We start from the raw sequence: 124,591 nt of genomic DNA on the forward strand, positions 1-124,591 counted from the left end.
TAAATGACTTTCTTACAGCCCTTACATTGTCTTTTCTCTTTGATGGATTTATCCATCTTCCAATTTGCCTCCTTATCCGGGAGGCAGGCTCAGTGTTTTTCACGAGCATCAATGCACAGTTTTTGTGCAGGTTCATCTGAAAAGAAAAGACATCTCATGTCTCCCTCTGTCATCTGTGAGCTTCAGCAGTTGTCTTTGTGATGACCTTGCCGTTGTAATCACACACCACCTCTCCCTTCTGGAAACACCTGGAAGTCACAAACTTCTTCCCCTTCACAGGATCGTCAGTGATGCTCAGGCCTTCCCAGATTTGATACTTTATCAACTTTTTAATTTGCATGCCATTTGGTGGCAGTCCTGTGTTGGGCTTCCACTCCTCAAGCACTTCAGACACTGTTGATACATTGGCTGACCAGTCCATCTTCTCCGTCTCCTTTCACAGCTGCTGACCTGGGCATTACAGCGCAGTTTAGTGAAGTAAAGATGAAACGGCTGATAAAACACAAATAAAATGCAATTAAGGTACATTCCAGATTTTCTTAAATACCGTACATGATTGGAGCTATGCAGGTGGAGGTCTTTTGTTCGGTATTAACATGGATTTTAATTGGCTTCTATGAAAATTGGCCATGGTGTGAGTGAGTCCTGTGATGGACTGGTGTCACATTATGGGTGATACAGTACTTTGCATCCACTGCTTGCCAGGATGGTTCCAGTTCTACCACAACCCTGAATTGAGTGGATGGGTATATCAATGTAGCCATCAACTTGCATGTTCCTCTTCTTCACTCAATGCAAAGGAAGCCAGCTGTTGTTTGAGGTTTTGTGCTCTTTAACAGGAATTATGACCATTTTTGTGCCCACTTGTTGAAACAACACTTTCTTTGCACCCATTCCTCAACCTGTAATAGCGAGAAAATAAAAATGAATACACCAAACTGTAAAAATCCCATCTATGTAATTTCTTACTTTTGTTGTATGAAAGTATTCTTACTGTCATGTTCTTTACCACCCCTGGGTGCTACAGGTGCTTCAGCTGGAGAAAGGCCTGCAGGTAATACAGTACAAGAAGCTGCTCAGGCAAGGTGATGTCTTGCCCAGTCTGTGCAACACATCTCTCTTTGCAACACTTTGCAACACCTTCCAGCAATCCTTCGTACTTGGTTCTGGACTCTGCAACTGTCTATATCTGTGGGAGAAATTAATACTCATCAACTTTTTTTGTATTCAAATTAAAAGTACAACTGAAAGAAGTTTTAAAATGAAAATGACCTATTTTTAGTAATCTCTTGGCAACATTCTTACTGTTCTTCTTCTGAATATCCTTTAGGATACTTTGGAAGTTGATGATGAGGTTAGCCAGGCTGGGATCCTCTACTTTCACACTGATATCATTTAGGATGTAGCCCGGAAAATGGTTTATGTTCTTAATATAATTAGCAATGATTTGGTGAGACAGTCCAGTGGTCTTCATTTGGTTACAATAATTGTTGTTTTGGATAGGCCCTTTACAAAGTTTAAGGAAGATGCAGATGGATCCATAAAAACAGGAATCTGGAAACATTTTCTACCTCACAAATGTAGAGTCACTATGTTTATGGCTGAGATTTCACATGGGTGAATTTTAAGCTAAGGAGTAAAAACATGTGCTATGGAAATATCACTGCTCAATTTTAAATGCCTTTAAAAATAAATACCTCCTGAGAGCAATCTGCCACTCCAAGATCCTTGGTAAGGTCCTGTTTAAACCCAGCCAGGTGAGGAGCATCCAGGGAGTGCGTTCTGTCCAGTCCAGCCTGGTTCACCGTCTTCCTGAGAGCCTGCTGATGGCTTTTAATAACTGGGGGACAGTACGAATACAAAATACACATTTAAACATTTTTACTTCTAAGACAAACTAGAATACAAGTATAAAACAAAAGATACATTTGGAAAAAATAGAAAGTTCTCCAGAACTCACATCTTCCCCTTCCTCTTCCACTTCAGTCTCTGGCATCTCTTCCTCCTGGACAGCAGCCTCTTGCTCAGGGCATCTGGACCACTGGTATATCATTTTAACATACCCTTACATAAAGGTAAAGGTTAGAAATGAAACAGAAGAACCCTTATAAATTATAAATATCTTACCTTGCTGATGTGTCTTCAGGATTCCACATAAAACAGTCCATGGACTCCGCCAGTCTCACATTCTCACCACACATGAGCCCTATGCTCTTGCAATCCCCGACCTGCCCATTCCTCAGGTGATTCAACAAGTCCTTCCTGGCCTGGAGAAGGAACTTGCTGATCTCCTCTGCTGAGGCTCATTTCATACACACCCTCTTTAGGTGAAGAGGAAACTGGTCAAATGTCTTCAGGCAGGTCTTGCACACCAGAGGAATCCTCATGGGTCTCTTTTGAAAATAAATAACTTTTGTGTAAAGGAACAAGTCAAGACTGTTTCAGTTTCTTAACCGAGCCTTAATTTTCTCTCCAATAGCTTCACCATATTGTTTATTGTATTTTTATCAGAATTATACCTTGCTCTAAAATAATGACTTTATAAAACAACTTAACTCTTACTTGGTCTTGTTCGCAGTCTTTCCAGTAGAAGTCGTTGTAGAATTTAAAAACTGCTGTGATAATTTGATCTGCCTGAGTGTCCTTCCCTAACCCAGTATTGATAGCTTGTGTACTGTAGGGTCCAAAGGTGGTGTTCTGCAATTTCCTCCCATAATGTTTCTTTGATCAGTTGGGAGCAAGTGTGAAAGCTTCCTCCCAGTGGGGAAGCTCAAGATCCTCTAGTTGTATGACAGATTTTGCTCTTCGAGGATCTGCAGTGTGGTGTGAAGCCAATTTTTGGCATTGCTTACCAGCTTCAAATATGTGAGTTTGGGTGGCTTGGCAGGTTTTATGAGTTCCTTGGTCTTCCGTCGTAGGCTGGCGGGTGCTCGGTTCTCCCGTCCAATAAAACTGCTGTGTTTTGTAAATGGTGGACTGTTTGGATCATTTTGTAGATGATCCTGGTTCCTTGTTGGAAGGTATCCTGTCTGTTTGACATGTTTGTTGTGTAGGCAGTGTGGAGGGTGACCGTACGGTTGCGTGCGTTGTCAACTCTGGATTGATCCATACTTACCATTTAAATGCCTAAAGCTTCGTTGACACCATTAGGTTTCCACTGTTAGGCAGCTTTACCTCTGTAGAATCTGTGGCTCCATAGGAAGACAATCTTGCCTTTCTGTGTGTCGCTATGTTTCTGCCTGGGTCTTCTTCAGGCATTGTTCTGGAACACTGTGTCCATGCTGGCCTGTTTTTATCCTGTTTTGTAAGGGGCAGTGTGTTGTAGTTCCTCCTAGGGGGCTAGTTTGTATCCTATGGTCTGTGTTCCTTCTGTATGTTTCTGTACGAGTAGGTGCAGTTTCAGTTGGTGAATGGGTTTCTGCTTTCCCTGGTGGGGATTATGCATGGACCATTAACATCTCAATAGGAAATCAGGGTCTTTTTGTTTTCCTCCCTAGTAGGACTGTGCAAGCTGTGCGAGTTTCCATAGCTGATTGGTTTCAGTTATTCTTCTGTTTGTTGCGTGTTAGTATGGTGAAGAGTTCCAGTCCCTGTAGGGTCTGGCTATTGAGGAGAGGGGAACAAAGCTCCTTCTCCCAGATTTTATCCGAGAGGGGACCATCTGGGACAAGGAGAGCACTCTCCTTCCAACGACTAAAACCCTCCCGGTTTTTCTGATGTTCAGGTCTTGTGTAAAGATAGTATTAAGTCTTTTGATCCACTCCCTTTCCTTTTTCTTTCTTTCTATCTCTGTCCAGTTGGGGTTGCTTTCCAGTCCCGTGGTTCCTGATGTACCTGTGTTGTGTCAGCTGGGTTCGGATGGAGTTACCCGTTCCCCCCACATAGGTCACCCCGCACTTTTTGCACTGGATGCTGTAGATGGCGTTATTGATGTTTTCTGAGAGTGCCCTTTGCAACTGGAAGATTTCTTTAGTTTCTTTGTTTTGGATCATTGTTTTCTGTTATGAAATGTTTGGCTCTTGGTGTATATGATCTGTTTTGTACAGGTTTTAGCTTGCTTTGGACTAATTAATGCTGAAGGTTTTTGTTTTTTTCTGTGTGCAGATATGATTTTGTGCTCCCTCAGTATGTTTGTGTTTTCTAATATCATGGTTTTTGGTTGGTTTTTATGCTGAGTTGAGAATATGATGTGTTGAGGGGTATTTTTCTGTCATCTGGAGTTTTTCTATTTAGAAATGTTTGTGCCACATTTTTGAGGAAACTTTGTGTGTATCTTCTCTGGCATAAAGCTGGGAAGAGTGTGTATTTGGCTTCCTCAAAGTCTTGTTGTTGTGTACAGATTTTGTGGAAGTGTAGGAGTTGTGATTTTACCAGTCCTTTTAAAGTATGTTTTGGGTGGAAGCTATCCTTGTGCAGTAAGCCGTGTGAATGTGTCTTTGAAAAATACCTTGATGTCCAGTTTGTCTGTGTTGTTGAAGGAAGAAACCTTGTATGTGGTGGTGTCTAGGAAGTCTATCAGGCTACCATGCTTGGTGTATTTGAGTTTAATGGACCTGTGGTGTGTGTTGAGGGTGTTAATGATTTCTTGTAAGGCTTGATATGTGCTGCCTATATGTTTATTTTTTATATCTTTGCCCTGGGATGGACTGGTGTCCTTTCCAGGGTGTAGCCTGCCATGTGTCTATTTCTTGCCACGTTTTAAAGTGGAGTTACAATCTTACTATTTTTACAGTTTAAATTGACATTTACAAATGTATATTGAAGCAGCTACCCACCTGAACTACACTATGTCAGCATGTGTAGTCTGCAAAGGAACAAGTAATAGGTTTATTCCATACTGAAAAGAGAAGAGAGAAAACTCAATGTTTCGGCTGTGAAGCCTTCTTCAGGTGTGAGAAAGACAGGGCAGATTACAAAGATTAAATAGCACAGAAGAACAAAAGCTGGGAGAAGGGAGGAGGCAGGAGCAGCAGAGAGGCCACTCAGGAAGTGCAAAATGGAGAGAGGTGAAGAAAGGTGTGAAGTCAAAACCTGCAAGAGAATAGAGAAGATTACATTAAAATAAGTCAGTCATTGAGAGATCCTGGCTATTTGAGGTGAAAAGAAAAACTATGGGCTTGGAGAAATCTTTAACCTTCCCAGCCCTAATATGTTCTCTGAAGCATTCTCCTAGTCTCCTTTCGGTTTCCCAAATGTAGATAGCTGGGCATTTTTTGCAAGAGATACAGTAAATGAGATTCAGGATGTTGTCAGGGTTATCTGGAATTGTCCTGTGATGCCCTGATTGTCGTTAGATATGTATTTGCCAGTGATGCAGCGAGTGCTATTGCAGGGGAAGGTGCTGAGTGTGAGGGAGCTGTGAAGAAGAAGCTTATGTGGTGGTCAGCGATAAGAGATGATTGGGCGGTCGGAAAAAAGAGTACCAATGGAGGGATCGTCCTGTAAAATGTAGTCATTGTTAATGATGGTCCTGGGGATAGAAATTGGGTTAGGGTGGTAGGGAAGCACCGAGGGAATGCAGTTGTGAGACTGGGAGTTCCTGATTGAGTTGATGATCCGAGGGCTGTTTTTGGCCCGGGAGTAGAATAAAGCGACACTTTTCATCAAACATTTTGACAGGTACCACGCCCCCTTTTTCAGCCAATGGGAGGCCGCCATGGGCAGATGTCCTGCCCCCTTATCGGCCAATGGTGCAATGTTATGGGCGGATGTCCCGCCCCCTCGAGAGCCAATGGTGTGTCATAATGAGTGTTGTTGTCCCGCCTTCCACCCCTAGCAGCCCCAGGCCTCAGGGTCCAAATGCCCACCACCGCATCCCCTTCGATTTATAAATAAGTGTGTGAAAGAGCGTATTAGCAACGAGGGATGGAAGGTGATCATGTCTGCTGCAGGTTTGAATGCAATCTATTATAACCCTAGGGAATCGGCGGTGTGGGAAGTCTGGTGAGTGCCGCGAGTTTCTTGGGTGTGAGCGCACGCACGCACGCATGCACACTGACTGACTGAGTAAAGTGTCACAGAAAGAACTCGCAGGACAAATAGCATGTGAAATGTGAACCACTTTATTTCATCGGTAGGTTTTAAATTACAGAAACATCCCAGTATACACTTTTAAACTTTTCACACACATTACAGACTACTGCTTGCAATCGCCAATTAAATGTTGGTGCAGAAAATTAGTTGTAGCTATCGCCCCAACATTGTTCAGAAACTCAGCAGCATCTGAAAAAGCATTCATAACGCCCTTTCTCTTGCCATTTTTTATAGCCATGAACACCGAACTGGGCGACCCTAACAGAGCAAATAAATTAGCCTGAGTGATCAGAGGGACGGTGTTACCACAGGTTCTATGTAAAATACGTTGTATTTTGGAATACACACCGCTGAATCCGCCAGGCTTCAGTTTCTGATCTGAAAACATCAGAATCGCAGTAATTTCACTCATGTTCTTTACATGCACATCTATCTCTTTAACAAATTCAAGGACATTAGCATTCAGTTAATTGATTTTCATTTCAAGCTTTGCAGAAAGAAGAGTGTAAAGCACTTTTTGTAAGAATTCTTACGTATACATTCGAAATTTTTCGTTCTTCTCACAATGGCACACCTGTGTCTGTAAAACAGAGTGAAAGCTCTATTCACATTGCGAGTATTTCACAGCCCTGGTTTTACATAGATCTTTTTTCTTTTCTGTAAAAATAAGTATAAATAAGTATAAAATAAGTTTTGCAACGCACCAAAAGTCACGTGTAGTATTTTTCCATCTACCTTTACAAGTAAGGAGCGTACATTCTCATATGGCGAGCGGTCGTCAATTATTTTTCTCAGCAAGTGCTTTATAATCTGCTCAGTATCATCTGTAAAAGTATAGGCACCCAGGCCACTGGCGATGTACAGAACAGCCGATAAAATTCGGGCTAAACTGAGACACTTATAAATTTCTAATGCGGCAAACAACACATCTTTGTACTGTAACATGACCAGGGGAAGGGTCATTCATAACAGGTATTTTCGGAATGACCTACTTAAAATACTAGATATGGACCTTAGCAAAATGGCTGCCAAAAAGAATCAGCTGACCGGTAAATGGAAAGGGTCTACCCTGAGAAACAATGAGACACAGCTGAGCCGCATCAGGAACCGAAATATAAGTGCCCCGGAGGCAGTGAACAGGGCGGAAGCCGATAAGGTGAATGCGGTTTGGAGGAAAAGAGAGGAAAGAGGTGTATGTTAAAGATCGGGCTACAGAATAACGGACTACTGAAAGGAGAAAAGGTTTATGGTTTTTGGATTACGGACACTGGATAAAGATACATCGCGGATTGGCTTTATTACGGACTTTTGGAACTCGGATCGGATCAGGATTAAGGGAACGGATTACGGACTGTATTTGGAAGATAGTTGGAGGAAGAAAAGCCACGAAACTCAGGAAAGAAAAGTGTGGTGTGAGTACTACTTTCATTTACATAAACTTTCCCCCGGAGACACCACAGTACCCATCCGCGCACCCGACAACCAGGCATGTGTGACCCCGTTGACCTGGATGATTAATCAAACAGGCCGCGCATTCATCAACCACAACCCCCTTTAAACAATGGTTGAAGGTGCAACATACCACCCACTTTACAATCTGATCCATAGCATCGGGCTCATTAGAGCCATCGTTAGCTAAACTAGGTTGAACATTATCATTAATCACATTTTGGCGAACACACATGAACAGACACGAAACATTCAAGCTTGATGGTAGTTTGAAGATTGATGCATCGACCTCTTCGTTATTCTATTAAAGGAAAAAAGAAAAGGAAGGCTTAACAAAATAAATAGGCATGCTTTTTACCTAAAATATTTAAATTGTAATGCCTCTTTTGTGTTAGAGTTCTTTGTTTGCTTCGAACTTGCTGTGGTTTAATATTTACCATTTGTAGCAACTCTTCATCAGTCGTTGACGGACCCCCAACACCTGAATCGCCATCAGAGTTCACATGACAGCCACTGTCACACACCACTGAGTGCTGAGTCAGCTTTTGCTAAAAAGAAGACAAAGTGTTGAAAACGAAATACGCTAAACGCAGATTGAAACAACAATTCCACGATCAGAAAAAATATTTTAGCAACCTACTTCTTCAGTTTGCATAGCAGAGGAATCCGATGATTCACTACTCAAAGAAGCCATCTTCGCAGCAGTCAATATCGGGGCCTCACAGCTCAGGTGTCACACTTCAAAACTGGCAAGTCGGCTAATTTAAGCATAAACTCCAAATTTGTAACCATGCTCAAGACATTTTTCAAATGGTTGTGATGTTTTAGAACGCCCCACCATATCCCCCCGCCCCAAAATCACACGTGTTTTATCGAGAGTGAAAAGTAATCACGTTGAATTAAAATATGTAAGCTTATTTCAATGACAAATTCTCAACAACTTTTCAAAAGTTTGAAATGATTTTCCACGTACCGTGAACGTAAAGTCTTTAAACCTTAAAAATATTAACATGCAACCCAAGCCTCAAATGATGTGTGTTTCTCTAGAAAAGAAATTACATTGAATCAAAAAATGTAAAACTTATTTTATCTTTTGAGAAGAGCATTGTAGGGCGGGTCTTTATATTTTAGTGGATAGGTCATAAAAGTGTTAAAATAATTGAATAAGACACATTTAGCAGCGATAACTTATAAGCACGAGCAAAAATTGATCTTATAGATTATAGACGCTTATAGATTTTAACAATATAACAGACTTTACTAAAATGTTTACTTTTAAAATAAATATTACATCACAACATGTCCACACTCAGGCACCTGCCGTTAAAGGTTATGGGATGTAGAGATACAGTATATAAGGTTCATGATAAGAATAAATGGCTGGCGATAAACCTTTCCTCGATCCTTTGCGGACTTGTAAAACTGTTCATGATCAGAATAAAAAACGCTCACGCTATTACACAAGCACCCGTGTCTCGCCAAAGCTGACAAATAAACAGACGGAAAAGCCGCACTGCACGTGTGAACAGGGGAATGAGCGAGCGAGCGGGGATAGGGCGCCTCCTGCGCTTAAAAGCTTACAGCACCTGGTATTCCCAGGCGGTCTCCCATCCAAGTACTAACCAGGCCCATCCCTGTTTAGCTTCCAAAATCAGACAAGATCAGGCGTGCTCAAGGGGGTGTGGCCGTAAGCGAGAGCAGGGCTCACTGGCACCCTTCTTATAGAGAGGACAGCTCCGCCACATCTTTTACGACGCTGCTTTTTTTCCCTTGCGTTTTTCTCTTCTTCCCACGTTCTCTCTCTTCACTGCCTTCGTCCCCGCTCTATTTCACTTCAGCCTTTCACTCTTGCTTCCTTCCAATGAGGACGGAGCTGCGGGAGAAAGGGCGCTATAGAGGATCGCTGTGGAGAGCTGCTGCTGTGCTTTGACATCTGAGCTCTGTGGAAAATGATCTCAATACAATTCTGAAAAAGGCGACTCCCCGAACGCCAGCCGAACAAGTCTCCACAGCCGAAGCGCTGTGTCTCTTTTCAGCTGGCGATAAACCTTTCCTCGATCCTTTGCGGACTTGTAAAACTGTTCATGATCAGAATAAAAAAGGCTCACGCTAATACACAAGCACCCGTGTCTCGCCAAAGCTGACAAATAAACAGACAGAAAAGCCGCACTGCACGTGTGAAAAGGGAATGAGCGAGCGAGCGGGGATAGGGCGCCTCCTGCGCTTAAAAGCTTATAACACCTAGTACTCGCAGGCGGTCTCCCATCCAAGTACTAACCAGGCCCGTCCCTGCTTAGCTTCCGCAATCAAACGAGATCAGGCGTGCTCAAGGGGGTGTGGCCATAAGGGACAGCAGGGCTCACTGGCACCCTTCTATTAGAGAGGACAGCTCCGTCACCTCTTTTACGACGCTGCTTTTTTTCCCTTGCGTTTTTCTCTTCTTCCCACGTTCTCTCTCTTCACTGCCTTCGTCCCCGCTCTATTTCACTTCAGCCTTTCACTTGTAGCGGCAATGGTTGTTAATAAGACAGAATTAAGTGTTGCTGTGCTTTTTCAAATGAGGCCCCATCTCTCTGTTCATCTCTGTGGTGCAGCCACAGAGAAACTATTCATGCAGGCTGATTTAAAGATGTTTTCTTTTGATAAGGGACAGCTCCCAAATGGGGATGCACTTAGCTAAGCCTAGCTATCATGATCAATGGTCATCCATTGGCGCCTATCTTTCTAGGGTGTGCCAGATGGACATCTGGACTGCATTCCTAAGTGTCAGGAGTAAGTGACTCACATCTCACCTTCAACAACCAATCAGGGACTGGTAGGGCCGAGTAACCTACGTGGGACTCTGATGCCCATGGAACTTTCAGCCAATGAACGAGCTGAAGTTCCTCCAGGTAAAAACAGGCAACACAGAGGGCCTGAGAGACTATTTCCTGGACTTTTCTAAAGGGAATTCAAAGGAGAATTCCAGGGCAGGACGGCCCAGGAGCCAAAGGCTCCCAAGGGCAGGACATTCTCGCAGCGCGCCTCCTGACCATCCTAAGAGTCAGCCTGGACAACCACGGAACGACCAGTGTGTCCGAGTGCCAGAACTTTCCTTTGTTCTAAGAGTCTAGAGCGGAGGTTGCCAGAGAGTAACCAGAGGATCCACCTGAGGTAAGCACCAGCAGCAAGCCTTGTGAACAGGTCGGAACTGTGGACAGCTGAATCACTATTCAGAACTAGCGCTTCATCAGGAATGAACCGGTCCTCTTCCTGACTTGCTGGGACCCACAGTCATCTTTTCTCCTGTGCACAAACTTTGCTAGTTAAAGCCAACACTAACTAGCCGGTCAGTGAGCATCTGCAGCACAGCACAGCCTGGCACGGAGCCAAAGAGCCCGCAGGAGATCTGAATCCCCAGAGATTGGATGAGTATTCAACTTCAATGCATTACAGCTCAAGAATTCAATTGTTATCCCAACCAGTTGATATCAATTTTATTCCTAAGAGTTATGTACTTGTTTTGAGTATCTAATGTAGAAGTTGTAACCAAGTTCAATTACGAAACGGTCTAAATGAATGATATACTGAACTTATGTCCTCTTGATATATGTAACTCTTTGTAACTGAATGAATATAAATCTTTTGTATTCTGAAAACCGTCACGATAAGATCTGTTAGGTTTACATGCATATTTTATGTATTAATAAATGTATCCTCGTGTATTAGTACCTGTGTGTGTGTGTGTGTGTGTGTGTGTTGTTTGAGTTATATCGCATGGTTGGATTCTAAGGCCATTAAAAGAATCCATTTCGTGATTTACGGCTACAATTAATAATTGTCCCCTTAAATGCCCAAATTCTACATTAGTATAGTGGCAAGTATCCCCGCCTGTCACGCGGGAGATTGGGGTTTGATTCCCCACCGGGGAGTAGCTTTTCTTTTACCTCCTTAGAGAAAGGACTGCCTTTCACTTCTCTGTTTTCTTTCACAGCGTCGTGCACCTTTTCATTGCTCTCGCTTTCAGAGCCTCCGCACGGCACACGACTCGACATCAGAAAGCACATTGAAGTGAAAGCAGGAAGCGCTGCGACATGCACTGTGCAGATCCTGCCACACTAAGAGGTGAGTGGGTCTGTTCGATGCACAAAGAACGCTTTGATAAGCGTCAAAGGCAAGTCATTCCGAGTTGGTCGTTTGTGTTTTCTGTTCAGACGCGAAATGCTGAAATGATCTCTCGGCTCCTCGGTTGTCATTTCTGCTCCGTAAAGAAATCACAGCACGCGTCGGCTTCCAGCACGGTGGGTCGGGACACGATGCCGGGGGTCGGAGAGAGCGATGTCTTCCTCGTTAGTATAGTGGTGATTATCCCCACCTGTCACGCGGGAGACTGGGGTACATCAGGACGCGCATTGGAGTGAAAGCAGGATGCGCTGCGACATGCACTGTGCAGATCCCGCCACACTAAGAGGTGAGTGGGTCTGTGCGATCACAGCGCTAGGCGAATCCCCAATCCCCTTTTGTGCGTGGCGACAAAAGAAGCCGGTCTGTTTCCGCCCAGTTTCGAACCAGGGACTTTTCGCGTGGGAGGCAAACGTGATAACCACTACACTACGGAAACGGTAGCAAACCCTTCCCAGCGGCCCAGTGCTGAGCTTCGCCAATGCGATTCAGCTGCTTCCAGTGCCTTTATTGGAGTGCGCTGATGGACCGTGCTCTCTCTCCAGAGACCAGCACGCCTGTCATGGACGGAGCAGGAAAAGCGGCGCCACATTCTACAGCCCTCTCCACGCAATCGACGAAATCGGGCTACTGAAGTGGAGAAAATCGCCTCTCCAGAAAGTGCAAATATCATCTTGGAGAGTATAAATCCTATTGCCGAAGGTCAGCCCTGTCTACCAGAGTAACCCTCCCACCTCCTGCAGCGATGATCAGCTCGTCTCACACGCGAGAAGTCTTCGGTTGGAAACAAGCGCCCCCTCTTCTCGCGCGTTTTGCACGTTCGAGTGGTTTTAATGCGGCTCCTTCGTACACGGTGCTGATCTTTTGGAAAGCAGGAGGCAAAACTGACACGTTCCCATACCGGGAGTCAAACCCGGGCCGCCTGGGTGAAAACCAGGAATCCTAACCGCTAGACCATATGGGAGCACACAACCCCGCTGTTCCGGGCATCATGCAAGCAAACTACATAAATATGAGAAAACACGCAAGAGAGTTGTCACTCAGAGTGTCGAAGGGTCGATGTATACTGGGGCTCAGTTGAAATGCAACGTCAGGACTTTTCCGAATTAGGTCACACGAAGAGAGCACAGCCTTTTCCGCCCTACCATGTGTGTATCGGTAACTCGCCGTGATCGTATAGTGGTCAGTACTTTGCGTTGTGGCCGCAACAACCCCGGTTCGAATCCGGGTCACGGCAGAATAGGGGCGTCTGCTTTTACTACTTGCGCGAATGAAGGCAAAAGAAAGCCAATCGATGTGAACGAACGGCGCTTTACAGAGGAGTACTGCCTGACTGGATCGTTGATGAACGACAGAGGCCACTCCGACCTCTTCTCGGTTTTCTTCAACGACTTACTAAGGATCTTCTTCACATTCGCCCATGCAGGGGAAGCCAGTTACACCAAAGCAAACGCAGGAAAGTGCATTTCAAGCAGAGACCAGGAGGGACTTGTTTACACCGAGAGTGGTCGGAGAATGGAACAATGCGCCCAGCCCTGTTGCTGGAGCCGATTCTTGATGAGATCTTGGGCTCACTGGATGCTAATCTTTCTGTTGTTCTTGCAGGTCCTGCGCTGCTTTTGAGCCGACAGAGCTCGTCCTGGTCTGTCGGCACAGCCCAATTGCAAATGATCGGCTCCGCGTACAGAAGGAACGTGCGTTTGGTACAAGAGTGCATGAAGGCACCGGAAATACATTGGGAACAAATGACCGGTCGCTCAAGACCTCTGTGAAGTACAGGAGCGTGCAACAAGAGGCTGTTTTCGCCCGGTCTCGAACCGGGGACCTTTCGCGTGTTAGGCGAACGTGATAGCCGCTACACTACGGAAACCTGCAGGGACCGCTGCTGGTGTCTCGCTTGCGTTTCGGGCTGAGAATGGGAAGCGTCACTTTAGGCAGGGGGCGCTGGAGAGAGGAACAAAGGGCGCGATGAAACAAAATGCCGAAACCCGGGATCGAACCAGGGACCTTTAAATCTTCAGTCTAACGCTCTCACAACTGAGCTATTTCAGCAGTGCACAGAGCCCACAGCCACCTGCTCCAGCCTTCCTGTATTGCGGCATGAGCGCACCAAGAGGAGCGGGAGAGTGTTGCAGGAACGTCACTCAGAAGGAAAGCCACCCAGCTGCGCCCTCTGAGCTCTGTCCAGCGCATCTTCCTCGCATGGACTCCTGCCTGCGACGGGCAGGAAACAATTAGCAAGAACAGAACAGCACCCCATGGGTGTCTCATGACCACACCTTAGGTTGTGACACGTGCAGGTGTGAGGGGTTGCCGGGCTACTCTGGAGCAGAGCTTGGGCGGAGGGGGGGCGGGAAAGCAGACAAAGAGGTGACACCTCAAGGTCTGCACGATCACAGCTCTCCGCCGCCCCAGGCTTCCGCTCGATAAGCTACTGGACACACCCGCCCCTCCTCACACAGACCGTGGAAAAGCCCCCGAATGGGAGGGCTCTCTCTTCCTCCCAGGAGCTCTTGGACACGATGCACAGACAGAGCGCGGGGAGCCGCCGCCTGCAAACACGGCTCCAGGCAGGACTCCACTCCACAGGAGCCGCAGAGCAGAGGAGATGGGGGCAGCTTAGTTCCTGTGCAGAGACCTGAGCTGTTGTTGCTGCGGACGCTGTCTTTTCTGTTCTCGGGGTAGGAGTGAATGTTGAGTTGCCCTTAGAAATGAAGCAGAGCACTTCAACGGCACGGGTGTGTGTGTGTGCGTGCGCCCTGGTGATTCTGGGAGACAGATCGAACCTGGGCTAAAAGAGAGGGGGCTTAGCCCTCTTCCATTTGCTAGTTCAGAGTTGTACAACCCATTCGTATCTGCTAGGCGGCGCAGTCGTCGTGCACAAAGAACGCTTTGAAAAGCGTCAAAAGCAAGTCATTCCGAGTTGGTCGTTTGTGTTTTCCGTTCAGACGCGAAATGCTGAAATGATCTCTCGGCTCCTCGGTTGTCATTTCTGCTCCGTAAAGGAATCACAGCACGCGTCGCCTTCCAGCACGCTGGGTCGGGACACGATGCCGAGGATCGAAGGGTGTGATGTCTTCCTCGTTAGTATAGTGGCAAGTATCCCCGCCTGTCACGCGGGAGACCGGGGTTCGATTCCCCGACGGGGAGTAGAAAGCTCTACTTTTACCTCCTTAGAGAAAGGACTGCCTTTCACTTCTCTGTTTTCTTTCACAGCGTCGTGCACCTTTTCATTGCTCTCGCTTTCAGAGCCTCCGCACGGCACACGACTCGACATCAGAAAGCACATTGAAGTGAAAGCAGGAAGCGCTGCGACATGCACTGTGCAGATCCCGCCACACTAAGAGGTGAGTGGGTCTGTTCGATGCACAAAGAACGCTTTGATAAGCGTCAAAGGCAAGTCATTCCGAGTTGGTCGTTTGAGTTTTCTGTTCAGACGCGAAATGCTGAAATGATCTCTCGGCTCCTCGGTTGTCATTTCTGCTCCGTAAAGAAATCACAGCACGCGTCGGCTTCCAGCACGGTGGGTCGGGACACGATACCGGGGGTCGAAGGGTGTGATGTCTTCCTCGTTAGTATAGTGGCAAGTATCCCCGCCTGTCACGCGGGAGACCGGGGTTCGATTCCCCGACGGGGAATAAAAAGCTTTTCTTTTACCTCCTTAGAGAAAGGACTGCCTTTCACTTCTCTGTTTTCTTTCACAGCATCGTGCACCTTTTCATTGCTCTCGCTTTCAGAGCCTCCGCACGGCACACGACTCGACATCAGAAAGCACATTGAAGTGAAAGCAGGAAGCGCTGCGACATGCACTGTGCAGATCCCGCCACACTAAGAGGTGAGTGGGTCTGTTCGATGCACAAAGAACGCTTTGATAAGCGTCAAAGGCAAGTCATTCCGAGTTGGTCGTTTGTGTTTTCTGTTCAGACGCGAAATGCTGAAATGATCTCTCGGCTCCTCGGTTGTCATTTCTGCTCCGTAAAGAAATCACAGCACGCGTCGGCTTCCAGCACGGTGGGTCGGGACACGATGCCGGGGGTCGGAGAGAGCGATGTCTTCCTCGTTAGTATAGTGGTGATTATCCCCACCTGTCACGCGGGAGACTGGGGTACATCAGGACGCGCATTGGAGTGAAAGCAGGATGCGCTGCGACATGCACTGTGCAGATCCCGCCACACTAAGAGGTGAGTGGGTCTGTGCGATCACAGCGCTAGGCGAATCCCCAATCCCCTTTTGTGCGTGGCGACAAAAGAAGCCGGTCTGTTTCCGCCCAGTTTCGAACCAGGGACTTTTCGCGTGTGAGGCAAACGTGATAACCACTACACTACGGAAACGGTAGCAAACCCTTCCCAGCGGCCCAGTGCTGAGCTTCGCCAATGCGATTCAGCTGCTTCCAGTGCCTTTATTGGAGTGCGCTGATGGACCGTGCTCTCTCTCCAGAGACCAGCACGCCTGTCATGGACGGAGCAGGAAAAGCGGCGCCACATTCTACAGCCCTCTCCACGCAATCGACGAAATCGGGCTACTGAAGTGGAGAAAATCGCCTCTCCAGAAAGTGCAAATATCATCTTGGAGAGTATAAATCCTATTGCCGAAGGTCAGCCCTGTCTACCAGAGTAACCCTCCCACCTCCTGCAGCGATGATCAGCTCGTCTCACACGCGAGAAGTCTTCGGTTGGAAACAAGCGCCCCCTCTTCTCGCGCGTTTTGCACGTTCGAGTGGTTTTAATGCGGCTCCTTCGTACACGGTGCTGATCTTTTGGAAAGCAGGAGGCAAAACTGACACGTTCACATACCGGGAGTCAAACCCGGGCCGCCTGGGTGAAAACCAGGAATCCTAACCACTAGACCATATGGGAGCACACAACCCCGCTGTTCCGGGCATCATGCAAGCAAACTACATAAATATGAGAAAACACGCAAGAGAGTTGTCACTCAGAGTGTCGAAGGGTCGATGTATACTGGGGCTCAGTTGAAATGCAACGTCAGGACTTTTCCGAATTAGGTCACACGAAGAGAGCACAGCCTTTTCCACCCTACCATGTGTGTATCGGTAACTCGCCGTGATCGTATAGTGGTCAGTACTTTGCGTTGTGGCCGCAACAACCCCGGTTCGAATCCGGGTCACGGCAGAATAGGGGCGTCTGCTTTTACTACTTGCGCGAATGAAGGCAAAAAAAAGCCAATCGATGTGAACGAACGGCGCTTTACAGAGGAGTACTGCCTGACTGGATCGTTGATGAACGACAGAGGCCACTCCGACCTCTTCTCGGTTTTCTTCAACGACTTACTAAGGATCTTCTTCACATTCGCCCATGCAGGGGAAGCCAGTTTCACCAAAGCAAACGCAGGAAAGTGCATTTCAAGCAGAGACCAGGAGGGACTTGTTTACACCGAGAGTGGTCGGAGAATGGAACAATGCGCCCAGCCCTGTTGCTGGAGCCGATTCTTGATGAGATCTTGGGCTCACTGGATGCTAATCTTTCTGTTGTTCTTGCAGGTCCTGCGCTGCTTTTGAGCCGACAGAGCTCGTCCTGGTCTGTCGGCACAGCCCAATTGCAAATGATCGGCTCCGCGTACAGAAGGAACGTGCGTTTGGTACAAGAGTGCATGAAGGCACCGGAAATACATTGGGAACAAATGACCGGTCGCTCAAGACCTCTGTGAAGTACAGGAGCGTGCAACAAGAGGCTGTTTCCGCCCGGTCTCGGACCGGGGACCTTTCGCGTGTTAGGCGAACGTGATAGCCGCTACACTACGGAAACCTGCAGGGACCGCTGCTGGTGTCTCGCTTGCGTTTCGGGCTGAGAATGGGAAGCGTCACTTTAGGCAGGGGGCGCTGGAAAGAGGAACAAAGGGCGCGATGAAACAAAATGCCGAAACCCGGGATCGAACCAGGGACCTTTAGATCTTCAGTCTAACGCTCTCCCAACTGAGCTATTTCGGCAGGGCACAGAGCCCACAGCCACCTGCTCCAGCCTTCCTGTATTGCGGCATGAGCGCACCAAGAGGAGCTGGAGAGTGTTGCAGGAACGTCACTCAGAAGGAAAGCCACCCAGCTGCGCCCTCTGAGCTCTGTCCAGAGCATCTTCCTCGCATGGACTCCTGCCTGCGACGGGCAGGAAACAATTAGCAATAACAGAACAGCACCCCATGGGTGTCTCATGACCACACCTTAGGTTGTGACACGTGCAGGTGTGAGGGGTTGCCGGGCTACTCTGGAGCAGAGCTTCGGCGGAGGGGGGGCGGGAAAGCAGACAAAGAGGTGACACCTCAAGGTCTGCACGATCACAGCTCTCCGCCGCCCCAGGCTTCCGCTCGATAAGCTACTGGACACACCCGCCCCTCCTCACACAGACCGTGGAAAAGCCCCCGAGTGGGAGGGCTCTCTCTTCCTCCCAGGAGCTCTTGGACACGACGCACAGACAGAGCGCAGGGAGCCGCCGCCTGCAAACATGGCTCCAGGCAGGACTCCACTCCGCAGGAGCCGCAGAGCAGAGGAGATGGGGGCAGCTTAGTTCCTGTGCAGAGACCTGAGCTGTTGTTGCTGCGGACGCTGTCTTTTCTGTTCTCGGGGTAGGAGTGAATGTTGAGTTGCCCTTAGAAATGAAGCAGAGCACTTCAACGGCACGGGTGTGTGTGTGTGCGTGCGCCCTGGTGATTCTGGGAGACAGATCGAACCTGGGCTAAAAGAGAGGGGGCTTAGCCCTCTTCCATTTGCTAGTTCAGAGTTGTACAACCCATTTGTATCTGCTAGGCGGCGCAGTCGTCGTGCACAAAGAACGCTTTGAAAAGCGTCAAAAGCAAGTCATTCCGAGTTGGTCGTTTGTGTTTTCCGTTCAGACGCGAAATGCTGAAATGATCTCTCGGCTCCTCGGTTGTCATTTCTGCTCCGTAAAGGAATCACAGCACGCGTCACCTTCCAGCACGCTGGGTCGGGACACGATGCCGGGGATCGAAGGGTGTGATGTCTTCCTCGTTAGTATAGTGGCAAGTATCCCCGCCTGTCACGCGGGAGACTGGGGTTCGATTCCCCGATGGGGAGTAGAAAGCTTTTCTTTTACCTCCTTAGAGAAAGGACTGCCTTTCACTTCTCTGTTTTCTTTCACAGCGTCGTGCACCTTTTCATTGCTCTCGCTTTCAGAGCCTCCGCACGGCACACGACTCGACATCAGAAAACACATTGAAGTGAAAGCAGAAAGCGCTGCGACATGCACTGTGCAGATCCCGCCACACTAAGAGGTGAGTGGGTCTGTTCGATGCACAAAGAATGCTTTGATAAGCGTCAAAGGCAAGTCATTCCGAGTTGGTCGTTTGTGTTTTCTGTTCAGACGCGAAATGCTGAAATGATCTCTCGGCTCCTCGGTTGTCATTTCTGCTCCGTAAAGAAATCACAGCACGCGTCGGCTTCCAGCACGGTGGGTCGGGACACGATGCCGGGGGTCGGAGAGAGCGATGTCTTCCTCGTTAGTATAGTGGTGATTATCCCCACCTGTCACGCGGGAGACTGGGGTACATCAGGACGCGCATTGGAGTGAAAGCAGGATGCGCTGCGACATGCACTGTGCAGATCCCGCCACACTAAGAGGTGAGTGGGTCTGTGCGATCACAGCGCTAGGCGAATCCCCAATCCCCTTTTGTGCGTGGGGACAAAAGAAGCCGGTCTGTTTCCGTCCAGTTTCGAACCAGGGACTTTTCGCGTGGGAGGCAAACGTGATAACCACTACACTACGGAAACGGTAGCAAACCCTTCCCAGCGGCCCAGTGCTGAGCTTCGCCAATGCGATTCAGCTGCTTCCAGTGCCTTTATTGGAGTGCGCTGATGGACCGTGCTCTCTCTCCAGAGACCAGCACGCCTGTCATGGACGGAGCAGGAAAAGCGGCGCCACATTCTACAGCCCTCTCCACGCAATCGACGAAATCGGGCTACTGAAGTGGAGAAAATCGCCTCTCCAGAAAGTGCAAATATCATCTTGGAGAGTATAAATCCTATTGCCGAAGGTCAGCCCTGTCTACCAGAGTAACCCTCCCACCTCCTGCAGCGATGATCAGCTCGTCTCACACGCGAGAAGTCTTCGGTTGGAAACAAGCGCCCCCTCTTCTCGCGCGTTTTGCACGTTCGAGTGGTTTTAATGCGGCTCCTTCGTACACGGTGCTGATCTTTTGGAAAGCAGGAGGCAAAACTGACACGTTCCCATGCCGGGAGTCAAACCCGGGCCGCCTGGGTGAAAACCAGGAATCCTAACCGCTAGACCATATGGGAGCACACACCCCCGCTGTTCCGGGCATCATGCAAGCAAACTACATAAATATGAGAAAACACGCAAGAGAGTTGTCACTCAGAGTGTCGAAGGGTCGATGTATACTGGGGCTCAGTTGAAACGCAACGTCAGGACTTTTCCGAATTAGGTCACACGAAGAGAGCACAGCCTTTTCCGCCCTACCATGTGTGTATCGGTAACTCGCCGTGATCGTATAGTGGTCAGTACTTTGCGTTGTGGCCGCAACAACCCCGGTTCGAATCCGGGTCACGGCAGAATAGGGGCGTCTGCTTTTACTACTTGCGCGAATGAAGGCAAAAAAAAGCCAATGGATGTGAACGAACGGCGCTTTACAGAGGAGTACTGCCTGACTGGATCGTTGATGAACGACAGAGGCCACTCCGACCTCTTCTCGGTTTTCTTCAACGACTTACTAAGGATCTTCTTCACATTCGCCCATGCAGGGGAAGCCAGTTACACCAAAGCAAACGCAGGAAAGTGCATTTCAAGCAGAGACCAGGAGGGACTTGTTTACACCGAGAGTGGTCGGAGAATGGAACAATGCGCCCAGCCCTGTTGCTGGAGCCGATTCTTGATGAGATCTTGGGCTCACTGGATGCTAATCTTTCTGTTGTTCTTGCAGGTCCTGCGCTGCTTTTGAGCCGACAGAGCTCGTCCTGGTCTGTCGGCACAGCCCAATTGCAAATGATCGGCTCCGCGTACAGAAGGAACGTGCGTTTGGTACAAGAGTGCATGAAGGCACCGGAAATACATTGGGAACAAATGACCGGTCGCTCAAGACCTCTGTGAAGTACAGGAGCGTGCAACAAGAGGCTGTTTCCGCCCGGTCTCGAACCGGGGACCTTTCGCGTGTTAGGCGAACGTGATAGCCGCTACACTACGGAAACCTGCAGGGACCGCTGCTGGTGTCTCGCTTGCGTTTCGGGCTGAGAAAGGGAAGCGTCACTTTAGGCAGGGGGCGCTGGAGAGAGGAACAAAGGGCGCGATGAAACAAAATGCCGAAACCCGAGATCGAACCAGGGACCTTTAGATCTTCAGTCTAACGCTCTCCCAACTGAGCTATTTCGGCAGTGCACAGAGCCCACAGCCACCTGCTCCAGCCTTCCTGTATTGCGGCATGAGCGCACCAAGAGGAGCTGGAGAGTGTTGCAGGAACGTCACTCAGAAGGAAAGCCACCCAGCTGCGCCCTCTGAGCTCTGTCCAGAGCATCTTCCTCGCATGGACTCCTGCCTGCGACGGGCAGGAAACAATTAGCAAGAACAGAACAGCACCCCATGGGTGTCTCATGACCACACCTTAGGTTGTGACACGTGCAGGTGTGAGGGGTTGCCGGGCTACTCTGGAGCAGAGCTTGGGCGGAGGGGGGGCGGGAAAGCAGACAAAGAGGTGACACCTCAAGGTCTGCACGATCACAGCTCTCCGCCGCCCCAGGCTTCCGCTCGATAAGCTACTGGACACACCCGCCCCTCCTCACACAGACCGTGGAAAAGCCCCCGAGTGGGAGGGCTCTCTCTTCCTCCCAGGAGCTCTTGGACACGACGCACAGACAGAGCGCGGGGAGCCGCCGCCTGCAAACATGGCTCCAGGCAGGACTCCACTCCGCAGGAGCCGCAGAGCAGAGGAGATGGGGGCAGCTTAGTTCCTGTGCAGAGACCTGAGCTGTTGTTGCTGCGGACGCTGTCTTTTCTATTCTCGGGGTAGGAGTGAATGTTGAGTTGCCCTTAGAAATGAAGCAGAGCACTTCAACGGCACGGGTGTGTGTGTGTGCGTGCGCCCTGGTGATTCTGGGAGACAGATCGAACCTGGGCTAAAAGAGAGGGGGCTTAGCCCTCTTCCATTTGCTAGTTCAGAGTTGTACAACCCATTTGTATCTGCTAGGCGGCGCAGTCGTCGTGCACAAAGAACGCTTTGAAAAGCGTCAAAAGCAAGTCATTCCGAGTTGGTCGTTTGTGTTTTCCGTTCAGACGCGAAATGCTGAAATGATCTCTCGGCTCCTCGGTTGTCATTTCTGCTCCGTAAAGGAATCACAGCACGCGTCGCCTTCCAGCACGCTGGGTCGGGACACGATGCCGGGGATCGAAGGATGTGACGTCTTCCTCGTTAGTATAGTGGCAAGTATCCCCGCCTGTCACGCGGGAGACCGGGGTTCGATTCCCCGACGGGGAGTAGAAAGCTCTTCTTTTACCTCCTTAGAGAAAGGACTGCCTTTCACTTCTCTGTTTTCTTTCACAGCGTCGTGCACCTTTTCATTGCTCTCGCTTTCAGAGCCTCCGCACGGCACACGACTCGACATCAGAAAGCACATTGAAGTGAAAGCAGGAAGCGCTGCGACATGCACTGTGCAGATCCCGCCACACTAAGAGGTGAGTGGGTCTGTTCGATGCACAAAGAACGCTTTGATAAGCGTCAAAGGCAAGTCATTCCGAGTTGGTCGTTTGTGTTTTCTGTTCAGACGCGAAATGCTGAAATGATCTCTCGGCTCCTCGGTTGTCATTTCTGCTCCGTAAAGAAATCACAGCACGCGTCGGCTTCCAGCACGGTGGGTCGGGACACGATGCCGGGGGTCGGAGAGAGCGATGTCTTCCTCGTTAGTATAGTGGTGATTATCCCCACCTGTCACGCGGGAGACTGGGGTACATCAGGACGCGCATTGGAGTGAAAGCAGGATGCGCTGCGACATGCACTGTGCAGATCCCGCCACACTAAGAGGTGAGTGGGTCTGTGCGATCACAGCGCTAGGCGAATCCCCAATCCCCTTTTGTGCGTGGCGACAAAGGAAGCCGGTCTGTTTCCGCCCAGTTTCGAACCAGGGACTTTTCGCGTGGGAGGCAAACGTGATAACCACTACACTACGGAAACGGTAGCAAACCCTTCCCAGCGGCCCAGTGCTGAGCTTCGCCAATGCGATTCAGCTGCTTCCAGTGCCTTTATTGGAGTGCGCTGATGGACCGTGCTCTCTCTCCAGAGACCAGCACGCCTGTCATGGACGGAGCAGGAAAAGCGGCGCCACATTCTACAGCCCTCTCCACGCAATCGACGAAATCGGGCTACTGAAGTGGAGAAAATCGCCTCTCCAGAAAGTGCAAATATCATCTTGGAGAGTATAAATCCTATTGCCGAAGGTCAGCCCTGTCTACCAGAGTAACCCTCCCACCTCCTGCAGCGATGATCAGCTCGTCTCACACGCGAGAAGTCTTCGGTTGGAAACAAGCGCCCCCTCTTCTCGCGCGTTTTGCACGTTCGAGTGGTTTTAATGCGGCTCCTTCGTACACGGTGCTGATCTTTTGGAAAGCAGGAGGCAAAACTGACACGTTCACATACCGGGAGTCAAACCCGGGCCGCCTGGGTGAAAACCAGGAATCCTAACCACTAGACCATATGGGAGCACACAACCCCGCTGTTCCGGGCATCATGCAAGCAAACTACATAAATATGAGAAAACACGCAAGAGAGTTGTCACTCAGAGTGTCGAAGGGTCGATGTATACTGGGGCTCAGTTGAAATGCAACGTCAGGACTTTTCCGAATTAGGTCACACGAAGAGAGCACAGCCTTTTCCACCGTACCATGTGTGTATCGGTAACTCGCCGTGATCGTATAGTGGTCAGTACTTTGCGTTGTGGCCGCAACAACCCCGGTTCGAATCCGGGTCACGGCAGAATAGGGGCGTCTGCTTTTACTACTTGCGCGAATGAAGGCAAAAAAAAGCCAATCGATGTGAACGAACGGCGCTTTACAGAGGAGTACTGCCTGACTGGATCGTTGATGAACGACAGAGGCCACTCCGACCTCTTCTCGGTTTTCTTCAACGACTTACTAAGGATCTTCTTCACATTCGCCCATGCAGGGGAAGCCAGTTTCACCAAAGCAAACGCAGGAAAGTGCATTTCAAGCAGAGACCAGGAGGGACTTGTTTACACCGAGAGTGGTCGGAGAATGGAACAATGCGCCCAGCCCTGTTGCTGGAGCCGATTCTTGATGAGATCTTGGGCTCACTGGATGCTAATCTTTCTGTTGTTCTTGCAGGTCCTGCGCTGCTTTTGAGCCGACAGAGCTCGTCCTGGTCTGTCGGCACAGCCCAATTGCAAATGATCGGCTCCGCGTACAGAAGGAACGTGCGTTTGGTACAAGAGTGCATGAAGGCACCGGAAATACATTGGGAACAAATGACCGGTCGCTCAAGACCTCTGTGAAGTACAGGAGCGTGCAACAAGAGGCTGTTTCCGCCCGGTCTCGGACCGGGGACCTTTCGCGTGTTAGGCGAACGTGATAGCCGCTACACTACGGAAACCTGCAGGGACCGCTGCTGGTGTCTCGCTTGCGTTTCGGGCTGAGAATGGGAAGCGTCACTTTAGGCAGGGGGCGCTGGAAAGAGGAACAAAGGGCGCGATGAAACAAAATGCCGAAACCCGGGATCGAACCAGGGACCTTTAGATCTTCAGTTTAACGCTCTCCCAACTGAGCTATTTCGGCAGTGCACAGAGCCCACAGCCACCTGCTCCAGCCTTCCTGTGTTGCGGCATGAGCGCACCAAGAGGAGCGGGAGAGTGTTGCAGGAACGTCACTCAGAAGGAAAGCCACCCAGCTGCGCCCTCTGAGCTCTGTCCAGCGCATCTTCCTCGCATGGACTCCTGCCTGCGACGGGCAGGAAACAATTAGCAAGAACAGAACAGCACCCCATGGGTGTCTCATGACCACACCTTAGGTTGTGACACGTGCAGGTGTGAGGGGTTGCCGGGCTACTCTGGAGCAGAGCTTGGGCGGAGGGGGGGCGGGAAAGCAGACAAAGAGGTGACACCTCAAGGTCTGCACGATCACAGCTCTCCGCCGCCCCAGGCTTCCGCTCGATAAGCTACTGGACACACCCGCCCCTCCTCACACAGACCGTGGAAAAGCCCCCGAGTGGGAGGGCTCTCTCTTCCTCCCAGGAGCTCTTGGACACGACGCACAGACAGAGCGCGGGGAGCCGCCGCCTGCAAACACGGCTCCAGGCAGGACTCCACTCCACAGGAGCCGCAGAGCAGAGGAGATGGGGGCAGCTTAGTTCCTGTGCAGAGACCTGAGCTGTTGTTGCTGCGGACGCTGTCTTTTCTGTTCTCGGGGTAGGAGTGAATGTTGAGTTGCCCTTAGAAATGAAGCAGAGCACTTCAACGGCACGGGTGTGTGTGTGTGCGTGCGCCCTGGTGATTCTGGGAGACAGATCGAACCTGGGCTAAAAGAGAGGGGGCTTAGCCCTCTTCCATTTGCTAGTTCAGAGTTGTACAACCCATTTGTATCTGCTAGGCGGCGCAGTCGTCGTGCACAAAGAACGCTTTGAAAAGCGTCAAAAGCAAGTCATTCCGAGTTGGTCGTTTGTGTTTTCCGTTCAGACGCGAAATGCTGAAATGATCTCTCGGCTCCTCGGTTGTCATTTCTGCTCCGTAAAGGAATCACAGCACGCGTCGCCTTCCAGCACGCTGGGTCGGGACACGATGCCGGGGATCGAAGGGTGTGACGTCTTCCTCGTTAGTATAGTGGCAAGTATCCCCGCCTGTCACGCGGGAGACCGGGGTTCGATTCCCTGACGGGGAGTAGAAAGCAAGCTTTTCTTTTACCTCCTTAGAGAAAGGACTGCCTTTCACTTCTCTGTTTTCTTTCACAGCGTCGTGCACCTTTTCATTGCTCTCGCTTTCAGAGCCTCCGCACGGCACACGACTCGACATCAGAAAGCACATTGAAGTGAAAGCAGGAAGCGCTGCGACATGCGCTGTGCAGATCCAGCCACACTAAGAGGTGAGTGGGTCTGTTCGATGCACAAAGAACGCTTTGATAAGCGTCAAAGGCAAGTCATTCCGAGTTGGTCGTTTGTGTTTTCTGTTCAGACGCGAAATGCTGAAATGATCTCTCGGCTCCTCGGTTGTCATTTCTGCTCCGTAAAGAAATCACAGCACGCGTCGGCTTCCAGCACGGTGGGTCGGGACACGATGCCGGGGGTCGGAGAGAGCGATGTCTTCCTCGTTAGTATAGTGGTGATTATCCCCACCTGTCATGCGGGAGACTGGGGTACATCAGGACGCGCATTGGAGTGAAAGCAGGATGCGCTGCGACATGCACTGTGCAGATCCCGCCACACTTAGAGGTGAGTGGGTCTGTGCGATCACAGCGCTAGGCGAATCCCCAATCCCCTTTTGTGCGTGGCGACAAAAGAAGCCGGTCTGTTTCCGCCCAGTTTCGAACCAGGGACTTTTCGCGTGTGAGGCAAACGTGATAACCACTACACTACGGAAACGGTAGCAAACCCTTCCCAGCGGCCCAGTGCTGAGCTTCGCCAATGCGATTCAGCTGCTTCCAGTGCCTTTATTGGAGTGCGCTGATGGACCGTGCTCTCTCTCCAGAGACCAGCACGCCTGTCATGGACGGAGCAGGAAAAGCGGCGCCACATTCTACAGCCCTCTCCACGCAATCGACGAAATCGGGCTACTGAAGTGGAGAAAATCGCCTCTCCAGAAAGTGCAAATATCATCTTGGAGAGTATAAATCCTATTGCCGAAGGTCAGCCCTGTCTACCAGAGTAACCCTCCCACCTCCTGCAGCGATGATCAGCTCGTCTCTCACGCGAGAAGTCTTCGGTTGGAAACAAGCGCCCCCTCTTCTCGCGCGTTTTGCACGTTCGAGTGGTTTTAATGCGGCTCCTTCGTACACGGTGCTGATCTTTTGGAAAGCAGGAGGCAAAACTGACACGTTCCCATACCGGGAGTCAAACCCGGGCCGCCTGGGTGAAAACCAGGAATCCTAACCACTAGACCATATGGGAGCACACAACCCCGCTGTTCCGGGCATCATGCAAGCAAACTACATAAATATGAGAAAACACGCAAGAGAGTTGTCACTCAGAGTGTCGAAGGGTCGATGTATACTGGGGCTCAGTTGAAATGCAACGTCAGGACTTTTCCGAATTAGGTCACACGAAGAGAGCACAGCCTTTTCCGCCCTACCATGGGTGTATCGGTAACTCGCCGTGATCGTATAGTGGTCAGTACTTTGCGTTGTGGCCGCAACAACCCCGGTTCGAATCCGGGTCACGGCAGAATAGGGGCGTCTGCTTTTACTACTTGCGCGAATGAAGGCAAAAAAAAGCCAATCGATGTGAACGAACGGCGCTTTACAGAGGAGTACTGCCTGACTGGATCGTTGATGAACGACAGAGGCCACTCCGACCTCTTCTCGGTTTTCTTCAATGACTTACTAAGGATCTTCTTCACATTCGCCCATGCAGGGGAAGCCAGTTACACCAAAGCAAACGCAGGAAAGTGCATTTCAAGCAGAGACCAGGAGGGACTTGTTTACACCGAGAGTGGTCGGAGAATGGAACAATGCGCCCAGCCCTGTTGCTGGAGCCGATTCTTGATGAGATCTTGGGCTCACTGGATGCTAATCTTTCTGTTGTTCTTGCAGGTCCTGCGCTGCTTTTGAGCCGACAGAGCTCGTCCTGGTCTGTCGGCACAGCCCAATTGCAAATGATCGGCTCCGCGTACAGAAGGAACGTGCGTTTGGTACAAGAGTGCATGAAGGCACCGGAAATACATTGGGAACAAATGACCGGTCGCTCAAGACCTCTGTGAAGTACAGGAGCGTGCAACAAGAGGCTGTTTCCGCCCGGTCTCGAACCGGGGACCTTTCGCGTGTTAAGCGAACGTGATAGCCGCTACACTACGGAAACAGTGGGAAAAGGGGTCCCCCGGCAGTTAGTATTCAACTTCACAGCATTAGTGCTCGAGAATTCAATTGTTATCCCAACCAGTTGATATCAATTTAATTCCAAAGGTTATGTACTTGTTTTGAGTATCTAATGTAGAAGTTGTAAACAAGTTCAATTACGATACGGTCTAAATGAATGATATACCGAACTTATGTCCTCTTGATATATGTAACTTTTTGTAACTGAATGAATTTATATCTTTTGTATTCTGATAACCCTTACGATAAGATCTGTTAGGTTTACATGCATATTCTATATAATAATAAATGCATCCTCGTGTATTAGTACCTGTGTGTGCGTTGTTTGAGTTATATCGCATGGTTAGATTCTAAGACCATTAAAATAATCAATTTTGTGATTTACTGCCACAATTAATAATTGTCCCAGTAAATGCCCAAACCCCTACAGAACTGGTGCTTTGTGAGAGCACACTACAACAGTGTGTGATCTCCTGTCCCAGCCTGAGGAGCAGACAGCGAGCCTGTCTCTCAATAATACTAATAATACAGTGTGTGATCTCCTATCCCAGCCTGGGAAACTGTGAGTCAGCCACTCAATAATTATAATACAGTGTGATCTACTGTCCCAGCTTGAGGAACACACAGTGAGCCTGTTTCTCAATAATAATAATACAGTGTGTGACCTCCTGTCCCAGCTTAGGGAACAGTGAACTAGACTCTCAATAATAATAATACAGTGTGATCTCCTGTCCCAGCCTGAGGAACAGTGAGCCTGTCTCTCAATAATAATAATACAGTGTGTGACCTCCTGTTCCAGTTTGGGGAACAGAGAACTAGACTCTCAATGATAATAATACAATGTGATCTACTGTCCCAGCCTGAGGAACAGTGAGTTTATCTGTCAATAATAATAATACAGTGTGATCTCCTGTCCCAGCCTGAGGAACAGTGAGCTAGTCTCTCAATAATAATAATAATACAGTGTGATCTCCTGTCCCAGCCTGAGGAACAGTGAGCCTGTCTCTCAATAATAATAATACAGTGTGTGATCTCCTGTCCCAGCCTGAGGAACAGACAGTGAACCTGTCTCTCAATAATGATAATAATACAGTGTGTGGCCTCCTGTCCCAGCCTGAGGAAGAGACAGTGAGCATGTCTCTCAACAATAATATTAATAAACTGTGTGATCTCCTGTCCCAGTCTGAGGAACAGACAGTGAGCCTGTCTCTCAATAATAATAATACAGAACGTGATCTCCTGTCCCATCATAAGGAATAGACAGTGAACCTGTCTCTCAGTAATAATACAGTGTGTGATCTTCTGTCCCAGTCTAGGGAATTGAAAGTGAGCCTGTCTCTCAGTAATAATAATATAGTGTGTGATCCACTGTCCCAGCCTGAGGAACAGACAGTCAGCCCGTCTCTCAATAATAATAATACAGTGTGTGATATCCTGTCCCAGCCTGAGGAACAGACAGGAGTGAGCCAGTCTCTGAGTAATAATAAAGCAGATTATGATCTGCTGTCCCAGCCTAAGGAACAATCAGGAAAGAGCAGGTCTCTCGATAATAATAATACAGTGTGTGATCTCCTGTCCCAGCCTGAGGAACAGACAGTGAGCCTGTCTCTCAATAATAATAATATAGTGTGTGACCTCCTGTCCCAGCCTGAGAAACAGACAGTGTGCCTATCTCACAATAATAATAATACAGTGTGTGACCTCCTGTCCCAGCCTGGGGAACTGTGTGCCAGACTCTCAATAATAATAATACAGTGTGATCTCATGTCCCAGCCTCAGGTACAGTGAGCCTGTCTCTCAATAATAATAATCCAGTGTGATACTTCCTGTCCCAGCCAGAGGAACAGACAGTGAGCCTGTCTCTCAATAATAATAATACAGTGTGTATTATTGTGTATTATTATTTCTCAGCCTGAAGAACAGTGAGCCTGTCTCTCAATAATAATAATACAGTGTGTCATCTCCTGTCCAAGCCTGAGGAACAGTGAGCTTGTCTCTCAATAATAATAATACAGTGTGATCTCCTGCCCCAGCCTGAAGAACAGTAAACCTGTCTCTCAATAACAATAATCCAGTGTGTGATCTCCAGTCCTGAGGAACAGACAGTGATCCTGTCTCTCAATAATAATAACCTAGTGTGGAATGTCCTGTCCCAGTCTGAGGAACAAACAATGAGCATGTCTCTCAATAATAATAGAATAGTGTGTGATCTCCAGTCCCAGCCAGAGGAACAGACATTGAGCCTGTCTCTCAATTATAATAATACAGTGTGTGACCTCCTATCCCAGCCTGAGGAACAGACAGTGAGCCTGTCTCTCAATAATAATAATACAGTGTGTGACCTCCTCTCCCAGCCTGGTGAACACTGAGCCAGACTCTCAGTCATAATAATACAGTGTGATCTACTGACTCAGCCTGAGGAACAGTGAGCTTGTCTCTCAATAATAATAATACAGTGTGATCTCCTGTCCATGCCTGGAATACAGACAGTAAACCTGTCTCTCAATAATAATAATCCAGTGTGTGACTTCCTGTCCCAGCCTGAGGATCAGACAGTGAGCCTGTCTCTCAATAATAATAATACAGTGTGTCATCTCCTGTTCCAGCCTGAGGAACAGACAGTGAGCCTGTCTCTCAATCATAATAATACAGTGTGTGACCTCCTGTCCCAGCCTGGGGAACAGTGAGCCAGACTCTCAGTCATAATAATACAGTGTGATCTACTGTCCCAGCCTGAGGAACAGTGAGCTTGTCTCTCAATAATAATAATACAGTATGGTCTCCTGTCCCAGCCTGAGGAACAGAAAGTGAGCCTGTCTCTCAATAATAATAATAATACAGTGTGTGACTTCCTGTCCCAGCCTCAGGAACAGCGAGCCTGTTTCTCAATAATAATAATACAGTGTGTCATCTCCTGTCCCAGCCTGAGGAACAGTGAGCTTGTCTCTTAATAATAATAATACAGTGTGATCTCCTGTCTTAGCCTGAGGAACAGACAGTGAACCTGTCTCTCAATAATAATAACCTTGTGTGGAATGTCCTGTCCCAGTCTTAGGAACAAACAGTGAGCATGTCTCTCAATAATAATAATATAGTGTGTGACCTCCTGTCCCAGCCTGAGAAACAGCGAGCCTGTCTCTCAATAATAATAATAGTGTGTCATCTCCTGTCCAAGCCTGAGGAACAGTGAGCCTGACTCTCAATAATAATAATACAGTGTGTGATCTCCTGTCTTAGCCTGAGGAACAGACAGTGAACCTGTCTCTCAATAATAATAACCTTGTGTGGAATGTCCTGTCCCAGTCTGAGGAGCAAACAGTGAGCATGTCTCTCAATAATAATAGAACAGAGTGTGATCTCCAGTCCCAGCAAGAGGAACAGACAGTGAGCCTATATCTCAATAATAATAATACAGTGCGTGATCACCTGTACTAGCCTGAGGAACAGACAGTGAACCTGTCTCTCAATAATAATAATACAGTGTGTGACCTCCTGTCCTAGCCTGAGGAAGAGACAGTGAACCTCTCTGTCAGTAATAATAATACAGTGTGTGATCTCCTGTCCCAGCCCAAAAGAAGAGACAGTGAGCCAATCTCTCAATAATAATAATACAGTGTGTGATCTCCTGTCCCAGCCTGAGGAACAGACAGTGAACCTGTCTCTCAATAATAATAATAATACAGTGTGTGACCTCCTCTCCCAGCTTGAGGAACAGACAGTAAGCCTCTCTCTCATTAATAATAATAAAGTGTGTGACCTCCTGTCCCAGCCTGAGGAACAGCGAGCCTGTCTCTCAATAATAACAATACAGTGTGTCATCTCCTGTCCCAGCCTGAGGAAAGTGAGCTTGTCTCTTAATAATAATAATAATAATACAGTGTGATCTCCTGTCCCAGCCTGAGTAACAGTGAACCTGTCTCTCAATAATAATAATACAGTGTGTGACCTCCATTTCCAGCCTGAGGAAGAGACAGTGAACCTCTCTATCAGTAGTAATAATACAGTGTGTGATCTCCTGTCCCAGCCCTAAAGAAGAGACAGTGAGCCTGTCTCTCAATCATAATAATACAGTGTGTGATCTCCTGTCTCAGCCTGGGGAACAGACAGTAAACCTGTCTCTCAATAATAATAATACAGTGTGTGACCTCCATTTCCAGCCTGAGGAAGAGACAGTGAACCTCTCTATCAGTAGTAATAATACAGTGTGTGATCTCCTGTCCCAGCCCTAAAGAAGAGACAGTGAGCCTGTCTCTCAATCATAATAATACAGTGTGTGATCTCCTGTCTCAGCCTGAGGAACAGACAGTGATCCTGTCTCTCAATAATAATACCCTAGTGTGGAATGTCCTGTCCCAGTCTGAGGATCAAGCAATGAGCATGTCACTCAGTAATAATAGAATAGTGCGTGATCTCCTGCAATATTCTGAGGAACAGACAGTGAGCCTGTCTCTCAATAATAATAATACAGTGTGTGACCTCCTATCCCAGCCTGAGGAACAGACAGTGAGCCTGTCTCTCAATAATAATAATACAGTGTGTGACCTCCTGTCCCAGCCTGGGGAAGAGACAGTGAGCCTGCCACTCAATAATAATATTACAGTGTGTGATCTCCTTTCCCAGCCAGGGATCAGACAGTAAATCTGTCTCATAATAATAGTAATCCACTGTCTTAGCCTGAGGAACAGACAGTGATCCTGTCTCTCAATAATAATAAAAATACAGTGTGTGACGTCCTGTCCCAGCCTGAGGAACAGACAGTGAGCCTGTCTCTCAATAATAATAATAATACAGTGTGTGACCTCCTGTCCCAGCCTGAGGAACAGACAGTGAGCCTGTCTCTCAATAATAATCAGTGTGTGACTTCCTGTCCCAGCCTGAGGAACAGACAGTGAGCCTGTCTCTCAATAATAATAATACAGTGTGTGTCCTCCTGTCCCAGCTTGGGGAACAGTAAGCCAGACTCTCAACAATAATAATACAGTGTGATCTACTGTCCCAGCCTGAGGAACAGTGAGCTTGTCTCTCAATAATAATAATACAGTTTGATCTCCTGTCCCAGCCTGAGGAACAGACAGTGAGCCTCTCTCTCAATAATAATAATAAAGTGTGTGACCTCCTGTCCCAGCCTGAGGAACAGCGAGCCCGTCTCTTAATAATAATAATACAGTGTGATCTCCTGTCCCAGCCTGAGGAACAGTGAGCCCGACTCTCAATAATAATAATACAGTGTGTGATCTCCTGTCTTAGCCTGAGGAACTGACAGTGAACCTGTCTCTCAATAATAATAACCTTGTGTGGAATGTCCTGTCCCAGTCTGAGGAGAAAACAGCGAGCATGTCTCTCAGTAATAATAGAACAGTGTGTGATCTCCAGTCCCCGCAAGAGGAACAGACAGTGAGCCTATATCTCAATAATAATAATACAGTGCGTGACCTCCTGTCCCAGCCTGAGGAAGAGACAGTGAACCTCTCTGTCAGTAATAATAATACAGTGTGTGATCTCCTGTCCCAGCCCAAAAGAAGGGACAGTGAGCCTATCTCTCAATAATAATAATACAGTGTGTGATCTCCTGTCCCAGCCTGAGGAACAGACAGTGAACCTGTCTCTCAATAATAATAATAATACAGTGTGTGACCTCCTGTCCCAGCCTGAGGAACAGACTGTGAGCCTGTCTCTCAATAATAATAATACAGTGTGTGACTTCCTGTCCCAGCATGAGGAACAGACAGTGAGCCTCTCTCTCAATAATAATAATAAGGTGTGTGACCTCCTGTCCCAGCCTGAGGAACAGCGAGCCTGTCTCTCAATAACAATAATACAGTGCGTGATCACCTGTACTAGCCTGAGGAACAGACAGTGAACCTGTCTCTCAATAATAATAATAATACAGTTTGTGACCTCCTGTCCCAGCCCAAAAGAAGAGACAGTGAGCCTATCTCTCAATAATAATAATACAGTGTGTGATCTCCTGTCCCAGCCTGAGGAACAGACAGTGAACCTGTCTCTCAATAATAATAATAATACAGTGTGTGACCTCCTGTCCCAGCCTGAGGAACAGACAGTGAGCCAGTCTCTCAATAATAATAATACAGTGTGTGACTTCCTGTCCCAGCATGAGGAACAGACAGTGAGCCTCTCTCTCAATAATAATAATAAGGTGTGTGACCTCCTGTCCCAGCCTGAGGAACAGCGAGCCTGTCTCTCAATAATAATAATACAGTGTGTCATCACCTGTCCCAGCCTTAGGAACAGTGAGCTTGTCTCTTAATAATAATAATACAGTGTGATCTCTTATCCCAACCTGAGGAACAGTGAGCTTGTCTCTTAATAATAATAATACAGTGTGATCTCTTATCCCAACCTGAGGAACAGTGAGCCTGACTCTCAATAATAATAATACAGTGTGTGATCTCCTGTCTTAGCCTGAGGAACAGACAGTGAACCTGTCTCTCAATAATAATAACCTTGTGTGGAATGTCCTGTCCCAGTCTGAGGAACAAACAGTGAGCATTTCTCTCAATAATAATAGAACTGTGTGATCTTTAGTCCCAGCAAGAGGAACAGACAGTGAGCCTATATCTCAATAACAATAATACAGTGCGTGATCACCTGTACTAGCCTGAAGAACAGACAGTGAGCCTGTCTCTCAATAATAATAATACAGTGTGTGACTTCCTGTCCCAGCATGAGTAACAGACAGTGAACCTCTCTCTCAATAATAATAATAAAGTGTGTTACCTCCTTTCCCAGCCTGAGGAACAGCGAGCCTGTCTCTCAATAATAATAATACAGTGTGTCACCTCCTGTCCCAGCCTGAGGAACAGTGAGCTTGTCTCTTAATAATAATAATACAGTGTGATCTCCTGTCCCAGCCTGAGGAACAGTGAGCCTGACTCTCAATAATAATAATACAGTGTGTGATCTCCTGTCTTAGCCTGAGGAACAGACAGTGAACCTGTCTCTCAATAATAATAACCTTGTGTGGAATGTACTGTCCCAGTCTGAGGAACAAACAGTGAGCATGTCTCTCAATAATAATAGAACAGTGTGTGATCTCCAGTCCCAGCAAGAGGAACAGACAGTGAGCCTATATCTCAATAATAATAATACAGTGCGTGATCACCTGTACTAGCCTGAGGAACAGACAGTGAACCTGTCTCTCAATAATAATAATACAGTGTGATCTCCTGTCCCAGCCTGAGGAACAGGCAGTGAGCCTGTCTCTCAATAATAATAATACAGTTTGTGATCTCCTGTCCCAGCCCAAAGGAAGAAACAGTGAGCCTATCTCTCAATAATATTAATAAACTGTGTGATCTCCTGTCCCAGCCTGAGACACAGACAGTGAGCCTCTCTCTCAATAATAATAATACAGAGTGTGATCTCCTGTCCCAGTCTGGGGAACAGAAAGTGAGCCTGTCTCTCAGTAATAATAATATAGTGTGTGATCCACTGTCCTAGCCTGGGGAACAGACAGTCAGCCCGTCTCTCATTAATAATAATACAGTGTGTGATCTCCTGTCCCAACCTGAGGAACAGATAGGAGTGAGCCGGTTTCTCAATAATAATAAAGCAGATTATGATCTCCTGTCCCAGCCTAAGGAACAGTCAGGAAAGAGCAGGTCTCTCGATAATAATAATACAGTGTGTGATCTCCTGTCCTAGCCTGAGGAACAGACAGTGAGCCTGTCTCTCAATAATAATAATACAGTGTGTGACTTCCTGTCCAAGCCTGAGGAACAGACTGTGAGCCAGTCTCTCAAAATAATAAAAATACAGTGTGTGACCTCCTGTCCCAGCCTGAGGAAGAGACAGTGAGCCTGCCTCTCAATTATAATAATACAGTGTGTGACCTCCTGCCCCAGCCTGGGGAACAGTGAGCCAGACTCTCAATAATAATAATACAGTGTGATCTCCTGTCCCAGCCTGAGGAACAGTGAGTCTGTCTCTCAATAATACAAATACAGTGTGTGATCTTCTGTCCCAGCCTGAGGAACAGACAGTGAGTCTTTCCCTCATTAATAATAATACAGTGTGTGACTTCCTGTCCAAGCCTGAGGAACAGAGAGTGAGCCTTTCCCTCAATAAGAATAATACAGTGTGTGACCTCCTGTCCTAGCCTGAGGAACAGACAGTGAGCCTGTCTCTCAATAATAATAATACAGTGTGTGACCTCCTGTCCCAGCCTGGGGAACAGTGAGCCAGACTCTCAATAATAATAATACAGTGTGATCTCCTGTCGCAGCCTGAGGAACAGTGAGCCTGTCTCTCAATAATAAAAATACAGTTTGTGATCTCCTGTCCCAGCCTGAGGAACAGACAGTGAGCCTGTCTCTCAATAATAATAATACAGTGTGTGATGTCCTGTCCCAGCCCAAAGGAAGAGACAGTAAGCCTATCTCTCAATTATATTAATAAACTGTTTGATCTCCTGTCCTAGCCTGAGATACAGACAGTGAGCCTGTCTCTCAGTAATAATAATAAAGAGTGTGATCCACTGTCCCAGCCTGGGGAACAGACAGTCAGCCCGTCTCTCAATAATAAAAAAACAGTTTGTGATCTCCTGTCCCAGCCTGAGGAACAGACAGTGAGCCTGTCTCTCAATAATAATAATAATAATAATTATAATAATAATAATAGAGTGTGTGACCACCGACAATGGCCACAAAGCCGGGGAATGGCACCTGTAAAGTGTTAATTGGGGCACAGGAACAGCCCGTCTTGTCTCGGGGGCCGGCTTCAAAGACAATACAGCAAACACAACGGGGCAGGGGAAGAAGACGACACGACACATGCAGGTACATTCAGTTCCGGCCGGAACGAGTCATTTGTCAGTGTTTTCAAGTGCTGGGAGCCGAGTAATCCTTCGCTTGTATCGTTTCTCCCCGGTGACTAGATCTCACCCTGCGACTCTCGACTGGGCTCACCCACGGCAGCCCAGCAGGTGTGAGCCTAGCTGGCACCCGGATGGGAGATTCCCCCCAGAAAAGCTCAGGTTGCTGCTGCTCCTGCAAGAGGTGTGACTGGGACCAGTAGGGAGCGCTCACCCTGCGGTCTGTGTGGCTTTCTTATGCCCCAGCATCCTGATGGCAACACTCTGCTGCACAAACAGGCGCCGCTCTTCGGGGGAGGCGTAAAACCGAGGTCCCGACCCTCCTTGGCCATTAAGAAATTCCAAGGCGTCTCTCAAAAAGAGATGCCGGAGGTGTCACTCTGGTGTTAGTGTTCCCCTTTACCAATCAGTCGGGGTCTCCTCCTAATCAGCGTCTCATATGTAACAATCAATGACGAGGCCCTCCTGTCCTGCGATATTGTACTTGTCTCCTGGCCGCTGGCTGGCGCCGTGAGATTTAGTCCTTGCGCAAGAGACCGGGGGCAGAGCGCGAACGCGGTCCCCCGCCCCCCGCAAAGTGTGCGCTCCAGGTTCCCTCTCGGGGCTCTGCAACACAGCGGAAAGGCAGCGAGAAGGAACCTCTTGCTCTGACGCCGCAAGGCCACAAGAGGGCGGAGGCGCCGCGCGCCCGGCCGACGTGTTGGACTGGTGCGCTTTATGTGCTGAAATAAACACGCGACAGCCCAGAAATGTTTTCAGAGTGCTGTGCACTGGAGGTTTTTGTCTTGTGAAGACTTGCCTTGTGCTCCTCCGTGCAGTTTGTTTGTCCTCCTCCAGTGCGAGACAAGCCAACACTAGGGAGCACATTCGCCAACATCCAGGCACGCAATGCGATTTGGAATGAAGCTCCTTTCCAAAGAGTTGCACACGATCGATCCTTCAGTCCTGCTCGGGGAGCACGGAGCCCCAGCCACACACAGCTTCAAGTAGCGAGTCAGGCGCCACTGCTTTCACTTGCGGCCACACCACCCTCAACGCGCCCGATCTCGTCTGATCTCAGAAGCTAAGCAGGGTCGGGTCTCGTTAGTACTTGGATGGGAGACCGCCTGGGAATACCTGGTGCTGCAAGCTTTTGCTCTCTCGGCCAGCAGGGGTCGCCATTGGTGCCGTAGGCTTTGGGAGGAAAACCTGGAGGATGGAAAGGTGATCTATAGCCTCATCTCTAGAGATGTTTTGTTGCTATGGCATGTGTGTGACCCATATAAAAAAAACCCCGTTTGTAAAACGAATATCGAAGCTGCCTCGAAATCTACAAATGAAGATGAGTCGATAAACCACTTGTTTTTCGTACAACTATACATATATTCATTTATTACTGATTTCATTCATTGAGCACGGATACAATAGAGGTACAGCCATTCACTGTTTGACATGTCTGCACTGGTACAGAACCTAGCAATCAGAAAATGGGTGAAACTGTCTTTAGAATTAGCATACAGTACCGAGGTCCCCATGACCAAATAAAGGCTAACCTCGATAATCAGCCTAAATAATGCAGACTACAGCAAAACAACTGACTTTGAAAAGGGAATGAATGTCCGGAACCAGCTTGAAATGCCTCTCCGGACCTCTAACTAAAAGAAACCGAGAACCAGCAGTATCATCGACTCCTTTCGAACTGGGATCCTATCGCAGCCACGCAGTTCGTGGTGTCGTAACTCTTCCATATCTGATATTGGACCAAGCACATCAGATATAATCTTTGATATAATCTTAGTGTCCACATTATTATACATCTCTGTAAAGTTCTTATATACTAAAGCATTATTCATTTGTTTAAAACACTTCTGCAATGACAGTCTCTCCACTCTAACAGAACAAGGCCTTATTATCATCAAGCGCTGTAGGAGCTGCTGTTGTTCCTCCCTGTCCTAACTCTGTGTGTGACTCAGTACTGTTCTCTTCAGGTACATCAGTCTGCTGATCTGCAGGGTCAATCAACTGAGGATCCACATCCTGCTTTTTAAGATTAAATGCATACAGTTGTTTTTTGTGATTTTGTACAGAGTCACAGTCAAGTTCTTTACAACCTTGTCTAATATTGTTAGTATCTAGATTATTAATCTTCTTTGTAAAGTCCTCAGCTACTAAGAGCCCAGGTGTCTCACTCTCCGGCTCTGCCTTCATCATGGGCACAGAGTCCAGATCCTTGACACTCTGTCTGCTGTCTGTGTGCTGCTCACTGAGTGCTTCTTTCTCTTCTGCAGCAGTGAGCTCTGTCTCCTGCATCAGACTGGAGCCCCACTCCCCCTCACTGTGCTGCTGTTCAAGAGGAGCCCTTTCCCCAGCTTCAGGGAGAGCACTGGCCTCTGACCCTGAAAACACAGGAGAAGAGAATAAAACCTTTAATGTGATCTTAGAGGAGAATTCAAAAGGAAATAATATTCATACATAAGAGGCTTAAAAATTTAATTTTGAGATAGCAAGGAAATATCATCAATAACCTTGTCTAAATTAAATTGTCAAAGCTCATTTTTTAAACTAGATATACACCAAGTAGTCAAACACACTTGAGTTGCCTGAACATAGATAACGTGAAAAGGAACTGAAAATAATAAAATAATTTTCATCCTAGTTTCTGTCCGGGTGAGGTTCTGAATCCAACAAAAGGAAATGTTCAGCCACAGTGATCAGAAAAGCATGAACTGCAGATGCAGAACAAGACTTGTTCTCCTACAAATGAAAGGGATTTTATAGCACCTAGATAGACTAGCACAGAGCACTTGTCACCCCAATATTCACAAACTGAGTGGATGCTACAGTTCACTGACACTGCACCGAGACACAGGAGAAAACATGCAAGATGGGGCCGACAGGGAAGGCTGCCGTCCTGCGAGCTCCCATTCGTCCTTGTCTATTTTTTTATTTTTTGTTGTTTTTCGTACTGCTAACTGCACATACTGCTTGCTCAGTGATTAGTTATAACCGACAAACACTTATAAACATAAGATCGAATATTGGCACAGTTAAATCTACACCAATAATTACTGCCGACTATCTGGACTGTGGTGTCTCACCTGTACCTGTACTGGGAAGAAGACGGCATCATAGGAAGAGGGGTAAACGGGCAGGCGTTCTGGTAAGATTGAGGCAACGCAGCAAATCGCTCCCAGCCCCGAGTATACTTCTTGCTAATGTTCAGTCACTGGACAATAAACTGGGTGAACAGAGAGCAAGACTTACTTTCCAACGGGACATCAAGAACAGCAATGTGCTGGCATTAACTGAAACCTGGCTTGACCCGTCTGTTCCGGACTCTGCTATCCTCCCGGGAGGATTTTCTGTTCACCGTCAGGACAGAACAACGGATTCGGGTAAGAGCAAAGGGGGCGGGGTATGCTTCATGGTAAACAATTCCTGGTGTACAGACGTGGAGATTATTTCAACATCTTGCTCTACACATCTTGAACATTTGACAATAAAATGTCGCCCTTTCTATCTCCCGAGGGAGTTCACATCGGTAGTTCTCACAGTGGTGTATATTCCACCACAGGCAAATTACACAAAGGCACTGGATGAACTACACTCTCACCTTAACAGACAGGAGAATACACATCCTGAGGGGGCATTCATCATAGCGGGTGATTTCAACAGTGCGAACTTGAAAAAAACAATGCCTTATCTACATGAATACATCGATTGCCCGACGCACGGAACAAACACGTTGGTCAATGTTTACACTCCCTTCCGGGATGGTTACAAAGCCCTCCCCCCTCCTCCTTTCGGCAAATCTGATCACGCCTCCGTTCTGCTACTTCCCGTTTACAAGCAGAAGCTTAAACAGGAGAGGCCAGCGTTAAGAACCATTCAACGTTGGTCGGATGAATCAGATTTTATACTAAATCACTGTTTTGCTACCACTGACTGGCAGATCTTCCGCGAAGCTGCCGAAAATAATATCAATCTGTATACGGACTATGTTACTGGCTACATCAGCGAATGTATTGAAGACGTGGTTCCCAGGATTACTGTTCGCACATATCCAAATCAGAAACAGTGGATAAATGGTGAGATACGTGCCAAACTGAAAGCTAGGACAGCTGCTTTCAATTCTGGCGATATGGGTAAATACAAAAAATCCAGATACAACCTCAGGAAAGCCATCAAAAGAGCTAAATACAACTACAGAGTAAAACTAGAGTCATATTATCACGGCTGCAACACACGGACAATGTGGAGTGGTATACGCACCATTACAGACTACAAAACGCAACCCAGCTACAGTGGTGTGAAAAAGTGTTTGCCCCCTTCCTGATTTCTTATTTTTTTGCATGTTTGTCACACTGATATGTTTCAGATCATCAAACAAATTGAAATATTAGACAAAGATAACACAAGTAAACACAAAATGCAGTTTTTAAATGAAGGTTTTTATTATTAAGGGGAAAAAAATCCAAACCTACATGGCCCTGTGTGAAAAAAGTGATTGCCCCCCCTGTTAAAACATAAATTAACTGTGGTTTATCACATCTTTGGAAAGCTGAGTTCAATTTCTCTAGCCACACCCAGGCCTGATTACTGCCACACCTGTTCTCAATCAAGAAATCACTTAAATAGGACCTGCCTGACAAAGTGAAGTAGACAAAAGATCCTCAAAAGCTAGACATCATGCTGCGACCCAAAGAAATTCAGGAACGAATGAGAAACAGAGTAATTGAGATTTATCAGTCTGGAAAAAGTTATAAAGCCATTTCAAAAGCTTTGGGACTTCAGCGAACCACAGTGAGAGCCATTATCCACAAAACATGGAACAGTGGTGAAACATTTCAGTGTGACAAACATGCAAAAAAATAAGAAATCAGGAAGGGGGCAAACACTTTTTCACACCACTGTATATCGCACAACAGTCTGCCTCTCTTCCTGATGAGCTAAATTCATTCTATGCTCGGTTTGAGGTCAGCAACGCAGATCCAGTCAGGAAGATTCCAGAAATCCAAAACGGAAACCCACTGATTGTATCCAGAGCGGATGTTTGTAAAGTTTCTTAAAAAGACCAATCCACGCAAGGCTCCTGTCCCTGATGCCATCCCTGGCCGCGTTCTGAAGGCATGTGCAGATCAGCTGGCAGATGTCTTCTCAGACATTTTTAATCTCTCTCTAGCTCAGTCTATAGTTCTTTCCTGCTTTAAGAAAACCACCATTGTCCCTGTTCCTAAAAAATCCAGAGTCAGCTGCCTAAATGACTACCGCCCTGTTGCACTCACATCAGTTATCATGAAGTGCTTCGAGCGGTTGGTCAAAGCATACATCACCTCCTCACTGCCTGACACCCTAGACTCACTGCAATTTGCATACTGCCAGAACAGGTCAACAGAAAATGCTATTGCCACTGCCCTCCATACTGCCCTCTCACACCTGGATAAGAAAGGAACATATGTGAGAATGCTGTTTGTTGATTTCAGCTCAGCATTCAATACCATAGTGCCCTCAAAGCTCGTCATCAAGCTCCAGGACCTGGGACTGAACACCTCCCTCTGTAATTGGATCCTGGACTTCTTGACGGAACGTCCGCAGGTGGTGAAGGTACTCCTTATTTACCCATGATTGTGTCGCCAGGCATAACTCAAACTCCATCATCAAGTTTGCGGACGATACAACAGTCATTGGCCTGATCTCAGATGGTGAGGAGTCTGCATACAGGGAGGAGGTTGAAACCCTGGCAGTATGTTGCCAGGAGAATAACCTCTCTGTGAACATCAGTAAGACTAAGGAGATGATTGTGGACTATAGGAAACATCAGGGAGGAGCCCACACACCTATTTACATCAATGGGACTGCAGTGGAGAGGGTCAGCACCTTTAAGTTCCTGGGAGTTAACATCTCAGAGGATTTAACCTGGACCCACCACACCAACACTGTGGTCAAGACAGCACGGCAGTGCCTGTTCTTTCTCCGCAGGCTAAAGAAGTTCGGCATGCCATCACATATCCAGGCCAACTTCTACAGGTGCACTATTGAGAGCATCCTGACTGGTTGCATCAGTGCCTGGTATGGGAACTGTTCCGCCCAGGATCGCAAAGTATTGCAGTGGGTGGTGAAGTCAGCGCAGCTTATCACCAGCTCTGAGCTACCAAGCATCCCGGAGATCTACTCAGCTAGATGTCTGAAGAAGGCCTGGTCCATTATCAAGGACTCCAGTCATCCAACTCACAAACTATTTTCCCTCCTACCGTCCGGTAAAGTGTACCAAAGCATTCGGTCCAAGTCCAACAGACTACAGAACAGCTTCTACCTCCAGGCAATAAGACTGATAAATAGCCAACCTGTAGCTGGCTATTTTCCTGGCTAGCACTCCTCTCCATCTGGCAGCAGCCTTCCTTCCCTCACCATAAAAAAGGCCCTCGTCCTCACCTTCACCTCCTCCCACCACTTTCCTACTGACCTGTACAGACACTGCAAGGACAGCCACTGTGATAGTTTCTCCTTGTAGTGGGATACTACCCCCTCGTTCTCTAGCAGCTTTGTGTTGAGTTTCCAGAGGCCTGGGCCAAAGACAGTCCCACCCTGGAGTTCCACTCTACACCCTAAAGCCTGATGATCTGAGAAGAAGACAGGCTGAAGAGTGACCCCAACAACTTTCACTCTCTCTGAGACAAAGCAATAGTCAATTCTAGGGCTGCTATTCCTCCCTGACCATGTATATCCTGCTGTTGTGGGATATATACATCTATATGTGTCTGAGAGTTTAAAGTCTTGAACTAAGTTTTGCAGGGCCAGTGAGCTGGAATCCAATTTTATCGGAGAGCTAGACTGCCTGTCTGTGTGCTCTAAGATACAATTAAAATCCCCTCCCACTATCACATCTGTGCTACATAACAATAGGGGAAAGAGTGCCTTGAGTAGCTCCACCCTTCCTCCCACGTCAGTAGGACAATACACATTGATTAGACGCAGGTTAACGGTCCCCCATTCGACAGCCACACAAAGCAACCTGCCATCTATGACCCTCTGAATACTTTTCAATATGAATGCCCATCCTTTGAAAAGAATGGCCACGCCAGAGGCTCTGTTGTTATTGTCCCCTGACCAAACAGAAGGCCCTTTATCCCACCTATCTTCAAAGCTTTTATACCTCTCTTGATAGGCTAAAGGACACACCTGCAACATCAACACATCTCCCTCTCTCTGCTGGAGGTAATCAAAGACAGACTGGCATTTAACTCTGTCATTGATACCTCTGGTGTTAAGAGAAATTATGTTTAGAGCCGTATTACGTAAGAAAGTGGAACCAGTCTTTACAAAACACATTTCTCTTCTGTCTCACCTGTTACCTTCTTCTTTTTCTTTTTCTTCTTACCAATTTCCTGCCAGCCATCCTCTGAATGAGCCTTCATCAGGGTGGCAGCAGTAAAAGCGTTCACGGAGTCCATTTCATGGAAGGGGGTAGAGGGAGGGGTGGAGGGGTTCCAGCTGTTCCCATCACCATGCTCTCCTTCCTCCTCGCTCGGGGAGAAAACAGAGTCATTTTTCCTTTTCCTCACGTCCAGCTCCTGGGAGCACTGAGGGGAAAGGGGTGCAGCCGATGCACCAGTCTCCTCTTCCCCCTCACCCACCAGCTGCTGCAGATCCTCCGTGATGGACTGGATGGAGGAGAGGAGGGCATCTGTAGCACTTGCAGAGTCTGAGAAAAGCAGCTCCGCTGAATCCTGGGTATCCTCGCTGGACCCGCTCCACCAGGGGGCCCCACACTGGCCCTCTTTCTGAGGAGCAGGAGTGGGGGAGGGGTCCTCGCTGTTCTCGGGGGTTTTCAAACCCTCGTGCTTGTCTGGTGCAGTCTGCGGTTGTGGGGGCGTAGTGGATCTCTCTTCCACTGGCCCCGGAGCCACAGCAGGACTGATCCTGGCTGGAGGCTGAGAGTCTTTGTCCAACAAGGGTTCTTTGTTTGACTTGTTGTTTGCTTTGGCTTTTCGGGCCGGTTTGGCTGAAACAAGCACTGCCTCATCCTTTCTCATTTTGAGTTTATTGGCGTAGGCGTGAGGGCAGTTCTTAAAAACGTGTCCTTCCGAGCCACATAAATTGCACTTTGGCAGCATTGAACAGTCAGAGGCTAAATGTCCCTGTTTGCCACAGGTCTTGCAGAATTTCACAGTGCAGGACGATGCCAGGTGTCCCACTGCACCACAGCGCCGACACACCTTTCGTTGTCCCACATAAAAAACATAGCCATTGCAGGCGCCCAGCCGGATTGTAGAGGGCAGGTGCCTTAAGCCTCCATTTACATTGTCCGGTAGCAAGCGAACCTCGAATTTCCTTGCTCCTGTTTTTATACCGTCAACATCTCTAACCTCAGTTCCATGGTGGACGGTGCAATACTGGTTAAGCCAGGTGTGAATGTCCTCCGTCTTTGCCAGTTCCGAGAACATAACAACATGCACGGTTTTCCTCTCTCTCTGTGTCAAAGGCTGCAAGTTGATCTTCTCAAGATAAGGAACTTTCCCTCTTTTTGCCTCAAACACATCCACACATTGTTCAAACAGAGGATAGGTAGCAAATACAACCTCAAATGCTTTCTGACCTGGGAGAGCAAAGATGAAATCCAAGTGCCGAGGTTCAAAGCCAAGTTCCTTCTGCAACACTTTTCTGCTGAACTGCATACGATCCATGAAGAAGTCATCCAAAAGCTCAAAACGCACAGCATTCTTGCGGGATCCAAAAGTTGCCATTTCGTAAACTGCAAAACAAACACTGCTTCCACAAAACAAGAAAACAATCCAACAACTCCACCTACAGGCTGATCAAGGTATCAGCAAACAAGCATTAGCTTTATTTGTTTTAAACCACACGAAACCAAACACAGGATCTACACACACAGGAGGAGACTGACGGAACACGTACACATTTTTAGGGTGGTAATTACCTAACAACACACTACACTTTTACAGGACTACACAGGGCACTAGAATTACTAGGACATTATTTACACAGGTAGGGTCAGCCGCTGGTCATCGTGCTGACCCTCAGACTCTCCCCGGCTACCACTCCCAGCATGCCCCGCGGTACTACGAGCGCCTAGGGGCGCTTCCTCCTCACCACCAGGCGAGGGCGTTACAATATAAAGGAAGGTAAACCGTTATAACGCAATCCGAACCAGGCAGGAGTTGAACCTACGATCTCTTGGTGAAAAGGTATTACATCACTGGCCCTGGTCTTATTACTCCATTGCACCATAGTAAGCTCAGCGACACTATTACTAATTACTATTACTAATACATTGCCCCCAGTCCAAAATTTCTAAGTAAAAAAAAACACGTTTTCTACACTTATGTCTGTTTAAAAATATGAAGACAAAGGGTTTGCGCTAAAATTCTGCTTCATTTTGAATGCAAATAAAAACAATTTTCTTCCAATAAATCATACATTTTGTTCCATCCTTCTTACTATACTTCTCTCTTGTAGTAGTAAAGCATTTTGATTGAAACCGAACAATACATTAAAGTTTTCATCTATACGCTTATACACGTCCGGACCCCCGCTGAACGATCACCAATCAATAACATTTGAACTCTGCGATATAGGCTCCTGCGCTCCGGATCATGTGTGAGAGACACTGAAATAGTCGTGTGAAAGTAGATTTTGCACCTGCGCCAGTGCTGTAGTGGTACCATACAAATCCACCACATGTTGGAAGCTCTGGAAGGCAACGTAAAATATTGCTCTGCCCGTTGGTTGATGAGGTATGCACGCTATATTTCAATTTAAATATACATTGAACCTATCAAAAAATCGATTTTGAGTCAAAATCGATTCATGTAAAAACTGATAAAGGTAATGCTTTTTTTCAGGGCTATAGCTACTTTTTTTAAGAAGTCTATCGCGATTGTGAAAATTAGATAAGGTGTACCAGCGGGTCTTCATATCGCCAGCTTCAGTCTCGCCTGTAGCTGCGAGAAGGTTAAAAGCGCACATGTGAGCTGTCTTTCGTCAAAAGCATTGCCGGAGCAGTAGAACGCAGAGCACTGTCCAGCAGCTGTAGACGGTGCTCGTGGAAGAACTAATTCCATTTTCAGCACAGGGAGTGAGAATGAGCTCAGTTCGGCTCCCAACAGAATCCGTTCTGGTTTGGTCACTGTCAGACTGTTTGGATCGCAACGTGAAAAAACACTCGCTCTCATCGTGTGACTTCAACTAGAGGAAGGGAAGATCTCATGTTTAAAAAAAATCAGGACTGAAGATAACGGGAACTGAATCCGGGGCTTCACGCTTATCAAATTATAAAATAATAATTATTAAAATATCAGGTTGTTTTATGCAGCATTTTGTGCGCAGTACGTCGTATTTATCTAACAAAAGAACAACAGCCTACCTCAAGGAGGGCTTCACACGCAGTCTGGGGTATTTTCCCCTTTTACATTTTTGCGATTTTATATCGAACCTGTTATACTCCCAAAAGTGCACAGTAGCTTGTACTGTGTGTCCTGTTTGCCTTTGCAAGCATTTGTTTAAAAAATAAGTTCACAATACGATAAAAACAGAGAAAGCACAAACTTAATAATATAACGATTCAAAATCAAAACCAAATCATAAAGTCAATTAAGTACCTAACTTTTGAAAATACTTTTTATCTACAAAAAACTTGACATTTGCATCTATTTTTGAATTACAAAGCAGACAGAGCAGGCCCTGAATTCAAAGAACAGATTTGTTAAAATCCCTTGTACCACTTTAGATTGATCTCGGTCAGAACAAGACCATCAGACGTGAGGGGAATTCAGAACAGGAGCCTCTGCTTCGTCGTTTATTGAGCTTCTGATCAACGTCTGAGTGAAAATTATTTATTGTCTTTGATTAAAGTACACAAAAGACACCTTCCTACAAGCCGGAGTCAAACCAGTAACCTAAGGATTCAACGCTGTTTTCACAACAGTCCTCCGCTCTATTAACTGAGCTATCGAATGAATGAGAGAAGTCGTTTCTTCACGCATACTGCCCAATGTAGTGTCATGTTCCGGGTGATTTAAATCCCAGTTTAACATCAAGTTTCCAACTCGTTTCCTTAGTCTTGTTTACCTTGAATTTAAGACACGAACCAGGATTCTACTGTATAAACGTCCAGGACTATTACGAAATGTTTGATGGGGCATCGATCACTCCAGGCGGAAATTGACTTATTTTTTTCTAGAGGGATCATATTAAACCTTTCATTTGGATCGAGAAGAGGATCCCCATGAGACACAAAACATACCTGTCTTTTTTCTTAAAATCGAAGAATTCTTGAATTTAAGACTACAACGAACTCAGCCCGCAGCTCCTTAATTAACCTGTTCTTAACTTCAAGGAGCCCAATCCTGAGCCCTCCAGAGGTTACTGAAATAGAGGACTGACTGAAATGAAGAAATTCAGAAGCAGACTAAGCGGAACACTGGATCACATTAGAATATTACCCTTTATAGTGGGAATAAAACTGTCACGACATAATGAATTTACGCATCAGTTGCTTGGAATATCATTGTAATATTTAATTTGCTTTCCTGTCACACCACTTTTATTAATTATGAAGTTTATCGATACACGTTTATTTAAAACAATGTCATTTATTATTAATACAAGTAAGAGGTTTATTCCATGCTGAAAAAAAGAAGAAAGAGAACACAACGTTTCGGCCGTGGAGCCTTCTTCAGGTGACACCTGAAGAAGGCTCCACGGCCGAAACGTTGTGTTCTCTTTCTTCTTTTTTTCAGCATGGAATAAACCTCTTACTTGTTCCTTTGCAGCCTACGCATGCTGACGCAGCTACCCACCTGAATTATTATTAATACAGTTTCATTCCGTCTTTATTAGAAGCTGTATCACAGGTAATGCATGTAAAGCCTTCAGTATGCGATTGTGAGTTCAGTTATCCCAGGGAGTGAAGAGAACTGAAATTAAGTAAAATGACATTTAAATAGAGTGTAAGTCTCAAAAGTTATCTCTCACTTCAAAATATTTACAAGACTCTACCAGAAGTGGGGTTTGAACCCACGTGGACATTTGTCCATTGGATTTTAAACCCAACGCCTTAACCATTCGGCCATCCTGATCAACAGCGACTTTTTCTCCGTTGTTTAACATTTCAATATGATTCAACTATTTAAAAAAATAAACCAGGGCCCTGTCACAGAAACGTACCCCGTTCTGCCGCGCAACAAACGGGTACTTAGCACTGTACTAAAGAGGAGCTGTGTTTACTGTCAGCAGACATTTCCTCATTTCGAAAGACGTTTTCGCCTTCTCTCAGCTTTTTAAAGACGGTCATAAACGATCAAGAAGTAATTAATTTCAGTTTGAAGTCTGTTTCTTTTGTCTCCGCTTTTGATGAAGAAAAGCCGTGCGTGGGAGATCCCCTCTCTGAAGAAGTTTGCCGTCACCCTGCAAGAGAGAAGATCCATCATTAACCGAGGCAACCGCTGAGACAATTAACATTAAACACGTGAAATGCGAGATGCTTTCTACTTAGGGATTTTATCGTTTCTACTTTGTCAGAAGTGGGATTTAAACAAAGGTCTCCAGGAAAAGCTGCAACCTAAACGCAATGCCTTAGACCACCAACCATCCAACCTGTGTCTCTTATATGGAATTATATTTTATTTCTTTCTACTGGTTGAAAAGAAAAAAAGTGAAATCATGTAATGAGGGAAATGACTTTTTTCATGGGAAAAACTTTTACGAGCAAATGTAAAGTTAGAGCAGCGCTCAATAAAAACGATCAGAAACCGAAAGCGCTTCTTATGCGGATCAGTATATTCCGATGCCGGTGGTTCTGCAGAAGAAATAAGAAAAGCCGAACTCAAAGCACTGTGTTGCCATTACGGCTACTCTGGCTGCAGCTGTTTTAAGATCTAGACAGCGGCACAGAAAGTTGTAGGAGGTCAGACAGTTCAGACAGTTTGCGCTGTCTGAAAAACAGTATGCGAATTTAAACTTATTTAAATAAGATTATTTACAATATAATACATGCTCCAAAAGCGTTAATCCTGCAGTGGCTGCCATTTGAAACGCCTTCATAAATGACGTGTAATAGAGATTTATGCAGCTGTATGTTACAGTATGTTGCAATCAGGAAAATAAACCTATAAGAAATGTACAATACAAGGTCTGTTCCCAAACGTGAAAGCTGTATTACTCTGATGTCGGTCTTTTTGAAATAATCCAGATTGTAAAAACGACTGCGCCCTAGCAGATCAAAATATTACAAGAAGGCTGTAAAGCACACTCTGAATCGATCCGAATATTTAATTTCCCGGTCCGTTTAGGCTACAACAGGCAATTTTACGTTTATCCAGCAAAGCATTTCTCAGTTTAGTGAACTACTGGTGCTTTTAAGATGTCTAATTGTAGTTCGTCAGGATGGCCGAGCGGTCTAAGGCGCCAGACTCACTGGCTCCTTTCTTTCCATTGCTTGGGTGTTCTGGTCTCTGAATAGAGGTGTCGGTTCAAATCCCACTCCTGACAAATAATACCTTCTCTCTGTCCTGCATTTTCCCGTCTTGTTGCTCTCGCTGACAATGACAGGAAGAGGAAAACGGATAAACCGGTTTGCGGGCACATAATGGGCAGGGAAATGCTTCGTGAACACTTCAATGTGATTAGCAGAAAGTCAAATAGGCTTCGATTCTCCCTTACGTTCGGGCTGCCTGTAATCGAGTAAAGATTTACTGCAAAGTATGTATTCAAATGTGAAAGACCGAAATATAAAGCCAGAAGAAGATTTATTAAAACATATCTGTTTTCCTTGCGGTTTATCCTTTAAATGTGGCATTGTGAAATCAACCTGTAGCCCTACGGAATGCAGTCACTCTCCCAGTGACAGCGGCAGGAGCAGAGAGATTATATCAGAGCTCGAACAGAGAGTTCGGAAATCGAGGGAAATTGATTTTACAGAACATTTTATTAAACTTTCCTATCTACTCGGCCTTACTGAAGTATTTTAGCTTTTTTTTGTCTATTTCTATACTTTACAGTTGTAAACTTAAACTTGTCCGTTTAGCCAGAGAAGAGAGATATAAGCGCTATACCCCACGGTAACCTCCGATTCCAATAACCTTGACTAAAGCAGGAAGATCAGTTTCTGCTCGAGACAGCAGTTTTCTGAACTGTAAATCTCCAACAGTAGCTCGAGACGGTGTGTGTCCGGGTTCAGCAGCTATACAATTCACGTGTCCTCCCTCCTTTATTACCTTCATACACTCCTCTTAAACCACAGCAAACTCCCGGAATATTTCGGTGAACAGGTAGTGGGTCTTTCTTTCCGAGATCACAGGCAGAAAAAATAAACACGCTGAAATAAATTTCCTAAAATCCAAAGAAGTCCAGCCACGTACAGGTACGATTCTGATGTATTTCAATAGTTTTGGCACGAATTTGCAATGCTAATCTATTGGGCTCTGCACGCGTGGGCTCGAATCCAACTCCCGTCGGTTTGAGCCTTTGTGTTCTGTTTCTAAGTTGGGTTGGCGGTCTTTTGCTACTTTAGGAGAGCAGCAATATTTCTAGCGTTGGAGAACATGGCTTAGTAGCTAACAGACAATAGTCTCTTAATATTTCGGCTAAATTTATGTTTTGTACTGCTTTCACCTGATATTAATAGTAGTCCTGATAAACGGTTTTGGGACATGGCGCATCTTGAAAAATATTCTTGTGAATTTCAGTTTGAAAAAAATGCATGCACCAGAAACCGGAACTGGTCGTGTTTACATAATACGCAATGCAATAGCAAAGTTTGGATTTGAAAAAAAATCTTGCTACGAGTCCTTAGTTGTTACAAGAGGCATTTTAGGACTTTTAGCTCATAAATCCATCTTCCATTTGTACTCCATCAATATTAGCAATGTTATCTTTACCTAGCACTAAATGTAGCTCTAAATAAATGCAAATTTTAAAATACATTTAAAAATAAATGCTATTCCATATATTGTAACTTTGTGGTATTTAGAATTTTTATCTGAGGATGCAGGGGAAAGTATTATACAACTGTGAAAGAGGCTCGGATTTTAATACAATTTCGATCAAAAGAAAACCAAAATCCGTAAGATTGAAATTGACGTTCAGTTGAAATATTTATAGAAACTCTCAAAGAAGCAACTGCAGTAGTGGAGAGATTTGATCCGATGTTCCAATGTTTGCAGTTCAATAATCCATTCGTCCTCGAAAGAAGCAAAGGCAAGTATGTTTTGAGTGTCACCATGATCCTCTTCTCAATTCAAAAGAAAGGTTTTATGTGATCCTGATCCCACTAGAAAAAGAGTCAATTTCTGCCTGCACTGATGTCCCTTCAAATGTTTTATAAGAACTCTGGACGTTTATAGAGTAGAAGCCTGGTCCATTTCTTCTACTAAACGAGACTATGGGAGTGAGTATTTTGATATCGAACTGGGATTTAAATAAAGAGGAACACTACACTGCATTGGGCTACGCGTGTGACAAAACATTTACTTTCCGACCTCTCGATAGCTCAGTTGCTAGCTCTTAAGACTGTAGACAAAAACAGCAGGCATTTCTTATGTCCCTAGTTTGAATCCATTTCAAATGATGGTGTTTTCTTGTTCCTTAATCAAAAAGTGAAAATTGCGAATTTGTCTTTCACTTTGATGTTCACCCGAAACCTCAGTATACAAAGAAGTAGAGGCTCCTGTTCTGAATAATCCTCAAGTCTGATTGTTTTGCTTAGACCTTTAAAATGTACACTGTTGACTGTTTGCGCTTCCTAACACAATTAAAAACCCGCCGACAAGTTACCGATCGGGAGTTTAGTTCAGTGATAGCGCGCACTTAAGACTCTCCGTTTTCTATCGCCGGCATCTTTGTATTCTTTTTAAACGCGATATCTTTTATTCTTCGTGTGTGAATTTCAGGGAGACACATAAACCCTTTGTCTGTTTTAAAGATACATTATTTTAAACCAGACATAATGAAAGACGGAGTAATTAGACACACGTACAAAACACATGAATCTAATTGAGAAAATGTTGACCGTGGCGATGTACAGTATTACTAGCTGCTCTGAACTCAATGTGGTGCTGTATGGGAATGCGATGCAAACGCCAGTGGCACAATGGATAACGTGTCTGATTACGGATCAGAAGACTGTAGGTTTCGACTCCTTACTGGTTAGTGAAAAAGCTTTTAAACCACACTACTCAACACTGACATCGTAGTGTATGCGGTCCTACACAACCTTACTATCGACTGGATGAGTCTTCTGTTCAATCTCCGATTCTTTCCGCCCATTCCTGCTATTTCACCACCGTTATTGTAGGATAACAGCCACAGACACGAGAAGATATACTATTCCGAACAAATGTCTTAAAAAATCACGTTTAAAAGGGTGACGATACGTTTTTGTTTCTTTAATGTAACCTTACTTTTGCCTGTAAAGTTCACATTATTTTCTGTAGCCGCAAATCCCCAATATTTCTGCTGTCTCCCGAGAAACACAATCTTGGAGTCAAATCATATTAAATAACACAACACATCTATTTATTTAACACCCAGATGTGACAGAACACATGTAAGACTTACACACAGCTTTTAATATGCGATAGTGAATTTGCAGGTATCCTGGGGAGGGAAGAGAACTGATATTAAGGAAATACATATTTAAAGGGGATGTAAGTCTTAAATGTGTTTTGTCACATCTGGGTGTTAACTGAATATTTTTTTAGCATTATTTATTGTGTTTTGACTCTATACTTGTGTTTCTCAGGAGACAGCAGAAATATTGATGTTTACATTTATATTCACATTCCCGGTGATATTGACTTAGGTACTCAACTATTTACTTGTAGTTTGACTTGTGTCCAAAGTTGAAAATCTCTCCAAACATCAAGATGGCTAAGGACGTGGAAAGAAACTCAGTCACATTTAGAGAAGGTAATGTTTAGATCGGATTAATTCGAAGTGTGTCTCTGGGTGCGTTTGATCTACCAACGTTGTGTTTAACTGAAGAACACCCTGACTAAGTGTGGCATAGAAACTGACACGTGTCGTATTTTTTCTACATTCACAGATTTTTGGCTAAAGTAAAAACGAATCGTTGTCATTTTCTTTCCAGCTGGCAGTAATTATTTTGCATTGATAAGAAAGATGAGCCCTTTATTTTTCGCAATTTGTGGATTTCTTGAAAAATAAGTTGTGCCAAAAACGAAATGAACACTTCTTTTAAACATAATGCAGAAGCATGTTGTCTATAACAATAAACGGTGCGAGAAGACAGGAAGAAAAGCAGCGCGGGGATTTGAACCCAAGATCACCGGTTTACTAAACAGGCGTTTTAACCAACTAAGCCAGAACGCTGGCAAAGCACTGCTCTTTTACAGCCAGTTGGATACACCGCTCTGTCACATCTTTGTTCGGTGTGCGGTGAGCCTGCTCGCTGAGCAAGTTAAGAAAGGATGTGAAATGGCTTTTACCCATTTAGCTCAATATGCTTTTGATGATCTACAGGGTGTCCAGTGCAACACAGGCGATGGACTGCTGGGATTTGGAGCCAAGATTTCCCGTTAACTAGACAGGTGCTTTAACCAACTAAGCCACGGCGCCGGCAGAATTCTCCTCTTTTACTGCCGCTTGGACACACCGCTCTGAGACACCTGCGTTCAGTAAGCGCTGAGTCGGCTGGCTGAGCATGTTGCCTCCTTTACATTCAATTGGAGCCCCGACACTAAGAGAAACGTACAGAAATGGCTTTTATCGGGCACTTTTCATGTCCAATGCGCTTGACATCTCCCAAGGGCGACAGAGTTCATTTACGACACTTTTCCTTTCTTTCTTTCTTCTTTCTGTACTATTTGATGAAAAAAAAAACGAGAAATCATGTAAGGGACAATGTGTTTTTTCATGGAGAAAACGTGCACCAGGAAATGTTGTGTTTAGAAGAAGTGAGTTAACATGAAAAGTGACCTAATTTACCGGAAGAAATGCTCACCTAGCAAGATCTGCTTTACTACAAGAGAGACAGAGTGAAAGGCGTGATAATTTCACGCCGTTGTGGAACAAAACGCTATTTTCTTTGAATTCTAAATCAATTAGAAATTCAGAGCGACACATAAACGCGTTGTCTGTTTAAAAGTGATGATTTTTTTAAAACTGATAAAAATGTAGAAAACACGTTTCTCACAAATTGTAGATGTGGTGGTGTACTAGTAGCGGCGCTGAACTCACCAAAGCGCAATTCAGTTACGTGAGGGGCTAGTGGTTTAATGGATAACGCGTCTGATTTCGGTTTATAAGATTGTCGATTCGACTTCTACCGGGGTTGTGTGATTTAAATCAGGCTCCTCAGAAATAAATGTTCAGTATTTAAATAGACCGCACCTGAAAGAAAACGTTGGGTCTGGGTTCCTTTCTTTCCTGCATGAAATAGCAAATCGTTACAAAAAACACCAGCTAATGTCCAATATCGTTAGTCAAACATGAATATACTGTAGGTCTTGGTACATGGGAGTGGATTTCAACCACAATTAAAAAAGGACAAATTATAATTACAGGCTTCAGACACTTTTTTATGCAAAAGTGACCAAACACTCCCTAACTTTCAGGTATGCTTGAACCTGTAATAAAAACGAGGTCTGAAGCTTCAGTTCTCAGATGTTACTGTCTCTAAAGTCGGATGTGATGTTTCGCGGATGTGCAGTGTGGCTTTTCTCTTGTCGTGTTCAAGATGATTCGCTGCATAAGCTCCTGACTGGGTGTTGTGTACTACTGTTATTTCGTTCAGATAAAACTGAACTGCATGGTGTAATTTCCAGGTTTGGTACCAGCAGAACCTGCAAACACATCAGCTGATTTCAACGTGATTTGAACACCCAAGGTTCTAATCTGGAGTCAAACGAACTACCGCTGCGCCACGAAATCACCCGCAAGATGTGCTTTTAATTCCCCCAAAGAGAAAAATCAGCGTCCCTGAAAAAGATATTTTTCCATTCTCTCCTGTGAGGAGCGCCGCTCTTCCAACGAGGGTCTTTTCTTCCCAGACCACAGATTATTCTTTCCGCCCGGCTCTCTCACAGAGAGCAGACACACCGTCTCCACTGATGTGTTTACTACATCTATAGATCTGACCCCCTACAGCCACGATATTCCTGGACAGGATATTTACCACCAGCCTGGTGAACTTCTCATCTTGACCTCTCCCAGGAGGAGCACAATTAACACAGAGTCCTCTCTCCATTTAGCAAATAACACAAAACACTGTTTACCTGTCAAGACAGAAAAACCGGGCTGCTCCAGGTGAGGCTTGAACTCACAACCTCGGTATGACTCCACTACTCATGTCATTTGACATGGCCTGAACCAGGAAAAAGATTGGAAAACGAGAAGTTATCTCGTTGTTTTAAAACTTGCCTACTCTTTTAATTTTTAGGTCAAATCTTTTATTTTGGAGTACTTTCAATTGATGTTAATCCTTGTCCCGATGCACGATTCTGGGCCATGGTGCATCTTGAATAATGTTCTTATGGGCTTCAGTTTGGAAAAGTGCGCTCTTCAGAAGCTACCGAAACCGCTAATGGTTACATTACACTTAATGCAAAAGCAACGTTCGGGTCTTTATAAAGAGGGTTAAGGTTTCGGCTTTAGCAGAGACAGTGTTAACATTGACAATATTAAGAAGATCGTTCCTGGGTGGACTTGAACCACCAACCTTTCAGTTAACAGCCGAAAGTGCTTGCTGATTGCGCCACAGAGACTGACGAGAGAGGGTTTTCTCCATTCGCACCTTTCCGGTCAAAAAATAAACATTGCTTGCATTTTCTTGCCAGTCGGCAATATTCCTTCTGCTCTGATAGCCAAGAATTAAATTTCATTTTTCACAAGCTGTATGAATTTCTTGAAAAACAAGTTGTTGCAGAAAGGAAATGCATTCATGCATTAAACTAAATCAAGCCCTATGCGGTTGTCCAAAATGGTACTTTCTGCACAAAAAGACAGGAAGAAAGGCACAGCTGGGATGTGGAGCCAGGCTCTCCAGTTAACGAGACAGGTACTTAAAGCAACTAAGCTACGGCGCCAGCAGAATTCTCCTCTTTTACAGCCGCTTGGACACACCGCTCTGAGCCATCTGCGTTCAGTAAGCACTGAGTCTGCTGGCTGAGCAAGCTGCCTCCTTTACACGCAACAGGAGCCCCGACTGTAAGAGAAACGAAGAGAAATGGCTTTATTGGGCACTTTTCATGTCCAATGCGCTTGACATCTCCCAAGGGCTGCAGAGTTCATTTACGACGCTTTTCCTTTCTTTCTTCTTTCTGCACTCTTTGATGAAACAAAGCGAGAAATCATGTAAGGGAAAATGACTTTTTTTCATGGAGAAAACATGCACCAGGAAATGTTGTGTTTAGAAGACGTGAGTTAACATGAAAAGTGACCTAATTTACCGGAGCAAATGCTCGCCTAGCAAGATCTGCTTTACTACAAGAGAGAAGTAGAGTGAAAGACGTGATCATTTCACGCCGTTGTGGAACAAAACGCTTTTTTCTTGGAATTCTAAATCAATTAGAAATTCAGAGCGACACATAAAGGCTTTGTCTGCTTGAAAGTGATGATTTTTAAAAACTGATAAAAATGTAGAAAACACGTTTCTCACGTAGATATTTAAGATGGGGGTGGGGTATTACTAGTAGCGGCGCTGAACTCACCATGGTGCAATTCATTTACGTGACAGGCTAGTGGTTTAATGGATAAGGCGTCTGATTTCGGTTTATTAGATTGTCGATTCGACTTCTACCGGGGTTGTGTGATTTAAATCAGGCTCCACAGAAATAGATGTCCGTTATGTAAATGAACCGCACCTGAAAGCAAACGTTGGGTCTGGGTTCCTTTCTTTCCTGCATGAAATAGCAAATCGTTACAAAAAAAACACCAACTAATGTCCAATAGCGTTAGTCATTTAAGTAAACATGAATATACTGTAAGGTCTTGGTACATGGGAGTGGATTTCAACCACAATTAAAAAAGAGCAAATTATTATTACAGGCTTCAGACACTTTTTCATACAAAAGTGACCAAACACTCCCTAACTTTCAGGTTTGCTGGAACCTGTAACAAAAAGGAGGTCGTTAACTTCCATTCTCTGATGTTACTGTCTCTAAAGCCGGACGTGATGTTTCGCGGAAGTGCATTGTGCTTTTTCTCTTGCCGTGTTCAAGATGCTTCGCTGCATAAGCTCCTGACTGGGTGTTCCGTACTGCGCTGTTACTTCGTTCAGATTACCCATGCGGTGTACAGATAAAACCCGACTGCGTGGTGTAAGTTCCGGGTTCGGCACCAGCAGCACCTGCAAAATCACCAACTGACCTCGACGTGATTTGAACACGCAACCTTCTGATCTGGAGTCAGACGCGCTACCGTTGCGCCACGAGGTCACTCGCTTCAAGTGCTTTTAATTCCCCCAAAGAGAACAATCAGCGTCCCTGGAAAAGTTTTTTTTCATTCTCTCCTGTGAGGAGCACCGCTCTTCCAACGAGGGTCTCTTCTTCCCAGACCACAGATTATTATTTCCGCCCGGCTCTCTCACAGAGAGCAGACACACCGTCTCCACTGATGTGTTTACTACATCTATAGATCTGACCCCCTACAGCCACGATATTCCTGGACAGGATATTTACCACCAGCCTCGTGAACTTCTCATCTTGACCTCTCCCAGGAGGAGCACAATTAACACAGAATCCTCTCTCCATTTAGCAAATAACACAAAACACTGTTTACCTGTCAAGACAGAAAACCAGGCTGCTCCAGGTGAGGCTTGAACTCACAACCTCGGTATGATTCCACTGTTCATGTCATTGGACATGGCCTGAACCAGGAAAGAGATTGGAAATCGAGATGTCATGGCGTTGTTTTAAAACTTGCCTACTCTTTCAATTTTTTTCGATCAAATCTTTTATCTGGGAGTACTTTCAGTTGATGTTAATCCTTGTCCCGATGCACGATTCTGGGCCATGGTGCATCTTGAATAATGTTCTTATAGGCTTCAGTTTGGAAAAGTGCGCTCTTCAGAAGCTACCGAAACCGCTAATGGTTACATAACACTTAAGCAAAAGCAACGTTCGGGTTTGAAAACTAATATTTCTTGCTATGAATACAAACACTGTTACAGGAGGCGTGTTAGGGCTATTTTAGCTTAGATCATCAATTCATCTGACATTTCTTCTCCATCTATATCAACAGCGTAATCGCTACTGAGCGCTAAAGGCAGGTCCTGGCAATACAATCTTCTTTAGAAAACATTTTTAAAACTATTTCCACGACCATACGTAAAGTAAAAGATACCGATTGCACGCAACTAATAAAATCTCTTTTCCAGGGACGTTGTAGCTAGATGCAAATTACAATCGAAAATGTATCAGCTTTAAAATTTTCTTTTGGATCCACAGGACGATCAGCACGAGACTCAAAATATGCCTGTGTTTGATTGTACAGCATAGATTGTACAGCATTTATGTTAAAATGAAGGTAAATATATCAAAATATCAACATCCAACTTCACAGTGCTAACGTAACAATGCTTGTCAAATTCTCAAACAAATCCGCATGTATTTCTAAACTATTTTAGCAGAGGACGCAACAGGAGCATAAATGATATCTCCCGCCAGCCCTTCAAAGATACTTTTCCATGGGTGAATATGGTTGTCTGGGGAGTTGCGGTGTTGGTCACTATTGGACTTCCCCGGTCTCAAGTGTTGTTGTTGGACACGGGCAAAAGACTCGCATTTTCGGCAAATATAAAGAGGGTTAAGGTTTCGGCTTTAGCGGAGCCAGTGTTCACATTGACAATAATAAGAAGATCGTCCCTGGGTGGGCTCGAACCACCAACCTTTCAGTTAACAGCCGAACGCGCTCGCCGATTGCGCCACAGAGACTGACGAGAGAGGGTTTTCTCCATTCGCACCTTTCCGGTCAAAAAATAAACATTGCTTGCATTTTCTTGCCAGTCGGCAATATTCCTTCTGCTCTGATAGCCAAGAATTAAATTTCATTTTTCACAAGCTGTATGAATTTCTTGAAAAACAAGTTGTTGCAGAAAGGAAATGCATTCATGCATTAAACTAAATCAAGCCCTATGCGGTTGTCCAAAATGGTACGTTCTGCACGAAAAGACAGGAAGAAAGGCACAGCTGGGATGTGGAGCCAGGATCTCCAGTTAACGAGACATACTTAAAGCAACTAAGCTACGGCGCCAGCAGAATTCTCCTCTTTTACAGCCGCTTGGACACAGCGCTCTGAGCCATCTGCGTTTAGTAAGCACTGAGTCTGCTGGCTGAGCAAGTTGCCTCCTTTACACGCAACAGGAGCCCCGACTGTAAGAGAAACGAAGAGAAATGGCTTTATTGGGCACTTTTCATGTCCAATGCGCTTGACATCTCCCAAGGGCTGCAGAGTTCATTTACGACGCTTTTCCTTTCTTTCTTCTTTCTGCACTCTTTGATGAAACAAAGCGAGAAATCATGTAAGGGAAAATGACTTTTTTTTCATGGAGAAAACATGCACCAGGAAATGTTGTGTTTAGAAGACGTAAGTTAACATGAAAAGTGACCTAATTTACCGGAGCAAATGCTCGCCTAGCAAGATCTGCTTTACTACAAGAGAGAAGTAGAGTGAAAGACGTGATCATTTCATGCCGTTGTGGAACAAAATTTTTTTTTTTCAAGACAGAAAACCAGGCTCCAGGTGAGGCTTAAACTTTCAACCTCGGCATGACTCCACTGATTATGTCATTTTACTGTACATGACCTGAACCAGGAAGAAGATTGGAAGTTAAGACGTTATGGTGTCGTTTTAATACTTTCCTACCCTTTTAATATTCAGGTTAAATCTTTTATTTTGGAGTACTTTCAATTGATATTAATCCTAGTTCCAATGAACGATTCTGGGCCATGGTGCATCTTAATGTTCTTATAGGTTTCAGTTCCGAAAACAACTCAGTAGCAGGCCATGTGGAACAAGCAAACACATTAGAACTGTTGTGAATGCAGTGGAAATAATTTAGTCACTAAATAACAAGGTTATGCACCACTTGCCTGAAAATTGTTATATTTAACAAAAATTGCTTTCCAGACACCACAACTATTCACAATAATTTTATCAATACATGTCTTAATGAAAAGTGTAATTTTTTAATAATTAACTTTAATGTCCATCTTTATTAGTAGATGTATTACATGTACAGCCTTTAATATGCGATAGTGAATTTTCAGGTATCCTGGGGAGGGAAGAAAACTGAAATGAAGGAAATACATATTTAAAGGGGTGTGTTCTGTCATATCTGGGCGTTTGAATAGATTTGTTGTATAAGTTATTGTGATTTCACTCTATACTTGTGTTTCTCAGGAGAAAGTAGTTACATTGGGGATTTGAGGGTATAGAAAATGCGTTGTGCTGTACGGGTAAATGTAAGGATATGTAGAAAAAAACATATTGTCACCTTTGTGAACGTCATTATTAGATACCTGTTGATCGTTTAGCGACCTAGGCCTCCCTCTGGACTCTGCACTGAATTAAAAGCTACGGGAGCTCCTCACTGCTTGTCCTGTATTGTTACCTGTGCTCTCGTCTACATTATCTACATGCAGAACAGCACCAAGAACACCATAAACTTTGTGACGTAAAGTGCTGAAGAGCATGAAAAATATTGAACATTTTAAACATTCATAGAACAACTTGAAAAACTGAGGGACAAAAGACCATCTATTTCGCAGGTTCACAGTAGTTGCAAGAAAATCAGTCGCCTGACTAGGGACCTAGAGATAAAAAGTTCGATATTCTACTGGCTGGGCTATTCCTGTCTACTTCTCTGAAACAACGTTTTTCAAGAAATTTGCAAAATTTGAAATACAATACTTGCTTAAAAGTGCAGATTATTTTTTACCCAAAACTGCAAATGGAGAAAACCAACTCGTTGGAGTCTCTGTGGTACAATTGCTTAGTGCGGCCAGGTTGGGACTAAAATGATAGTAAGGTGATGGTTCAAGTGCATCCAGGCACACCTTTCTCATTGTTCTAACGTGAACATCTATGGAAAAAATGGCATAAAATGTTTAACAGATTATTGACCTAATTGATACTGACGTCTTACCACTTGTCCACCACGCTTGCGGTTCTGCTTACTTTCCCATCAAGGCTAGCACGTTTTTTAAAATACAAAAAAGTTAAATCTTTGAGCACAAATTGCCATGGTAGAAGGAATAAAGCAAATATGACTGTTCAAATTAATTCTACTGAAACTGATTTAATCACGCAGAATCTACAACAACAAAACCATGATTCTTAACAAGGAGATACTGGGGAGCAGTGGGATTCCAACTCAAGCCCCCGAAGAGATGAAGCTTTAATCCAGCTCCTTAGAGCGCTCGGCCGGGTTACCCTTGATAGTGGCTTTTCAGCACTTGTAGTCTGACTTTGTGGTGTTGAGCTGCATGGAAGAGACTGCACCTCCTTTTTCTGAGATGCTTTCTCTCACTTGGTGAAATATTAACTTCTTTGGCCTTCTGAATATAGTTCTTCTGTTAAGCAGGCTTCAGACTCTGCTTATAGCGCCCATGCAGAGATTTTATTTTTACAGGAAGACTCATTCTGAAACGTTTCTCTGTAGTTTTAGAAAAGCTTTGAACAGCGTATTTTATACTATGCACAAACAGTATTCTAATTTCACACGGCAGATCTATGCAGCAATCGTGCTCGATTTGACTGTTATTCTGAAATACTTCTAGCAAATATATTTAGGTTTCTTTGAACCTTTAATTAAAAAAATTACTTTGTGATGTTCCGCAGATGTGTAGTGTGCCTTTCCTTTTGTCGTATTCAAAAGTATTCACTGCGTGAGCTCCTCACTGCGTGTCGTTTACTCTACTGTGATTTCTTTTAATTTATCTACATGGAGTCAGGTGACAAGATCACCTTGAACATTTTCGGTTTGTGAAAGGAAAAACTAAAGAAAATACAAGTGATGAACATTTAAAATAACCACAGTACAGCTAGAAGAGTGAAAGATAAAAGACGATTTAGAATGACATTCACAATAGATTTAAGAAAAGCACAACCGCCTGAACAGGGACTTGAACCCTGGACCCTCAGACTAAACGTCTGATGCTCTACCCACTGCGCTATCCAGGCTCTGGAAAAAAAGCAGACACTGTTGGGATCCTCGCAAGTCACATGTTTCTTCTTGTGCTGAAGCACAGTCATACCTGACCCGTCTGGAATGACCACTGACAGACTTTATCCAGAAGCGACGGCACCACTCCCAGTAGAATGAGAGAGAAATACAGAACAACATGAGGAGTCAAGGGGCTCCCACATTTCATCTTTCCTCACATTACTCAGTTTTTCACTAAGAATTTGACCTTTTCACAATCAGATTTTTTCACATTTAATAAGATCTTTTAATCAATTTTAATATTGTTTTTTGGAACAATAAATAAAAAAAAACTTTTAATGCCTTGGTTGTTTACGTGTGCACACCCTTTATAAAGGGGGTTGCAACTATGCTGAAATTTAACCAGTCACATTTTAGATAATGTACAAAGGTTACAGATGCAGCCATTCAAAATGGGCGGGCGATACCGCATTATTTTGCGGTATGCTGTACGCAGTCTACCGCAAGCTACCGGTAAATACCGCAAGTTACCGTAAATTCTCCTATAATACGACAAGCAAAATAATAGTATCCGGAATTTCCGCAAGGTGGAGCTAATAAAGCTCAACCTCTCATGTTTGAGCTGTGGCCATCAAAGTCTTTAACGAAGATATTACTAATAGTATTAATAATGAATGACCTTGGACAAGCTGTAAGTGTAAACTCAAAGTATTGCCCTGGTCAACATTCTTTTTTTCATTGACCGTCTTTGTAAAAGTAACACCACAGCATTTCGCAATCACGCGTTTGTTTCCAATCATGCAAAGTACAGTGATTCACCATGCCTTTCACATGCTCATAAAAGAGATTGATTTAGGAACATAAACATATTACCGTATGCAAACTGTACTGTATACAGTATGTATATGTATATTTAATGTCTTAACTGTGCCCGTTTAAGTATTGAATATTCATATCTAATTTTACCACTGAAGGGAAATCTTAGTAGCTGAGCATAAAAAGAATAGGAGTATACTGCAACGCGTGTGAAGGCCATAAAATATATTAATTTTGGAACATAAACATACAGTATATGGCTGGTCTCGGTACTTTAAAGAAAACATACACGAAACATGGTTTCATTATGACCAGAATCGGTCTTGAGATATTTTTAACTTGATTTACAGTATTTGAGAGGTATGTCTTAACACCGATACTACAGTGCTTAAGTACTGCTCACGTATATGTTTCTAGGTTTATATTATGCATTTCATACGGTCAAATTACTTTTGAGCAACTAATAAGAAGCGCGAAACGGTATGCATTTTAGTTTCGTTTTGTGCTGGGACCCGTGGATTGATTAGAGATATCAAGTACATACAAGTCATTTTTTAAATGTTGTAGTTCATCTTGAAAAAATGTTACGAGTACATCATCTATCAACAATTACACAGGTTCTGTTTCCATATTGCGGATTTTGGTTACGTAATATTATTTTCTAGATTTCACGTTGTGAATATATGATTTGGGCAAACAGAGCCGCAAAGAAGTACATTATGGGTTGTTGTTTTTTTTTTGCAGTTTTATCTAGAACAAGCGATGCTTAAACCTTTGTCTGATTCTTGTGAAACTATCCACACGACAGTTACAGTACCTAGGAGTTGACTTCAGTGATGTCACTGATGGGATGTTTCTAAAAATCCATCCTCTGTAAAACGTCTTCTCTAGTTGTCCTGCATATGTATTCGCTAATGAAGCTGTGTGTTCTGAGCCTGGATCTCTACATTTCTGTATGAACCAGCTTAGAGGGCTAAAGACAGCTTGTGTTTAAATTGAGTGTAAGGCAATTTATGCTTCTAAAGTCATGGTCAGCATTTATTATTGTACTGTGCTGTAAACTTGTTCTGTGCCAAGTCACATTATTTTATAGCGTTTTTATAGAGTTATCAAATCCGGTGGCGCTGTGTGTTAGTTTCCCAACTCCCATGTCACATGGTCTGTGATTGAAACTTGTAAAACCGGTTTAATTCGTCACAGCCAGCACTCCGGTTGTAAAGTAGAAGCAGGCGAGATTTCCAGCGAAAAACACCTCCCCCTTCTTCAGGTGTGAGGGTCTTCTGCTCAGAATGAAACGCTAAAATGTAATGTAGGCTCTGAATGGGTTCAATTATGATTTGGGCTTGATTAAGGTCACTGCCTTTTATCTAAAACCCTACTTGAATCCTTCTAAACTAAAAATCAGTGTTAGTGAGTTCTAAATAAAGAGGTATCCAGGTAACAGTGAAACGGGCGGACAGTTTGGGGAGATCGCCCGTTTTCCATGTAAATAGTTCCCTGGTTCCGCACCCCTTGGTGTTTCTCTCGCTCTCTCTCGGGTCACCTGATCATTAGCTCGAAAGATTTGAGTGCTTTGTGTATATTCTAATGGTAGTGGGGGCAGGGTGTGTGGGAACAGGTTTGGTTGAAATTGCATTGGAGATCTATGTTCTTCACACCTGAAACATTTTCTCTGAAAGCATTTTCTTCGCAGTTTAACCGATCTTGTTACAGCATGTTACAGTTTACTATTATTAACCATATTAATTTTAAGTGCTTAATGTAAAATCTTGTAAAAATATATTTTCATTGTTCAAATATACATTAAGTCTGACTATCATATAATAAGTTAAATACAAAACTAAAGAAAAAATAGGGTTAAATATAATTCAAAATATTTTGCTAACAATGTTAACTGTTTATGAATAATAAAATGTATTAACTAAGGAGTAGGATGGCACAGTTGTTAGTATGTTTTTTGTTTTGTTTCTTTTTCATAAATACAACAGTAGTACCTGATGTCTCAGTGGCTTTCAAAATTAAGTTATGCATGCAAACCTGTGAACTAGAAAGATAACTAAGATATCCATCCATTTATAATGGTGGCAAAGTGGTTAGCATTGCTATTTTGCAGCACTGGGGTCCTAGGTTCAATTCCTGCCATCGTGTGTGGGGGGGTTTACATGTTCTCTCTGGGTTACATGTTTTTTCTCCATATGTGTGATATGACTCCCTCTCGCACTCCAAAACATACTGGTAAGTTAATTGGTTTATGGGAAAACTGGCCCTGGTGTGTGTGTGTTTGTGTCTGTCTGTCCTGTGATGGACTGGCGCTATGTCCAGGGTGTATTCTGCCTTGTGTCCGTCGCTTACTGGGATAGGCTCCAAATCCTCTGTACTGGATAAAGAGATTAGAAATGGATGGAAGTAAAGGCACTGTGTGGATGGAACTATACACAGTGTTAGAAACCCACTATGAAATGGCAGCATCTCACTGAGAATAAAACATTTTATAGTGCTGGCTTAAGGAAACAGCCTTTCCACCTCTCTTGCACATCAGTATCCATACCTAGTTATTTAAACAAATTGCCTCTAATTATAAACATCTTAATATGCTGGCTCTGTGGATCCGCATCAGCTATGTTTGCCCATTCCTTCAATTCATGTGCATCCAACACACAGTTCAATGCCAGCAACTACACATAATCTAAAATACAATCCTTATTTCAGTATCTATGTAAACATATAGTCTGTTAACTTCATCATCTTCATCAAAATTATGCCTAACCCCATTAGGAAGTGTTCTTGTTATAAGTGTATTCCTCAGCTTTCCCCAAATTATCTTCTTCTTGCCAACATCTCTAGTCTTTTATCCTGCAATAACTCAGCCAACACTTAAATCTCCAAAAGCTGCTTGTGTTAATTTCTTTAAATCACAAATATCATGTGTAAATACTGGCCATGTAATACTCTGCATTGTGGAATAATAGTTTATTTTAAAGGGAACTAGAGAAACTAAGAACTAGAGAAATCAAGAAAGGCTTTTTTTCTAGAATTAATAAATGCACATCCTGTTCACTGGGGAAATTAAATCCACACTGAGCAATCTTCAATATGTTCAGAATATGACAGCAAGAATCCTATCAGGGATGCATTACACCTGTTTTCAAGTCCTTGCACTGGTTACCTATCAGATTTCGAGTCAACTTCAAAATCCTTATCCTCCTTATATACTGTCCTACAACTGTTATTATTGATCTCAGAATTATTGTACTTGACATGACTTCATTCAGCCTTTCCTGAACGTCTATGACAGGCAGAGAGAGTGCTGTTTCTGGTGCGATCTTTTGCAGCTGACATTTCACTGTTTTAAACGAACAAGAAATTAGATTGCTCATAAATCACTTATTCTATATAAACACAGCGTAATTGCCCTCCGAAAATCCTCTTTTTCTTGTTCGTTTTAGAGACCTTGATCGAAACTGATTTTAGATGTCAGAAAGGATTTATTCTCTCTGTATTTCCTACATTGCTTTGTCGAGATTTTAACTTTATATCTAGGCTCAGATTTCAACTATAAATCGTACAGTAATTAATAGCAGTAAATACTGATGTTTATACATAAAAAAGTCATGCCTTGGAGTATAGACCCCCAAAGGAATGCCATAGACTCAAACTGCAAAATAAACATACAGAAAGAAAGTATTTGTATTGTAATTGCAAATCCTGGTACTGTATGAGTGATTGGTATGACTTTCCTCATTACAAATCTCTTATTAGAATTTAAATTTCTCTGTAACTCCAGGTCAGAACAGAGAAAATGTAACTGCCTTAAGGAGTTTACGATTATGAAAAATAGAAGGATAAGCATGATACGTATGTCTTCTGTCATTTTCTAAGTCATGTTACTGAGCACCAAATCTTATTGAGAATATGAATCCATTTAAGGTTTATACCATTAAAGTAACGGTTTATTCCATGCTGAATATGTTTGTACCAGACTTTTTTGAGGCCTGTTTAATTGTGTCTGAAGTCTGATGTTGTAAATTTTATTGTTAAAAAGATCCATGAAAATGTCACTACTAAAGTTAGCTGGTACTGTTGGTATTGTAAGTGGCAAGTAGAGCTCATATTTTAGATTTTGTGTAGTTGCTAGCGTTGAACTGTGTGTTGGATGCACATGAATTGAAGGAATTAGCAAACATAGCTGATGCGGATCCACAGAGCCAGCATATTAAGATGTTTATAATTAGAGGCAATTTGTTTAAATAACTAGGTATGGATACTGATGTGCAAGAGGGGTGGAAAGGCTGTTTCCTTAAGCCAGCACTATAAAATGTTTTATTCTCAGTGAGATGCTGCCATTTCATAGTGGGTTTCTAACACTGTGTATAGTTCCATCCACACAGTGCCTTTACTTCCATCCATTTCTAATCTCTTTATCCAGTACAGAGGATTTGGAGCCTATCCCAGTAAGCGACGGACACAAGGCAGAATACACCCTGGACATAGCGCCAGTCCATCACAGGACAGACAGACACAAACACACACACACCAGGGCCAGTTTAAATCTAACCTCAGAACCTTTCTTTTCAGAAGACTTAGTGTCTGTATCTGCTTCATTTTCTAATTTTGGTAGCACCTCTAACTGCTTGTCTTTCTTATATGCATTTACTTTGTAATCTGTGGTCCTTTTATCTGTTTTTACATCTACTGTATTGCTTTGAGATGCCACCTTTAATGGTGATAAATCAAATAAAGTTTTTTATTACTGTTATAGGGAAACATGATCAGATTTAAAAAGATCTAAAGTATACTAGTTTGTCACTCTTCTCATTCCCTTTGCTAAATGACTTTTCATACTAATCTGATCAATCTAACTGCCAGTTTTCTGTGCTTTCTCTATCCTGCTAGATTTGCAATTATTCTGAAAATTTTCATCTTGAAATAATTCATTTCTAAATACCTTTTTCACTGTTAACATCTTGCAGCAACTCTGTGACAAAATATACACTCTGACAGTTCATCCTGCTACCAACATTAAATAAAACAAATCTTAAGATTTCTATATTTATGTCTTTATTTAGTGGTTTCATTAGTGACAAAGGCTAAACTTTCTTGGAAAAATGTCTTTTATGTGTTGCGGAAAAATCTGACTCGCTTTAACAAAATATGTTTACAAATCCTTTCACCTGGCATTTTCGTAGTTAGAAATTATGGAACGCTCTGTTAAAAGCAAGGGAGTTTTTATGTCTGTTGCAGTTCTTTTGCAACATGAATATAATTATATCGTTATTAATTTCTTGAGATACGCGATTCCATATTATATTCCCTTTTAATCAAATTCTAAAAGTATGCTTGTTGACTCCAGTATCGCGTTAGTTAAAGACTTTGATGCTTAAAATGTTTAGGGAGAAATGGAATACTGGTGTGTATGTTTTCTTTAAAGCACCGAGACCAGCCATATACTGTATGTTTAAGTTCCAAAATTAATATCGTTTATGGACTTCACACGCGTTGTAGTATGCTCCTATTCTTTTTATGCTCAGGCACTAAGTAAAAGGAGATGCTTCATATTGCTTGACTAATTTTAAAAACTAAGTTAGAAATGCAGACGCTCCCTCGGTGCGCTGCTCTGGTGCGCCGGCTCTTACACAGTGGCTGTCTGCCGTAAGCGTTACAATATACATACCCAACACTGCTTGTACCCATCTGTCATGCAAATAAAACACCTTGAATTGAATTGAATTGAGGGGAGAGGGGGGGAATACTAAAGCCAATACTGGCTCAATACCCTCGATGGGCTTTGACGTGCTAATGCGTTGGTTTAACAGTCCGGGTGTGGCAGGCTTCCAATGTCAACTCGACTCGATTGGAAGACAATGAACGTATTTTGTGATATTTAGAAATATAAATTTGTTTGGTGCGAGTGAGGTTTTATTTAATCTCTGACCAAGGGAAACGTTTCATTTTTTCAAAGAAATGTTTGTTAAAAAATAAAGTCATAGTTCTATGGGATTCAATCACAGACCATGTGACATGGGAGTCAGGAAACTACTGTAACACACAGCGCCACCAGATTTAATAACGCAATAAAAACGCTATAAAATAATGTGACTAGGCACAGAAAAAGTTTACAGCACAGTACAATAATAAATGCTGACCATGACTTTAGAAGCATAAATTACCTTACACTCAATTTAAACACAAGCTGTCTTTCTGTATGAACCTCTAAGCTGGTTCATACAGAAAATGTAGAAATGCATTAGCCTGATTATGATTAAAAAACACATAATTAAACACGCGTTTGCGATTTAAATCAGAACACGATTTAAATCAATATAAATGTTTGTATTGTAACGCATACTGTCCAGCCTCCATTTCTCTATAAAAATTTACTCTGTTGCACACACACACACAATAGAAGGAGGAACCGCTGTCAGAAGGGAAGATATGTTCAAAATATCGCAAATATTGATCATGTTGCGATATTTTGAAATATAAAAGTCAATTGATTGTCCATAATATCGCTATTCTATTTTTTCGAAGAAATGTTTGTTAAGAGAAACGTCAGGCACCAGCTGGATTTAAACACACAACCTGCCAGATGGTAGTCAAGCACCTAGACCAGTCGGCTACAAGACAGCTCGCATGAACAGACAGGCGAAACAGCCCTACACAGCCCTGTCGCAGCACACGAATACCGTTATTAAATTGTTTAGATACGCGATTCCATATTATATTCCCTTTTAATCAAATTCTAAAAGTATGCTTGTTGACTCCGGTATCACGTTAGTTAAAGACTTCAAAGCTTAAAATGTTTAGGGAGAAATGGATACTGGTGTGTATTTTTTTCTTTAAAGTACCAAGACCAGCTATATACTGTATGTTTATGTTCCAAAATTAATATCGTTTATGGCCTTCACACGCGTTACAGTATGCTCCTATTCTTTTTATGCTCAGCTACTAAGATTTCCCTTCAGTGGTAAAATTCAACATCTACAACGGGCACAGCAAAGACGTTTACTGTAAGTCTTTCTACGACAGACCAACGGACCACGAGTGCCCCTGTCGGTCAACCAATCACGTACTGCGGTGCCACGCGTCATCTTGCATCATACTGAGCGACGTCACCTGCGGTACGTGTCTGTGACGCGCACTTTGAATGGCTGCATCTGTACCGGAAAATAATGCGGTATCGCCCGCGCATTTTGAATGGCTGCATCTGTAAATGAGGCAACTTGCAAGGCGAGCAGGCTCGGTGCACACCGAACGCAGATGTCTCAGAGCAGTTGAGACGTGTCCAAGTGGCTGTCAAAGGACGGCCCTTTGCCGGCGCCGTGGCTTAGTTGGCTAAAGCGCCTGTCTAGTAAACAGGAGATCCTGGGTCCGATTCCCAGCGGTGCCTTTCTTCCTGTCTTACTGTACAGAATTTATCCTTATGGGCAAATCCCATCCCTTTTAATTCAGGTGAATGCAAGTGTTCGTTTCCTTTCTGGAACAACTTGTTTTGAAAGAAATCTATACAGCTTGCGAAAGATGAAACACAAATCTTGCTTATCAGTGAAGAAGAGGTACTCCCAGCAGGCCAGCTAATACCAGCAGTGTTTTTTTTTTCACCCTAACCCAGAGAATGGAGAAAAGCGAGGCGCCTGTGGCTCTGCAGTGTAATCAGTTCGCGAGTTTGGCGGTTAGCTGAAAGAGTGGCAAATGGAGCTCGCCCCAGCCCGTCCTTATTCTTTTAAAGAGGATAAAAAATTAACTTCGCCGCCATTACTACCAGCTTTAAAAGACTGCCATGGGCACGGAAAAAAACACACTACAGATGACTTTTCTGGAACCGAAGCAGAGATTCCTTTACGAACCAACTGATAAAGCTCAGCCAGTGAATACTGTTAACAGAATGTGAAAGCACGATCAACTTTGTAACTGCAACCACAGGAAAAACAGCAAGAAGCAGGCTCCATTCCCCATTTAAATCTGTCGTGCGAGGCATGCTTCTTGAACGCATGAAGTAAATCCCACGATCGCTTTTGAACTTGGACAAAGTACTTCCAAAGGAGCGCTATGCGCAAAGATTTAACAAGCTCAACCCCCGCCAACGATTCGGTGTGAAGAAGCAGAACATTCAAGTTTCACAGACAGAAGCGGCACGCCAGCACAGCCAACATTAAAACGGAGGGCACACAACGATTTGCATTGACACAAAAGTGATCTGGGCAGACGTCGTTCCCTGCATAACGCAAAAAGTGGCAAAGCGCTTTTGGGTTGAGAGGACGCAAGAAGGTTTTTGTTTTGTGCCTTGATGTCAAGCTGAGAAAGTATCTTTAAACACTTTGCTTAGTTTCTCGAGAGACTGCCCAAAAGCAGTTCCCTCCCTTTGGTCTGAAGTCAGCTGAAAGGAGGTGGCGACAGAAGCACCTGGCAGCGGTGGGATTCGAACCCACGCCCCCGAAGAGACTGGAGCCTTAATCCAGTGCCTTAGACCGCTCGGCCACGCTACCCGCTGTGCGCTGTCTCTTTTTCTTGTTACTTGCTCGGAGGAGGTCAGGTGGGTTTTGCTCTTGTCGCCCGACTTAGTGGCGTTATGACCGTGGAACCGACTGCACCTGCTTTTTCTGAGATGCTTCCCCTCTCATGGTGAGATCTCGACTTCTTTAACACCTCTGGATAAAGATCTTCTGTGGAGCAGGTTTCAGACCTCTGCGTACAGCACCCTTGATGTCATTTTATCTTTACAGCAGCCGCATCCGGAAAGTTGTGTCTTTTACGTTTTATTTGAACAACAAAACTACATACAATACAAACAAGAGCACATATAACGTATCAAGAAAATCATCAGGGGCACATGCTATAATACAATTACACTTTATGAAAAACGATTACACAAGGTAAATAAAGATAAGGTCCGCACAGCTTGTTCTTACATTTCGAAAGAGTCCGTAAATGCCCCTTTATGTCTATTTTGAACTGTTCAAACGTAGGACTCTTCCCAGACCATTTCACTTTATACCACATTCCTAAACGAGGATGCATCTCCTGTTTTAGAACTATTTTGGCCGTGTGGCTTATACAACGCACCCAGAGTATTCTAATGGTGGACTGCAGATCTGTGCTATAGTTCAGTCGAATTCGAAGGATCCAGCAATCGTACTGGATTTGACAGGGATTCTGAAATGTCTCTTGCAAAAGTATTCGGGTTTGCTTGAACCTTTGATAAAAAAAAAGTGATCTGATCTGAAACTACCCAGCTTACAATCTCTGAGGTAGTTGTCACTAAACTCGGACGTGATGTGGCACACATATGCCGTGTGCCTTTACTTTTGTAAAAAACTGGTATCGGGAAAAGTTTCTTAATATTTCTTTTGATTAGCATGCAAGAAAATGTGATCATTACCTATGGAACTTCCCGCCAGCGTGGAGCTTGAATTCACAACCTTGAGATTCAGTGTTCAAGAGTCACAGAAGAGGTCGGCCTGGTCTTCAGTTTGCCACAATAAGCTCCGGCAGTGCTCCTCTGTAAAGCAGATTGTTCGGATCCGTTATGTGGGACGGCACTTCGATACTAAGATCGTTTGCAGCACACGCATGGTTTCCCCCCTTCACGCAAAAACATAGACGAAGGAAGCTCTCTTGTCTTGGACTGCTGACTCCCGGATTTAAAGCGCTCTGGGTGCCAGCTAAGTCTCTAACAAGCACACTATAAAGACAGGAATTACACTTTGCTCACGTCACGCATGGAATGGCGAGGCTACTTGTTCCAATATTATCTAGTCTCACCTCATATGGTGCCGATTCCTGGTTTTCATTTAAGAAAGAGCACTGCAAACACCGTAAACAGTGCAAAACGTGTGATGAAAGAAGTCTTTTCCCCCCTTTGTCTAAAGCAGAACACAGCGGAGTCATGCCGAGGGTTGTGAGATCAAGATTTCAGTGGAGCACTGTCGTCTACGTCTTTAGCTACATGAGTTGGACATCCTCTTGTACACGGAAAGCAGATTGAGATCCTCTGACATGAAAAGTGCCAGATAAAAGCCATTTCTCATCCTTTCTCTTAGTGGTGGAGCTATCGCATGTAAATGAGGCAACTTGCAAGGCGAGCAGGCTCGGTGCACACCGAACGCAGATGTCTCAGAGCAGTTGAGACGTGTCCAAGTGGCTGTCAAAGGACGGCCCTTTGCCGGCGCCGTGGCTTAGTTGGCTAAAGCGCCTGTCTAGTAAACAGGAGATCCTGGGTCCGATTCCCAGCGATGCCTTTCTTCCTGTCTTACTGTACAGAATTTATCCTTATGGGCAAATCCCATCCCTTTTAATTCAGGTGAATGCAAGTGTTCGTTTCCTTTCTGGAACAACTTGTTTTGAAAGAAATCTAAACAGCTTGCGAAAGATGAAACACAAATCTTGCTTATCAGTGAAGAAGAGGTACTCCCAGCAGGCCAGCTAATACCAGCAGTGTTTTTTTTTTCACCCTAACCCAGAGAATGGAGAAAAGCGAGGCGCCTGTGGCTCTGCAGTGTAATCAGTTCGCGAGTTTGGCGGTTAGCTGAAAGAGTGGCAAATGGAGCTCGCCCCAGCCCGTCCTTATTCTTTTAAAGAGGATAAAAAATTAACTTCGCCGCCATTACTACCAGCTTTAAAAGACTGCCATGGGCACGGAAAAAAACACACTACAGATGACTTTTCTGAAACCGAAGCAGAGATTCCTTTACGAACCAACTGATAAAGCTCAGCCAGTGAATACTGTTAACAGAATGTGAAAGCACGATCAACTTTGTAACTGCAACCACAGGAAAAACAGCAAGAAGCAGGCTCCATTCCCCATTTAAATCTGTCGTGCGAGGCATGCTTCTTGAACGCATGAAGTAAATCCCACGATCGCTTTTGAACTTGGACAAAGTACTTCCAAAGGAGCGCTATGCGCAAAGATTTAACAAGCTCAACCCCCGCCAACGATTCGGTGTGAAGAAGCAGAACATTCAAGTTTCACAGACAGAAGCGGCACGCCAGCACAGCCAACATTAAAACGGAGGGCACACTACGATTTGCATTGACACAAAAGTGATCTGGGCAGACGTCGTTCCCTGCATAACGCAAAAAGTGGCAAAGCGCTTTTGGGTTGAGAGGACGCAAGAAGGTTTTTGTTTTGTGCCTTGATGTCAAGCTGAGAAAGTATCTTTAAACACTGCTTAGTTTCTCGAGAGACTGCCAAAAAGCAGTTCCCTCCCTTTGGTCTGAAGTCAGCTGAAAGGAGGTGGCGACAGAAGCACCTGGCAGCGGTGGGATTCGAACCCACGCCCCCGGAGAGACTGGAGCCTTAATCCAGCGCCTTAGACCGCTCGGCCACGCTACCCGCTGTGCGCTGTCTCTTTGTCTTGTTACTTGGTCGGAGGAGGTCGGGTGGGTTTTGCTCTTGTCGCCCGACTTAGTGGCGTTATGACCGTGGAACCGACTGCACCTGCTTTTTCTGAGATGCTTCCCCTCTCATGGCGAGATCTCGACTTCTTTAACACCTCTGGATAAAGATCTTCTGTGGAGCAGGTTTCAGACCTCTGCGTACAGCACCCTTGATGTCATTTTATCTTTACAGCAGCCGCATCCGGAAAGTTGTGTCTTTTACGTTTTATTTGAACAACAAAACTACATACAATACAAACAAGAGCACATATAACGTATCAAGAAAATCATCAGGGGCACATGCTATAATACAATTACACTTTATGAAAAACGATTACACAAGGTAAATAAAGATAAGGTCCGCACAGCTTGTTCTTACATTTCGAAAGAGTCCGTAAATACCCCTTTACGTCTATTTTGAACTGTTCAAACATAGGACTCTTCCCAGACTATTTCACTTTATACCACATTCCTAAACGAGGATGCATCTCCTGTTTTAGAACTATTTTGGCCGTGTGGCTTATACAACGCACCCACAGTATTCTAATGGTGGACTGCAGATCTGTGCTATAGTTCAGTCGAATTCGAAGGATCCAGCAATCGTACTGGATTTGACAGGGATTCTGAAATGTCTCTTGCAAAAGTATTCGGGTTTGCTTGAACCTTTGATAAAAAAAAAGTGATCTGATCTGAAACTACCCAGCTTACAATCTCTGAGGTAGTTGTCACTAAACTCGGACGTGATGTGGCACACATATGCCGTGTGCCTTTACTTTTGTAAAAAACTGGTATCGGGAAAAGTTTCTTAATATTTCTTTTGATTAGCATGCAAGAAAATGTGATCATTACCTATGGAATTTCCCGCCAGCGTGGAGCTTGAATTCACAACCTTGAGATTCAGTGTTCAAGAGTCACAGAAGAGGTCGGCCTGGTCTTCAGTTTGCCACAATAAGCTCCGGCAGTGCTCCTCTGTAAAGCAGATTGTTCGGATCCGTTATGTGGGACGGCACTTCGATACTAAGATCGTTTGCAGCACACGCATGGTTTCCCCCCTTCACGCAAAAAACATAGACAAAGGAAGCTCTCTTGTCTTGGACTGCTGACTCCCGGATTTAAAGCGCTCTGGGTGCCAGCTAAGTCTCTAACAAGCACACTATAAAGACAGGAATTACACTTTGCTCACGTCACGCATGGAATGGCGAGGCTACTTGTTCCAATATTATCTAGTCTCACCTCATATGGTGCCGATTCCTGGTTTTCATTTAAGAAAGAGCACTGCAAACACCGTAAACAGTGCAAAACGTGTGATGAAAGAAGTCTTTTCCCCCCTTTGTCTAAAGCAGAACACAGCGGAGTCATGCCGAGGGTTGTGAGATCAAGATTTCAGTGGAGCACTGTCGTCTACGTCTTTAGCTACATGAGTTGGACATCCTCTTGTACACGGAAAGCAGATTGAGATCCTCTGACATGAAAAGTGCCAGATAAAAGCCATTTCTCATCCTTTCTCTTAGTGGTGGAGCTATCGCATGTAAATGAGGCAACTTGCAAGGCGAGCAGGCTCGGTGCACACCGAACGCAGATGTCTCAGAGCAGTTGAGACATGTCCAAGTGGCTGTCAAAGGATGGCCCTTTGCCGGCGCCGTGGCTTAGTTGGCTAAAGCGCCTGTCTAGTAAACAGGAGATCCTGGGTCTGATTCCCAGCGGTGCCTTTCTTCCTGTCTTACTGTACAGAATTTATCCTTATGGGCAAATCCCATGCCTTTTAATTCAGGTGAATGCAAGTGTTCGTTTCCTTTCTGGAACAACTTGTTTTGAAAGAAATCTATACAGCTTGCGAAAGATGAAACACAAATCTTGCTTATCAGTGAAGAAGAGGTACTCCCAGCAGGCCAGCTAATACCAGCAGTGTTTTTTTTTTCACCCTAACCCAGAGAATGGAGAAAAGCGAGGCGCCTGTGGCTCTGCAGTGTAATCAGTTCGCGAGTTCGGCGGTTAGCTGAAAGAGTGGCAACTGGAGCTCGCCCCAGCCCGTCCTTATTCTTTTAAAGAGGATAAAAAATTAACTTCGCCGCCATTACTACCAGCTTTAAAAGACTGCCATGGGCATGGAAAAAAACACACTACAGATGACTTTTCTGGAACCGAAGCAGAGATTCCTTTACGAACCAACTGATAAAGCTCAGCCAGTGAATACTGTTAACAGAATGTGAAAGCACGATCAACTTTGTAACTGCAACCACAGGAAAAACAGCAAGAAGCAGGCTCCATTCCCCATTTAAATCTGTCGTGCGAGGCATGCTTCTTGAACGCATGAAGTAAATCCCAGGATCGCTTTTGAACTTGGACAAAGTACTTCCAAAGGAGCGCTATGCGCAAAGATTTAACAAGCTCAACCCCCGCCAACGATTCGGTGTGAAGAAGCAGAACATTCAAGTTTCACAGACAGAAGCGGCACGCCAGCACAGCCAACATTAAAACGGAGGGCACACTACGATTTGCATTGACACAAAAGTGATCTGGGCAGACGTCGTTCCCTGCATAACGCAAAAAGTGGCAAAGCACTTTTGGGTTGAGAGGACACAAGAAGGTTTTTGTTTTGTGCCTTGATGTCAAGCTGAGAAAGTATCTTTAAACACTTTGCTTAGTTTCTCGAGAGACTGCCAAAAAGCAGTTCCCTCCCTTTGGTCTGAAGTCAGCTGAAAGGAGGTGGCGACAGAAGCACCTGGCAGCGGTGGGATTCGAACCCACGCCCCCGGAGAGACTGGAGCCTTAATCCAGCGCCTTAGACCGCTCGGCCACGCTACCCGCTGTGCGCTGTCTCTTTGTCTTGTTACTTGGTCGGAGGAGGTCGGGTGGGTTTCGCTCTTGTCGCCCGACTTAGTGGCGTTATGACCGTGGAACCGACTGCACCTGCTTTTTCTGAGATGCTTCCCCTCTCATGGCGAGATCTCGACTTCTTTAACACCTCTGGATAAAGATCTTCTGTGGAGCAGGTTTCAGACCTCTGCGTACAGCACCCTTGATGTCATTTTATCTTTACAGCAGCCGCATCCGGAAAGTTGTGTCTTTTACGTTTTATTTGAACAACAAAACTACATACAATACAAACAAGAGCACATATAACGTATCAAGAAAATCATCAGGGGCACATGCTATAATACAATTACACTTTATGAAAAACGATTACACAAGGTAAATAAAGATAAGGTCCGCACAGCTTGTTCTTACATTTCGAAAGAGTCCGTAAATACCCCTTTACGTCTATTTTGAACTGTTCAAACGTAGGACTCTTCCCAGACCATTTCACTTTATACCACATTCCTAAACGAGGATGCATCTCCTGTTTTAGAACTATTTTGGCCATGTGGCTTATACAACGCACCCACAGTATTCTAATGGTGGACTGCAGATCTGTGCTATAGTTCAGTCGAATTCGAAGGATCCAGCAATCGTACTGGATTTGACAGGGATTCTGAAATGTCTCTTGCAAAAGTATTCGGGTTTGCTTGAACCTTTGATAAAAAAAAAGTGATCTGATCTGAAACTACCCAGCTTACAATCTCTGAGGTAGTTGTCACTAAACTCGGACGTGATGTGGCACACATATGCCGTGTGCCTTTACTTTTGTAAAAAACTGGTATCGGGAAAAGTTTCCTAATATTTCTTTTGATTAGCATGCAAGAAAATGTGATCATTACCTATGGAATTTCCCGCCAGCGTGGAGCTTGAATTCACAACCTTGAGATTCAGTGTTCAAGAGTCACAGAAGAGGTCGGCCTGGTCTTCAGTTTGCCACAATAAGCTCCGGCAGTGCTCCTCTGTAAAGCAGATTGTTCGGATCCGTTATGTGGGACGGCACTTCGATACTAAGATCGTTTGCAGCACACGCATGGTTTCCCCCCTTCACGCAAAAAACATAGACGAAGGAAGCTCTCTTGTCTTGGACTGCTGACTCCCGGATTTAAAGCGCTCTGGGTGCCAGCTAAGTCTCTAACAAGCACACTATAAAGACAGGAATTACACTTTGCTCACGTCACGCATGGAATGGCGAGGCTACTTGTTCCAATATTATCTAGTCTCACCTCATATGGTGCCGATTCCTGGTTTTCATTTAAGAAAGAGCACTGCAAACACCGTAAACAGTGCAAAACGTGTGATGAAAGAAGTCTTTTCCCCCCTTTGTCTAAAGCAGAACACAGCGGAGTCATGCCGAGGGTTGTGAGATCAAGATTTCAGTGGAGCACTGTCGTCTACGTCTTTAGCTACATGAGTTGGACATCCTCTTGTACACGGAAAGCAGATTGAGATCCTCTGACATGAAAAGTGCCAGATAAAAGCCATTTCTCATCCTTTCTCTTACTGGTGGAGCTATCGCATGTAAATGAGGCAACTTGCAAGGCGAGCAGGCTCGGTGCACACCGAACGCAGATGTCTCAGAGCAGTTGAGACGTGTCCAAGTGGCTGTCAAAGGACGGCCCTTTGCCGGCGCCGTGGCTTAGTTGGCTAAAGCGCCTGCCTAGTAAACAGGAGATCCTGGGTCCGATTCCCAGCGGTGCCTTTCTTCCTGTCTTACTGTACAGAATTTATCCTTATGGGCAAATCCCATGCCTTTTAATTCAGGTGAATGCAAGTTATCGTTTCCTTTCTGGAACAACTTGTTTTGAAAGAAATCTATACAGCTTGCGAAAGATGAAACACAAATCTTGCTTATCAGTGAAGAAGAGGTACTCCCAACAGGCCAGCTAATACCAGCAGTGTTTTTTTTTCACCCTAACCCAGAGAATGGAGAAAAGCGAGGCGCCTGTGGCTCTGCAGTGTAATCAGTTCGCGAGTTTGGCGGTTAGCTGAAAGAGTGGCAAATGGAGCTCGCCCCAGCCCGTCCTTATTCTTTTAAAGAGGATAAAAAATTAACTTCGCCGCCATTACTACCAGCTTTAAAAGACTGCCATGGGCACGGAAAAAAACACACTACAGATGACTTTTCTGGAACTGAAGCAGAGATTCCTTTACGAACCAACTGATAAAGCTCAGCCAGTGAATACTGTTAACAGAATGTGAAAGCACGATCAACTTTGTAACTGCAACCACAGGAAAAACAGCAAGAAGCAGGCTCCATTCCCCATTTAAATCTGTCGTGCGAGGCATGCTTCTTGAACGCATGAAGTAAATCCCACGATCGCTTTTGAACTTGGACAAAGTACTTCCAAAGGAGCGCTATGCGCAAAGATTTAACAAGCTCAACCCCCGCCAACGATTCGGTGTGAAGAAGCAGAACATTCAAGTTTCACAGACAGAAGCGGCACGCCAGCACAGCCAACATTAAAACGGAGGGCACACTACGATTTGCATTGACACAAAAGTGATCTGGGCAGACGTCGTTCCCTGCATAACGCAAAAAGTGGCAAAGCGCTTTTGGGTTGAGAGGACGCAAGAAGGTTTTTGTTTTGTGCCTTGATGTCAAGCTGAGAAAGTATCTTTAAACACTGCTTAGTTTCTCGAGAGACTGCCAAAAAGCAGTTTCCTCCCTTTGGTCTGAAGTCAGCTGAAAGGAGGTGGCGACAGAAGCACCTGGCAGCGGTGGGATTCGAACCCACGCCCCTGGAGAGACTGGAGCCTTAATCCAGCACCTTAGACCGCTCGGCCACGCTACCCGCTGTGCGCTGTCTCTTTGTCTTGTTACTTGCTCGGAGGAGGTCGGGTGGGTTTTGCTCTTGTCGCCCGACTTAGTGGCGTTATGACCGTGGAACCGACTGCACCTGCTTTTTCTGAGATGCTTCCCCTCTCATGGCGAGATCTCGACTTCTTTAACACCTCTGGATAAAGATCTTCTGTGGAGCAGGTTTCAGACCTCTGCGTGCAGCACCCTTGATGTCATTTTATCTTTACAGCAGCCGCATCCGGAAAGTTGTGTCTTTTACGTTTTATTTGAACAACAAAACTACATACAATACAAACAAGAGCACATATAACGTATCAAGAAAATCATCAGGGGCACATGCTATAATACAATTACACTTTATGAAAAACGATTACACAAGGTAAATAAAGATAAGGTCCGCACAGCTTGTTCTTACATTTCGAAAGAGTCCGTAAATACCCCTTTACGTCTATTTTGAACTGTTCAAACGTAGGACTCTTCCCAGACCATTTCACTTTATACCACATTCCTAAACGAGGATGCATCTCCTGTTTTAGAACTATTTTGGCCATGTGGCTTATACAACGCACCCACAGTATTCTAATGGTGGACTGCAGATCTGTGCTATAGTTCAGTCGAATTCGAAGGATCCAGCAATCGTACTGGATTTGACAGGGATTCTGAAATGTCTCTTGCAAAAGTATTCGGGTTTGCTTGAACCTTTGATAAAAAAAAAGTGATCTGATCTGAAACTACCCAGCTTACAATCTCTGAGGTAGTTGTCACTAAACTCGGACGTGATGTGGCACACATATGCCGTGTGCCTTTACTTTTGTAAAAAACTGGTATCGGGAAAAGTTTCCTAATATTTCTTTTGATTAGCATGCAAGAAAATGTGATCATTACCTATGGAATTTCCCGCCAGCGTGGAGCTTGAATTCACAACCTTGAGATTCAGTGTTCAAGAGTCACAGAAGAGGTCGGCCTGGTCTTCAGTTTGCCACAATAAGCTCCGGCAGTGCTCCTCTGTAAAGCAGATTGTTCGGATCCGTTATGTGGGACGGCACTTCGATACTAAGATCGTTTGCAGCACACGCATGGTTTCCCCCCTTCACGCAAAAAACATAGACGAAGGAAGCTCTCTTGTCTTGGACTGCTGACTCCCGGATTTAAAGCGCTCTGGGTGCCAGCTAAGTCTCTAACAAGCACACTATAAAGACAGGAATTACACTTTGCTCACGTCACGCATGGAATGGCGAGGCTACTTGTTCCAATATTATCTAGTCTCACCTCATATGGTGCCGATTCCTGGTTTTCATTTAAGAAAGAGCACTGCAAACACCGTAAACAGTGCAAAACGTGTGATGAAAGAAGTCTTTTCCCCCCTTTGTCTAAAGCAGAACACAGCGGAGTCATGCCGAGGGTTGTGAGATCAAGATTTCAGTGGAGCACTGTCGTCTACGTCTTTAGCTACATGAGTTGGACATCCTCTTGTACACGGAAAGCAGATTGAGATCCTCTGACATGAAAAGTGCCAGATAAAAGCCATTTCTCATCCTTTCTCTTAGTGGTGGAGCTATCGCATGTAAATGAGGCAACTTGCAAGGCGAGCAGGCTCGGTGCACACCGAACGCAGATGTCTCAGAGCAGTTGAGACGTGTCCAAGTGGCTGTCAAAGGACGGCCCTTTGCCGGCGCCGTGGCTTAGTTGGCTAAAGCGCCTGCCTAGTAAACAGGAGATCCTGGGTCCGATTCCCAGCGGTGCCTTTCTTCCTGTCTTACTGTACAGAATTTATCCTTACGGGCAAATCCCATGCCTTTTAATTCAGGTGAATGCAAGTTATCGTTTCCTTTCTGGAACAACTTGTTTTGAAAGAAATCTATACAGCTTGCGAAAGATGAAACACAAATCTTGCTTATCAGTGAAGAAGAGGTACTCCCAACAGGCCAGCTAATACCAGCAGTGTTTTTTTTTCACCCTAACCCAGAGAATGGAGAAAAGCGAGGCGCCTGTGGCTCTGCAGTGTAATCAGTTCGCGAGTTTGGCGGTTAGCTGAAAGAGTGGCAAATGGAGCTCGCCCCAGCCCGTCCTTATTCTTTTAAAGAGGATAAAAAATTAACTTCGCCGCCATTACTACCAGCTTTAAAAGACTGCCATGGGCACGGAAAAAAACACACTACAGATGACTTTTCTGGAACTGAAGCAGAGATTCCTTTACGAACCAACTGATAAAGCTCAGCCAGTGAATACTGTTAACAGAATGTGAAAGCACGATCAACTTTGTAACTGCAACCACAGGAAAAACAGCAAGAAGCAGGCTCCATTCCCCATTTAAATCTGTCGTGCGAGGCATGCTTCTTGAACGCATGAAGTAAATCCCACGATCGCTTTTGAACTTGGACAAAGTACTTCCAAAGGAGCGCTATGCGCAAAGATTTAACATGCTCAACCCCCGCCAACGATTCGGTGTGAAGAAGCAGAACATTCAAGTTTCACAGACAGAAGCGGCACGCCAGCACAGCCAACATTAAAACGGAGGGCACACTACGATTTGCATTGACACAAAAGTGATCTGGGCAGACGTCGTTCCCTGCATAACGCAAAAAGTGGCAAAGCGCTTTTGGGTTGAGAGGACACAAGAAGGTTTTTGTTTTGTGCCTTGATGTCAAGCTGAGAAAGTATCTTTAAACACTTTGCTTAGTTTCTCGAGAGACTGCCAAAAAGCAGTTCCCTCCCTTTGGTCTGAAGTCAGCTGAAAGGAGGGGGCGACAGAAGCACCTGGCAGTGGTGGGATTCGAACCCACGCCCCCCAAGAGACTGGAGCCTTAATCCAGCGCCTTAGACCGCTCGGCCACGCTACCCGCTGTGCGCTGTCTCTTTGTCTCGTTACTTGCTCGGAGGAGGTCGGGTGGGTTTTGCTCTTGTCGCCCGACTTAGTGGCGTTATGACCGTGGAACCGACTGCACCTGCTTTTTCTGAGATGCTTCCCCTCTCATGGCGAGATCTCGACTTCTTTAACACCTCTGGATAAAGATCGTCTGTGGAGCAGGTTTCAGACCTCTGCGTACAGCACCCTTGATGTCATTTTATCTTTACAGCAGCCGCATCCGGAAAGTTGTGTCTTTTACGTTTTATTTGAACAACAAAACTACATACAATACAAACAAGAGCACATATAACGTATCAAGAAAATCATCAGGGGCACATGCTATAATACAATTACACTTTATGAAAAACGATTACACAAGGTAAATAAAGATAAGGTCCGCACAGCTTGTTCTTACATTTCGAAAGAGTCCGTAAATACCCCTTTACATCTATTTTGAACTGTTCAAACGTAGGACTCTTCCCAGACCATTTCACTTTATACCACATTCCTAAACGAGGATGCATCTCCTGTTTTAGAACTATTTTGGCCGTGTGGCTTATACAACGCACCCACAGTATTTTAATGGTGGACTGCAGATCTGTGCTATAGTTCAGTCGAATTCGAAGGATCCAGCAATCGTACTGGATTTGACAGGGATTCTGAAATGTCTCTTGCAAAAGTATTCGGGTTTGCTTGAACCTTTGATAAAAAAAAGTGATCTGATCTGAAACTACCCAGCTTACAATCTCTGAGGTAGTTGTCACTAAACTCGGACGTGATGTGCCGTGTGCCTTTACTTTTGTAAAAAACTGGTATTGGGTAAATTAAAGTCGAAACCCAAAACAGTTACATAATTAAGAGTAAATGCCTCCTAATAGCTAGCAAACGCTCCTAGTTAGTAAAGTTGTTTGTGTCCCTGCCTGTCACGCGGGAAACTGGGGTTTGATTACCGACGGGGAGACAGCTAGTTTTTTATGATCAGATTCCAATCTTTAATGCTGTGTGTGAGAGTTTACGTAACTTTCCTTTTCTCACATTTTCTGACGACTATTCCGAAGGAGCGCCCTGTCAACTCCTAATACTTTTAAAAAAAATCTACCTGCATGTTTGATTATTTTTGTTTTATTTAGAAAAAGTTCAATATTGATCATAACTAAAGAAAATAATGATCAGAAACAAAAACAAAATGTTGAAGATGCGACTCAATCTTGAATCAGAGCTGGGTGACACGGGCTTCTGTTCTGATATGGTTGTACGAGAAACAGGAGGAATCTTTTCTCTCCTATGGAGCATGAGCTGAATCAGGAATGAGACATTTCGTGTGTTTGTGCATATGTCAACGCATGACCTACATCGTAAAACTAAAACTAAATTAAAAACTAACATTAAGTTTTCAGAGACATTCATTTATATACAAACAAGAGATAGACAAAGCAATAATTCTACATTAACTTGTCCTGCACTGATCAGACTAATTGAAATGGTCTGATTCAGAGCCTGTGCAGCTCGTGCTAATACAACATTTTCCTTTGATTTCCTTTGAGGGCGGAGTTGTCTTTAAAATCTGGATTAAATAAAAAGGAGTGACGTCAGTGTAAAACAGCTTTCCTTCTTGGGGAACAACGGTTGTGTTCCATATTTCTAATTATTTTGGTTTCAAGATAGCAATTTAGGATGAAACATAAAAGCCAGCTGGATAAAGCCGTTACACGTCATTTACAATGGTCTTTCAACTAATAGCCCGTGCAGGGATCAAACCCCAGCTGTTGGTACGAGTTGCGTAAGGCTCTGCAACATGCAGATGAGAAACTAACCTCTGCTTCTTCATTATATACACAGTGAGCTATATATGCGGGCTTACTGCCCCCTACGGGCTCTGTATTTGATTGCGGTACAAGACCGGCCGTGGAGAAATGAAGTGAAGAGGGTGTGTTCATTAAAAGGCTCATAGCATCCCTGGATGGTCTCAAACCACCACCCTTTTGGTTAACAACCGAGCCACAAAGACTCATGTACAGCTTAACACTTCTCGGTCTCAGTGTAAGTGATACACTCCGTAAAATTTCTGGAGAATCATTTGTTTTTAAAGGAAAATCGCCAACAGATCAATTGGAGTTTTTTCATTCTATACTGCAATTTCTGAAGGGTACCCTGTGAAAATACGAATTTTGACGAGAAGGGATGGACATATAAGGTCAGCAGGCTTGGGGAATTGGACCTTATGGTGAAGGCTGCTGGCTCGGCATCAGCAGAACCTGATCAATATCGGTTGACTCCGATATACTTTGACAACTTAACTTCTGGATTTAGAGACATTTACCTTAGTGTCGGTATACTAAGATGTTTTGGTAACGAGGAAGGAGGGACAAAGCAAATTGGCAGAATGTGTGCTATTTTGTTGACTACAAGTCCTCACATGCCAGAGGGTCAATATTAAAAAAAACGTAACAGTATAATCTCTTGTACTTCACAATTTAATAGTGTCTGTTACATTGTGTCTCACACCTCAGTGTCAGAATTGTGAGACGAGTTTGTAATCAGGAGGGAGGGCCATAGCAATTCAGCAGAAATTGCATTCACCTTTTCCCAATGCATTCTTACATGCCATTTTCTCACATGCCATGCTCAGAGGGTCATATTTTTAAAATGGTATCATAAAATGTCCTGAAGTTCAGGATTTTGACAGTCTGTTATATTGTGTCTCACACCTTGATGTCAGAAATATGAGACGATTTTAAAATCAGAAGGGAGGGCCCTAGCAATATAGCAAACATTGCATTTACCATTTGACAATGTCTTCTCTCATGCCATGTTCAGAGGGTCGTATTTAAAAAATGGTACAGTACAATGTCCTGAAGTTCAGGATTTTGATAGTCTTTTCCATTGTCTCTCACACATCTGTGTCAGAATTTTTAGACATTTTTATAACCAGGAGGTAGGTTCGATCACCCTCTGCTCATCCTCAGTTAACCATATAGTCTCATATGCCATGTTCTAAATGTCCCATTTAAAACTGCTATATTAAAATTTCTTGTAAAATGCAAGAGTTTGAGACTTTTTATGATCAGAAGGCAAGGTCGTGGAAAATATGCAGAAAGTGCCAGTGAATTTACGTTTTGCCTTTGTCTTATTTACTCGTGGTATAACATGCCAGTTTGTTTTATTGTGAGTTGTGTTTCTGAAATGTGTTTCATACAAAAATGCAATTTGGACAGTCTCTACTTACATATTCCCCTTTACTGAGGAAATGTACAGTAATACATCCGGATAAGTATTTTTAAAAACGACTGTAGAGAGCCATCTTCAGGCGAAAGACGACATAACATCATAGCAGCAGCATTTAAGATGGAACGAAAAACGCAAAGCAGCAGCTCGCGAATAAGAAGCCAACTTCAGCCTCGTTAGTGCAATAGCATTAGGTGAGGTGGAAAAATATGTCTTGATCTGAATCTTAACATTTTTATAGGAGGTGTTCTAGGACCTCTTGCCTCAGAAAAAAAAAACTGCCAGTACATCACTTATTTCTACTCCATCAATAGCAGCAGTGTTATCAGTACTGAGCCCTAAATGTAGGTCCTATCATCACATAAAAAGTCGAAAGTATCGACTGCATTCAACTGATAAAATGTATCTTCTATGAGAGTTATATCTTTATCCAAAATACATCGGAAACAAATTTGCACGTTTTTTGGGGGGGATCCCAAAGACTGACACTCAAAACTTTTTTTTCCTTCTTTCCAGGAGGGAGGATTATTCAGATGCAAACATTGTCCCAAAATCAATGTACTCTCCATTGATATTCAAATCCTCAAATTCTTCATCTGAACGTCGATATTGAAATATGATATCGTACAAATTGTGGTTTTCTTTTTAAAGCAAATTTTATGCTTTAAATTAAATAAATTGTATTTATTATGAATGTGCCGGAAATTTTTCAGTACTTTAGAGGGTTCTGCCATTTTAGATGTTATGCTGTTCCTGTCTGATTTATCAAATGTGTCATTTAAATCTCCAGTCATTTCTATATCAGTCTGAAGGCCTTGCAGTAAAGATTGCAATTCATCCAAAAATGCCAAGTTTCCCACTGGTGATACATACAAGGAAATGAATGTATATTTCCCCCCCAAATCAACAAATTTAAAATCAAATACCTCCCTCATCTGCAGGTGGAGAGAATAATGTCAGAAGAAATACAGGTTTAAAAGTCAGGAGCATTGATAGTCCTATTTTAAAATGACACTAAAATGCTCACAATATATTAAAAAGCTCTGTAAAATGCAAAAATAATAAAAAAAATATTAAAACAAGGTAAAAAGAAATAATACACAGTTATAAAGCTCAGGGATTATCAATGTGAAGTTACAATGGGTTGATTGTGTTTCATGTGATTTAAAAAATAAAATGTTTGCAAAAAATCCACTTACAATATGCTAAAAATGGCAAGAATACTTAACCTTTTACTACCAGTGACATATTTAGCCAATGTCCGCCTGGAATTTCCTCCCCCTTAAACATTTGTTATATCTCTGCAGCAGAACATAGCAGGAGCCTGGTTCAGGTCTTAAATTGAAGCTAACCCCCTTGGCTTTGAGTGTGAATAGTCAAATTTCTTATATTGCTTAATGTGTTCACTCAGCAGACAAACATATGAAAAAAAAAACAAAAAAAACAGCTGGCGAACATTTTTTTTTGGTCTTCAGAGGTCAGATTTTTCAACTATATGCATGTCAAGGGCCTGGGAATGATTTGAAAACCTTGTTCTAGGTGGCTACTAGCTTGGATAAAAAATTGGGACAAATTGATCAATTAGAAAAAATTCTACATCATGTTTTGTGAAGACTGGACCTGGAATGAAATGTCACGCCTATAATAAAAAATCATAAAATATAGAAAATAATAAGAATAAAAACCATTGCAATTGCTATAAAAACCTTAAGACACTGCTAGAGAGCCTTTATCTGCTGTTATGCAATGAAAAAAAACCTCAGAGTTGCCTTCTGGTGTGAAAAAAAGGAGCACTGATAAGAAACTGATAAAAAAAACTGATTGATTATCCCTTCTGAGTCAATGATTGACAGCTAAAAATGCAGCCTGAAGCTTCTAGAGGAAGTCTCACCCCCTAAGGGCTCTGAATGGCTGAAAATACAAAGAATGACAGCGGTTTTTACCAATCAAATCGCCTTATTTCTGGCGCTCGTTCTTCAAACATTTACTACGTCATCAGTAACGTTTACTAGTCTCTAGCTCTTGAGATAAACTAGTCTGGGTTATTTTGGATATATATCATGCTCCAGAATAAGGTAAAAACATGGGATATATATATATATATTTGCTGTTTTTTGCTTTTGCGGTTTTGTTGGTAAAAATGTATGATATTGACATGCTGTGCTTGACGGGTTGCCGTGTGTTTTTATTGGGATTCTGCTAGTTCATTAATTTATTGGTTTATTGCATAATAGTGTCATGTCTGAGGAAACAAACTTTATGGTTTTGTTGTGGTGATATTTGAGAATACGTGCATGTGAGAAAATTTGTGGAGCGGTTTCAAACAAACGTTGTTTATCTCGCGTTTATCTTAAAAATAAAAAGTGTCATCTGGGGAGACAGGAGTGGTCCTCGGTGACCGCGATCCGGGCTAAGTTAACAGGTGTGTAATTTTAAAAAAATAAAACAAGTTAAAAATAAATACTAAATGGGTTTAACATTCAGGAATGTAATTGGTCAGATGCTTACGATAAGTGATGCTGGTGTTTCGTGTGATTTAGCGAATTCAAAAAAATATTAATTTTAAAAACGGCAAGAGCTCGTATGGAAAAAAAAAAGTTCGTAAGTATCTTTGTTACAACAGCCGCGCCAGAACTATTCAGATACTGTACATCAGAAAAGTACCTGAACTTGACTGGTTTATATTCAGTTATGTGCATTGGGAACGAAAGGGAGACTTAGATGGATTTTATTAGGGTTTTAGGAATCAGAAAATTTATTTTTACACGTTTATGCCTACGAGCAGAAATAACTTCCTGCTTTCAGCGCTTTTTTTGTTTCTGCTTGTAACCTCGAACAGAGAAACCCAGTACTGACTCACAGAAACACCCCGGAGTTTCTGTGTTTCTGGGATTTAAGAGGGATGTATGCAGCGGTGTTACTAGTCTGGAAGGAGGAGACGCGCATTCCGCACGGGGAGCGTAGAGCAATGAGCCGCACCTGCTGCGCGCTGAGTCCTGTCCTATATAACCGCTGAGCACGGATACACAGAGTCTTCAGCCAGTGTTGGAGATTTATGATTTCAATGTTTTTTTTTCCTTTTGAGCAGAAGATGGATTTCTTCCTCTAGTTAAAGTTATTGGAGTTGTGGTTACTGTGCAAGACCGTCGGGAATAGCGCTTTTATTTATTTTTTATCAAGCAGTCTCCTGTATACTGTACGTGAAATAAAGATAAGAGTGCTTTCTTGATACTTCACAAGAGTATACATAATTTACGAGCTGTATTAAAAAAAATGAACTGGAAGAAAAGCAATAGGGCTGGAGTTTATAGACTGTGATGCAAATACGAGAGTAGGAGAGGAGGGGACTAGTTCAGGAGCACAACCGGCCCTCTCCTGCCCATTCTCCCACCAGGGTCTGTTGTAACCCAGTGTGAAATTCAGCTCCTTGCAGTTCAGCTTTTGATCACTCAGCTGCTTTGCCCTGGGAATATGGGGCAAATAAAGGAGATAGCAACCAGACTAGAGGGAGAGTTTTTATTCCTAAGGGATGACTTGTTTTACAACAGCAGACAACTTAAAGAAACAAAAACCTCTGTTCTGCTGCTCCAGGTTGGTTCCACTGGGAACAAGTGTGGCCAGGAGCTCATGAACAGTAATTAGGGGTTGTTTCCACAAGGGGGGCTGGAGTAAGTTAGATGTCAAGGGCAATAAAACTCATTAGACCTAATTGACCAGTTAAAGTGAGTTGTTCTGCTTTCTGCACAGAAACCAGTGCTCTCTTCTCAATGTGTGGGTGAGTCTGTCAGTGATATAACAGCTAGGCAGGACTGCCACTGTGGTCTATTTCATCACCTGTGACCCCATCTTCCAAAGACAATAGTCCAATCTAGCATAGAGTGTCCCGGACTGCTCCGTCAGTGACAGTGAGAGGTTTATCTTGTCTCTTGTTCCGCCAGAATGTAACAAATAGTGACCCCTTAATGGAGGAAACTTTAGCTTTTGTGGGTAATTATACCACTTGACAATGTTACAGGTGTTGGGGGGGGGGGACCCCTAGTGATCCCACAGTCTCACATAGACAATGGCCAGTCTACACAAACCTCCAGTCAACACAGCCCTGACCCCTGTTATGTCACCCAGGTCTACACTGTGAGACAATGATTATTTAGGAAAATTGTAAGGAATGCATTCCAAAGCAGTCAATGGAAGTATGGAATTAAAATAGTCAAGTCTTGATAAATAGAGTATATTATCTATTTATTATATCTTTACATTGTAACAAAAACAAATTTCAAGTCCATTATGAGCACACACAGCATATTAAAGATGGGTCTCTGCACTGTAAAGGAATCTCAGTTCACTTATAAAAACTTTAGCTAATAAACCTGAAATGTCATTTCTTTTACTGCTTGTTCTTTAAGGTACTAACTCATTGACATTATGTAGATTAAAATAAGACATGTTCACAAAGAAAAAGCATTTATCACAAATGTATCATGCCAAATAAACTCTAGTAATCAAGAGCAATTAAGAAAAGGAAACAAAACCATCTTTTGAGGATGCCAGATAGAAATGTAAACACACACTCACACGTGGGGCCAATCTTACCAGAAATCAATTAACCCACCAATGATCTTGGACTGATGTCTGAAAACCAGAGCAAACAGTACAATATTAAGGTACTAAAGCTATTAGTAGAACAGATCTAGCTTCTCAACATAATACTTATGTCTGAACTTCATTGAATAGTGACACTTCAATCTTTCATATTCAATATTTTTCACAAAATCAACAGCTGAGAACAGACCGCCATATACCTTTATCCAGTGGTTTTCAGAGCAGAGACATCCGTGTGGGCAAGAGTTCTTTCCCTGAGGTCCACTGCACGTCAGCTAGCCACGTTCTGGCTGGGTCGTGTGTACTCCTGGGAACGTCGCCTGTAATGAATATTGGGGACTTTGTACAAATGAATAATGTGAGCATATTAATATGATTTGTGTTGAAGCCAAACATAGACAATCACTGTTAAAACTTGAATTCAACCTCCAGTGTCTGCTTTTGAAATGCTGATCATCACCCGTCTTCTGGCTTCTAGATGCACGTGTTAATGGATATTTCTTGTCTTCTTTTTTTTCCCCCCATATTTCTGTATCATTAAGTACTTCTGGGTCATTTCATGTACCTCGTGGCATCTTGGCTGGTGGTGAATGGCAGGCAGCTGCTCTAAAAATAACATGCCTATTAATATGATGTTGAAGACAAAACCAAAACAATACAACTTTGTTTTGCACTTTACAATTTATCACAAGCTTGTCATATTTACAGTCATCGACTGATTTAGGCTGCTGTTCCTGTGAAAAATGTCCTTTGTTTAAGAAAGATTCAATTTAAAATCTTTAGGTTTTAAATATAAACCACTGGCAATATGGTAATCACTTTTACAACTTTTAAGAAGTTGCAAGATCCATATCCCTTCCTTATGAACTTGAACTTTATTGCCATATGTAACCGGTACTGGTACAATGGAATTCTTACTCACAGAAAGTCTCTCGATTGTAAAACAAGTGTAAAAAACAAGACAAAGTGCAAACAGTGCATCAAGACAATGTACAAACAATAGACAATGTGCAAGTAAACATGTAGACAGTTTGAATGTAAACAATACAGACGTGTAAACAATGACTGGAGATGTGCAATAGATAAGAAATCATAAAGAGGTAGATGGTGATGGTGTAGGTGAGGTCCGAGGGGGATGGCTAAATGTGTTCGCCAGTCTCACTGCTTGTGGATAGAAGCTATTGAAGAATCTAGTGGTAAGTGTCCGTATGCTCTTATATCTCTTGCCTGAGGGCAGTGGGGTGAAGAGCTCCTGCCCGGGGTGGTGACTGTCCTCTGTGATGGCCAGAATTCTACCACGGCAGCGGTCCTCATAGAGCTGTTTAATCTCGGTGAGACCGCAGCCGATGATCTTCTGGGCCATATTGACCATTCTCTGCAGTGCCTTTCTTTCTCGCGAAGAGGTGTTGCCATACCACACGGTGATCCCGTTGGTGAGGACGCTCTCGATGGTGCAGCGGTAGAAGTTCACCAACACATGTATTGGCATCCCCCATCGCTTGAGGCACCTCAAGAAATAAAGGCGCTGCTGAGCCTTCTTCATGATAGAGTCAGTGTTCACAGTCCAGGTTAGATCTTTAGAGATGTGAATTCCTAAAAACCTAAAGCTGGTGACTGTTTCCACTTCCATTCCATCAATACTGAGTGGGCTGTGAGTGTATGGCCTGTGTCTCCGAAAGTCCACTATTAGCTCTTTCGTTTTCTTTATGTTCAAGTCCAGGTTATTGCTATGACACCACCTAAGCAGCTGTACAACTTCATCCATGTAAGTGGACTCGTCATCATCACTGATCAGTCCTATTATAGTGGTGTCATCGGCAAACTAAATGATGCGGTTGTTGCTGTGTCTTGCTGTGCAGTCGTGAGTAAATAGGGAGTACAACCTTGGACTCAGACAGCAGCCTTGTGGGGTTCCAGTGCTCAGGGTGAGTGGTGTTGATGTTTTATTGCCTATCCGCACCACCTGTGGTCTCTCGATAAGAAAGTCCAGCAGCCAGTTGCAGACAGAGTTGCACAGACCTAATCCCCTGAGCTTTGTCACCAGTTGACTGGGTATGATGGAATTGAATGCTGAACTGTAGTCCACAAACAGCATTCTCACATACGAGTTCTTAGTGTCCAGGTGTTCCAAGGCTGTATGCAGAGCCAGGGAGACAGCATCATCCACTGATCTGTTGTTCTGGTAGGCGAACTGCAAGGGGTCCAGGGACTCTGTGATGGAGGAGTTGATGTGTGACAACACCAGCTTCTCCAGGCATTTCATCACCACAGATGTTAATGCTACTGGGCGGTAATCATTCAGGCATGTCACTTTTGCCTTTTTGGGGGTTGGAACAATAGTGGTTTTTTTGAAGCAGGTGGGGACCATGGACTGTGACAGGGAGGAGTTAAAGATGTCCGTAAGCACTGTGGTCAGCTGGGCTGCACATGTCCTTAGGACTCGAGGTGGTATCCCATCAGGCCCTGCAGCCTTACGGATTTTCACCCTGCTCAGAGTCTTCTGCACGTCCTGCTCTGAGAGTTTCAGAACAAACTCGCCCTGCACACTTGGGGTCTTCTCAGCATTGCCCATGTTCAGAGCATCAAAGCGGGCATAGAAATGGTTCAGCTTGTCAGGCAGGGATGCCTTGTTCGTGTCAATCTCCTGGCTGCAGCCCTTGTAGCCTGCGATTGACTGTAATCCCTGCCACAGCCTCCGGGTGTCAGCGCACTGCGTTTCAAGCCGCACTCTGTAGCTCTGTTTGGCGCGTTTTATGGCTTCCTCTAATGCATACCGTGATTTCTTGTACAGCTCTTTGTCCCCCGATTTGAACGCGATGGATCTATCTTTTATTTTATTGCGAATGTCGTTGTTGAACCACGGTTTCTGATTGGGAAATGACCTAATTTTCATTTCTGGTACACAAATGTCGGTGCAGTATTTAATATAGCTGGTGACCGCGTCCGTATACTCATTTAAATCTGTGTCGGGAGCTCTGAATGCGTCCCAGTCTGTACTATCAAAGCAGTCTATTAACTTGCTTTCCGCCTCCTCAGACCAACAACGCACTGACCTGTTCGCAATGGGGGAGGTCTTCAGCTTCTGTTTGTACTCAGGAAGCAACAGGAGAGCGATGTGGTCCGACTTACCGAAACTCGGTTTGGGAAGCGCTTTGTATGCTCCTTTTATTGTTGTGTAGCAGTGATCCAAAATATTGTCTCCTCTTGTCGGTACTGTGACATGCTGAATGTATTTTTGCAGTACTTTCCTCAGAGTGCAGTGGTTGAAGTCGCCAACTACAATTGAGACGGCTTCTGGGTGGGAGTTTTCGTGCTTGTTGATAATGTCGTGGAGTTCGCTATGTGCTGCTTCCACGCAGGCTTGAGGTTGAATGTAAACGGTTGTGATGATAGTGGCGGAAAACTCCCTCGGCAAATAAAAGGGTCGACATTTTATGGTCAGGTGTTCTAGATTCGGCGAGCAGGATTTAGAGATTACCTTCACGTCGGTGCACCACTTGCTGTTGACCAGGAAGCAGACGCCTCCTCCTTTGTGTTTGCCGGTTGCTTGGTGGTTTCTGTCCATGCGGTAAATGGTGAACCCCTTTGGCTGGATGGCGGTGTCCGTGACGCATGCATTCAGCCAGGTTTCCGTGAAGGCATAAACACAGCAGTCCCTCAGGTCCCTTTCCGCATTGATCCGACAATGTAGCTCATCTATCTTTTTGTCCAGTGACTGAACATTAGCTAACAAAATAGACGGCAGCGGTGGTCTGTGCGGACGCCTTCGTGGTCGCGCTAGTACGCCGCCTCGTCTCCCCCGGCGTCTGCCCACCTGTTGTTGTTGTTTGCCGCATCTTTGTCCGATCCAGCAGGTGGGGTCCGGTACGTGAAAAAAGTTGTTTGATGACATTAAGGAGTCTGTCCTCAGGTTTAAAAGCGTTTGTCTATCATAAGTAATGACAGACATTGAGCGTCCAACACAAAACAAGAGTATTAACGTATAAATAAACATTAAAACAGACACACAACGAGAGAGGTTTCTGTAAACCGTCGCCATCTTTCCATCTTTTCTTATATCCTTGCTGATGAGAATGAGAAATGCTATTTTCAAGACATTAACACGAATATAATTTTTACATTAATTCCAAGATACAAGAAAATGAATATCTTCAAAATATGCACTTTAATATACTTACTTAGTTTCTTTTTTGGAAATGGTCAGTGAACCAACCACTCCAGAGCTTGTCCTTCACCTTGAAATTATTTCCTGGAAATGCTGTAATCACAGAGGAGCTCTTCTCCCCTCAACAATGTCCCTTTTTGTCACAGACAGAATTATGACAGACTGTTCGTTGATTATAAATGACTTTCTTACAGCCCTTACATTGTCTTTTCTCTTTGATTGATTTATCCATCTTCCGATTTGCCTCCTTATCCGGGAGGCAGGCTCAGTGTTTTTCACGAGCATCAATGCACAGTTTTTGTGCAGGTTCATCTGAAAAGAAAAGACATCTCATGTCTCTCTCTGTCATCTGTGAGCTTCAGCAGTTGTCTTTGTGATGACCTTGCCATTGTAATCACACACCACCTCTCCCTTCTGGAAACACCTGGAAGTCACAAACTTCTACCCCTTCACAGTGTAGTGTGCTCTCACGAGGCACCAGTTCTGTAGGTTTTGGGCATTTACGGGGACAATTATTAATTGTAGCCATAAATTACAAAGTTGATTCTTTTGATGGCTTTAGAATCCAACCATGCGATATAACTCAAACAACGCACACACACAGGTACTAATACACGAGCATACATTTATTAATACATAGAATATGCATGTAAACCTAACAGATCTTATCGAGAGGGTTATCAGAATACAAAAGGTATATATTCAGTCAGTTACGAAGAGTTACATATATCAAGAGGACATACGTTCAGTATATCATTCATTGAGACCGTTTCGTAAATGAACTTGGTTATAACTTCTACATTAGATACTCAAAACAAGTACATAACTCTTAGGAATTAAATTGATATCAACTGGTTGGGATAACAATTGAATTCTCGAGCAGTAATGCATTGAAGTTGAATACTCATCCAATCTCTGGGGATTCAGATCTCCTGCGGGCTCTCTGGCTCCGTGCCAGGCTGTGCTGTGCTGCAGATGCTCACTGACCGGCTAGTTAGTGTTGGCTTTAACTAGCAAAGTTTGTGCACAGGAGAAAAGATGACTGTGGGTCCCAGCAAGTCAGGAAGAGGACCGGTTCATTCCTGATGAAGCGCTAGTTCTGAATAGTGATTCAGCTGTCCACAGTTCCGATCTGTTCACAAGGCTTGCTGCTGGTGCTTACCTCAGGTGGATCCTCTGCTTACTCTCTGGCAACCTCCGCTCTAGACTCTTAGAACAAAGGAAAGTTCTGGCACTCGGACACACTGGCCGTTCCGTGGTTGTCCGGGCTGAGTCTCAGGATGGTCAGGAGGCGCACTGCGAGAATGTCCTGCCCTTGGGAGCCTTTTGCTCCTGGGCCGTCCTGCCCTGGAATTCTCCTTTGAATTCCCTTTAGAAAAGTCCAGGAAATAGTCTCTCAGGCCCTCTGTGTTGCCTGTTTTTACCTGGAGGAACTTCAGCTCGTTCATTGGCTGAAAGTTCCATGGGCATCAGAGTCCCACGTGGGTTACTCGGCCCTACCAGTCCCTGATTGGTTGATCAAGGTGAGATGTGAGTCACTTACTCCTGACACTTAGGAATGCAGTCCAGATGTCCATCTGGCACACCCTAGACAGATAGGCGCCAATGGATGACCATTGATCATGATAGCTAGGCTTAGCTAAGTACATCCCCATTTGGGAGCTGTCCCTTATCAAAAGAAAACATCTTTAAATCAGCCTGCATGAATAGTTTCTCTGTGGCTGCACCACAGAGATGAACAGAGAGATGGGGCCTCATTAGAAAAAGCACAGCAACACTTAATTCTGTCTTATTAACAACCATTGCCGCTACAAGTGAAAGGCTGAAGTGAAATAGAGCGGGGACGAAGGCAGTGAAGAGAGAGAACGTGGGAAGAAGAGAAAAACGCAAGGGAAATAAAGCAGCGTCGTAAAAGAGGTGACGGAACTGTCCTCTCTATAAGAAGGGTTCCAGCGAGCCTTGCACTCGCTTACGGCCACACCCCCTTGAGCACGCCTGATCTCGTCTGATCTCGGAAGCTAAACAGGGACGGGCCTGGTTAGTACTTGGATGGGAGACCGCCTGGGAATACCAGGTGCTGTAAGCTTTTAAGCGCAGGAGGCGCCCTATCCCTGCTCGCTCGCTCATTCCCCTGTTCACACGTGCAGTGCGGCTTGTCCGTCTGTTTATTTGTCAGCTTTGGCGAGACACGGGTGCTTGTGTATTAGCGTGAGCGTTTTTTATTCTGATCGTGAACAGTTTTACAAGTCCGCAAAGGATCGAGGAAAGGTTTATCGCCAGCTGAAAAGAGACACAGCGCTTCGGCTGTGGAGACTTGTTCGGCTGGCGTTCGGGGAGTCCCGTTTTTCAGAATTGTATTGAGATCGTTTTCCACAGAGCTCAGATGTCAAAGCACAGCAGCAGCTCTCCACAGCGATCCTCTATAGCGCCCTTTCTCCCGCAGCTCCGTCCTCATTGGAAGGAAGCAAGAGTGAAAGGCTGAAGTGAAATAGAGCAGGGACGAAGGCAGTGAAGAGAGAGAACGTGGGAAGAAGAGAAAAACGCAAGGGAAATAAAGCAGCGTCGTAAAAGAGGTCACGGAGCTGTCCTCTCTATAAGAAGGGTGCCAGCGAGCCTTGCACTCGCTTACGGCCACACCCCCTTGAGCACGCCTGATCTCGTCTGATCTTGGAAGCTAAACAGGGATGGGCCTGGTTAGTACTTGGATTGGAGAGGGCCTGGGAATACCAGGTGCTGTAAGCTTTTAAGCGCAGGAGGCGCCCTATCCCCGCTCGCTCGCTCATTCCCCTGTTCACACGTGCAGTGCGGCTTGTCCATCTGTTTATTTGTCAGCTTTGGCGAGACACGGGTGCTTGTGTATTAGCGTGAGCGTTTTTTATTCTGATCGTGAACAGTTTTACAAGTCCGCAAAGGATCGAGGAAAGGTTTATCGCCAGCTGAAAAGAGACACAGCGCTTCGGCTGTGGAGACTTGTTCGGCTGGCGTTCGGGGAGTCGCGTTTTTCAGAATTGTATTGAGATCGTTTTCCATAGAGCTCAGATGTCAAAGCACAGCAGCAGCTCTCCACAGCGATGCTCTATAGCGCCCTTTCTCCCGCAGCTCCGTCCTCATTGGAAGGAAGCAAGAGTGAAAGGCTGAAGTAAAATAGAGCGGGGACGAAGGCAGTGAAGAGAGAGAACGTGGGAAGAAGAGAAAAACGCAAGGGAAATAAAGCAGCGTCGTAAAAGAGGTGACGGAGCTGTCCTCTCTATAAGAAGGGTGCCAGCGAGCTTTGCACTCGCTTACGGCCACACCCCCTTGAGCACGCCTGATCTCGTCTGATCTCGGAAGCTAAACAGGGATGGGCCTGGTTAGTACTTGGATGGGAGACCGCCTGGGAATACCAGGTGCTGTAAGCTTTTAAGCGCAGGAGGCGCCCTATCCCCGCTCGCTCGCTCATTCCCCTGTTCACACGTGCAGTGCGGCTTGTCCGTCTGTTTATTTGTCAGCTTTGGCGAGACACGGGTGCTTGTGTATTAGCGTGAGCGTTTTTTATTCTGATCGTGAACAGTTTTACAAGTCCGCAAAGGATCGAGGAAAGGTTTATCGCCAGCTGAAAAGAGACACAGCGCTTCGGCTGTGGAGACTTGTTCGGCTGGCGTTCGGGGAGTCGCGTTTTTCAGAATTGTATTGAGATCGTTTTCCACAGAGCTCAGATGTCAAAGCACAGCAGCAGCTCTCCACAGCGATCCTCTATAGCGCCCTTTCTCCCGCAGCTCCGTCCTCATTGGAAGGAAGCAAGAGTGAAAGGCTGAAGTGAAATAGAGCGGGGACGAAGGCAGTGAAGAGAGAGAACGTGGGAAGAAGAGAAAAACGCAAGGGAAATAAAGCAGCGTCGTAAAAGAGGTGACGGAGCTGTCCTCTCTATAAGAAGGGTGCCAGCGAGCCTTGCACTCGCTTACGGCCACACCCCCTTGAGCACGCCTGATCTCGTCTGATCTCGGAAGCTAAACAGGGACGGGCCTGGTTAGTACTTGGATGGGAGACCGCCTGGGAATACCAGGTGCTGTAAGCTTTTAAGCGCAGGAGGCGCCCTATCCCCGCTCGCTCGCTCATTCCCCTGTTCACACGTGCAGTGCGGCTTGTCCGTCTGTTTATTTGTCAGCTTTGGCGAGACACAGGTGCTTGTGTATTAGCGTGAGCGTTTTTTATTCTCATCATGAACCTTATATACTGTATCTCTACATCCCATAACCTTTAACGGCAGGTGCCTGGGTGTGGACATGTTCTGATGTAATATTTAATTTTTAATTTATTAAATAAGTAAACATTTTAGTAAAGTCTGTTATATTGTTAAAATCTATAAGCGTTATAAATATCAATTTTTGCTTGTGCTTATAATTTATCGCTGCTAAATGTGTCTTATTCAATTATTTTAACACTTTTATGACCTATCCACTAAAATATAAAAACCTGCCCTACAACGCTCTTCTCAAAAGATAAAATAAGTTTTACATTTTTTGATTCAATGTAATTTCTTTTCTAGAGAAACACATCATTTGAGGCTTGGGTTGCATGTTAATATTTTTAAGGTTTAAAGACTTTACGTTCACGGTACGTGGAAAATCATTTCAAACTTTTGAAAAGTTGTTGAGAATTTGTCATTGAAATAAGCTTACATATTTTAATTCAAAGTGATTACTTTTCACTCTCGATAAAACACGTGTGATTTTGGGGCGGAGGGATATGGTGGGGCGTTCTAAAACATCACAACCATTTGAAAAATGTCTTGAGCTATGTAGGCATGGTTACAAATGTGGAGTTTATGCTTAAATTAGCCGACTTGCCGGTTTTGAAGTGTGACACCTGAGCTGTCAGGCCCCGATATTGACTGCTGCGAAGATGGCTTCTTTGAGTAGTGAATCATCGGATTCCTCTGCTATGCAAACTGAAGAAGTAGGTTGCTAAAATATTTTTTCTGATAGTGGAATTGTCGTTTCAATCTGCGTTTAGCGTATTTCGTTTTCAACACTTTGTCTTCTTTTTAGCAAAAGCTGACCCAGCACTCAGTGGTGTGTGACAGTGGCTGTCATGTGAACTCATGAAGAGTTGCTACAAATGGTAAATATTAAACCACAGCAAGTTCGAAGCAAACGAAAAACTAACACAAAAGAGGCATTACAATTGTAAATATTTTAGGTAAAAAGCATGCCTATTTATTTTGTTAAGCCTTCCTTTTCTTTTTTCCTTTAATAGAATAACGAAGAGGTCGACGCATCAATCTTCAAACTACCATCAAGCTTGAATGTTTCGTGTCTGTTCATGTGTGTTCGCCAAAATGTGGTTAATGATGATGTTCAACCTAGTTTAGCTAACGATGGCTCTAATGAGCCCGATGCTATGGATCAGATTGTAAAGTCGGTGGTATGTTGCACCTTCAACCATTGTTTAAAGGGGGTTGTGGTTGACGAATGCGCGGCCCGTTTGATTAATCATCCAGGTCAACGGGGTCACACATGCCTAGTTGTCGGGTGCGCGGATGGGTACTGTGGTGTCTCCGGGGGAAAGTTTATGTAAATGAAAGTAGTACTCACACCACACTTTTCTTTCCTGAGTTTCGTGGCTTTTCTTCCTCCAACTATCTTCCAAATACAGTCCGTAATCCGTTCCCTTAATCCTGATCCTATCCGAGTTCCAAAAGTCCGTAATAAAGCCAATCCGCGATGTATCCTTATCCAGTGTCCGTAATCCAAAAACCATAAACCTTTTCTCCTTTCAGTAGTCCGTTATTCTTTAGCCCGATCTTTAACATACACCTCTTTCCTCTCTTTTCCTCCAAACCGCATTCACCTTATCGGCTTCCGCCCTGTTCACTGCCTCCGGGGCACTTATATTTTGGTTCCTGATGCGGCTCAGCTGTGTCTCATTGTTTCTCAGGGTAGACCCTTTCCATGTACCGGTCAGCTGATTCTTTTTGGCAGCCATTTTGCTAAGGTCCATATCTAGTATTTTAAGTAGGTCATTCCGAAAATACCTGTTATGAATGACCCTTCCCCTGGTCATGTTACAGTACAAAGATGTGTTGTTTGCCGCATTAGAAATTTATAAGTGTCTCAGTTTAGCCCGAATTTTATCGGCTGTTCTGTACATCGCCAGTGGCCTGGGTGCCTATACTTTTACAGATGATACTGAGCGGAGTATAAAGCACTTGCTGAGAAAAATAATTGACGACCGCTCGCCATATGAGTATGTACGCTCCTTACTTGTAAAGGTAGATGGAAAAATACTACACGTGACTTTTGGTGCGTTGCAAAACTTATTTTATACTTATTTATACTTATTTTTACAGAAAAGAAAAAAGATCTATGTAAAACCAGGGCTGTGAAATACTCGCAATGTGAATAGAGCTTTCACTCTGTTTTACAGACACAGGTGTGCCATCGTGAGAAGAATGAAAAATTTCGAATGTATATGTAAGAATTCTTACAAAAAGTGCTTTACACTCTTCTTTCTGCAAAGCTTGAAATAAAAATCAATTAACTGAATGCTAATGTCCTTGAATTTGTTAAAGAGATAGATGTGCATGTAAAGAACATGAGTGAAATTACTGCGATTCTGATGTTTTCAGATCAGAAACTGAAGCCTGGCGGATTCAGCGGTGTGTATTCCAAAACTACAACGTATTTTACATAGAACCTGTGGTAACACCGTCCCTCTGATCACTCAGGCTAATTTATTTGCTCTGTTAGGGTCGCCCAGTTCGGTGTTCACGGCTATAGAAATGGCGAGAGAAAGGGCGTTATGAATGCTTTTTCAGATGCTGCTGAGTTTCTGAACAATGTTGGGGCGATAGCTACAACTAATTTTCTGCACCAACATTTAATTGGCGATTGCAAGCAGTAGTCTGTAATGTGTGTGAAAAGTTTAAAAGTGTATACTGGGATGTTTCTGTAATTTAAAACCTACTGATGAAATAAAGTGGTTCACATTTCACATGCTATTTGTCCTGCGAGTTCTTTCTGTGACACTTTACTCAGTCAGTCAGTCAGTCAGTGTGCGTGTGTGCGTGCGTGCGTGCGCTCACATCCCAGAAACTCGCGGCACTCACCAGACTTCCCACACCGCCGATTCCCTAGGGTTATAATAGATTGCATTCAAACCTGCAGCAGACATGATCACCTTCCATCCCTCGTTGCTAATACGCTCTTTCACACACTTATTTATAAATCGAAGGGGATGCGGTGGTGGGCATTTGGACCCTGAGGCCTGGGGCTGCTAGGGGTGGAAGGCGGGACAACAACACTCATTATGACACACCATTGGCTCTCGAGGGGGCGGGACATCCGCCCATAACATTGCACCATTGGCCGATAAGGGGGCAGGACATCTGCCCATGGCGGCCTCCCATTGGCTGAAAAAGGGGGCGTGGTACCTGTCAAAATGTTTGATGAAAGGTGTCGCTTTATTCTACTCCCGGGCCAAAAACAGCCCTCGGATCATCAACTCAATCAGGAACTCCCAGTCTCACAACTGCATTCCCTCGGTGCTTCCCTACCACCCTAACCCAATTTCTATCCCCAGGACCATCATTAACAATGACTACATTTTACAGGACGATCCCTCCATTGGTACTCTTTTTTCCGACCGCCCAATCATCTCTTATCGCTGACCACCACATAAGCTTCTTGTTCACAGCTCCCTCACACTCAGCACCTTCCCCTGCAATAGCACTCGCTGCATCACTGGCAAATACATATCTAACGACATTCGGGGCATCACAGGACAATTCCAGATAACCCTGACAACATCCTGTATCTCATTTACTGTATCTCTTGCAAAAAATGCCCAGCTATCTACATTTGGGAAACCGAAAGGAGACTAGGAGAATGCTTCAGAGAACATATTAGGGCTGGGAAGGTTAAAGATTTCTCCAAGCCCATAGTTTTTCTTTTCACCTCAGATAGCCAGGATCTCTCAATGACTGACTTATTTTAATGTAATCTTCTCTATTCTCTTGCAGGTTTTGACTTCACACCTTTCTTCACCTCTCTCCATTTTGCACTTCCTGTGTGGCCTCTCTGCTGCTCCTGCCTCCTCCCCTCTCCCAGCTTTTGTTCTTCTGTGCTATTTAATCTTTGTAATCTGCCCTGTCTTTCTCACACCTGAAGAAGGCTTCACAGCCGAAACATTGAGTTTTCTCTCTTCTCTTTTCAGTATGGAATAAACCTATTACTTGTTCCTTTGCAGACTACACATGCTGACATAGTTTAGTTCAGGTGGGTAGCTGCTTCAATATACATTTGTAAATGTCAATTTAAAACTGTAAAAATAGTAAGATTGTAACTCCACTTTAAAACGTGGCAAGAAATAGACACATGGGAGGCTACACCCTGGAAAGGTCATCAGTCCATCCCAGGGCAAAGATATAAAAAATAAACATATAGGCAGCACATATCAAGCCTTACAAGAAATCATTAACACCCTCAACACACACCACAGGTCCATTAAACTCAAATACACCAAGCATGGTAGCCTGATAGACTTCCTAGACACCACCACATACAAGGTTTCTTCCTTCAACAACACAGACAAACTGGACATCAAGGTATTTTTCAAAGACACATTCACACGGCTTACTGCACAAGGATAGCTTCCACCCAAAACATACTTTAAAAGGACTGGTAAAATCACAACTCCTACACTTCCACAAAATCTGTACACAACAACAAGACTTTGAGGAAGCCAAATACACACTCTTCCCAGCTTTATGCCAGAGAAGATACACACAAAGGTTCCTCAAAAATGTGGCACAAACATTTCTAAATAGAAAAACTCCAGATGACAGAAAAATACCCCTCAACACATCATATTCTCAACTCAGCATAAAAACCAACCAAAAACCATGATATTAGAAAACACAAACATACTAAGGGAGCACAAAATCATATCTGCACACAGAAAAAAACAAAAACCTTCAGCATTAATTAGTCCAAAGCAAGCTAAAACCTGTACACAACAGATCATATACACCAAGAGCCAAACATTTCATAACAGAAAACAATGATCCAAAACAAAGAAACTAAAGAAATCTTCCAGTTGCAAAGGGCACTCTCAGAAAACATCAATAACGCCATCTACAGCATCCAGTGCAAAAAGTGCGGGGTGACCTATGTGGGGGGAACGGGTAACTCCATCCGAACCCAGCTGACACAACACATGTACATCAGGAACCACGGGACTGGAAAGCAACCCCAACTGGACAGAGATAGAAACAAAGAAAAAGGAAAGGGAGTGGATCAAAAGACTTCTTTACACAAGACCTGAACATCAGAAAAACCGGGAGGGTTTTAGTCGTTGGAAGAGAGTGCTCACCTTGTGCCAGATGGTCCCCTCTCGGATAAAATCTGGGAGAAGGAGCTTTGTTCCCCTCTCCTAACTAGCCAGATCCTACAGGGACTGGAACTCTTCACCATACTAACACGCAACAAACAGACGAATAACTGAAACCAATCAGCTATGGAAACTCGCACAGCTTGCACAGTCCTACTAGGGAGGAAAACAAAAGACCCTGATTGCCTATTGAGATGTTAATGGTCCATGCATAATCCCCACCAGGGAAAGCAGAAACTCATTCACCAACTGAAACTGCACCTACTCATACAGAAACGTACAGAAGGAGCACAGACCATAGGATACAAACTAGCCCCCTACAACTACAACACACTGCCCCTTACAAAACAGGATAAAAACAGGCCAGCATGGACACAGTGTCCCAGAACAATGCCTGAAGAAGACCCAGGCAGAAACATAGCGACACACAGAAAGGCAAGATTGTCTTCCTATGGAGCCACAGATTCTACAGAGGTAAAGCTGCCTAACAGTGGAAACCTAACGATGTCAAAGAAGCTGTAGGCATTTAAATGGTAAGTATGGATCAATCCAGAGTTGACAACGCACGCAACCGTACGGTCACCCTCCACACTGCCTACACAACAAACATGTCAAACAGACAGGATACCTTCCAACAAGGAACCAGGATCATCTACAAAATGATCCAAACAGTCCACCATTTACAAAACACAGCAGTTTTATTGGACGGGAGAACCGAGCACCCGCCAGCCTACGACAGAAGACCGAGGAACATAAAACCTGCCAAGCCACCCAAACTCACATATTTGAAGCTGGTAAGCAATGCCAAAAATTGGCTTCACACCACACTGCAGATCCTCGAAGAGCAAAATCTGTCATACAACTAGAGGATCTTGAGCTTCCCCACTGGGAGGAAGCTTTCACACTTGCTTCCAACTGATCAAAGAAACATTATGGGAGGAAATTGCAGAACACCACCTTTGGACCCTACAGTACACAAGCTATCAATACTGGGTTAGGGAAGGACACTCGGGCAGATCAAATTATCACAGCAGTTTTTAAATTCTACAACGACTTCTACTGGAAAGACTGCGAACAAGACCAAGTAAGAGTTAAGTTGTTTTATAAAGTCATTAACTTAGAGCAAGGTATAATTCTGATAAAAATACAATAAACAATATGGTGAAGCTATTGGAGAGAAAATTAAGGCTCGGTTAAGAAACTGAAACAGTCTTGACTTGTTCCTTTACACAAAAGTTATTTATTTTCAAAAGAGACCGATGAGGATTCCTCTGGTGTGCAAGACCTGCCTGAAGACATTTGACCAGTTTCCTCTTCACCTAAAGAGGGTGTGTATGAAATGAGCCTCAGCAGAGGAGATCAGCAAGTTCCTTCTCCAGGCCAGGAAGGACTTGTTGAATCACCTGAGAAATGGGCAGGTCGGGGATTGCAAGAGAATAGGGCTCATGTGTGGTGAGAATGTGAGACTGGCGGAATCCATGGACTGTTTTATGTGGAATCCTGAAGACACATCAGCAAGGTAAGATATTTATAATTTATAAGGCTTCTTCTGTTTCATTTCTAACCTTTACCTTTATGTAAGGGTATGTTAAAATGATATACCAGTGGTCCAGATGCCCTGAGCAAGAGGCTGCTGTCCAGGAGGAAGAGATGCCAGAGACTGAAGTGGAAGAGGAAGGGGAAGATGTGAGTTCTGGAGAACTTTCTATTTTTTCCAAATGTATCTTTTGTTTTATACTTGTATTCTAGTTTGTCTTAGAAGTAAAAATGTTTAAATGTGTATTTTGTATTCCTACTGTCCCCCCAGTTCTTAAAAGCCATCAGCAGGCTCTCAGGAAGACGGTGACCCAGGCCGGACTGGACAGAACGCACTCCCTGGATGCTCCTCACCTGGCTGGGTTTAAACAGGACCTTACCAAGGATCTTGGAGTGGCAGATTGCTCTCAGGAGGTATTTATTTTTAAAGGCATTTAAAATTGAGCAGTGATATTTCCATAGCACATGTTTTTACTCCTTAGCTTAAAATTCACCCATGTGAAATCTCAGCCATAAACATAGTGACTCTACATTTGTCAGGTAGAAAATGTTTCCAGATTCCTGTTTTTATGGATCCATCTGCATCTTCCTTAAACTTTGTAAAGGGCCTATCCAAAACAACAATTATTGTAACCAAATGAAGACCACTGGACTGTCTCACCAAATCATTGGTAATTATATTAAGAACATAAACCATTTTCCAGGCTACATCCTAAATGATATCAGTGTGAAAGTAGAGGATCCCAGCCTGGCTAACCTCATCATCAACTTCCAAAGTATCCTAAAGGATATTCAGAAGAAGAACAGTAAGAATGTTGCCAAGAGATTACTAAAAATAGGTCATTTTCATTTTAAAACTTCTTTCAGTTGTACTTTTAATCTGAATACAAAAAAAGTTGATGAGTATTAATTTCTCCCACAGATATAGACAGTTGCAGAGTCCAGAACCAAGTACGAAGGATTGCTGGAAGGTGTTGCAAAGTGTTGCAAAGAGAGATGTGTTGCACAGACTGGGCAAGACATCACCTTGCCTGAGCAGCTTCTTGTACTGTATTACCTGCAGGTCTTTCTCCAGCTGAAGCACCTGTAGCACCCAGGGGTGGTAAAGAACATGACAGTAAGAATACTTTCATACAACAAAAGTAAGAAATTACATATATGGGATTTTTACAGTTTGGTGTATTCATTTTTATTTTCTCGCTATTACAGGTTGAGGAATGGGTGCAAAGAAAGTGTTGTTTCAACAAGTGGGCACAAAAATGGTCATAATTCCTATTAAAGAGCACAAAACCTCAAACAACAGCTGGCTTGAGTGAAGAAGAGGAACATGCAAGTTGATGGCTACATTGATATACCCATCCACTCAATTCAGGGTTGTGGTAGAACTGGAACCATCCTGGCAAGCAGTGGATGCAAAGTACTGTATCACCCATAATGTGACACCAGTCCATCACAGGACTCACTCACACCATGGCCAATTTTCATAGAAGCCAATTAAAATCCATGTTAATACCGAACAAAAGACCTCCACCTGCATAGCTCCAATCAAGTACAGTATTTAAGAAAATCTGGAATGTACCTTAATTGCATTTTATTTGTGTTTTATCAGCCGTTTCATCTTTACTTCACTAAACTGCGCTGTACTGCCCAGGTCAGCAGCTGTGAAAGGAGACGGAGAAGATGGACTGGTCAGCCAATGTATCAACAGTGTCTGAAGTGCTTGAGAAGTGGAAGCCCAACACAGGACTGCCACCAAATGGCATGCAAATTAAAAAGTTGATAAAGTATCAAATCTGGGAAGGCCTGAGCATCACTGACGATCCTGTGAAGGGGAAGAAGTTTGTGACTTCCAGGTGTTTCCAGAAGGGAGAGGTGGTGTGTGATTACAACGGCAAGGTCATCACAAAGACAACTGCTGAAGCTCACAGATGACAGAGGGAGACATGAGATGTCTTTTCTTTTCAGATGAACCTGCACAAAAACTGTGCATTGATGCTCGTGAAAAACACTGAGCCTGCCTCCCGGATAAGGAGGCAAATTGGAAGATGGATAAATCCATCAAAGAGAAAAGACAATGTAAGGGCTGTAAGAAAGTCATTTATAATCAACGAACAGCCTGTCATAATTCTGTCTGTGACAAAAAGGGACATTGTTGAGGGGAGAAGAGCTCCTCTGTGATTACAGCATTTCCAGGAAATAATTTCAAGGTTGAAGGACAAGCTCTGGAGTGGTTGGTTCACTGACCATTTCCAAAAAAGAAACTAAGTAAGTATATTAAAGTGCATATTTTGAAGATATTCATTTTCTTGTACCTTGGAACTAATGTAAAAATTATATTCGTGTTAATGTCTTGAAAATAGCATTTCTCATTCTCATCAGCAAGGATATAAGGAAGGGATATGGGACTGCTAAAAAGATACATGATTTTCAGAAGAGTATAGAAGGCAGATAACTATCCCACTCAATTGTTACTGCAAAGAAATGCAACAGTGTAAACAAAAAGGTGAACCATTCTTGAAACTTATTGATAGAATCTGAATAGCACGGCATTCCCAAACCAGGCACTGGAGTTTCCTGCAGCGTTAGATGGGTAGTCTCTTGGTAAGAGAGAGATCGACAGAGTACTGGACTTCATGAACGACACCTTTCCAATTCATCGAGAACAGAGCCCACAAGATCTAGAGTCTAGAGAACAATTTCTTACAATATTAGTGGTAGTTTCTGAATGAGTTAAGGACAACATAGTTGTAGAGCTATCTTGCAACTTCTTAAAAGTTGTAAAAGTGATTACCATATTGCCAGTGGTTTATATTTAAAACCTAAAGATTTTAAATTGAATCTTTCTTAAACAAAGGACATTTTTCACAGGAACAGCAGCCTAAATCAGTTGATGACTGTAAATATGACAAGCTTGTGATAAATTGTAAAGTGCAAAACAAAGATGTATTGTTTTGGTTTTGTCTTCAACATCATATTAATAGGCATGTTATTTTTAGAGCAGCTGCCTGCCATTCACCACCAGCCAAGATGCCACGAGGTACATGAAATGACCCAGAAGTACTTAATGATACAGAGAAGAGCATATGGGGGGAAAAAAAAGAAGACAAGAAATATCCATTAACACGTGCATCTAGAAGCCAGAAGACGGGTGATGATCAGCATTTCAAAAGCAGACACTGGAGGTTGAATTCAAGTTTTAACAGTGATTGTCTCTGTTTGGCTTCAACACAAATCATATTAATATGCTCACGTTATTAATTTGTACAAAGTCCCCAATATTCATTACAGGCGACGTTCCCAGGAGTACACACGATCCAGCCAGAACGTGGCTAGCTGACGTGCAGTGGACCTCATGGAAAGAACTCTTGCCCACACGGATGTCTCTGCTCTGAAAACCACTGGATAAAGTTATATGGCGGTCTGTTCTCAGCTGTTGATTTTGTGAAAAATATTGAATATGAAAGATTGAAGTGTCACTATTCAATGAAGTTCAGACATAAGTATTATGTTGAGAAGCTAGATCTGTTCTACTAATAGCTTTAGTACCTTAATATTGTACTGTTTGCTCTGGTTTTCAGACATCAGTCCAAGATCATTGGTGTGTTAATTGATTTCTGGTAAGATTGGCCCCACGTTTGAGTGTGTGTTTACATTTCTATCTGGCATACTCAAAAGATGGTTTTGTTTCCTTTTCTTAATTGCTCTTGATTACTAGAGTTTATTTGGCATGATACATTTGTGATAAATGCTTTTTCTTTGTGAATAGTCTTATTTTAATCTACATAATGTCAATGAGTTAGTACCTTAAAGAACAAGCAGTAAAAGAAATGACATTTCAGGTTTATTAGCTAAAGTTACTAAGATTCCTTTACAGTGCAGAGACCCATCTTTAATATGCTGTGTGTGCTCATAATGGACTTGAAATTTGTTTTTGTCACAATGTAAAGGTATAATAAATAGATAATATACTCTATTTATCAAGACTTGACTATTTTAATTCCATACTTCCATTGACTGCTTTGGAATGCATTCCTTACAATTTTCCTAAATAATCATGGTCTCACAGTGTAGACCTGGGTGACATAACAGGGGTCAGGGCTGTATTGACTGGAGGTTTGTGTAGACTGGCCATTGTCTATGTGAGACTGTGGGATCACTAGGGGTCCCCCCCCCAACACCTGTAACATTGTCAAGTGGTATAATTACCTACAAAAGCTAAAGTTTCCTCCATTAAGGGGTCACTATTTGTCAGTCACTATCAGTCCGGGACACTCTATGCTAGATTGGACTGTTGTCTTTGGAAGATGGGGTCACAGCTGATGAAATAGACCACAGTGGCAGTCCTGCCTAGCTGTTATATCACTGACAGACTCACCCACACATTGAGAAGAGAGCACTGGTTTCTGTGCAGAAAGCAGAACAACTCACTTTAACTGGTCAATTAGGTCTAATGAGTTTTATTGCCCTTGACATCTAACTTACTCCAGCCCCCCTTGTGGAAACAACCCCTAATTACTGTTCATGAGCTCCTGGCCACACTTGTTCCCAGTGGAACCAACCTGGAGCAGCAGAACACAGGTTTTCTTTTTCTTTAAGTTGTCTGCTGTTGTAAAACAAGTCATCCCTTGGGAATAAAAACTCTCCCTCTAGTCTGGTTGCTATCTCCTTTATTTGCCCCATATTCCCAGGGCAAAGCAGCTGAGTGACCAAAAGCTGAACTGCAAGGAGCTGAATTTCACACTGGGTTACAACAGACCCTGGTGGGAGAATGGGCAGGAGAGGGCCGGTTGTGCTCCTGAACTAGTCCCCTCCTCTCCTACTCTCGTATTTGCATCACAGTCTATAAACTCCAGCCCTATTGCTTTTCTTCCAGTTCATTTTTTTTAATACAGCTCGTGAATTATGTATACTCTTGTGAAGTATCAAGAAAGCACTCTTATCTTTATTCCCGACGGTCTAGCACAGTAACCACAACTCCAATAACTTTAACTAGAGGAAGGAACCCAGCTTCTGCTCAAAAGGAAAAAAAAAACATTGAAATCATAAATCTCCAGCACTGGCTGGAGACTCTGTGTGTCCGTGCTCAGCGGTTATATAGGACAGGACTCAGCGCGCAGCAGGTGCGGCTCATTGCTCTACGCTCCCCGTGCGGAATGCGCGTCTCCTCCTTCCAGACTCATAACACCGCTGCATACTGTACATCCCTCTTAAATCCCAGAAACACAGAAACTCCGGGGTGTTTCTGTGAGTCAGTACTGGGTTTCTCTGTTCGAGGTTACAAGCAGAAACAAAAAAGCGCTGAAAGCAGGAAGTTATTTCTGCTCGTAGGCATAAACGTGTAAAAATAACTTTTCCGATTACTAAACCCCTAATAAAATCCATCTAAGTCTCCCTTTCGTTCCCAATGCACATAACTGAATATAAACCAGTCAAGTTCAGGTACTTTTCTGATGTACAGTATCTGAATAGTTCTGGCGCGGCTGTTGTAACAAAGATACTTACGAACTTTTTTTTCATACGAGCTCTTGCCGTTTTTAAAATGAATATTTTTTTGAATTCGCTAAATCACACGAAACACCAGCATCACTTATCATAAGCATCTGACCAATTACATTCCTAAATGTTAAACCCATTTAGCATTTATTTTTAACTTGTTTTTTTTTAAATTACACACCTGTTAACTTAGTCCGGATCGCGGTCACCGAGGACCACTCCTGTCTCCCCAGATGACACTTATTATTTTTAAGATAAACGCGAGATAAACAACGTTTGTTTGAAACCGCTCCACAAATTTTCTCACATGCACGTATTCTCAAATATCACCACAACAAAATCATAAAGTTTGTTTCCACAGACATGACACTATTATGCAATAAACCAATAAATTAATGAACTAGCAGAATCCCAATAAAAACACCCGATCACCTGGCCAGCCCAGCATGTCAATATCATACATTTTTTCCAACAAAACCGCAAAAGCAAAAACCAGCATATATATATATCCCATGTTTTTACCTTATTCTGGAGCATGATATATATCCAAAATAACCCAGACTAGTTTATCTCAAGAGCTAGAGACTAGTAAACGTTACTGATTACGTAATAAATGTTTGAAGAGCGAGCGCCAGAAATAAGGCGATTTGATTGGTAAAAACCGCTGTCATTCTTTGTATTTTCAGCCATTCAGAGCCCTTAGGGGGTGAGACTTCCTCTAGAAGCTTCAGGCTGCATTTTTAGCTGTCAATCATTGACTCAGAAGGGATAATCAATCAGTTTTTTATCAGTTTCTTATCAGTGCTCCTTTTTTTCACACCAGAAGGCAACTCTGAGGTTTTTTTTTCATTGCATAACAGCAGGTAAAGGCTCTCTTGCAGTGTCTTAAGGTTTTTATAGCAATTGCAATGGTTTTTATTCTTATTATTTTCAATATTTTTATGATTTTTTATTATAGGCGTGAAATTTCATTCCAGGTCCAGTCTTCACAAAACATGATGTAGAATTTTTTCTAATTGATCCATTTGTCCCAAATTTTTATCCAAGCTAGTAGCCACCTAGAACAAGGTTTTCAAATCATTCCCAGGCCCTTGACATGCATATAGTTGAAAACTCTGACCTCTGAAGACCAAAAAAAAATGTTCGCCAGCTGTTTTTTTTGTTTTATTTTCATATGTTTGTCTGCTGAGTGGACACATTAAGAAATATAAGAAATTTGACTATTCACACTCAAAGCCAAGGGGGCTAGCTTCAGTTTAAGACCTGAACCAGGCTCCTGCTATGTTCTGCTGCAGAGATATAACAAATGTTTAAGGGGGAGGAAATTCCAGGTGGACATTGGCTAAATATGTCACTGGTAGTAAAAGGTTAAGTATTCTTGCCATTTTTAGCATATTGTAAGTGGATTTTTTGCAAACATTTTATTTTTTAAATCACATGAAACACAATCAACCCATTGTAACTTCACATTGATAATTCCTGAGCTTTATAACTGTGTATTATTTCTTTTTACCTTGTTTTAATATTTTTTTTATTATTTTTGCATTTTACAGAGCTTTTTAATATATTGTGAGCATTTTAGTGTCATTTTAAAATAGGACTATCAATGCTCCTGACTTTTAAACCTGTATTTATTCTGACATTATTATCTCCACCTGCAGATGAGGGAGGTATTTGATCTTAAATTTGTTGATTTGGGGGGAAAATATACATTCATTTCCTTGTATGTATCACCAGTGGGAAAATTGGCATTTTTGGATGAATTGCAATCTTTACTGCAAGGCCTTCAGACTGATATAGAAATGACTGGAGATTTAAATGACACATTTGATAAATCAGACAGGAACAGCATAACATCTAAAATGGCAGAACCCTCTAAAGTACTGAAAAAATTCCGGCACATTCATAATAAATACAATTTATTTAATTTAAAGCATAAAATTTGCTTTAAAAAGAAAACCACAATTTGTACGATATCATATTTCAATATCGACGTTCAGATGAAGAATTTGAGAATTTGAATATCAATGGAGAGTACATTGATTTTGGGACAATGTTTGCATCTGAATAATCCTTCCTCCTGGAAAGAAGGAAAAAAAAGTTTTGAGTCTCAGTCTTCAGGATCCCCCCCAAAAAACGTGCAAATTTGTTTCCGGTGTATTTTGGATAAAGATATAACTCTCATAGAAGATACATTTTATCACTTGAATGCAGTCGATACTTTCGACTTTTTATATGATGATAGGACCTACATTTAGGGCTCAGTACTGATAACACTGCTGCTATTGATGGAGTAGAAATAAGTGATGTACTGGCAGTTTTTTTTTTCTGAGGCAAGAAGTCCTAGAACACCTCCTATAAAAATAATAAGATTCAGAGCAAGAAATATTTTTCCGCCTCACCTAATGCTATTGCATTAACGAGGCTGAAGTTGGCTTCTTATTCGCCAGCTGCTGCTTTGCGTTTTTCGTTCAATCTTAAATGCTGCTGTTGTGATGTTATGTCGTCTTTCGCCTGAAGATGGCTCTCTACAGTCATTTTTAAAAATACTTATCCGGATGTATTACTGTACATTTCCTTAGTAAAGGGGAATATGTAAGTAGAGACTGTCCAAATTGCATTTTTGTATGAAACACATTTCAGAAACACAACTCACAATAAAACAAACTGGCATGTTATACCACGAGTAAATAAGACAAAGGCAAAACGTAAATTCACTGGCACTTTCTGCATATTTTCCACGACCTTGCCTTCTGATCATAAAAAGTCTCAAACTCTTGCATTTTACAAGAAATTTTAATATAGCAGTTTTAAATGGGACATTTAGAACATGGCATATGAGACTATATGGTTATTGAGGATGAGCAGAGGGTGATCGAACCTACCTCCTGGTTATAAAAATGTCTAAAAATTCTGACACAGATGTGTGAGAGACAATGGAAAAGACTATCAAAATCCTGAACTTCAGGACATTGTACTGTACCGTTTTTTAAATACGACCCTCTGAACATGGCATGAGAGAATACATTGTCAAATGGTAAATGCAATGTTTGCTATATTGCTAGGGCCCTCCCTCCTGATTTTAAAATCGTCTCATATTTCTGACATCAAGGTGTGAGACACAATATAACAGACTGTCAAAATCCTGAACTTCAGGACATTTTATGATACCATTTTAAAAATATGACCCTCTGAGCATGGCATGTGAGAAAATGGCATGTGAGAATGCATTGGGAAAAGGTGAATGCAATTTCTGCTGAATTGCTATGGCCCTCCCTCCTGATTACAAACTCGTCTCACAATTCTGACACTGAGGTGTGAGACACAATGTAACAGACACTATTAAATTGTGAAGTACAAGAGATTATACTGTTACGTTTTTTTTTAATATTGACCCTCTGGCATGTGAGGACTTGTAGTCAACAAAATAGCACACATTCTGCCAATTTGCTTTGTCCCTCCTTCCTCGTTACCAAAACATCTTAGTATACCGACACTAAGGTAAATGTCTCTAAATCCAGAAGTTAAGTTGTCAAAGTATATCGGAGTCAACCGATATTGATCAGGTTCTGCTGATGCCGAGCCCGCAGCCTTCACCATAAGGTCCAATTCCCCAAGCCTACTGACCTTATATGTCCATCCCTTCTCGTCAAAATTCGTATTTTCACAGGGTACCCTTCAGAAATTGCAGTATAGAATGAAAAAACTCCAATAGATCTCGGCCGCTGTTGGCGATTTTCCTTTAAAAACAAATGATTCTCCAGAAATTTTACCGAGTGTATCACTTACACCGAGACCGAGAAGTGTTAAGCTGTACATGAGTCTTTGTGGCTCGGTTGTTAACCAAAAGGGTGGTGGTTTGAGACCATCCAGGGATGCTATGAGCCTTTTAATGAACACACCCTCTTCACTTCATTTCTCCACGGCCAGTCTTGTACCGCAATCAAATACAGAGCCCGTAGGGGGCAGTAAGCCCGCATATATAGCTCACTGTGTATATAATGAAGAAGCGGAGGTTAGTTTCTCATCTGCATGTTGCAGAGCCTTACGCAACTCGTACCAACAGCTGGGGTTTGATCCCTGCACGGGCTATTAGTTGAAAGACCATTGTAAATGATGTGTAACAGCTTTATCCAGCTGGCTTTTATGTTTCATACTAAATTGCTATCTTGAAACCAAAATAATTAGAAATATGGAACACAACCGTTGTTCCCCAAGAAGGAAAGCTGTTTTACACTGACGTCACTCCTTTTTATTTAATCCAGATTTTAAAGACAACTCCGCCCTCAAAGGAAATCAAAGGAAAATGTTGTATTAGCACGAGCTGCACAGGCTCTGAATCAGACCATTTCAATTAGTCTGATCAGTGCAGGACAAGTTAATGTAGAATTATTGCTTTGTCTATCTCTTTTTTGTATATAAATGAATGTCTCTGAAAACTTAATGTTAGTTTTTAATTTAGTTTTAGTTTTACGATGTAGGTCATGCGTTGACATATGCACAAACACACGAAATGTCTCATTCCTGATTCAGCTCATGCTCCATAGGAGAGAAAAGATTCCTCCTGTTTCTCGTACAACCATATCAGAACAGAAGCCCGTGTCACCCAGCTCTGATTCAAGATTGAGTCGCATCTTCAACATTTTGTTTTTGTTTCTGATCATTATTTTCTTTAGTTATGATCAATATTGAACTTTTTCTAAATGAAACAAAAATAATCAAACATGCAGGTAGAATTTTTTAAAAGTATTAGGAGTTGAAAGGGCGCTCCTTCGGAATAGTCGTCAGAAAATGTGAGAAAAGGAAGGTTACGTAAACTCTCACACACAGCATTAAAGATTGGAATCTGATCATAAAAAACTAGCTGTCTCCCCGTCGGTAATCAAACCCCAGTTTCCCGCGTGACAGGCAGGGACACAAACAACTTTACTAACTAGGAGCGCTTGCTAGCTATTAGGAGGCATTTACTCTTAAGTATGTTACTGTTTTGGGTTTCGACTTTAATTTTCCCTATACCAGTTTTTTACAAAAGTAAAGGCACACGGCACATGTGTGGCACATCACGTCCGTGTTTAGTGACAACTACCTCAGAGATTGTAAGCTGGGTAGTTTCAGATCACTTTTTTTAAAGGTTCAAGCAAACCCGAATACCTTTGCAAGAGACATTTCAGAATCGCAGTCAAATCCAGTACGATTGCTGGATCCTTCGAATTCGACTGAACTATAGCACAGATCTGCAGTCCACGATTAGAATACTGTAGCTGTGTTGTATAAGCTATACCACCCAAAATAGTTCTAAAACAGGAGATGCATCCTTGTTTAAGAATGTGGTATAAAGTGAAATGGTCTGGGAAGAGTCCTACGTTTGAACAGTTCAAAATAGACGTAAAGGGGTATTTACGGACTCTTTCGAAATGTAAGAACAAGCTGTGCGGACCTTATCTTTATTTACCTTGTGTAATCGTTTTTCATAAAGTGTAATTGTATTATAGCATGTGCCCCTGACGATTTTCTTGATACGTTATATGTGCTCTTGTTTGTATTGTATGTAGTTTTGTTGTTCAAATAAAACGTAAAAGACACAACTTTCCGGATGCGGCTGCTGTAAAAATAAAATGACATCAAGGGTGCTGTACGCAAAGGTCTGAAACCTGCTCCACAGCAGATCTTTATCCAGAGGTGTTAAAGAAGTCGAGATCTCGCCATGAGAGGGGAAGCATCTCAGAAAAAGCAGGTGCAGTCGGTTCCACGGTCATAACGCCACTAAGTCGGGCGACAAGAGCAAAACCCACCCGACCTCCTCCGAGCAAGTAATGAGACAAAGAGACAATGCACAGCGGGTAGCGTGGCCGAGCGGTCTAAGTCGATGGATTAAAGCTCTAGTCTCTTCGGGGGCGTGGGTTTGAATCCCACCGCTGCCAGGTGCTTCTGTCGGGACCCCCTTTCAGCTGACTTCAGACGAAAGGGAGGGAACCGCTTTTTGGCAGTCTCTCGAGAAACTAAGCAAAGTGTTTAAAGATACTTTCTCAGCTTGACATCAAGGCACAAAACAAAAACCTTCTTGCGTCCTCTCAACCCAAAAGCGCTTTGCCACTTTTTGCGTTATGCAGGGAACGACATCTGCCCAGATCACTTTTGTGTCAATGCAAATCGTAGTGTGCCCTCCGTTTTAATGTTGGCTGTGCTGGCGTGCCGCTTCTGTCTGTGAAACTTGAATGTTCTGCTTCTTCACACCAAATCGTTGGCGGGGGTTGAGCTTGTTAAATCTTTGCGCATAGCGCTCCTTTGGAAGTACTTTGTCCAAGTTCAAAAGCGATCGTGGGATTTACTTCATGCGTTCAAGAAGCATGCCTCGCACGACAGATTTAAATGGGGAATGGAGCCTGCTTCTTGCTGTTTTTCCTGTGGTTGCAGTTACAAAGTTGATCGTGCTTTCACATTCTGTTAACAGTATTCACTGGCTGAGCTTTATCAGTTGGTTCCTAAAGGAATCTCTGCTTCGGTTCCAGAACAGTCATCTGTAGTGTGTTTTTTTCCGTGCCCATGGCAGTCTTTTAGAGCTGGTAGTAATGGCGGCGAAGTTAATTTTTTATCCTCTTTAAAAGAATAAGGATGGGCTGGGGTGAGCTGCATTTACCACTCTTTCAGCTAAACGCCGAACTCGCGAACTGATTACACTGCAGAGCCACAGGCTCCTCGCTTTTCTCCATTCTCTGGGTTAGGGTGAAAAAAAAACACTGCTGGTATTAGCTGGCCTGCTGGGAGTACCTCTTCTTCACTGATAAGCAAGATTTGTGTTTCATCTTTCGCAAGCTGTATAGATTTCTTTCAAAACAAGTTGTTCCAGAAAGGAAACGAACACTTGCATTCACCTGAATTAAAAGGCATGGGATTTGCCCATAAGGATAAATTCTGTACAGTAAGACAGGAAGAAAGGCACCGCTGGGAATCGGACCCAGGATCTCCTGTTTACTAGACAGGCGCTTTAGCCAACTAAGCCACGGCGCCAGCAAAGTGCCATCCTTTGAAAGCCACTTGGACACGTCTCAACTGCTCTGAGACATCTGCGTTCGGGGTGCACCGAGCCTGCTCGCCTTGCAAGTTGCCTCATTTACGTGCGATAGCTCCAGCACTAAGAGAAAGGATGATAAATAGCTTTTATCTGGCACTTTTCATGTCAGAGGATCTCAATCTGCTTTCCGTGTACAAGAGGATGTGCAAATCATGTAGCTAAAGACGTAGACGACAGTGCTCCGCTGAAATCTTGATCTCACAACCCTCGGCATGACTCCGCTGTGTTCTGCTTTAGACAAAGGGGGGAAAAGACTTCTTTCATCACACGTTTTGCACAGTTTACGGTGTTTGCAGTGCTCTTTCTTAAATGAAAACCAGGAATCGGCACCATATGAGGTGAGACTAGATAATATTGGAACAAGTAGCCTCGCCATTCCATGCGTGACGTGAGCAAAGTGTAATTCCTGTCTTTATAGTGTGCTTGTTAGAGACTTAGCTGGCACCCAGAGCGCTTTAAATCCAGGAGTCAGCAGCCCAAGATAAGAGAGCTTCCTTCGTCTACAGATGCAGCCATTCAAAATGCGTGAGGTATTTCGCGGCATACCCCGGTGGGCGTGTCGCAGTTTCACGCGGTATGACGCAGTTTACGTGGTGTCACGTGGTTAACTATCCGGCGTTGCCTTGTAAAACCGCCAGGGGGAGCTTAACCTCTCATGTACAGCATTTGAGCCTTTAATTTTGAACTGTGTATTACAGCACGTTAATCATCAGTCATTAAAATGTTGGTATATTTTATGAAAGCAAGATTGCTCAGTTGGACAAAAGTACACAACCTACCTTTATCAGAAATATTTATGCATCAAAGCCTTTACTGAAGATATTACTAATAGTATTAATAATGGATGACTTTGGACAAGCTGTATACTCAAAGTATAATTTCTTTAGCACATTTGTACAAGCACTTGGAATCTGTCCAAGCCATACTTTGTCAGGCATTTTGTTTTACTTCAACGGGCATAAAAACTTCCTTGCTTTTAACAGGGCGTTTCATAATTTCTAACTACGAAAATGATTTAAAATGCGACACCTATCATTCAACTAGAGCTTAAAATATCACAAGGATCCTCAAGAGCACAGCAAAGAGTGTTTTAAAAGACACTTGTATTTATCAACGCTTTCTTTTCCGTATACCAGATTTTATGGAACCACTTCAGAGGGGTGTCAGCCAGTCAGATTCCAGGAATCGGCACTTTAAAGGAAAAATACACACCGGTATTCCATTTCTCCCTAACGATTTTAAGCATCGAAGTATTTAACTAGCATGTGAAATAGCGTGTGAAAAAGTGGTAGTTTTAAGCTTTTCTGCTAATATAATATGGAATCGCGTATCTAAAGAATTTAATAACGGTATTCGTGTGCTGCGACAGGGCTGTGTAGGGCTGTTTTGCCTGCCTGTTCATGTGAGCTGTCTTGTAGCCGACTGGTCTAGGTGCGTGACTACCAACTGGCAGGTTGTGTGTTTGAATTCAGCTGGTGCTGGGCTTTTCTGTTAACAAACATTTCTTCGAAAAAATAGAATAGCGATATTATGGACAATCAATTGACTTTTATATTTGAAAATATCGCAACATGATCGATATTTGCGATATTTTGAACATATCTTCCCTTCTGACAGCGGTTCCTGCTTCTATTGTGTGTGTGTGTGCAACAGAGTAAATTTTTATGGAGAAATGGAGGCTGGACAGTATGCGTTACAATATAAACATTTATATTGATTTAAATCGTGTTCTGATTTAAATCGCAAACGCGTGTTTAATTATGTGTTTTTTAATCATAATCAGGCTAATGCATTTCTACATTTTCTGTATGAACCAGCTTAGAGGTTCATACAGAAAGACAGCTTGTGTTTAAATTGAGTGTAAGGTAATTTATGCTTCTAAAGTCATGGTCAGCATTTATTATTGTACTGTGCTGTAAACTTTTTCTGTGCCTAGTCACATTATTTTATAGCGTTTTTATTGCGTTATTAAATCCGGTGGCGCTGTGTGTTAGTTTCCTGACTCCTATTATTTAAACTGCGACACTGATCATTCATCTCTAAATAAACTTTATTTTATATAGCGTTTTAAGCGAATAGGTAATTAGATTGCTCATAAACCTAATCACTTTTTCTACATAAACACAGCGTGATTGCTCTCTGAAAATGCTTTTCCTTTATTTTTAAAGTAGGCTCAGATTTCAACTATAGATCGTATTATTATAAACTTTCTTGGAAAAATGTATTTTATGTAAACCATGTTTGCTATTAATTCATTTAGGGCTAAAATACGTTCAGTGTCTTCCAATCGAGTCGAGTTGACATTGGAAGCCTGCCACACCCGGACTGTTAAACCAACGCATTACCACGTCGGCAGTATTGGCTTTAGTATTCCCCCCCTCTCCCCTCAATTCAATTCAAGGTGTTTTATTTGCATGACAGATGGGTACAAGCAGTGTTGGGTATGTATATTGTAACGCTTACGGCAGACAGGCACTGTGTAAGAGCCGGCGCACCAGAGCAGCGCACCGAGGGAGCGTCTGCATTTATAACTTAGTTTTTAAAATTAGTCAAGCAATATGAAGCATCTCCTTTTACTTAGTGCCTGAGCATAAAAAGAATAGGAGCATACTGCAACGCGTGTGAAGTCCATAAACAATATTAATTTTGGAACTTAAACATACAGTATATGGCTGGTCTCGGTACTTTAAAGAAAACATACACACCAGTATTCCATTTCTCCCTAAACATTTTAAGCATCGAAGTCTTTAACTAATGCGATACCGGAGTCAACAAGCATACTTTTAGAATTTGATTAAAAGGGAATATAATATGGAATCGCGTATCTCAAGAATTTAAAGACCAGACAATCGCAAGCGCATTTTCAATAAAATTATTTTATTCATTCAGCAGTTTGTGAGAGGGACATCCAGCAGGGAGAGACACACACACCGGTTTTCATTGACAAAATTGTTTTTTTTCAATTCCTCTTGTCTAACAGGAATGTTTTGTTTGTGGACAGACTGTTAGACAAGAGGAAAAGACCGCCTCCTGCTACGAAGCATTTCGTTGATCCGATCACGAATTCTTTTCCAGTCGTACGCAGCAAGGGTTGAGAATCTCCGATTCACCATCGTACTAATGGTTTCCTGGAGATTGCAAGGCAAGGCACTTTTGCCTCTGGACCCATCGAAATTTACAGACGTGGTCCACCCCCAGTAAATTTCAAAAGTCACAAGATTTCGAAACACGAGGGCGGCGTAGCGGTCGGCTCTTGCTTTCCCGTCTATGCCGATGCACTGCAAGTACAACCCCCCCTCCATCTCCTGGGTGATGGGTAGCAGTTGGACATCTGGGAGAATTATTCGTCCCACTGGCGTCTGTGAATTCCGCTGTGCTTCCTGGGGGGAGATAGGCGGCGGGGACAGCATCAACAGATTCCTGCGCGGTGGTGAACTGAGAGGCCGGGATGGAGTGTCCTGAGGCGGTGTGTGCTCTGCGGGGGGCAGAGCTTCCGCCAGGCATTGCAACCTACGCGGCGGGGAGAGGCACTTTTCGGGAGACAGCTGCTCAACTGTTTGACTGCTGGAACATACTGTCTCCTTCCTCTGCATTTTCAGGAGTGTCTCTAGCCTCCCAATCCTCCCCAGTAATGCATCGTACTGCTCCCGCTGCAGCCGAAATGTCTCCATACAGGTGCTGCTTCTACAGGTTGGCACCCTGGCCAGTGGCCGAGAGCAGAGACCCACGGCCTGTGGCAAAATAACATAATTCATGTAAGAAATAAAGTCACACAGTAGTATTCATCAGTCGCGGAACAGACGTCAAAATAAACTTTTCTTTTTTTCCGTCTTACCGCTTTCTTTTTTACTGTCCTGGTGGTAGATCGTTTTGCCCGTGCGGTGTTTTCTTGAAGAACAGGCTACGAAGAAATAATTATAATTGAATTTAAAATTCAAAACGGCAATAATACCTTGTAATATGCGCTGTAATCGCGTATTTCAGATGAAGTCTGCTGTATTTGCTTACCCTTCGCTCTTTGGAAGCTGGGGCGGCAGAAGCACCCCGTCTCTTCCCGTAAAAGGTCTTGGTCTCCATACTGTACTATGGTCGCTGTAGTGCAGGTTCGCAGTTTTTTTTTTGTGATGGGAGCTCACCCAATCCCTTGGTGTCTTTATACTATATTCACATGTACGGCTAGAGTGTGTTCATTGTCTTCCAATGAAAGGCGGGTGCCTTTTGCCGAAGTCGGGAGACATTGGAGGCTTGCCACACCCGGACTGTTAAACCAACGCATTAGCACGTCAAAGCGCATTGAGGACCCGGGCGCAATAGTTGTTTTGTCCCTTGATTTACTGATCTGCATTAATTAAATCTTGTCAGTCAGGTCTTTTTTTCTCTATTTCAATTGTCGTTTACACATGCACGACTTTAAAAGCTAGCAAGACAGGTTTCGATTCACATTAGCTGGTGAGCCTTGTTAAAAAAACTAATGATAATGTAACATGCCACTGTTTGTTCATGAACAAAGTTATACTGAGATTTCCTTAGATACGCGATTAAAAAATAAATAAAAATTTGAATCTCCTGTGGAACACATTCCATAAGAATCAGCGGTTCTACAATATATATCGCCTTTAAAGGTGGCTTCTTAAAACGCTTTACGGGATAAAAACAACCAGAACAGCAGCAACAACAATATTGTATTTCATTGCACTTTGAAAACCAAGTAATAACTTAACTCAGTACGTGCAAACGTTTTGTATGTTGCTGTCGTGAATGCCTGCGTACCCATAAGTATCTTATTTGCCTTGAGTCCTGTCTACAGTATATTTGTCCCCCTACCCCCTCTCTCCCTCAATTCAATTCAATTCAAGGTGTTTTATTTGCATGACAGATGGGTACAATTCTTGTTGGGAATGTATACAGTACTTTGATATTTACACCCGGCGCGGCACCGAGGGAGCGTCTGCATTTATAACTTAGTTTTTAAAATTAGTCAAGCAATATGAAGCATCTCCTTTAACTTTTAAGTTCTTAAATTCTTAAAAATTCTTTAGATATTCTTTAGATTCTTCAGATACGCGATTCCATATTATATTCCCTTTTAATCAAATTCTAAAAGTATGCTTGTTGACTCCGGTATCACGTTAGTTAAAGACTTCGAAGCTTACAATGTTTAGGGAGAAATGGAATACTGGTGTGTATTTTTTTCTTTAAAGTACCAAGACCAGCTATATACTGTATGTTTATGTTCCAAAATTAATATCGTTTATGGCCTTCACACGTGTTACAGTATGCTTCTATTCTTTTTATGCTCAGCTACTAAGATTTCCCTTCAGTGGTAAAATTCAATATCTACAACGGGCACAGTAAAGACGTTTACAGTAAGTCTTTCTACGACAGACCAACGGACCACGAGTGCCCCTGTCGGTCAACCAATCACGCACCGCGGTATTTTGCGTCATCGCGCGTCACGATGCACGACGCCGTAGCCAATTACCTGCGGTACGTGTCTGTACCGCGCACTTTGAATGGCTGCATCTGTTTTTTGCGTGAAGGGGGGAAACCATGCGTGTGCTGCAAACGATCTTAGTATCGAAGTGCCGTCCCACATAACCGATCCGAACAATCTGCTTTACAGAGGAGCACTGCCGGAGCTTATCGTTGGCAAACTGAAGACCAGGCCGACCTCTTCTGTGACTCTTGAACACTGAATCTCAAGGTTGTGAATTCAAGCTCCACGCTGGCGGGAAATTCCATAGGTAATGATCAAATTCACTTGCATGCTAATCAAAAGAAATATTAAGAAACTTTTCCTGATACCAGTTTCATAGTGACTTTGTAGGTGACATGTTCTTTAT

The 124,591-nt window shown here is 43.8% G+C and overlaps 15 non-coding genes and 4 pseudogenes across 15 annotated transcripts; 6 read left to right on the top strand and 13 right to left on the bottom strand.

The window, feature by feature from the left end:
* Positions 1-9,056: 9,056 nt before the first annotated feature.
* Positions 9,057-9,175, bottom strand: LOC148812866 (5S ribosomal RNA; annotated as a pseudogene).
* A 536-nt stretch (positions 9,176-9,711) lies between these two features.
* Positions 9,712-9,830, bottom strand: LOC148812867 (5S ribosomal RNA; annotated as a pseudogene).
* A 2,179-nt stretch (positions 9,831-12,009) lies between these two features.
* trnag-ccc (transfer RNA glycine (anticodon CCC)) lies at positions 12,010-12,082 on the bottom strand. Its single transcript has one exon. It is a non-coding gene; the product is annotated as a tRNA-Gly (tRNA).
* Positions 12,083-15,209: 3,127 nt separating this feature from the next.
* trnad-guc (transfer RNA aspartic acid (anticodon GUC)) lies at positions 15,210-15,281 on the top strand. Its single transcript has one exon. It is a non-coding gene; the product is annotated as a tRNA-Asp (tRNA).
* Positions 15,282-17,514: 2,233 nt separating this feature from the next.
* trnaf-gaa (transfer RNA phenylalanine (anticodon GAA)) lies at positions 17,515-17,587 on the bottom strand. Its single transcript has one exon. It is a non-coding gene; the product is annotated as a tRNA-Phe (tRNA).
* A 5,122-nt stretch (positions 17,588-22,709) lies between these two features.
* On the bottom strand, positions 22,710-22,782 carry trnag-ccc (transfer RNA glycine (anticodon CCC)). The gene has a single exon. It is a non-coding gene; the product is annotated as a tRNA-Gly (tRNA).
* Positions 22,783-26,643: 3,861 nt separating this feature from the next.
* trnae-uuc (transfer RNA glutamic acid (anticodon UUC)) lies at positions 26,644-26,715 on the bottom strand. Its single transcript has one exon. It is a non-coding gene; the product is annotated as a tRNA-Glu (tRNA).
* A 10,768-nt stretch (positions 26,716-37,483) lies between these two features.
* On the top strand, positions 37,484-37,602 carry LOC148812873 (5S ribosomal RNA; annotated as a pseudogene).
* A 10,863-nt stretch (positions 37,603-48,465) lies between these two features.
* trnal-uaa (transfer RNA leucine (anticodon UAA)) lies at positions 48,466-48,548 on the bottom strand. The gene has a single exon. It is a non-coding gene; the product is annotated as a tRNA-Leu (tRNA).
* Positions 48,549-57,791: 9,243 nt separating this feature from the next.
* trnaw-cca (transfer RNA tryptophan (anticodon CCA)) lies at positions 57,792-57,863 on the bottom strand. The gene has a single exon. It is a non-coding gene; the product is annotated as a tRNA-Trp (tRNA).
* A 1,423-nt stretch (positions 57,864-59,286) lies between these two features.
* On the bottom strand, positions 59,287-59,360 carry trnan-guu (transfer RNA asparagine (anticodon GUU)). The gene has a single exon. It is a non-coding gene; the product is annotated as a tRNA-Asn (tRNA).
* A 12,450-nt stretch (positions 59,361-71,810) lies between these two features.
* Positions 71,811-71,892, bottom strand: trnal-aag (transfer RNA leucine (anticodon AAG)). The gene has a single exon. It is a non-coding gene; the product is annotated as a tRNA-Leu (tRNA).
* A 2,764-nt stretch (positions 71,893-74,656) lies between these two features.
* Positions 74,657-74,738, bottom strand: trnal-aag (transfer RNA leucine (anticodon AAG)). Its single transcript has one exon. It is a non-coding gene; the product is annotated as a tRNA-Leu (tRNA).
* A 2,767-nt stretch (positions 74,739-77,505) lies between these two features.
* trnal-aag (transfer RNA leucine (anticodon AAG)) lies at positions 77,506-77,587 on the bottom strand. The gene has a single exon. It is a non-coding gene; the product is annotated as a tRNA-Leu (tRNA).
* A 2,764-nt stretch (positions 77,588-80,351) lies between these two features.
* On the bottom strand, positions 80,352-80,433 carry trnal-aag (transfer RNA leucine (anticodon AAG)). Its single transcript has one exon. It is a non-coding gene; the product is annotated as a tRNA-Leu (tRNA).
* A 16,812-nt stretch (positions 80,434-97,245) lies between these two features.
* On the top strand, positions 97,246-97,364 carry LOC148812881 (5S ribosomal RNA). The gene has a single exon (XR_016086295.1). It is a non-coding gene; the product is annotated as a 5S ribosomal RNA (ribosomal RNA).
* A 537-nt stretch (positions 97,365-97,901) lies between these two features.
* Positions 97,902-98,020, top strand: LOC148812882 (5S ribosomal RNA; annotated as a pseudogene).
* Positions 98,021-98,557: 537 nt separating this feature from the next.
* Positions 98,558-98,676, top strand: LOC148812883 (5S ribosomal RNA). Its single transcript, XR_016086294.1, has one exon. It is a non-coding gene; the product is annotated as a 5S ribosomal RNA (ribosomal RNA).
* A 537-nt stretch (positions 98,677-99,213) lies between these two features.
* Positions 99,214-99,332, top strand: LOC148812884 (5S ribosomal RNA). The gene has a single exon (XR_016086296.1). It is a non-coding gene; the product is annotated as a 5S ribosomal RNA (ribosomal RNA).
* The last annotated feature ends 25,259 nt before the right edge of the window (positions 99,333-124,591 follow it).

The sequence above is a fragment of the Atractosteus spatula genome (genome assembly GCF_055471065.1).
Source record: "Atractosteus spatula isolate fAtrSpa1 chromosome 10 unlocalized genomic scaffold, fAtrSpa1.hap1 SUPER_10_unloc_14, whole genome shotgun sequence".
NCBI classification, from domain to species: Eukaryota; Metazoa; Chordata; class Actinopteri; order Semionotiformes; family Lepisosteidae; genus Atractosteus; species Atractosteus spatula.